The sequence below is a fragment of the Camelus dromedarius genome, chromosome 8, assembly GCF_036321535.1.
Source record: "Camelus dromedarius isolate mCamDro1 chromosome 8, mCamDro1.pat, whole genome shotgun sequence".
In the NCBI taxonomy this organism is placed as follows: Eukaryota; Metazoa; Chordata; class Mammalia; order Artiodactyla; family Camelidae; genus Camelus; species Camelus dromedarius.
The window spans coordinates 54809203-54953381 of record NC_087443.1 but is presented as its reverse complement, the minus strand read 5'-3'; the positions used below and the strand labels follow the sequence as shown (position 1 = coordinate 54953381).

The following is a 144179-nucleotide window of genomic DNA, read 5'->3' as shown; positions in this document are numbered from 1 at the left end:
AGAAATCCACATCGTAGAGAAAGATTTTACTACTCCTCTACCAGAAACTGATAGTGCAAGCAGAAAAAAAACTAGTAGGGATGTAGATTTCAACAATAAGACCATCAAGCTTGAGATAATTTATATATATTCCTGCACTTAAAAAACTAAGAATAGACAAACTGACTACAAAACTTGAACACAATTTAAGAATAAAGAAAGTCCGAACACATTTCCTAGAATCAATACTATAGAACCTAATGATTCTAAAACCAGGATAAAATAACAATATAAATAGAGTTGAATTTCACTTCACATACTATTGAAATATGGATATCAGGACAGCTGTTTTCTTTAAAATTTTCAAGATTGATGAAATTTTTTAAATAGGAAAACTAAATATTAAATACACTCCAAATACAATAACCTAAAAACATGTTATAAAATAGCACACAAAAGTTTTTTTAAAATACAATTAAACTTGTCTATCATTCGAATACAAATAGAGTGATAACTAAAACTAAGCTATTGAAAATTACCTAAGCATTACTTCAAACTGGATAAAATTTAATTTAGAATAAAAAAATAGAAAATGAGGTAACATTTAATAATTTTTAGAACATGAAATTATACTAGGATGGGAAAACGGTGAAAAGGTAGTTGTAAGTCATGTCAAATCTTTCCTTGTCTCCTTCATTGTCAAATAATTCCATCTCTATTTGATGACTCTGAGTCTGCAATTTTTATTGTATGTAAACTATTATAGTCTTGCTTTAAAGAAAACATTTCCAATACATTTTAATATTCTTTAATTTCATTTCATGGAAATGAGATTCCACAGAAAGTCACCTGTATCCATTTCAATGCTCCTCTATTCATGTTCCAGTTGTTAGGAAAGTCTTTGATCTGGAGTCATAAATAATCTTAAAATAGAAAGTTTGCTGCGTTGATTGCCATTTTCTTCCCCCTTCTTGAGGAAAATAGAGATTCAACATTTTAATGCAACATATATGTGCATACACCTATCTGGAAAGAGGTGATGTATGCAGTCAGTGTTTTCACTGTAAACCTCATAGTCACATTTGTTGTAAGAGTTGTATTTTGATAGAAACATAGTTCAATGGCCAGCTTTTCTAGAAGAAACACCGAAGTTTTCATAAATGTAATATTGAATCTGACTTCAGAGAAAATACATTGCAGAATTTACTTTAATGCCTTCTGAATTTTTTTTGTAGATATGTGTAGAGAAGCATCTCCCAGTACCAAGTCCTGAAAAATGTTGCCTAAAATTTCAAAAATATTTTAAATTGAAAAAAAAAAAAGCATTGCTGATCTGATAGAGAAGTAAGAAACTCAACTGGAGACCAGAGAAAAAAATCACTCACAGGGATAAACAGTACCAGAGCCAGCAATTGTCCTCACTGCATCTGCCATAACATGACTATCAAGAACTGGTGTTTTCATATAGTTATTGTCCTAGGAAGAGTGAGTAGTGGAAAATTCAAAAGTGTACAGTGCAATGAAATTTCTCAAAGTGAATGCATGTAATCACCACAGAGGTTAAAAAAAATTGCCAACAGCTCAAGAAGCCACTCTCATGCCTCCTCCCAATATTATACACTCTCCTCTTTCCGGAGGTAATCACTTTCCTGACTTCACCATAAATTAGTTCAGTCTGTCCTTTTAACTTTATATAAATGAAATTACACAGTGTGATTGTGTGCTTCTGTGTATTTATTCATTCATCCATTTTTTTGTGTAGCAATAGATAATTATTTTTAAATTGCTGTGAACTGTTACATTGTATAAGTATACCATGATGTTATTTATCCTTTCTATTGTTGATGGACAATTGGACAGCTTCCAATCTGAGGTAATCATTAATAATGCTGCTATGAACATTCTAAACATGTCTTTTGTTGCATATGTGCACACATTTATGTTGGATATATATCTAGAAATGAACCTGGTAGATCATATGATTATGAATATTCATTTTCAGCATATATTGTCAAATCATCAGTAAAGTGACTATACTAATTTGCATTCTGACCAGCAACATATGAGAGAAATAATGGTTCCACATGCACACAAATACTTGACATTGTGGTTATATATGTATTCTACTACTTAATAAAGAAGTTGAGCATTTTCTATACACTTATTGGCTAGTTGGATTCTCTTTTGTGTGATGTCTAAATTCTTAACCACCTTTATCTGTTTGGTTGTGTATCTTGTTGATTTATAGGAGTTCTTTGGATACAGTATTCTAGATATGAGTTCTTTGTAGGGTAAATGTGTTGTTAATAATATTCTTCCTTTTGTGGCTTGCGTTTTCAATCCATTGTTTTCCAGCTTTATTGAGGTACAATTGGTGTATCAAACAAACCTTCAAATAATTAATGTATACAATTTGGTGAGTTTGGACATATGTATATGTATGCATTTACCATCATCACATCCAAAGAAAGAAACATGTCCATCACCTCCAAAGATTTCTTTGTGTCCTTTTGTAGTTTGTTTTGTTTTAACACTTAACATGAGATCTGCCCTCTTAACAAATTTTTAAGTGCACAATAACACAGTGTTAGCTACAGGCACTATGTTGTACAGCAGATCTCTGGAACTTAGTAATCCTATATAACTGTAAACTTATACCCACTGAGCAACAACTCTCCATCTCTCTCACTCCCCCATCCCCTGGTAACTACCATTCTACTATCTACCTCTATATGTTTGACTATTTTAGATGCCTCATGTAAGAGGAAGCATGCATGTAGTAATTAAATTCCTTAGCATAATATCTCCCAGGTCCAGCCATGTTATCACAAATGATAGGATTTCCTTTAATGATATATTTTGATAAATAAAACTTTTAAATTTATTAGTATTTTATTTTAGTTCTTTTTATATTAAGAATTATGTTCCCACACCAAGAAGGAAGATTTTTTCATATATCACCTTCTAGAAGTGTTATTGTTTACTTTTCACATTTAGAAGGTGTTCCTTCATTTGTTTGCCATAGAGATAGCCAATTTGCCCAACATTATTTATTGAAAAGACAGTCCTTCCATTACTGTTCTACAGAACCACTCTTTTCATAAATCAAATGTCTACATGAATGTGGTCTATTTCTAGACTCTTCTGGCCAATTGTTCTATTTCTCTATACTTGAATCAGTCGAACACTGTCTTAATTACTGTAACTTTACATAAGACTTGATATATGATGAGAAATTCCTCCCGCATTTTTCTTATTCTTTCAAATTGTTGTGGATACTTCTGGCTGTTTGTGAACTTAAAACGACTGTCTTACTATTTTGTTGTTGTTTGTTTGTTTGTTCTACCTTTTATGTGGTATTTCTTCATTTCTTTCTTTCTTTCTTTTTTTGATTGATTGGTTGTTTTATTATTTCTTTCTGTCTTTTATCAGTTTGTTAGTTATTCATTCTTTACTCCTCTGAAAGTGCTTTACCCATAGCTTCTCTTGTTCACCGTCAACTTAATAATGTCCAGTATATATTAGTAGTTCATCCTCTTTCTGGATAATAAAAAAAAGTACTTTAATTTGGTTTAATATCATCTCTCCTCACTTATGTGCTATTGTCATTCATGGATGTTAATTCGCTGACCCCTCAGACATAACTGATTCAGATTTAGTTGCTTTCATAATATGCTTCATCTCCGAGCTTCTATATGGAATTCTTTTCCTTCTGCCTAAAAGAAATATCCTTTTTTATTGTCCTTTAGTGTGGCTTTGCTGGTGATGAATTTTTTTCAGTTTTTGTTTGACTGAAGACATATTCATTTTACCTTCACTACTGAAGGATATTTTAACATGGAATTAATTTTAGGTTGGCAGTTATTTTCTTACATCATTTTGAAGATATCTCTAAGTTGTCTCTGACTTCCATTGTTTCTATTGAGAAGCCACAGCTATCAGTCCAAGTTTTGTTCCATTGAAAATGACATGTCTTTTAAAAATCTTTGTAAGAATAATTTTGCTTTACAGGTTTCCCTTTGTCTTGAGCTTCAGCAGGTTGGTTCTTATGTGTTTATACAATTTTCTTTCTTGTATTTATCTTGCTTCTATTTTTTAATGAAAAAACCCTCAGTTTTGGAAATTTTTCACATTTTAGCTATTTATAAATGCATTAAAATATCCAAACTTAGCAGATAAAACCAATAAACATTTAATATTTCATTCAGTTTGTGTGGGTGAGGGATCCTGCTAAGGGAGCAGCTTAGAGCTGTGTGTCTGGCACAGAGCCTCATAGGAGATAGCAGTCAGGTGCCTGTCAGTACTGCAGTCATCTAAAGCCTTGCCTAGGGTTAAAGATCTATTTCCAGGGTGTCTTACTCACATGCCTGGTGAGGAAATAGTGCTGATTATTAGCAGGTGACATCAATGCAGTGTCATGCGAAGCTGTCCATAGAGCTGGTTGAGTGCCCTCCTGGTATGGCAGCTGGCTTTTACCAAAACAAATGATCCAACAGAACACAAGATGAAATCCACATTGTCTTTTATGACATAGTCTCAGAAGTCACACTCCCTCATTTCCACAACATCCTGTAGTTTACAGAGGCCAACAGTATTCAGTGTGGGAGGGACTTACACAAATATGGTAATACTGAGGGACAAGAATCACCAGAGGCCATTTGGTGGTTAGTTACCACATTTCAACCACATTTCACCCTCTGTCCTCTTTAAATAAAAAACACAGTCACCCTCAAAATATTCATTGCATTACATCACGAGTTCAAAGTCCAAAACTGTATATCTAGATCAGGTCTAGGTGTGCATGAGTCTCCTTGGGTGTAGGTCCTTAATGAAGTTCCTTAACGGTTGTTTCTCTTGATCCGAAGGCATGTGAACTAAAGAGACAAATTACTGCCCTTTCCACACCAAACATAGGATATTTGGTTACTGGCATAGGACAACTGCTACAAATGCTCTCGTTCAGAAAGGGGGAAACAGGCACAACACGTAGTCCAGAGCAATTCTGAAATCTGACTGGGCAAAGTTTAGAAGTTCCTTGATTGGAACTCATTCTTACCCTTGTATAGAAATGGTTCTCCATATTTCTTGGCTCCACTGTCTGGTCTCTGGGTTCTTTCCTTTGAGTTATTGTGAGATAATAGAAAATTAATATTGGTCTCTGTTCCTGTTTCCTGGCACAGAAATCCTTGTGATTTCCTAAGTAATAAGAACACTAGGAGCATCTCTTGTTCTAAAATTTGTCTGGGTCAAACCCTATCCCTGACACAGGGCTCCTAAAACCTTTATGAATTCCTAAGTGATAAGAGCACTAGGACCATCTTTTGTTCTGTTGAGGTGACGCTGAGTAGGCTCCTGGATGGGGGGGGGGGGGGTTGTTGGTAACTAGAAACACCAAACCATGATTGGAAGCTTGGAATTTCAGCCCCACCCCTCATCCTCCACAGAGAGGAGAGGAACTAGAAAAGGAGTTAATAATTGATCGTGCCTACATGAGGAACCCTCCATAAAATCCTAATACTATAGGGTTTGAGGAGCTCCCAGTTTGGCAAATATATCAACGCCAGGAGGGTGACACACCTCACCTCCATAGGGACAGAAGCTCCTATGCTTGGGACTCTCCTGGACCTCACCCTATGTTTCTCTTCATCTGGCTGTTCATCTGTATCCTTCAGCATGTCCTTCAATAAATAGGTAAACATAAATAAATGTTTTCCTGAGCTCTGTGAGCTATTCTAGAAAATTAATTGAACCCAAAGATGAGGTCACTGGAAACTCCAATCCACTGACTACCTATTCCAAAGCCAGGCCTCAAAAATCTATATATGTTGCTGCATAACAAATTACCCCAAAACATAGTGGCATAAGACAATCAGCATTTATTACCTCACACAGTTCATGTGGGTGAGGAATCTGGAAGTGGCTTAGGTTGGTGGTTCTGACTCAGGGTCTCTCCTGGGGCTGAATACATATGTCAGCCAGGAATGTAGTTATCTGGAAGTTTACCTGGGCCTGGAAGATCTACTTCCAAGGGAGCTTACTCACATCTGCCCAGTTAGTGAAACTCAGTTCCCTGCCACATGACTGTCTCCATAGAGCTGCCTGAGTGTCTTCATGAGATGGCAGTTAGCTTCCCTGAGAAAGTAATCTGAGAGGACAAGCGAGAAGGTGCAATGTCTTTTATGACTTGGCCTTGGAAGTTCCACAATTTCTTATTGGTTGTACAGATTAGCCCGATACAATGGGGTAGGAAACTATGCATGGCAGGAGAATACCAGGAGGTGAAAATCATTGGGGATATCTTTGAGGCTGAGGATCACTTTTCAGTTTGAGGGAAATCTCAGCCATTATTTTGCCAAATATTGTTTCTGTCCCATTCTCTCCCTTCCATCTTCTGGGAAATTACAAATCTATTAGATGATATTTGACACCTTTTCACTTTATTCACTATGTCTTTTACACTCTACTATACACTTGTACCCTCTTGTCTCTCTGTAGCTCATTCTTGATGTTTTCCTCTGACTTACCTTACAGTTTACTAATTCTTTTCTTCTTTTAGATGACATGTATTTTTATTATTTTATTTTCCTTTATTAGTTTCCTTATTACACAGCTTTTAATTAGTCATTTGCCGCAGAAATTATATTATGTATTCTTAATTTATTAGAGTCTCTCTTAAATTAGTATTTTTACCTCTTCACAATGAAAGAACTTTACACATTTAAGTCCATTTGCTCTCCCAATTTGTCCTACTATTGTCATATATTTGGTTCCATATGTATTTTAAATCCAAGGAATTACTATTATAATCTTACAAAGTCAATATTCACTGTAATATATCCATATATTTACTCTTCTCAGCACTATATATTCCTTTCTGCATTTCTGTACTTCCATCTGGGGCCATTTTTCTTCTCCGATCAGCTCCCTTTAGTATTTCTTTTAGTGAAAATCGACTGGCAGTTCATTCTCTCAGTTCTTTTTTATTTTTTTCTTTCTGTCTGAAAATGTTCCTAGTTTGCTCTGCTTTTGAAGAATATTTTTGCTGATTATAGAATTTTAGCTTTATGAATAATGTCTTTTTACAGCTTAAAGAAGTTGATCTTTTGTCTTCTGTTGGTTCCATTGAAAAGTCATCTGTGGCTCATATTGCTGCTCCTTTGAAAGCAGTATCTCATTTTTCTCAGGTTGCTTTTATTATTTCTTTTGGAGTATGGGGGGAGGGTGGTCTTTGACTATGGTAATCCCAGGTATGACATTCTTTGTAATTATCCTACCTATGATTCTTAGAGCTTCTTAAATCTGCAATTTGATACCTTATGCCAGTTTTGGAAAACATCTGAGCCAACATGTCCTTAAATATTGTTATTATTCTATTCTTTCCTCCTTTTCTGAGATTTATACATAAGTTAGAACAGTTCACCATATTCTATATATTCATATTCTTTTTAAATTGAAGTATAGTCAGTTTACAGTGTATCAATTTCTGGTGTACAGCATAATAGTTCAGTCATACATATATACATATATTCATTTTCATAATCTTTTTCATCATAGGTTACTATATATTCATATTCTTGTTATGTATTTTTCATCCTTTTCTCTCTGTGTTTTAATCTTGATGCTTTCTACTCACGTCTTCTAGTTAATTTATCCTCTGTCTTGATGTGTTTAATTTCCTATTAAGCCCATCAACTTAACTTCTTAATTTTAGTTATAATTTTTTTCAGTCCTACACCAGCGTCTTCAAGTGTCAGCTGAAATTCTCCACATTTTCCTCGATTTTATTGATTATATTAATTATTGTTGTATTTAATCCTCTGTCTGGTTAACTCCAATATAGGGATCACCAGTGGGGATAGTCCTACCACTGGTTTTAAATCTGGATTTGGGTAATTTGGACCTTTTTATAGCTTGACTCATAATTTTTACTGTATGCCAGACTTTGTGTATTGAAAATGAAAAGGTTCTGAATGACACTATCTCTTTTCTGAGCCAGTTAGGTTTTCTTCTGGCAGACAGGCATGGTACAGTAGGTTTTCTTAATCCAATCTAGGCTTGGTTTTAGGCTTTGTTAAAGATGATTTACTTTTTGCCCTTACTCCTAGAAAGAAAAGATACGGTTTTTCTGTGGTCTCTTCTAAAAGTCCACAGAATTTACATAGTTTCTCCACCTTTGCCGAAGTTTAACTCCATTCTCTGTCTCTCTAGCACTCTGCAGCTGCTGAGTCTCTGCCAAGCTCTTTAGCCTCCAAAATGCTTCTTTATAGTAGACTTCTTGGAATTTCTTCCTCTGTACATAAAGCTTCACAACTGGCAGTTATCTTCAGGGAAGATGGTATGCAGGTTTTTGAACTCACTTTCCTTTGATTCTCTCTGCTGTGGAATTTTGTCCCTCAAGTTCCAGTTGTTTGTCTTCTCAGCCCAGTGAAACTGATTCTTTCTGTTATGAATATGATCCTCTACGCTAAAAATTAACAAATTCCCTCAGGGAAAAAAAGCCAAGAGCACATAAAAACTGACCAGAGATATTTACAAAGTACTAGGTAGAATTTCCAGAAAATTGAAACATATTAATCGAAAATTAAAACTCAAATATTGTATTAAACTGGAAGTGGAAGACAGATCTGAAGTTGTCCCCTGAATGCAACACTGTCAGAGAGGTAAGAACAAGGAAAAGAACCAGGATACAAGGAAGAGAGAATTTCAGCAAAGGTCTGATCCGAGTTCCAGAAGAAAAGAATGGAGAAAATGCAGGATAGGCAATATATGAAGAAATAACCACTAACATGTCTGTAATCGATGAAAAGACACAGATCTTCAGATTTAGAACATCCAGCAAATACAAAGTAAGGTAAATAGAAAAACAACTATACCCAGAGAAAGTATGGCCAAACTGAAGAAAACACACACATACACACAAAGAAGAAAGAGGAGGGGGAGGATATATTCAACTGATTATTGATAAAGGAGCCAAGGCACTCCAATGGAGAAAGGCAATCTTTCAACAAATGGTTTTGGAACAACTGGACATCCATATAGAAAGGAAGGAAGGAAGCAGACAAAGAGGGAGGGAAAGAGGAAGGAAGGAAGGTAGGAAGGAAGAAAATAAGAAGGAAAGGAGAAAAAGAGAGGGAGGGAGGGACAGAGGGAGGAGAAGAATCTAGACATAGACCTTATACCTTTCACAACTTATAAGTGAAAATGGATCATAGATCTAAATGTAAAGTGCAAAACTATAATAATTCCAGAAGATAATACAGGAAAAAATGTAAGTAACATTGAGTTTGGCAATGACTTTTTAAATATAACATCAGAAGCATGACCCATAAAAGAAAAAAATTGATAAGCTGGACTTCATTAAAATTTGAAACTTCTGCTCTGTGAAATACACTGTTAATACAATGAAAAGACAAGCCACGGTCTGGGAGAAAGCATTTACAAAACTACCTGTCTGATAAAGGACTTCTCCTCAAACAAAGACGCTTGATTTATGGCCCAAGGTAACTCACTACTGTTATCTTGATTCCGATTAGCAAGAAAGGGAGAAGAAGGAAAGGCACATCTCTTCCTTTTAGGGGCCTGGCTTGAGATCTGCACACATCTCTTCTGCTCATGTTTCATTGGCCAGAACTAAGTCACAAGACCTAATTGCTAGAAGGCAGAATCTTTATTTTTGACAGCCCCGTGCTCCACTAAATTTGAGAGTTCTATTACTGTAGAAGGCAAGAATGGATACTTGAGATCATTACTGTTTATTTCTTAATTGAATCTAAGAATATTTTTTAAAAAACTCCCAATTAAATTGTGACAATGCTTTATTGCTTAGAATTTTTATTGTGTACTTACTGAAATAGAAATTTTTGATTTACTTATACATGAACATAATTATACATCACTTTTGGGCAAATATAAAAAGGGACAGGTAAGCAAAATAAATCATCTAAGGTTTGTAAAATTTTTTTCACATTCAGATCTGACTGTTTTCAGTCACTTTAACTCAGAGGCATAATAAATATCTGAATTTTTTTTATCCAGTGTCATCCTCTGTACCATAAAGTGATTGTGATGCAGCATTTCTTTAGGAAATGCTTTATATTACCTCCAGGATATTATTACACACAGCTGACACCCATTCTGCAGGTTTCAGTGCTGGCTATGACTAAAAGAAATTACTAAACTGGCACTGACAAACTGCACAGCTATGGGTCTAACTAAAAAGTAGCGTTCTATAAGTGTAGAAGAAGAGGGAAATGGATATCAAAGGACAATTAGGAGTCTCAGGAACATGGTCACCATTCCCATATCATACCTACAAGGTAAATGAAACCCAGAGAATGGACTAATTTGCCCAACGACACAAAATTACTAAGTCATGGAGCCAGAATCATGTTCAGGTGGATTCAGATTTACAAAACTCCAAAGCACAAATCTAGAATTTACAAGGCCTTTAGGAAATTGGCATATTCATATCCTGTTTGTGGGAGTATAAGTCACCACAACATTTTAGGAAGTGGTGATTTAGCGGTATCTGTCAAAATTTTAGATGAGCTTCTCTTTAAATCCAACAGTTCTTCCAGGAACTTAGTCTACAGAAATCAGCACAAATGTGCAAAGATACACATTTAGGATCTACACAAGTAATATTTACAGGCTTTAAATTAGGAACTAGTGTTGCAAATAAGGGCATGGGTAGGGTGGTCTGGGGACGGCGGCAGGTACATTGAAATTCCTGAGCCAGCAGTAGCAATATTGTCTTTGGTGCAAGCCACAGTGTCTATCACCAGCTGTCACAGCAGTGATGTCGCACTAGACCAGCTCCGTGGTGGGATTTCGGGGGTTTGTCTTAGTGAATAAGTCTCCAAAATGGGTTCTCTGGTAATCCCAAAGATTCTGTCTTTGGGCTGCCAAATATTTTTCAGTAAATTCCTTTTCTCCTTAAACTGTTACACTGGTTTCTTCTGGTTGCAACTAAGAACTGTAACTGATACACTGGCCTCATTTCTTTTCCTCTAAAGTACCAAGTTGTTACTGCCTTAGGATCTTTGGTCCTGGTGTTCCCTTTGCTATGATCTCACAGGGCTGTTTCCTTTGTATCACTCAGGATTTGGGTGTCACCTGTGGAAAATACAGCCCAGATACCCCAATCTCAAGAAGTTCTACACCCACACTTTTCACTCTCTTTCAAATCTCCATGTTTTATTGTCTTCACAAAACTTTTCACAAGATAAAATTATTTAGCTCACACTTACTTGTTTTCTTGTTTATTTCTTCCCCTCCCACAAATAGAAACTCCAGAAATTACCTTGCCTGGAAAAGTGTCTGGCACTTAGTGTGGGCACAATAGTTTTTGCTGAATTAGTAAATGAATGGAAGAATTTTATATCTTTATTTTGTAACATCATGAAATTGGGAATATCCTTTGAGTATCCATAAATAGAAAATTGGCTAAAGAAACTGTGGCACAGCTATAAAAAGAATATTGTATACCTTTTAAACAGATGAAGTACATTGTAAATATCTTAATATATAAAGAATTCCACAATAGATTGCTGAGTAAAATAGCAAAATGTAAATGAAAGTAAGTTATAAGGTTATATGATTTCATATGTGTAACATGCCTAGAAAAAAAAAGGGAAGATATTAAGCAAATATGTTGAGTACTTAACTCAGTATAATGGGAATACTAAGGTGGAAAGAGAAATCTCCCACTTCCTGCATAACAGTTTTTTTGGGTTTTTCTTCAACAATCATGTATGCATTAAGTTTTCTTTTAATTTCAAACAAACAAACTAGTTTGAAAAAGATAAATTAATTGGAAAAATATCAAGGTATGATATCCTTTGTAATGAACAGAAGAGTAAATACATAACTACTGAAAAGGCAGGAATATTACTGGGTATCAGAAACTCCTAGAATCAGAGATATAAAAATTCTTAGATCTCTTTCTATCAATCTCTTATCTTTGCATGTGAGCTTCACTCTATCTCACTGCTGTGCTTCTGCTGCCCAAATCTAGAACTGGTAATGGTAGCTAAGCACTAGAGGAGGCTACCCACTTCGGCCTCATCAAAGACTTCATCGAATCATCCACAGAGCCTGTGTACTTAGCTGTTTGTCATAGGTGGAGGAGGAAGTAGTAAGACAGATAGTTTGTAAAAAACCATACAAGTGGCATTCGAATTGGTACTCTGAGTTCTCTTGCTTCAGCAGGATACATTTAGAATAATGTAAATGATTCAAGATTCCAATGGTGGACATCCATGGTGGAAACTTTTATACCGTCATCAGGGTAACTGACTGTCTTTTAGATCACCGATGTCCTTATGTCCATGCAGCCTGCAGCTAACAGCTCATCTTTAAGCCCTGCTGAGAAACCTTCTACAAACTGGGAACTGGTATGTAACTCCAAACAGGGACTGCCAACAGCTGTAGTACTATATCATTTCTCATAAACTTTGGTTAAATCTTAATCACATTTATTTAGATGGTTGTTATCTTTACATAACATCTTTGCCCAAATCAGTCAGTCCCACCAAAATCCATATGGGAGTCTGTTAAAGCTGTTCCTTTCAGAGTGGACTACCTGCTGGTTTGTTTGTTTTATTTCAGTGTCTTAAGGATTACTGCTTTCCCATGTCCCATCCAATGTGGGTTACCAGACAGGTGAGAGGGTTCTGCTCCACACAGATACTTAGGACTTAGGTTCCTTATATCTAATGGCTCCACCTCCCCCAAGGGGCTCAGAGTCCCTCATATTCTCGACATCTGGACTTCAGAAAAAGAAAAGTAGGAAGAATAAAGAAGCCAACACCTACTCTTAATCATCGCAACCTAAAAATGACATACATCACTTCTTATATTCCACTGGTGATGTATGACCCCATGTAGAAACAAGGGAAGCTGGGAAATATAGTCTGGCTGTGTACCCAGGAGCAACAGGAGAAAATGGCTATTGATAGTTGCTATTCATTTCTTACCAGTTGATATTAAAGAGCTTATTGTATTTTTCAGATGCTTATTTCTAAAAGCCATCATTAGCACAAATAATACCATGATTGCACAACTGTTTTAGCAGGTTCACATTCTATATTAATCGAAGCTCCTTTGGTTGCAAATATCAGAAATCCAGTGTAAATAAAAAGGATTTATTTGCTCACATAAGCAAACCTCAGATAGTGGAGGGACAGAGCCAACCTTAGGGACAACTAGAATAATCGGATTTTCCCTCTTCGTTGATGATCTCTGTTTTTCTCTTTGTGCACTGACTTGCTTCTTTAAAACTATATATCCACATGTTAGGAGACATGTCCTAAGTTCCAAACATCTCTCTAATCAGCTCCAGTTCTAGAAATGGTGGAAATAGACTACAATAAGCCCAAGAGTCATTCCCACCATTCAATGTGATTATCTTAACCCTGAGCTTGGGCTCACCAGGTGCTGTCTTGTGCCTACGTGAACTGAGGTAAGCAGAAATGATAACATGCTACTCTGGCAGTAATTAACTTACCAATTCATCACTATAAAGAAGGTCTCAGTTCTCTCCCTGCTGTTACCATGGTAAAGGCAATGATTCGATCAATACTCAAGAAAATTAAAAGTTCTGGCAGAATAGTGAAACCACAGAAGATTTACAATCTTTGTAGTGTTTGGCACCCTTTCAACAGCTATGAAGCAAAAATGGAACTTTTTATTAGAAGGTGAAAAGAAGTACTTGAAACATTCAGCACATTACTGTACTAGGATGCTTTAGAAAAGGTTTCACACAGTCAAAATATATTCTTCATAACAGGGATTGCTAGCAGTTCCCCAATATTTCCATTCCCCTCTGCTTTTGGAGCAGGAGTTAGCAAACTTTTTCTTAAAGGACTAGACAGTAAATATTTTAGGTTTGCTATATGGTTATATGCCCAATGGATCTGTCACAACTACTCTCAACTCTGCTATTATAGCACAATGGCAGCCTCAGACAACACCAAAAGCACAAGCAGCAAAAGAAAAAAATAGATAAACTATCATTACCAAAATTACAAACTTTTGTGATTCAAAGGGCACCAAGAAGAAAATTTTAAAAAGCCAGTGGCAGAATAGAAGAAAGTATTTGTAAATTACATTTCTGATAAGGGGCTTATATCTACAATACAATACAATACAACCTATTAAAATTCAACAACAAAATATAAATAACCCAATTTAAAAATGGAGAAAGGATCTGTACAGAAATTTCTCCGAAGAAGATATACAAATGGCCAATAAGCTCATGAAAAGATGCTGAACATCTTCAGTTATTAGGGAAATGCAAACCAAAGCCACAATGAGATACTGGCTTACTTTAAAAAAAAAAATGCTACCTTTCTCAGCCTCTCTTGCAGAAGCTTGTGTACAACCTTTGAGAAATGTCTTTAAATGGAAGAGGTGTGCTTTTCTTTGAATTTGCTCATCCTTCCTGTTCACTGGAATGGCCAGAGCGCTAGTAGCCACCTTGGACAATGAAATGACTTTGGAAAATGAAGGCCACACATAGTTGACAACAAGAGAACAGGAGCCTGGAATTCTCACCCCATGAATCATCATACTAACCCCAAACTGATTTCATCCAGATTTCTCGAAAGAAAAAAATAAATAAATCTATGTCATGTTTAAGTACCTTTTATTTTAGAGCCTTCTGTTACTCTATGCTCACAATTGAATCTAGTTCCAACTACTAAAACCTTCTAGGAATTAAAAAAAAAAAAGTTAGCTAAGCTTCCTGGAGAGGTTCAAGTGGATGCCATGGACATCCAACACCCAATTCTATGAACACAAACATCCAATTCTCTCTCACGTGTTCACATTTCATTCTTATACTTGATCTTACTCAAAAGGCCAAGAAATGACCACATTTCATTCTTAATGTACTGGCATTTGGATCTAGTCTCACAACTACTTGGGTTCACATGTGTAAGAAAAATATAGGAAGATATATTCTCTGATTAACCAATCCTGTGTAACTATTTTTATGTCAAATTTCATAAATATAAGTGGTACCATACAGAATAGTCCAAGTGTTTGCTAAATCCCTGTTTAGTCCAAGTCCTGATCACCATGTACACACACAGCTTATAGTGGATTTCTCTATGGGTCAGGTAGTGTCAGCATTAGCTTGTGACTTCCTCTGCTCTGCAGGACAGAAGACAACAGTCCTCTGGGTGGGTCTAGCTTTACCTTGACAAGATTAAAAGAGCCCTATGAGTGGCACTAAGGATCTCCTTATTTAATGTAATGTTTACTTTTGTTCATAAAAAGATACAGATAACACTATAGCATATCTTATCCTTAAGGGTGTGAGGCATGGAACAGACCCACTATTCTTATGATCCCTGTGTTCCAAGTCACACTCTGTTATGAGTTAAATGTTTGTGTCCCCCTAAAATTTATATGTTGAAGCCCCAACCTTCAGTGTAGTTGTATTTGGAGATGAGGCCCCTGAGGAAGTCATTAAGGTTCAATAAGGTCAGAAGAGTGGGGCCCTGATTTGATAGGATTAGTGTCCTTACAAGAAGTGACACCAAAGACATGCTTCTCTCTCTCTTTCTCTACACACACACACCCCGCACACTGAGAAAAGCCCATGTGAGGACACAGCAAGAAGACGACTGACTATCTACAAGGCAGGAAGAGAGTTCTTACCAGAAACAGAATTAGCCAGAACCTTGATCTTGAACCTCTGGCCTCTAGAACTGTGAGAAAATTAATTTTTGTGGTTGCAATCACCCAGTGTTATTCTGTTATGGCAGCCCAAGCAGATTAATACACACTCCAAAAGGACAGTGTGGAAAAGATTCTGCTTCAGTATCATTTCCCATTGTCCTCTGATAAAATCCACTTAAACACTGGCATGGTCATAAGCCGGCTTCACATACTCTGGACCTGCTTGGTATTTAAAACTGACTCTCACTCCCACGGGTGATTTTTTTGGGGTTCTGGGAGGCTCCTCAGCAGGGAGCCTCTGACTGCAACTCCTGTGACATGTAGAATGACCAATCATCCTGAATTGCCTGCAACTAGGGGTTCCTGGGACTCAAGATTTTTGGTACTAAAGCAGGGAACGTTCCAGGCAAACTTGGACAAGTTAGTCACCCTAGATGGGCAATACAGTCTATTCCCCAAGTTACTGCTCCACCTACAGTTCTGGATTTTCTAATAATCCACACCACATAGATTCTCTCTGTTGGAGACCCATCTCTCTTCCAGGCAACCCTCCAGGGAACGAGTCAAAAAGGCTCCAGGCCAGCCCTCTTTCTCTCATGTGGTCCACACACATCTGGCGCATGAGAAACACTCAAACATCATTTGTCCTAATGGCAGTGACAGCTGACCCCAGTATACCAACTCTCCTTTACTCCTCTGCCAAAACTTCTCACTGACCCATTTCTCCTACCCCTAGAATTTGCAAGATGTTAAGTCAGACACCACCATACCTCTCAAAATCCAGGGGACATATATCAAACTCTCTGAGTAGTGCCATTGAAGCCTCACTCACCAGACTCGAAGGGACGTGGGAAAGCATAACAGTGGCTCTCTCCAAAACTCCTCATGAAATCATCTCTTTCAAAATCTTCTTTTAAGCCTGAAACTGGTGAAAAGTTCCAATAATTGAAAAACCAGTTCTTGGATTGTGGTTACCAAATACAGGGAGCAAAACTGATCAAAAGTCCCAGATTCTGCCATATTTGCACCAAAAGCCAAGTTTCCCATGAGCTTTTCCAGCCGATGACAGAGGGCAGCATAGACAAGAAGGTAGGCTCTTTCCTAGGACTCCTCTGATAGCAATTTTGGCTTAAGGATTCCCAACAGCCTTGCTAAATCTTGCTGAGACTGTGTAGAAATCTAAGACACTTCCACCAACATTCTCTCCCTCTCTCTTTCACTCAGTTTAAGATTTGCATTACAGTCTGATGGCTCTCCCAGCCACCCCTGCCTCCCTCCCCAATTTCTCACAAGTGTTTCCTCCAATAAAATTCTTGCACACTTAATTTCATCTTAACAACCACCTCCCAGACTAATATAGACATTTCCTTCAAAAACATGCATCTTGTCAGCACCTCACTTGGATGTTTCATAGTTGTTGCACTGTAAGGCTGCAGGTAAAACTTGCAGTTATAACCAGTTAGGCTATTAATCATGGGATGGATGAATGATATGATAAGAGGGAGCACCAGAGAAAACTATGGGATTTTAGTTTACATTTCCTGTCGCTCAAAGTTTTGTTAAAACATATATCTAATTTGTACGAGTATAAAGGTGAATTTTTGGCCAGAGTTATCATTGTGGGTGCTGAGTATATGCGTGGGGACACTGTATATGTGAATCTACCTTTGGGTGGGCAACTGGGCTTGTGCCAGGACTTGGATGATACAGTTGCTACATGCCACCTTGGAATTCCAAAGTAAGGTCAATGCCAATATCAGCATCTTCCTTTATTCCTCTACTTTTCTTATTTTCCTCTTCTAACGTTCCACCATATTTCTTGTTGTGCCACTGCTTGAGAGGTCACTAAAAAGCAATAGGAGGAAGTGGAATATATAGAGAGAATAGAGAATAAAGTCTTTACTTTGACAGTCTGAAAAAGATAAATTGCTTAAAGCTATACTCCAAGGCAGAATAAAAATAGGATTCTATACTTGTTCTCCAGAATTCCAAGTACACCAAATACCCCTTCCTCTTTCTTCTTTAGGAAAAAACCTTTTAATTGTAGTATATTTTTATACAAAAGTTCATGAAAAACATCAACTTTTAGTCATTTGCTTCATTTATCCTGTGAGGATTGTTGACCCAAACTGTTTTTTTTTTTTTTTTTGCAATTAAACTTTTTTTGTTGTAGTGTAGCTGATTTATGTTTCAGGTGTACAGCAAAGTGATTCAGTTATACGTATACAGATACATATACTATATACATATATTTTCAGGTTCTTTTCCCTTATAGGTTATTACAAGATGTTGAATATAGTTCCCTGTGCTATACAATAAATCTTTCTTGTTTATCTATTTTATATATAGTACCAAACTGTATTTTGGTTATACCCTGACAGAGAACTCAATATTCTTCCAAACAAACAAGATTCCCCCATGTGACTTGCACTAAGGGCTGTCATTTGTCAAAATGTGACAATATATCTTTGTTTCGTTATAATCGCAGGCAATTAAAAATGTATTATCATGCTCAACTTGTTTGTCTGTATTAAAAAGATATTAGATCAGATATGGAAAATAGAAAGTAGAAGAATGTAAAAGAAATGAAAGGATTCAATGGCCACTCTTAAAATATCGTTGTTAAATTCAATGTATGTTACTGCTTTTTTTCCTATGCATAATTTGTTTTTACAAAAATATGACCTTAGTGGCTTTTCACAGTTTGTTATAGAATAACAAAGCACACTGGTTAATGCAGACATAAGATCAAAGGACTGATTCTCAGTCATATTCTAAAAAAGTGGAAACCAGAAGGAACATAACTGATTTGGTGGAAAGACCGAGAAACAGCTGCCAACCCTTTGTTAAAGTCAGAGACTATTTGATAATGGTGATCTCCAGTTGTCTTAACAGTCCTGAACTTACAGGGGACTGAGAGGAGTTAAAATGCTTCCCAGAGCCAGTGCCGGTTTCCTCAGTTAACCTGCGCTGCTAGAGCAGCGAGAAAAAGCCCTGCATGTGCAGAGTCAAGGGTAGAAGACCAAGAGAAATTTCAGGTTATCGGGTTAGCGACAGTGACCCAGGCATATGGTTCGGCCTTGTGTCCACCGTAAAGAGAACAATGGCTGTGGCGTAGCCCCACTTCTCGGGCAGCAAGCTGCTGAGCTGAAGGTGAACAGCCCTCGCACAAGTGGCTTACCAGGACGCCGTGCAGTTTAATTTTTCTAAATGGAAGCACCACGAAGGAGGTTTACAGCAGATTCTGCAGCCAAGCTGGCAGGATTTAGACCAGCTCCACCAAAACTAGCTCCATGTATGATCTTAAACAAGCGACTCGCCCTCTCTGAGCCTTAGTTTCCCTATATATAGAATGGAAATGACAACACTTCTTTCTCCTGGGGCTGTTGTTGAAGAAAGATTAAGTGGTGTGGCAATGCTGGTGTTAAGCACAATGCCTGACGTAAATAAAAAGTGTTACAAAGAGTTGGTTGTCGTAAAGTCCAAACCTTTCCCGCCACCGACAGCTTCCCTACCGCACCCGCTTCAGGAAGCCTCTTCGCTTCAGTCCCGCTAAGCGGAACGCGATTCCTCCGCGCTCGCGTCACTTCCGGGAGACTCTGCGCGCGGCTGCTCGAAGTACCCGGATGCAATTGCAGTGCCTGCCGTCAGTGAGGGACCGCGATGGAGAGCGAGTCAAGAGTTTCCTGGAGAGCGCTTAGAGTCTGGGGCTTCAGGGAGGGCTGTCAGTGGACAAACGATGAGCCTGCTGGGCGGCAGGGTGTCCCGAATTGTGCTAGGAACTGCGCCTCAGCGCTTCCTGTTAACTTATGGCCAAGTTTGCCTAGAGGAACTGGCCCTCTTGGCAGGGTAGGGGTCCGCTTCCTACCCAGAACTTATTTGTGTGCCGGTTTTTTTTCCCGTCACTTCCCGCTGCCCAGGAGCCGGGTGGGCAGTGTGGCGGCTGTCCTGGGAGGAGGGGGTGGAACGGAGAGAGGCGCGGCGTGCTGAGGTCTCCGGGGCGGCCAGGCTGGGGGCGTCCCACTGAGTGCAGCCCCTAACTGCCGACCCCGTTAGAGCCTGGTCCGTAGAGGCCGAGATGCTCCGCCCTGTGGGGCACTCAGCTGGCCGTGGGGCTCTTCCCTGCCGACCCAACCATACTCAACAGCTGACTTTGATCCTTGAAAATGACTACGATGTGTATAATGTAGTATGTGATTGTTGTTTTTTAATCCCAAATACAGGCAAACTAACAGTTTAAAGTTTCAGAATTAATAGGGAAAGTTCTCATGCTGAGGCATGTTGTAGTTTTCTTTTAAGGTTTAAATTTTGATAGCGTGCTAGTGCTTGTGAAATTTTACCAAAAACATTCTTTTAAAATAACTGGTATGAGAAAATAGGCTAATATTTAAATTTTGTAGAAAATTAGTTGAACTTTGCTGCTGCGCGGTTGTCACGATGAAACACGAAGACACCAGACTCGCACCTCATAATAAGGCCTTAATTGCCAGAAGCTTCTGAAAATACAGCAATAATTCTAGGTACAGATGTATTAATTTGAGTTAGTTCTCTTGCAGGCTGTGCTATAGGCTTTGTCATTCTGGTGAAACAGGAACAAATGTGAGTTGATTCATTAACATTCCCTAATAGTTAAAATTACTGTTTATTTTTATTTATTTATTTTAAAACATTTTTTATTGAGTTATAGTCATTTTAAAATTACTTTTTAAATGCTCAACTGTGTCTATTGGATTCAGAATTTCAGTTGAAACCATTTTTATTTGTCTGAAATACGTGATATACTGATAATACATAATACACATACAGAATATTACTATTTTTAAAGAAACAACTATGGAAACTAATATTTAAAGGAGGTTGATTTACAAATATAACTTATTAAAATTTGGATTTTTTTCCCTTAAATTAAAAATTAGAAGAACTCATCTAAAAAGTCTTTAAAATGAAGAAAAAAGGAAAATGTAGACATTTACCTCTTCTCTAAATAGTCAATTGTTTGAACAGAAAATAAAATGACAGAAAGCACCTAAGATTTGTTTTTACAATTATATACTATGTGCAAAGCACTGAGTTGGTAGTAGATGAGAAGGTGCTTTACGATATATGAAGTAATATATAAAGTAACATACAAATCTTGAAGTTATTAGTCTCACTCTTCCAGCCAAGTCATGTCTCCGTATGGTACATTTTAACCTCCAAAACTTGTGGTTCTTGTATTAGTATTAATATATACAGTTACAATAGTATTTTAAAGAAACCCCAAATAAATAATGTTTATACATTTTAAATACTTTGTCTTGTTTATATGTAATTTGAGATTGAGATTTATATGTAACTTGAGATTGAGTGCATTTGTACACATTAGAGTATTCAGTAATTTGATGGTCATGGATGGGGGTTAGAGTCTTACTTTTTGTGTGGTTTCTTGCAGGTAGGTCTGCTGGGTTCTTGGCACAGTACTATATGGACCTGGACAAAGTATTGTTAAGGTGGAAATTTTTATTATACTAATCAGTTCAAATATTTGACCAGTCTATTTAGTTTTCTGGTATTTCAGTCAAATAACTAGATGTGGGCTTCATATAGTGAGCAATATTTGTAATTGATGATCTCTTTAAATTATTTCCTACCAAATGTAAAGTTTCATCTCAAATAGTTAACTTTTATGGAGCACTTACCAATCTCTGTTAAGTCCTATACATAAATTATCTCACTTAATACTTACAGTAACATCATGAGTTAGGTCTCTTAAACTATTTTACAGATGGAGAAACTGAGGCAAAGAGGGATTAAGATCCTTGCCCCTAATCCCAGAATTAGTGCCATGTTCTAGGGCCTTTCCTTCCATATAACTGAAGACTTAGGTAGAGGAAGAATAAGACTGAAACTCAGACCTAGACTCTAGTCCTACCTGTCTTGATGAATTAGGGCGTCATTTAACCTGTCTGAATTTCATTTTCCTCTGCTCTAACAAGTGAACACTTTGAACTATTATATTTTATTGAATCTTGAGTCATCAAAAAATCCTTAAAAGGATGCCTTCACTGTTATCTGCCAGATTTTCTTCCAAGCCTCTGACAGTGACAATTCTGTTGCTGCCTGGTCTGACCACACTTATAGTGGTCTGACCACATCTTAACAGATGTGGCTGATTTCAGAAATGTCAAAATGTAATGTGCATCTTGGAATTGATGACAGACAGTAGGTGATCTCTGAGCTCCTTTTCAACCTCAATTGTATGACATCTGTGATTTTATTATATTTTATTGCTAGTTTATGTATTCTTTAATGTAAATGATTCAAGATAAAACATAAGTTTCTTGGTAGTGGAAAAGTAAGAACAATGTCTGTCTTTTTCACCGCTGAATCCCCAGTACCCAGAACAATGGCTAGCATGTATAAATGCTCAGTAAATATTTGCTGAATGAACTAAGAAAATCTTCACTTCATATTATAAATACAACTTTTTAACATATTATATTTTATTTGACATAAAATATAATAGTATCAACAGTGCAAAAATATTTTGCTAACATTTTTTGCATGCAGAAGTGCACTGTTAAAGAACAGTGGTCTTTCTTTCCAGACATCATTTCAGCCCACTGTTGTCGATTGTCTTAAAGTGTGGAGTACATTTTGTTCCTTGAAGAGGATAAAAATTGAAATGCCAACATACAGACTTTTTAACAAGGAATCATATAGAGATTTTCATTTTAAAGAAAGTTGGAAAATATTATTTGGTATCTTTATTACATTTTTACAAGTATTCTGGAGATGATTAAACATGTCATTCTTCCAAATGTACAAATGTGTGTGAGTTATGAATGATGAAAATAAACTATAGTTGAAAGATATTTTGAAATTATGTGAGTGGGCAGAAAAGTGTTTAAGTTTTGGGGTGGGCAAGTAAGATAACATAACTAAAGTTATTCCAGCTATATTTATAGTGTGTCTGATGATGTCGATACTTTCAGTTAGAACCAGGAAGGGGGAACAGGAATTATTAAGAGTTATATAGACTGTTCTTTGGAGATAATCAGCTCAGTGTTCTGCTGCAGCCAGAAAAACCAGCAGGATGTGAGGTATCATGAAAGGGATTTGGGAAAATCAACAAATATCTTACCCTCAGACAACACAGTGGTCTGTCTAAACATGAGATACATGCAATTATTTTACTTTCATGATGGACAGATCCAAAATGTTCAAAATCTTTTCAATTCTTAATTAGGACTATAGCTATAATTTCCCTCATGGAATGCTGGAAAGTCTAGGTGCCTGTATACCTAACTTTTAAAAGTAAATACAGGGGTGAAGGATATAGCTCAGTGGTAGAGCATGTGCTTTGCATGCACGAGGTCCTGGTTCAGTCCCCAGTAGCTTCACTAATACATACATACATACAAGAAAGGAAGGAAGGAAGGAAAGAAGGAAAGAAACTAATCCCCCCTCCCAAAAAACCAAACCAAAACAAAATAAAAGTAAATACAGGAGTTAAGTAATTTACATAGCTGCTAAATTTTGTCACTAAAATAAAACTCTGTACTACCTTACAGCACATTACTGCTGAATGAACATTAACCAGTAACTTATTTGAATTTCTACTGTCAGTTTGCTTTTCTCAGGAAGTGATATTTCCACCACGGTTCTGAACCTGAATTTAAGTCACTCAATTTCAAGAGAGAAAGTAACCTCTAATGAGTAGGGATTTTTCTTAGAAATTCCTTTCTGCTTAAAAGACTTCCTAGAGAAAACAAATCACACATTGGAGAAAACTAGAAGCATGACTTTTTTATGTTCATGACTCTGCCTAGCAATTCTTCTTTGTTTTCCATTCTCCACAGGAGCTATTTTAAACTGTTCGCCTAAGACCTTACCTCTTGTGTCCATCAATGCTTGCATCCCTTCATTCTCAACAGATTATTTTACCTCCTACTTTCACAGAGAAAAGAGAAACCATAAGATGGACTCTTTCTCATATTAGTGCCACTAAACCTTCAAACTTACTTCATTGATACTCATTCTTTGTCCGTCCCTCCTTTTGCAGTGGAAAAGGTGACTCTTTTCTGGTCCATGGTTCTGGATCCTTTCCTAGTCCTGCTCTTTAGGATGTTTGCTTCTTTGCTTGTCTGTGGCTCCTTCCCATGGACACTTAGGTATTCTCAAGTCTTTTCTATTGGATAAGAAAAAAATAAAAACTTCTTCCAGCAACTCATCCTTCTGCAACCTCTTTCTTGCTTCCCTTTCACAGACATGGTACATGAAACAGTTGTCTCTACACACAGTTCTTTACTTTGTACTCCTGTTTCTTCAACCAAGTGCAATATTTTACCTCAGCAGAAACTACCGGTTTTCAAGGTCTCCCAGCTACTACTTTGTTTCTAAATCCACTGGGAACTTTTCAGACCTTATCTGACTTGACCTCTTTCAACATACGACAGTTTAACCATGCTCTTTCTTGAAATCTTTTCCTTGGCTTCTGTGACACCATTGTTTCCTGGTATCAGATACCTTATTTCTCTGGCCATTCTTTCTCAGTGTCTTTCAGGGAATCTTATTCATTCATTCTCTCATTCTCTTATTCATGTATTTATTAAGCATCTCTTGTATGCCAGTCACTATGCTAGGTATTGGAAACTGAGAATCTGACATATCTGGAGTCTTTCTCCAGAAAAATAAACTCCTAAACATACATGCAAAATTTAGCATGCATTTTCAAGGGTTTCACGTCTGCTAATGTTTGTTTAGCACTCTAGATTAAGAGACCTTGCCTCAGAGCTTCCAGAATATATTAATAGAAGCTTTTACAAAAACGTGTTTTTAAAAACCTTCCTCAAGAAGTTTAAGTCAAAATTAAAAAAAATTTTAAAGTCCTGCAGAGAGTGAAAATGAAGACAGTTTTCCCCGGAAGAGAGATTTTGCAATCTTTGGAAACTTTCTCTAAGATGTTATGATTAAACCAATTATTTAATCCTAACATTTGTAGACAAGCTACTGTTTCCCTCTTCCCCAGCCCCCACTCCCATATGCCTTGACTGGTGTTACAGGAATAAAATTCAGGAAAGAGGCTTAACTCATCCTTAAAAAGAAGAAAATGAAGTGATAGAGCTAGAATCACTACTTTGTGGTTAGAGTGAATAGAATTCTACCTTTTGCTAGGGTTCAAATGTTGAATAAAATATCAGCTTCAGGGAAGGGAGACAGACAGGAGGCTGAGTAGTTCTAACTTGACGAAGTTATTTCTAGTGACAAGAGAAGGAAATGATCCTGGTGTTGATACCCTGTGGTTACAAGTAATAAGAGTATTTGCATTCTGGACATTGTCTCTTTATGCCATCCATATTCTACCACCACCCTCCAAAGTGGGTGGGTACTAAGAAGATCTAGCTCTATCTTATTATTATATACATGTTTTTAAAGAGTCTTTTAGTCAAAGATTTCATATTCAGTTTCCTTTGATCACTGGAAACAACCAGAGGGGGGAAATGGTAACATTCTTGTTTCTTTTGGAGCTATTGTATGTGAGATAAAATGTTTGCCAATTTTTTTCATTCGGCAAATATATATTGACCATCCGTTGTTGTACTCAATGCTGAGCATGTAATAGTGAGTGAAAATAGATAAAACCCCTGCCCATAAAGCTTATAGTTTAGTTAATAGATCACCAGTAACCAGACAATCACAGACATGTAAAATGCAAATTTAACAGGTATCAGGAAAAAGTATGAAGTTCTGTGAGAGTCTATAACGAGAGGATTTTGACTATGTTAGGAAAGTAAGGGAAGTCTTAAAATGATGCTCAGGCTGAAATATGAAGACTAAGTAAATGTTGACCAGGCAAAGAATGAAGGAAAGTGTTCCCTAGATAAAAGGGCCAGAATGCGTGAAGGGTCTGTGATAGGAGAGAACATTCAATGAAGAAAGGTTGGGCGACTACAGGGGATAGTGAGGAGGAAATGAAGCTTGAGGTCAGATTTGAGTTTTGAGATTTCCTTGGCTGAGGTTGGAGAAAGGGTTAGAGTGGTGGAGAATGGAGATGAGAAGACCGGTCACTCATGTGTGAGATAATGGTAGCTCAGGCCAGGGTAGTGGTGATGGAAATTTAAGGGAAGAAGTTGATTGTACTCAGCAGCTGGTTTTAAATGTAAATACTGAATTAGATTGGATATAAATTTGGCTAGTAGTGTAGCAGAAACTGAATTTTCATTATTCTTTTTGGCAGTGAAATAAGAATTACTGGTTGAAAATGTATGTACATACGTATGTGTGCTTTAAAAAGTGTTCTGGAAGACTGTGCACTGGGACACAGGACCTGAAGCCTGTTACATACGTTGAATATGAACAACTAAAGCCTCAAGTTTGAGAAAATTGAATCTTGGACATTCAAGTGTCAGCCTCCAAATTGACAATTATCTCAAATTTTAAGAGTAAAACTAATTTTTATAACCAAGCTTGAAATTATTCAGCTTGTTTAGATGGTCTGATGGAGTCATTCTTTTGTTATTATTCTAAGTGTTTCCTTAACCTCCATCCCTTCTGTAATTGTACTCAGTTCTAATCCAAATGCAAATTTAGATATGATTTCTAAAAGACAAATACCTGTGATAGTGAAGGTTTGTTGAATGCCACCAGCACGCTTTGAGTAACAGGGACAGTTGCTATGTCTTACATCTGACCAAGTCTTTAAGATATACAGTTCCTTCATATTAATTGGTTTAGGACATTCATAAATTACAGTATCAGGTAGATTGGTATAATTAACTGAAATTTTATTTTTATTTTAAAATCAAGACTCAAAGAGATTAAGTAGCTTGCCAAAAGCTAGACATCTGATAATGGAGTTTGGGTTAGAACACGGTTTTGATTCACTTTAAAGCATGCGCTCAGTTGCTAAACCACTGCTTTTGCCATAATTTGCAACATTCTGTAAATTTATTTGGCTTTTTTCAAGCTTTGTTCTTTCTCATTTGAAATGATCTCTGACACCACATTTGTGATTTCTGCTCTGGCAGTGTCTATTATCAGGGGGTTTCATAACCTCTTTTGTTTATGAATCAATTCTTCATTCTTTGTTGGCTTCTTTTGAGGACTTGTGCCAGGACCTGAAACCCTCACTCAATTGAATTCTAGACTGAATAGATTCAACTTGTAGCTTTAAAAATTCCATTCTTATCCACAGTTGTGTGAGTCTTCTGAGAGGCTTAACATTAAGCCTTTTCCCCTCTTTCCTATCACCCACCTCTGATAAGGGTCCCATCCTTTATCCTGGAATAGCATAATTGGCTCAGAGAACTCAGATCAGACATAAATTTCCTTACTGTTCTTATTATCCCAAGGTCCTTTATTTGAAGATCCCTTGCCTATCTCATTGTCTTAGGACTAGAGTCATCATATTTTTTGTAATTTTTCTCAGAGATTTATCTTTGTTGTATTTAAAACTGGTATTAATTTTTTTAAAATTCTAACACAATTGAGAGTCAAATAAAGAAGCTTTTCCTCTCTCTGCTCTAGAGAGGCTTGCAAATACAGATACTTTTGTTACCTGAATCCCCCTTGGCTCCCTTGACAATCCTCATCTCCTGGGTGTTGCTCCAGGCTTCCTGTGGGAGGAGCCTCAGAGCAGCTTTTCTGTTATTCCTCAGGCACTGTTTGTTCTAAATTTGGTCATGCCCAGATAAGATCATTCTGTCTTCATCTCTGTACCTTTGGTGGCCAGGGCACAACCTTCCCCATCATCCAAATTCTACTCAGAAGGGGAATTCGGATGCTGATTTTCTTGAACTTTGTTCCTAAGTCAAAGATTGGCTGGAATGTTAGTTACTCTTTTGCTTTTTGAGCAGCTACTGTCTTTTGAGGAAGGATGACCACTGTGATTTAGTTGAGACTAAACTAAACTCAATTGCTAGCAACTACATCATGAATTTCCAACTAATTATGTCCAGTTACTTTAGTGGACCAAGTTTCCCACAAGGACTTGTATCAAACCAACTGACTTCATTTTTAGTGCTAGTAAATATGCTGCTTTTGTGGTATCTGCCATTTTCTATTCAACAGAAACATTTAAAGGAAGTGTTAGCTATGCCAGATAAAGAAACCAAACGGGCAACTTGCTGATTGGTGCCTTTAGAGGAACTGAATAAGAAGGTATTAGTAATTTTTGCTCAGTTTAAAGAAACCCAGGGCTCCAAGTATTAAAGGTCTCACTTGTAAGGAGCTTTGAAACTTTTGATAAAGGACAAAGGTTGGGCCTTGCCTGGCTCAGATAGACAGGTGCCATGGCAAGGAGTCTACCAAGATGGCTTTGTCTGAGGCCACTTCTTTGTAGGCTCAAAAAAATCTCTGTCTGGCAGGTAATCTTTTCATCTCTGTTCTCTTGTCTTACGTGGATTTCTTATATCTGCATAGATTCACTACCATACTTAGCAGTAGTGCTTCTCCCCATTATTGAGTCCTGAAGAAGTAGGCCTCCTTTTTAAAAAAATCAAATTTATTAAAGTATAATTTACATACAATAAAATGCACACATTCAATAAGTTTAGATAAGTATATATACCTATGTAACCACTGCCACAAGCAAGATATAGAACATTAATTTTACCCTAAAAGGTTTCCTTGTACCTCTTCCCCCTCAGTCCTCTGTATCCAAGTCCCTGACTGAAGCAACTATTGAGAGTAACAGCCCTGAGGTAAAGATCTCTATCAGTATGGAGTAAACTTGTCTTTCCTAGAGTTTCAAACATAGAATTATCCAGTATGTTCTTTTTTAGGTCTGGCTTCTTTCATTCAGCTTTCTGTTTTCGAGGCTCATCTGTGTTGTTCATGTATTTGTAGTTTGCTTTTATGGCTGAGTATTATTCCATTGTGTGGGTATATCACAATTTGTTTATCCATTCACTTATTGATGACATTTGGGTTGTTTCCAGTTTTTGATTAACCTTTGTTTGGACATACGTTTTCATTTCTCTTGGGTAAATACATAGGATTGAAATGGCTGGATCATGTGGTAACTGAATACTTAAATTTATAAGACACTGTCAAACTGTTTTCCCAAAGTGGTTGTGTCATTTTGCATTTCCACCAGCAATGTCTGAGAGTTCCTATTCCTCCACATTCTCACCAGCACTTGATCATTTTACCAGCACTTGGTCATTTTAATTATGATGCTGAGGATCTTTTTATGTACTTCTTGGCCATACTTAACATCTTCTTTTGTGAAGTGAACAAATATTTATGATAACTGATGTTTGCTCAGCAGTGTGACACTTCATGTGCTGGCCCACTTGGACTTGTAGAATGGCAATCAGAGTTGCACTATCCCTGCCCAGCCACATACCCTGCTGGCACTATACCCCTTCCCATTCTCTAGGTCAGGGATCAGTAAACTTTGTTTGTAAAGGGCCAAGTAAAAAGTATTTTAGGCTTTTCAGGCCACAGAAACTTTGGCACAACTATTCAGCTCTGTCATTGTAAAAGCAGCCATAGGCAGTATGTAAATGAATGAGTGTGGCTATGTTCCAATGTAACTTTACCTATGGACCCTGAAATTACCACAAAATATTCCTTAATTTTTTTCAACTATTTACAAAGGTAAAAATTATTCTTAGCTTTCAGGTCCAAGCTCGCCCAACTCTGCTCTAGATGGTTTACAAGATTTTGTTATGGCCTTAGGGTACAGTGGAGTCACACAATTAGGAATTGGAATCTCAGCTCCACCACTTACTGCTTGTGTGACTTTGGGCACATTACTCCCCCTCTCTTCTAAAGGAGACTTTTAGAAGTCTCAAAACGGTGCTTCCATTTATATTTCATTGGCTGAAGCTATATCTAACTGAAAGGGAGGCTGGCAAGTTAGATGAGGTGACCATATGTGCCCAGTTGAAAATTTGGGTTCTGTTATGTTACTGAGGCTAAATGAGAGAGCATGGGTGTTGGGGTAGGTAATGTAGTCTGTGTCATACATTTCTTATCTACAGCCCCATGCAGATATTCTCTGAGCCCTAGAATAGGCTCTTGAATTAAACTATGACACTGAGCTTCATCACAGCTACCTGCTAGGGAAGGAGCCTCTTGGAGCAATGGTGATTGTTAAGTTACAATGAGAGAAACCAGATTTTAAAGTCCGAGGATTCTCAGTACAGTCTGTGAAAACTCCTGTTGGTACTATCATCGCAAAAATCCTTAGAATGTTGCCATTTCAGATCTCTTTTGTGATGTTCTGTTTTCCTTTTTATTGTTTTTATTTTTTTATTTTATGTGATGTTCTGTTTTCCATACTCTTCCAAAGTTCTGGATCAGATTTTGAGATTGATTCTATTTCTGCTGATGACAGTGCTTTGGTGAACAAAATGTCAGCATGGACTTTTTCCTCCCTGCTAGTCAGTAAAAATTCAAAATAAATAGATTTGATTATTTTAAATGTTTTGCTTTAGCTTTTTTTCCTCCCCTAAATGCTTGTCTCCACAGCACCTTGGCTTTTTAAAAAAATTAATAGTGGTGACATTTGAGTAAATGGAGCCTTGGTTGACCATCTTCAAAGGATTTCATGATAGGCTTAATCTTATTCAAGATCTTTGACTTAGTGTCTGTTATCACAGTACTTGTCCAGACTCATGGGAAACTCTTCCAAAGTTTGTATTTGTATGTCTTCCTACAGTCATGTAGGAAGACTTTTCACAGAGCACACTGCTCTTCAAATGTCCACTGAGGAGGGCTTTCCAAAAGCTTAGGCATATAGCATCAAAAATATTTGGATGGGTATAGAGGCCTTAGATTATTTGGATTTAAAGGGGTAAGCCCTTCTGTTTGGATCAAAATAACATGACTTATACTGTTATGGAACAAATAGAACGTGCCTTTTGGTTTTTTGTTGGGTTTTTTTTTTAATTGAAGTATAGTCAGTTTACAATGTTGTGTCACTTTCTGGCATACAGCATAATGTTACAGTCATACATATAAATATATATTCCTTTTCATTATAGGTTACTACAAGATATTTAATATAGTTGCCTGTGCTATACAGTATAAACTTGTTTATCTATTTGATGTATAGTAGTTAGTATCTGCAAATCTCGAACTCCCATTTTATCCCTTCCCACCCCCTTTCCCCCCCGGTAACCATGAGTTTGTTTTCTATGTCTGTGAGTCTATTTCTGTTTTGTAAATAAGTTCATTTGTGTCTTTTTTTTTTTTTAGATTCCATATATAAGTGATATCATACGGTATTTTTCTTTCTCTTTCTGGCTTACTTCACTTAGAATGACAATCTCCAGGTACATCCATGTTGCTGCAAATGGCATTATTTTATTCTTTTTTATGGCTGAGTAGTATTCCATTGTGTGTGTGTGTGTGTGTGTGTGTGTGTGTGTGTGTGTGTGTGTGTGTGTGTACACCACGACTTCTTTATCCAGTCATCTGTTGATGGACATTTAGGTTGCTTCCATGTCTTTGCTGTTGTAAATAGTGCTGCTATGAACATTAGTGTGCATGTATCTTTTTGAATTAGAGTTCCCTCTGGATATATGCCTAGGAGTGGGATTGCTGGTTCATATGGTAAGTCTATTTTTAGTTTTTTAAGGAATCTCCATACTGTTTTCCCTAATGGCTGTACCAAACTACATTCCTACCAACAGTGGAGGAGGGTTCCCTTTTCTCCACACCGTCTCCAGCATTTATTGTTTGTGGAATTTTTAATGATGACCCTTCTGACTGATGTGAGGTGATACTTCATGGTAGCTTTCATTTACATTTCTCTGATAATTAGCAATATTGAGCGTTTTTTCATGTGCCTGTTGGCCATTTGTATGTCTTCATTAGAGAACTGCTTCTTTAGGTCTTCTGCCTACTTTTGGATTGGGTTGTTTGTTTTTTTTAATTATGAAGTTGTATTAGCTGTTTATAGATTCTGGAAATTAACCCCTTGTCAGTGTCATCTTTTGCAAATATCTCCTCTCATTCTGTAGGTTGTCTTTTTGTTTTGTTTATAGTCTCCTTTGCTGTGCAAAAGCTTATAAGTTTAATTAGGTCCCATTTGTTTATTTTTGCTTTTATTTATATTGCCTGGGTAGACTTCCCTAGAAGAACATTGCTAAGATTCATATCAGAAAATGTTTTGCCTATGTTTTCTTTTAGGAGATTTCTAGTGTCTTGTCTTATGTTTAAGTCTTTAAGCCATTTTGAGTTTATTTTTGTGTATGATGTGAGGGAGTGTTCTAACTTCATTGATTTACATGTGGCTGTTCAGTTTTCCCAACACCGCTTGTTGAAGAGGCTGTTTTTTCTCCACTATATATATTCTTGCCTCCTTTGTTGAAGATTAATTGACCATAGGTGTATGGGTTTATTTCTGGGTTCTCTATTATGTTCCATTGACCCATATATCTGTTTTTGTGACAATTCTACACTGTTTTGATTACTGTAGCTCTGTAGTATTGTCTGAAGTCTGAAAGGGTATTTCCTCCAGCTTCATTCTTTTTCTTCATTGCTGTGGCAATTCTGGGTTTTTTGTGATTCTGTATAAATTTTAGGATTATTTGTTCTAGTTCTATGAAAAATGTCCTGGGTAATTTGATAAGGATTGCATTAAATCTATAAATTGCTTTAGACAGTATGGCCATCTTAACAATATTAATTATTTCAATCCAAGAGCATAGGATACCTTTCCATTTCTTTAAGTCATCTTTAATTTCCTTAATCAGTGTTTTGTAGTTCTCCATGTGTCTTTCACCTCCTTGGTGAGGTTTATTCCTAGGTATTTTATTTTTTGATGCAATTTTAGAAGGGATTGTTTCTTTTCTGATATTCCATTGTTAGTGTAAAGAAATGCGACTGTTTTCTGTAAGTTAATCTTGTATCCTGCTACCTTGCTGGATTCTTTTATCAGCTCTCATAGTGTTTGTGCAGAGCTTTTCGGGTTTTCTATATGTAGTATCATATCATCTGCATATAGTGACAATTTTACCTCTGCTCTTCCAATTTGGATCCCTTTTATTTCTTTTTCTTTTCTGATTGCTATCACTAGGGCTTCCAATACTGTGTTGAATAGAAGTTGTGATGGTGGGCATCCTTGTCTTGTGCCAGATTTTAGCAGGAAGGCTTTCAACTTTTCACTGTTGAGTATTATGTTGGCTATGGGTTTGTCATAAATAGCTTTTATTATGTTGAGATACATTCTCTCTACACCCACTTTGGTAGGAGTTTTTATCATAAATGGGTGTTCAATATTAACATATGCTTTTCCTGCATCTATTGAGATAATAATGTGATTTTTGTCCTTTCTTTTGTTAATGTGGTGTATCACATTGATTGACTCCTGTATGTTGAACCATCCTTGTGTCCCTGGGATGAATCCAACTTGATCATAGTTTATGATCTTTTCTATGTGTTGTTGGAGTCTGTTTGCTAGTATTTTGTTGAGAATTTTTGCATCTGTGTTCATCAGTGATTTTGGCCTGTAATTTTCTTTTTTGATAGTGTTTTTGTCTGGTTTTGGTATCAGGGTGATAGTGGCTTCATAGAATAAGTTTGGGAGTGTTCCCTCCTCTTCAGTCTTTTGGAAGCATTTGAGAAGGATCATTCTGAGTTCTTTTTTGTTTGGTAGAATTCCCCAGGGAAACCATCATCTGGTCCTGGACTTTTGTTTGCAGGGAGGTTTTTCATTGCTGATTCTATTTCACTTCTAGTGATCAGTCTGTTCTAATTAACTATTTCTTCTTGATTCAGTTTTGGTGGACCGTCTGTTTCTAGACACTTGTCCATTTCTTCTAGGTTGTCCAATTTGTTGCCATATAGTTGTTCATAGTATTCTCTTATGGTTTTTTGTATTTTTGTGGTGTTGGTTGTAATTTCTCCATTTTCCTTTCTGATTTTGTGTGTTTTCTTTTCTTCTTGGTGAGCCTGGCCGGAGAATTGTCGATATTGTTTACTCTTTCATAAAACCAGCTCTTAGTTTGACTTTTTTCTATTGTTTTTTAAATCTCTTTTATTTATTTCCTGTGTAATCTTTATTGTTTCTTTCCTTCTGCTAACTTTAGGCTTTCTTTGTTCTTTTTCAAGTTATTTTGGGTGGCTTTTATTAGGCTGTTTATTTGAGATTGTTCTTATTTTTTGAGGAAAGCCTGTTTTGCTGTGAATTTGCCTTTTAGGACTGCTTTTGCTGCATCCTGTAAGTTTTTTGTGGTTGTGTTTTCATTGACATTTGTCTCATGCTGTTTTTAAATTTCTTCTTTGATTTCATTGTTGACCCTTTGGTTTTTAAGTAGTGTGTTATTTAATCTCCTTGCTGTCGGGCATTTTTTTCTCATTCCCCCCCCCCCCCCCCCCAGTTTCATGCCATTGTGGTCAGAGAAGACGCTTGAAATAATTTCTGTCCTCTTAAATTTGTTGAGGCTTCTTTTGTGTCTGCGTCTGTGGTATACCCTAGATGTTCCATGTGCATGTAAAAAAATGTAAATTGTTTTGGGAGGATGTAATGTCCTAAAAATATCAACTAAGTGTTACTATTCTGTTGTGTCATTTATTATCTCCATTGCCTTGTTGATTTTCTGTCTGGAATATCTATCTAATGATGTTAGTGGAGTGTTAAAGTCTCCTACTATTATTGTGTTCCCATCAATTTCTCCCTTTTTGTCTGTTAGTATTTGTTTTATATATTTAGGTGTTCCTATATTGGGTGCATATATGTTAACAAGTGTAATATCCTCTTCTTGTATTGCTCTTTTTATCATTAAATAGCGTCCCTCTTTATCTTTGTTTATAGCCTTTGTTTTAAAGGTCTTTTTGGGAACTTTTGCAGTTTGGAAACCATGGATTTTGCTTTTTGGAGGTGAACTGCAGATTAGTTGGCAGCCAGCAAAGCAACCAGTCAAGGTATTCTGATGTTAGACACCTAGGTGGGTTAAAGAAAAGCAATCCCAGTTGTCTAAGGCCTCTTCTGAAGACTGAGAGTTTTGCTTTGGCCTGGATGACAGGATCTGTCCTATCCATCTTAGTTATGCCAGGTCTGTACCATTTCCTTTCTCAGAATTTCTCAATATATGTCAATTAAATCTATCACAATATGTTATTAAGATTTTCTATATCTTATTTTTTAAATTACTAATCTCTGATGGACCGAAAGAGATGAATTAGTTTCCTGCTGTGTTTTTTTATTTTTCCTTTTATCTTTCATAGTTTTTACTTAATATTGTTGCAAGGTTATCTGACCCACAGATATTCGTAACTGTTCATTTTTACTGTGAATTGGAACCGTTAGCATTACAGAGTGCACCCTCCCCACCTTTTTTTCTAGGTCTGGTTTAATTTGGGCCTGAATCCAGCCAGATCTGTTATTAAGATGTTGCTTTTTGTTTTTTTCTAGCATCTCTTTCCTCTTCCTCCTTTATTCAACCATTCATTTTGTTTTTATTGTAGAACTTTCATATAGCATCAATTTAAGCTTTGCTTTGTGATTCAGTCTGAAATTTTTTTAATAGTTGAGTTTAGCTCATTTATTAATTTGATATGTTGAGTCTTAGTTGTGTTATATTATTTTGTTAATACATTCTGTATTTAGACCTTTTAAAATATTTTACTGTATATATTCCTTGCTTTGTTTTCTGTGTGTATTTCTTTTGAAATTAGGAAGGTTTGTATTTTTGTTCCCATGGTTATTCACCTTTGTAATATCCTGATTGTATAATGCCCTCAATTCTCTATTTAGCCAGATTTTCAGTAGCTGTAATTCTCTTCTCTAAGTGATGATAGATTAACAAGCTAGACGTCATTAAATTTAAAAACTTCTGCTCTGCAAAAAGACAATGTCAAGAGACTGAGAAGACAAGTCATATACTGGGAGAAGATATTTGCAAAATACATCTAGTAAAAGATTGCTCTCTAAAATATAAATAGAACTCTTAAATCAACAGTAAGTAAAGAACCTGATTTAAAAATGGGCTAAAGGCCTTAAAAGACACTTCACCAAAGATTATACAGATGTCAAATAAGAATATGAAAAGATGCTCCACATCTTTTGTCATCAGAGAAATGCAAATTGAAACAACATTGGATACCACTACACACCTCTTAGAATGACCAAAATTTAGAACATTGGTAACACCAAATGGTGGTGAGGATGTGGAGCAACAGAACTCTCATTCATTGGTGGTAGGATTGCAAAATGGTACAGACACTTTGGAGGACAGTTTGGTAGTTTCTTACAAAACTAAACAAACTCTAAGATCCAGCAGTCTCATTCCTTGGAGCTAGAAACTTATGTCCACAATAAAACCTTCACATGGATGTTTATAGCAGCTCATTCATAATTTCTGAAACTTGGAAGCAACCAAGATATCCTTCAGTAGGTGAATGGATAAGTAACTGTGATCCACTCAGACAATGGAATATTATTCAGCACTAAAAAGATCTATCAAGCCATGAAAAGACATGAAGGAAATTTAAATACATTTTACTAAGTGAAAGAAGCCAATCTGAAAAGGCTACATACTGTATGATTTCAATTATATGACATCCTGGAAAAGGCTAAACTATTGAGACAGTAAAAAGATGAGTAGTTGCCATGGAGTAGGGAGTGGGGATGGCATGAGGAAGGATGAATATGTGGAACACAGAGGACCTTTAGCAGTGAAAATAAATGGATACATGTCATTATACACTTATAATTGTGTGCCACTGCACATTTATACCTTTATAATGGTGGTATAGAATATGCACCACCAAGAGTTAACCATGATGTAAACTTTGGACTCTGGATGATAATGATGTGTCAGTGTAGGTTCATCAGTTTTAACATGTACCCTCTGGTGGGTGATGTTGATAATCAGGGAGGCTGTGCACGTGTGGGGGAAGGGAGAAATCCTTTTACCTTTCTCTTAGTTTTGCTGTGAACCCAAAACTACTCTAAAAAGTCATAAATTTAATTAAAAAAAGGTAGGGTAGGTAGGAGTAGGGTTATAGTAGGTATCCTTCCCATAGGAAGCAGAGCCTGATCTTATGCTTTCAACTGACTGTATTTGTTAATTTTAATTTTTTTTAATCTAAGAGATTTTTAAAATGAAAGTTAAAGAGATACCTTAACCAAGATAATTTTAAACTGAGTTCCAGACTATAAGCATTCTAACAGCTTCAAGTGTGCTACACATATGGAGTTAAATGTAAGCTGCTTGAGGCCAGGGAGATAAGTCTATCACTATGCACTTGAGAAGGCCAGTTATTGAATTTAAACCTGTCACACAGGGCTTAGAATCACATCAGTGTAAATCTTCTTGCCCTGGTTTGAAATACTTGTTGCTCTTTTTCTTAAATTCAGCTTTTAAGAACGGTATGTATTACCTGACTGTCTTGACGGCTGTTGCTAAACCCTGGCAATGTGCCAGAAAAAGTGACAATACACAGAACTAATTTTAGAGAGATTTATAAGGGGTAAATTCCTAACCCACATGTACAAACCTGTTAAAAATTTTACTCTTCAAAACAAATTCTGCCAAATTTTAAGTTGAATTAAATGAACAGACCATTTTTATTCACTGTTGACCCTGTTCCCTCTCACACCCTCGATCAATTCTGTGTCCCTACTTTTCCTTGAGATGACTTCAGGATTATTGTTTAATACTTATTCCTTGAGATGACTCCATTATTGTTTAATTATAAGCTGCAGTTGCTAACATACTAACAACTGATTTTAAGCTCAGAAGGCAAAAAAAAAAAAAAAGCTGTGTCCAATATAATTTTGTCAGCTCTGGTGCTCAGTAGGGAATACATAATGAAGGGACAAATGTTTCCCACCACTACGGTTATAGTCTCCATCTGGATGGCTTTACTTAGTAAGTATAATTATGATTCCAAGTCTGACTTACATGGTGACGTGGTTTAAAGAAACTGCAGATATATATCAGATTTATATTTAAAACAAAACATCAAAACCATTTTACTGAAAACTAGTTTTATTTTAAAATTAAGTGCATAGCACTCATCTAATTCCACTGGTGTAGACTTTAGCACCATACTCACTATTTGCAATTAATGTCGTAACACAGATACTTTTTGGTTTGCAGTCTGTACTTGAGTAGTGTTTATTTAGTGGACTTTGGTAAAGCCCTTTTTATACATATCATTAATTTTTTCACAGTACACTTTTAATGATGGTCCGGTAATCTCAAAAAACAAAAACAAAAACCTACTTTAAAGACTAATCAATAAATTAAACAAAACAAAACCCACACAGCTAGCAGTTGTGAGTTGTATTGAAACCTAATAATGTTTTAAAAATAGTTCTGGTTTTCCAACCACCCCATCCCACCCCACCCTGGGTATGCAGCAATAGTAACCAATTATTTATTTTATTCCACCCACTCCAAAAAAATTTCATCCAGTGTTCTTTAGCTTTTTAAATATAAATTGGGAAAGTGTTATTACAAGGTTTTTTAAAAGGCATATTCTTCTATAACAAGAATGACATTTAAACCAATCAGTAAAAGCATTTGACAAGACATTAAATTACCATAGGCACCAGTTGTTGTTTCAAGTTGGGATCTTTATCCCAATATCTTACATTCATAATAGTATTATTGAGGTAGTTAAAATACTGAAAATTGGACTCCAGGTTGCTAGGTTCTGAATGTGAAAGTGAAAAATACATTTTCTTTTGAACCCACTTTCCCCCAAATTCAAGTTCTCTTGAGGTAAGAACTACCAAAATCCAATTAGCAGCCTTCTATAGAGAAAGTGATGACACTTTCAGAAAACAATTTTCATGTTTGAAAACTGCCATGAGTGAGTGTTCTTACCTGAGTGGTTTTTTGTTTTACCTACCATACTAATAAATCCACATCATGCCCTATGTACTCTAATTATAAAAGTTACCTTTTAAGGAAAGGACATTCTCTAAGAATTCACGCTGGCAGAAGCCACCCACCCACATTCATCTACTGGAGCCATCTGGATCAATCCATTACTGTGTTGAGTCCCTTCCCTTCCTAACAGAAGCCATTGGCTTGATTACTGAGACTCCTGCTGCATACCCACAACATCTTTATAATAAGTTTGTCCTCAATGCATATTGTGACAGTCACACACCTGCCATGCAGTTTCCCTTCTATTCAAGTGCTATCTTTTAAAAAAAAAACACAAAAAGACACACCTTACTAATTTTTAAATCAGAAAGCTTCCCTCCACCAAATCTCTCTTCTCCCACAGATAAGAGCACAATGTGTACAGTTTCAGTTATTACAATGAGTTTTTCCTTTTTAAGTTCATTCCCTCCAAACTCTTAACCCCCAAATTGCCCTTGCTGTAGTGACTTCTTATTGCTGTCTTCACTACCAATACGGTGAACTATCCCAGGGCAGTGCTGGGGCCAGTCTAATGAAAGCCACCTTTGCCTGCTCACACTGACTGGCTAGATTCAAAGCTTGCTTATAAAACCTGTCTTCCACATAGCAAAGTGCTGCTCTAGCACAACCTGAGAACTACCCTGGCCACATTCCACTTCAAAATAAACCTACAGGACTTCATTCTGGTACTGATAGTTTACAGTTATGCCTTCCCTTGAAAAAACTTTTTTAGAGTAATTTCAAATCTCAGTATAAATCATTGATTGCACTGAGAAATGCAAAACCTGTATGTGTATTATGAATGATAGGAACGACCACTTCATTCTAAGCTACAGTTATGTTCTCGTTTGAAAACACATTCTAGCAGGAGTATTTTAACCTTTGTTATTAAGGTAGTTCATACACTAACATTCCCAAAGCATGTTGCATTACAGTTAAGTGTTTCCAAGTAGTACAAATTCCCTGAGTTAAGTGTGTTTTAATTCTAAAGATTTGAGGTTGATCACTTAGGGAAAAAACAAGAACAAAAAGTTATGACCATGATTTTAAGAGATCTACTCCACCCTTGATTTTAGTACATGAATCCAGATACCTACACTATCTGTGATAGGAAGTTATATAGAATATCTAAAAAAAATTTTAACTGCACAGACTGGTATAGCATAGCAATTCATGAGTTTAAACTTAGTCAAAATTCATTTATAGATCAAAAATATAACTCAAAACTGCAGAATAAAAAAAAAGGACCTCTTCAAAAATTAATACTGTAACTTTCCTTCATAAAAAGACTTGTTTGGCAAGTCCACAGATAAACATTAGTCTCTGACATATAAGCCAACATTAGGCCCAGAGCCCACCACAGGTCAAGTCTAGAAATGGCAAATTGGAGTCTGTCCAAATTTTCTGTTGTGTTGAATATTTTTGAAATATTTGGACCATCAGTTGGGGCTTTAAAATTTGTGATACAGAGATTTGTTTTAACAGGATCTGACATACACAGAGTTTGCAGTATTAGCTTAGTCCTCCCAGATATTCAGGGTACACTGGAAGGGAAATTTAATCTTCCTGGTGGTGGTATCTGAAGAGTTCTGATGCAATTTGGATCCCTTTCCTTTTGAAGAGAAGTTTACAAAAAGCTTGCCCCAGAGCTTCAAGTCACAAACAGTCTGGATCAGGTCTTACCTTCGCATAAAATCACCTTTCAAAGCAGGGAGTAATGCAAGGGTAATGTTCATTTATCTGGTAACTCCGGTTATAAGAAACATTCAGACAGGGCTTAACTTCTACTGGTATTGCTAGTGACATGCCAACACCAGTCTGCACGTGCCCAAGGCCCTGAACACTAGTTTGGAAGCCAGCAGGACATGTCTGTAGTGTGTAAGATGAGGTGTGTGTGGTAGATACAATCTGCTGACAGCTTGGTTGTTCTGATACAGGATGGCGATATTGCAGTGAGGTCTGATGCGTCTGATGGAGATACTGAGGTTGCTGAAAGTGAACTGCCCGAGAGGGCTGGGAGGCTGTCTGGAACACACTCAGTTGTGCTGACTGAGGTCCTGCCTGTCCTCTCTGTTTGTTTGCTTCTTTCACATCATTATCATGAGCGCTACAACATGGAGAAAGGAAACGGTTCATATGTTACTTAAGAAGAATCTGCAAGAAAGTCATGCACCACCCTGAACTCCTTAATAGGTGACTCTGAGGATTGCCCCACTGCCCAGGTAGCAGCCACTGCAACCGTAATTTCAACAACAGAAAGCTCTAACACTTAGCCTTCTAAGAGTTCCTTTTCTCAGTACAAAAATTAAGAACTGGCTGCTGGTAGCTTTGAGGGCTATGTCCAGCTTGGGAGCTGTATCTACAATAAGCACCTAAATATGACTACCACTTTGATGATATCCTGGTAGTTCCATAATTCAAAGATGGGGAAACAGGGAAGGGGGCAAGATTTGCCTGGATGATCTCATAGTTACAGGTTCATACAAGAGCAGCTCCTTCCTTATTATGAGCCCAGAGTCATACTAGCAATGATAACCTCTAACTAGGTAACAGCCAAAAGGAACTCCCCTTCCACCAAGCACTGCTCAGACAGGGGCTTGCTCACCCTAAAAGCTCTAGGCCTTTGAGATGTTGTTCCTAGGGCCCCTTACACATGGAGAATGTTAATAAGAAATTATAAACACAAGAACAAAGAAGCTTACATTAATAGCCGTTCAATGCACTGCACTAAGAAATCCCAGGAATAAGCAGTAAGACGATGCAGTCTTGTAGGCCACGTTGGAGAAAGACGAAGTATAATCCTTGAAGAAGCCACACATGCTGCAGCTACTAAAGAAGGTGCATAATTTAGAAAGGCATAATCTGTGGAGACATCAAAAATGAACCTAAGCAACAGAATACCCAAGTCACAATCTCACAAGTCACTTTCTGGCATCCACAACGACTCACCTTGCAAAGATACTTCCAGGAAGTAATCTGCGTACTTGGCCATATAGAGTTTAGTTTTTTCTAAGCAAATCATTGGCCAGCCATCATGAAGATCTGTTTCATGTACTGCTTCAGAGAGATAATACTCAATGAAATGGGCAGCTGTTGGAAGGCAGAGGTTCCACTGAAAGGTTTCTAATAATAACAGTTCCATATGTAGCAAATTTTGTTTTGTTAATACTAGGTTCATATTAGTCATACAACCCAGGCTGTTGAGCTGCTCCAGCTTAGGCACACTATCTTCTTTTTCTTCAAATTTACCTTATAAGCAAAGGGAAAATAAGAGCAGGAGAGAGAAAATGTTAGGCAAGTGATCAATGTAAGTCTAGTCACTTAAATGGGATCTGCTGTCTTAGTACAAAGATTTAGATACAAAGAATTTCTCCCCCCTACTGTGGGCTCATACAACTGTGCCAGAACTCTATGGTTGTCATATTTGCATGTTTTCTCTCCTAGTGTCTCTGTCCCCAACACTTCACTCTCCCCTAAAAAAAAAAAAAAAAAAGGAACATGTAAACATTTTGATCTATGTCCTATTGTGTAATGAAAATAGTCCTATGTGCCAATGAAAAAATAACTCCCTCTTATCTTACCAGTTGAATCTTTTCAGGAAATTTCTTTTTGGAGGCAGGTGGTAGTTGGTAGAAGAAAATAATTTTAGAATGGAAGAAAGTTTAAAGAATTTAATGTCACAGAGTTATCTGAAATCAAAAATAGCTAAACTTCAAGTGTTTCATCTCATCATATTTTCAGCATAGTCTCAATTCCAGAGAGAGATGAATAGATTAAAGGAAAAAAACTGGGTGAACACAAGTGTTCTCTTTCTGCAAAAAAAACCTATCCCTCCTCTTCTGAATTCAAAATAAAAACCTAGCCAAGCCTGTTAAAAAAAGGGGACGATATTTTATAACCACTTTCATGTCCCATTACTCAAAGCAGAACAGAAGATGCTCTGATGGCTGAACTTCATTTTTCGAAGGCATTAACTTCTTTTCAGGAAATACTCATCCATATGTACACCTGAGGAGTAAAACGCCCTCTCCAGCCCCCAAATAATTTTTCTATAGATTATGTACCATCTTACACTTTAATTTCCAAGCAAGCACTTTACTATATATAAACCATTCATTTTAGGTATATCTAAAATTTATGGCTGGAGAAAATTCAAACTATCAGGTACTATTATGATTTTCCAAATGCAGCAACAGAACCCGAGAGTTGTCTTTAAGTCTCTTTGGGTTGTTGTTCCACTTACACTTGTTAAAAACTACAGTTTTTAGAATAGGTTATATATTACTATATTAAAACTTTTGTTTTACTATTTTGATAACTATTTCAATATATTTGGCTTCTTCAGAAATCTTATTTTAATTATCCATTTAAAAACTTTTTTGGAGAAGAATCAGAAAGACTGCCAAAGCCGAGGAAACCAAACAAGTTTCTCTGTGAAGTTTCTCTTCCAGAAGGGATGGGTTTACACTACACGCTGAAGTTGCTACAACAAATGTTAGTGGCTAGGATCACTGAGCCCAGAAGCTCAGTGTATTCGGAGCCGGTGAGGCTTGTTCAAGTTGGCTCGCCTTAGGGGCTGGGGTAAAAAGCACTGCTGACTATCCTGGTCTTCGCTTAGGAAGGGGGAACTGGGGTAGAAGGTTCTATGCCAGGAGGTTCTAAGCTCATGACTTTAAGAAGAGTCTAAGCCCAAAGAAGCTTAGAATTTCACTCCTGCACCAGAAATTTTGAAATTCTTTTGATCTAAACCACTCTTAGTTAAGTATTGCTGCAGGTAGGAGTTGATCCAATAAACTTACATAATCCAGACTTTTCTGGGTAGCCCTTCCCAATTCAAATCACATAAAGATGAATTTCACAAGTTTTGCCAATAGCATTTATTAGCTGAAAGCACTCAAGAGGTCTTAACGATAGTCATCCAGCAACATCACTGCATAAAGATATATAAGAGAGGAACACACTGTTCTTAGTATAACCGAATGGAATTCTTCAGAAGGAGAATGACCTAGGAATTCAGTTCAGTCCCTCTGGATGAATCATTAAGGCTTTCAAAATGCCCTGCGTTTGTGTAGCAGCAGCAATACTGGCAGTAAACTTCAAAGGAATATTGTAAAAATTAATGAGTTTATTTATGTCATGCTTGAAGTTCCTTAGAAGAAATTAATATACTGCAGGAAATTGTTTAATTCAAGGATCAAGAATGTTTCATATTATCTCCTTGAAACTTTCAACACAGAAAACAAAATTGCATATGACCAATTTTGCAGCTCAAAGTAGCAAAGTTGGCCAGTTCATTTAAGGTCAATTAAACTGAGCCAAACCAAAAATGGAAGCCAAAAGGAAGGCTTACGTTTGAATTCCCAAATCTGTGCTTTTAGACCAAAGTACTACACCAGGTTATATGGGGACAACAACTTCCAGAATAGACAGACTTCTATATTATTAAGCATCCATTGGGTTTCTATATTTATAAAGTATTTGGCTATTAAAAGTGTGAAAGCCTTTGCATCTTGATTTGCAAAGTTAAAAATAACCTGCATACTGCATAAATAACCATACTTGGGATTTTAATTCAGGTTTAAGTTTTTTTTGAACCTTTATATATAGTGATATAAATACTCAGATACATGGATATTAAAGGATTTCAAAACATGTGACAGCATCAATGAGTACCTGCATTTATATCCAGTTTTTACTGTGCTGAATGCCATGTGCATAACTATTTTACATCTACTTATCTGTAATACCATATACAGATCACAAAGATCAGTTTCTTCAATTGAAAGGAAATACCAGAAGCCATGTGATTATATTGATAAAGGCCCCAAACAGGAAATAAGGGCACAGGAAATTCACATCTGCTTCCCAGAAAATAAAGAATTAGAGACCACAGAAACAAAACATCAGGTTGTCTTTCCTTTATAGGAAATGTTCAGATCAGCTATGGAAACCAGCATATTTTCAAAGCCAGCAGTGAGTTGCAGGTATGGTAATAGGGCATGGATTAGATGTCACTTTGGGCTCTGCCAACCCACATTCTAGTCTTTTATTACTAAGTAGGAAAAAAGTCATCCTTAACTATTTACCAAGAACTCTCACAAATTTGTAAGACTATCAGTCTAACAGAAAAGCAGGTAAGAAACTGGAAGAGATAATTCATATGGGAAAAAAGGTGCTATTCACACTACACATTAAGATATAAATCAAATCATCTGTGAAATACAATTTTTCACCCATCAGAAAGTAAAAAGCTTTGTCAACCCACCATTGGTGAGCAAGGAGAAATAAGCACTTGTCACAAATTTTTTCTATTAAAAGCCTATAATCTCACTTTTGGCTTCATCTTGACTCCAAGATCTTTTCTTAGTTACACAATACCTTGAGCAAATTTTCAAAAGCTTTATGTCCAAGACTGCTTACACGTTCTCTGTAAGTTCAATGCTGAACACAGAAGCCAAGAGAAGCCAAGGTATACATGTTAAAGAGTTGGAAAAGTAACCTGAGACACAAGAGTTGCTGAAATTCACATTGCTGACAAAAGATTCAAATCTATTATGTATATAGATTTCCTGTAATCCCTGCTCCAAACACTACACACCACTCCCCACTCAGAGATAATCTGTAGGCTTTCTTCCTACCTCTAGTAGTGTATATACTCAGACAGCTGGATATGTGTTAGTCCCTGGAACTTACATGCTGTGCTCCATTTTTAGCCAAACTACCAACAGCCTTCCAACCTACTTAATAACTGAAATCCAGCTGTCACCTAGTCCTGTCAGCTGTAAGCTGTTCTTTACTTTTATATAACAAGCTACCCATCCCAAAGCAGGGTGCAGCTGGGGGAGGGGGACATCCAGAGTTCAATCATTCTTTGAGGACAGAGGCATTATTTATATAAAGTTTATGATAACTAATTAGAGAGCTGACATTGGAATCCAAATGTAAGAAGAGTCTAAGAATGTAAGAAACACTAGAATGAACTCCATAAATTTAAAACAGACATGAGATAATGAAAACAAGCTATCAGTGTATATGCTTCCTAAGCACTTCTGTTGTAGTAAAGTTAGACTGGAAGGAGGAGGGATTGCAGTGGGCCACTAAGGGCCATGTTCTTTGATTCCTCACCCTAGTGTAGAGCTGATGAACTCTTCTGACCACTGCCTGCTTGGGAGGAGCTGAGACCCTGGGGATAGCTGTCACACCTTCCTACTCTCCAGTGGAAAAGGAACAATGAAAAAGCAATTCTCTGAGGGAAAAAGGGGTGGTGAAGGGGTCAGCAGAACAAAAGGAGGAAGTATCTGACTCAGCTATAGGTGATAAACAATTCACATCTCAACCACAGCAATACAAATCCCAAAGCCGAGTTCCTGGAAAATGAGCCAAAAGTAACTACATATTACCACATAGATCAAATCAAATAATCTTCAATAAAATAAGTTGATCATGACCTTAAGCTAACAGTAACAGATAATTTAAAACCAAGAACAACTGAGAACTCCATTCCAACCAACCTAAGATGGTGTACAAATAAAGTGTCCCTTCCCCAAACTGGAAACTGCAGAAACTTGGCACCAATGCCAAGCACTATGTGGTGGCCAGAATTCTTATTAGATTATTCAACTTGAGTTCTCAAGTCAACTTTGGTAATGACATGTACTTTATGAATATCTTTTATAACCCCCAAGTCATTTAGTAAGTTACTTGTAAATTTTAGGCACAAATATAAGTCAGTTTATGAACTGACTATTCACCATTCATAATTTCAGAGTCCACAGGCACAGACCAAGTGGGGCTTGGTAGAAGTAAAAGGACAGTGATGGCCATGGCAAGCAAAAAATCATTTTTCATGCTCTCTAGTTTTTAAAATAACCTAACTTGCATGTTTGATTTCCAGTGTCTCTGTACTATAAACTCATCCTGTAATAAACTAACATTTGATAGGATAACAAGAAGCCATTCCATATGGATTCTCATACATCTGACTTGTCCAGTATGGGTTTTTCCAATCCCATGAAAACTGTTAAACCACAAAGGGCTTCATAGCCAGTGGTGAAACACATGCAGAATTATACACATGACTGCTTATGAGGATGAAACCTTAATTAAAGGTTAATTGTAAATGTACAAGCATTACCTCTCTGGCTTTCTGGGTGGTGGGGAGAAGTGCAGGCGATGTGTCTGGACCGGAGAGGACAACAGATTAAAGGAGAAATGTAGATGTTTAGAAAATAGTATTCTGGTAAGAATTTGGCTCTAGTTACATGGGGACAGGGTTGGAAAATAAAACTAGAAAGCTGGCTGGGTCCAGATGAAAGGTTCTAAGTGTTACATTAAGGAGTTTCCACTTCAACCCACCCGCAGTGGGAAGTCATCACTGGGGCTGTGTTTATATATATTCAGCCTGGTCCACAAAGGATTTGAAATAACTTACAAAAAGACCTTCAAGGAGATAAAATAAGGAGTTGAGGTGATCAGCTCAAAAGAAAAATAAGGGCTCAAAAGAAAATCTAAGAGATTAGAACCAGAAATGATACCACATAGGCCTGCATTTGGTTTTAGGTTTATTTGCGTCAAAGAGCAAAGGTGTTTTAGAAAGAACTCTGGTGGCAGGGCAGAGGGGGGCATGTTCCTTAGCAGCCACAGTGGATCCCAAATCAAGTGGGGGTTAGAGGTGAAGGCAGTCAATAGTTCTACCTGTTACTTTAAGTGGGACTTAAACTTTTATTGTAATGACATGAATAATATAAAAACTACATAATGGATTCAACTTCAATATCAAATACTATCTGTTTACATTACTAAGAAGAAAAACTCATTTCAGTACCTTTACTCACCCTCTTTCTCTTTAGTCACGGTTCTAACAAACAATGAAATGAGTTCCAGTAAGATGTTAAGACAGAGAGGCACCAAAAAGCCCATTATCAGATTCTGCCTTACAGATTACTATATAGTTGTGCCTACTGCAAAAACAGACATTTTCACATTTGTAGCAATTGCATGTTCATTAAGCCAACTCATTACATAGTAGCAGAAGGTATTCTAACAACACAAGAATATGGTACCTCTTAGACAGAGTTTCTCAACCTAAGCTCCACTGACACTTTGGGCAAGAGAATTCTTTGTTGTTGGGGGTTGTCCTATGCACTGCAGATGTTTAGCTTTCTCCCAGGCTGTGGCAGCAACCTAAACTGTCTCCACACATTGCCAAGGATCCCCTGTGGGGCACAGCTGCCCGTGGTTGAGAACTACTGCTTTAAGGCCTTGGTTCTCAACTGGAAACGTACATCAGAATCACCTTTGTAACTTTTAAAAACATCCAGGTCCCATGATGTAGATTCGGAGTCAGTAGATCTGGAGTGGCCTAGACATCTGTATCAGAATATTCAGGATGTAGGGCTCAGGCACTTGTGTTTTTACAAGACTCTAGAGCCACTTTTTAATGCCTGGTTTAGAATTAATATGCCAAAAAGAAGCACTTTCAACATAAACTTTCTGATACTAGTAAACTGGAATGAATGGAATTTGGTGATGTTTCACTGCGTTCTACATAAATTTATGTTATTAAGAACAATGGAAATCTTCACTCGTGTAGATCAGACTCATACTTACTTGCTAGAAGCAGACAGGAAAGTGCAACTAAATGCAGCTGCTGGATAGAGATGTCATACCGATCCATAAACAGGTCCAGCAAATAGACAGCAAGATGTCGAGCAGAAGGGCAGAGTGTGAAACGATTACTCACAATGGCAATCAAGTCAGCAAAATACCTTCTGAGACTTAGTTGAGGGGACTGGCCTTTATAGGAAGGCAATTTCAGCTCCTAAATCAAGAGGAACAACATTTAGTCTAAGATAGCCTGTAGGAGAAGTATCCCCACAATGCAAAGACAACACTTTTCCCTCAATATATTGATTCAAGTGCCTAAAACACACTTTCCTCAAGTGAAACACAAAAATGAGTGGAAAGATAATGAATGGCATTTAAAATTTAAAGCCAAACTTTTCTCCTTATTCTTAACCACATCTGATGTGACTGCTTAAAGGTGTGTCTTGCATTATAGAATAAATACATTCTAGCAAGATTTTTAAATAAGGGAATCTTGTTTTCCTACCAGGTGTTTTCAGAAAAAAACATCATCACCAAAATATCAACTATACACACACCCCCTCCAAGAAGCTAAAAGCTTTTGGTTAAGGTAACAGATAAATGGATATGGTCCTTGTATGATGCACACTATATTATATTTGCAGGGATGTGGAAGGTAGAGACTAGTATTCATCCACTAGTTTCTTCTAATCATGTTTCTCTTTCAGTAACTTAATGATCTCTCCTTTGCCATCATCTTTTCATACATCTAAAATTTTTCCCATCGTCACTGTTCAATCTCGGAATTATCTGAGCTCTTTTTTTTTTAATTAGGAAATTTCTGTACTACTAAAATATTTCAAGAATATAGAGAAAGAGGGAGGAGGGTATAGCTCAGTGGTAGAGTGCATGCTTAGCATGCACAAGGTCCTGGGTTCAATCCCCAGTACCTCCATCAAAAGTAAATAAGTAAACCTAATTATCTCCTCCCACACACAAAAAAAAAAGATCAAAAAAAAAAAAAAAAAGAATATAGGGAAAGATGGAAAGGTTCTAAATTTGTTTTATGAGTTCAGCATAATACCACCCTAAACCCAACAGGTATCACAATGGAAGGAAGTAACAAGATTGTGACCCCGAAAGCATAGGCCAAAAAAAAAAAAAAGAAAAAAGAAATTAGACTTCATCAAAATGAAAACTTTTGTGCATCAAAGGACACTCTCAATAGAGTGAAAAGGCAACCCACTGAACAGGAGAAAATGTATGCAAATCATATGTCTGGTAAGGTGTATTCAAAGGACTTGAATAAACATTTCTCCAAAGAAGATATACAAATGGCCGATAAGCACTACAAAGATTCTCAACATCATTAATCATTCAGGAAATGCAAATCAAAACCATTATGAGATACCAGTTCATACCAATTAGAACTGCTATTGTTAAAAAACTTCAAAAAAACAAAACCTGGAAAACAGAAACTAACAAATGTTGACAAAGATGTAGAGAAATTGGAACCGTTCTGTATTGGTAGGAATGTAAAATTGTGTAGACACTGTGAAGAACAGTATTTCAATTTCTCAAAAAAAAATTAAAAGTAGAATTACTATATGATCCAGCAATTAAGTTAAAGTAGGGACTCAAAAAAACAGGTATTTGTACATCCATATTCATAGCAGCATTATCTACAATAGCTAAAATTGGAAACAAACAACCCAAGTGTCCATCAACAAATGAATTGATAAACCAAATGCAGTATATACATACAATAGAATATTATTCAGCCTTTATAAGGAATGAAATTCTGATATATGCTACAACATAGATGATTAAGTCATCTAGAGAGGATTTAAAGTATATGTAAGGATGTGTGTAGGATACATGCAAATACTACTCTGTTTGGAGACAAGCATCCTCAGATTTCAGTACCCACAGGGGTCCTGGACACAGCAATGACTATATAGTGTTTTACTTACCAGATTATATTTTATTAACTTTTGCTTATGCTATCAAGAGTGGATATAGGAACTCATATAAATGTTTCGTCAGATTGCAAGTGACAAAACTTTACGGTGGGCAATGAGGTAATACTAATTTTTGAAAATGCAGACTACAAATACCCTCTAATCTATCAACACTAAGCCTAGGACCCTACTAGGCCTATACCCTACATATAAGGAGGTCCTTTGCAGCACTGTTTTTAATAGCAAAATGGTGGAACAAAAAAATCTTAATGTCAAAAACCTGGATGGCTCTCCAGAGAATTATGTTGAGTGGATAAGGCCAATCCCAAAAGGTTACATACTGTATAATTCCATTTATGTAACATCCTTGAAATCACAAAATAAAAAATAAAAAACAGATTAGTGGTTGCCAGAGGTTAAGGGGGGACATGAGAATGGGAGGGAAGAAGATATGCCTATAAAAGGGTAACATGAGAGATCTTTGTGGTGATAAATATACAAAAAATGTCCTGGATCTTGACTGTATCAATGTCAATTCTGTCCCGTTGTGATCACTGTACTATAGTTTTGCAAGACATTACCACCGGGAGAAACTGTGAAGGTAAAGGGTACAGGGGATCTCATGCTATCATTTCTTAAAGTTGCATGTGAACCTATAATTATCTCAAAATAAAAGGTGTAATTTAAAAAAAGCTTGGTATCTCTCAACAGGGAACTGATGAAATGAACTATGGGACGTGGATTCAATGGGGATATTAAAATAATGGACAGTAGACCTATGTGTTGATATGGAAAATTTTGATAAACTGAATGAGATTGGGGTGGAAGGAAGGTACAGAACAATAAATATATATTTATGACCTCTTATATCAACAACAAAAAAATTATATTTGTAGATAAACTAATTTATTGGGTATCTTTTCAGGAAAAATAATGCTGGTAACCTTGGGGAATAAGGGAACAGTGAGGGTTGGGGAAAGCTCATTTTAAACCTGATACTATCCAAAATTTTTAAAAACCATATGCATGTATCACTTTAAAAAATATGTATTAGTGAGAGTTATTTGGGAGATGCACTAATGGGCCATTTTGTGTTTTTAATGTTTATATAAGTAAGAAAAGCATCAAAAATTACTACTGAAGAAAAAACATTGGTTTAGGCTTGCTTAACTCTTTGAAGAGAAAAATACTAATTTCTCCAAATAAAGGGAACATGTTGATTTTTCATGCAGGCTCTAGAGTTTTTCTTTTCTACCATTTCTGTAGATCTTTACAATGGTGCAGATGAGTTTCAGTTTCAAACTTCACCTTTCTTTACTGTCATCATGTAAGATTTATTGAGCACCTTCCACGTAGGAGACACTGTGCTAACCCAAGTGGTAAAAGCTGGAAAACAGTTTAAAGCCTCTTTTTAGCAAGTGAACCAAAATACAGAGATTATCACACTATAAGGTAGTAATCACGGGGTATTACAGGAACACTGTGGAGAGAGATCTAACCCAGCTCAGGGGGTGAGATGCTGGGAAAAAAACAAAGCCAGGGTAGGCTTTCTGTAAAAGAGGCCTAAACAAGGTCTAAAAGACTCACTGGGAAACACAGGTGGAAGACACTGGTGGACTTTATTTTTAACTATATTAACTTTGCTAAATGAAGACAAAACAAAGGTAAGAACGCCAATCTCCATCACTAGGAATTTTTAACAATGTGTCCAATACATTCTCTTTATATTAATTTAAATTAAAGTACAAGGGCTTATCAAATGACTGTCAGATTTAGTTATTTTTGTCCAGGTACTGCAGTTATATGCATGAGAAAATGACCTATGCTTCTCTCAGCTTACAAATTTTTTTCTAATGTCTATTCCTGATCCCCTAGAATTGAACATTCTTGTTTCCCTCCGCTTCTTAGGATCCCATAGGACCAAAGCACAAAAGACCTAAACATATCTCCAGTCTCAGGTCCTCATCAACTCACCACCCCAAATGCCATCCCCTTCCCAGAATGGTTTAAATGTCCAGCCATGATGGAAACAAAGGCACGGAAGGAGTAACTGTGTGAGATATTTTCTTGATGTTTCTCACAAAGTTTGCATTGTTCCCCTCTGCTATAAAGCCTCCTGAAAATACTTCCCCAAGCATCCTAAGACACTAATGTACACAGCAAAACAATGAGAAGAAAGAGAAGAAGACAGAGGGTATAAGAGGACAGCTGCTCTGTAGGTTTCTTTAGTGGGGGCGGGCAGGGGGTAATTATATTTTACAAAAACAGTACAGCTGGCATTGGGGGTTGAAGAGGATTTTCATTTGTTGCAATTTTTACTCTTCCCTAGCAGATGCACTGCTGGTCATACCAATTATTCCTCTATAAACCTTGGGTCTAAACATAGAACACCTTCCATTGTGCCTGAATGGCAGCTGCCCAAAGGAAGACCTAAATTCAGAAGCTCTGAATTATAAGATTAGGCTCCATAAAGGCAGGGATCACGTCTGTCTCATTCACTGTTACCATTCTAACATCTGGCATAGCACCCTGTATATTGTAGGCATGCAAATATGTTGAGTAAATAAATAAGCATATGATTACCCAACTAAATCACCTAATTAATAGACTGGAATTAACATGCATTCTCTTTGAGAACAGTTCATTTCAACTTTCCTTGACTTCAGTGTACTACAAGGTCTCTACAGTTCCACAGGTTCAAGTTTTACTGATTAACAATTTTTTAATAAAGTGTGGCCACTGTGTCAAATCACAAGAATGTGGCTTACACAATATTTAAAGATAAAATAAAGACAACCCACGGTAACATGCCATACCACGGGTAGCCCAAGACAACTTTCAGTGGCATTCTTTCAGACCCCACACTATCTCATCCTCTGATAGTCTGTACGTAACTTTAATACAGGTTGTGTCTTATTCCTTGGATTCTCTTCAGAGCCTAATATCCCAAAACATTCAATAAATCTACTTGAGAAAAAAAAAAATCCACTTCCACCCACTTCCAACCTCAACTGACAAAATTAATTCAGGCAATCACTCAGAATTAAAATTACACATAAAATATAAGAATCAAAAACCATGGAAATCACCAAGAAAAATATTTTGTCTCATGTCATTAAAAAATACATGTATTATTAACATCAAATATTAATTTCACCACATGCCAGAGGGATAAAGAGTTGACACTTAGAAAATAAGAACATTTAAAACTGAAAGACAACATATGAAAAAAAATCAAAAGTATCTGGACAATTTTCAAAGTGGAAAACCTGCAACTCTTCTTAACATTCCAAAGAACCATTCCACAGTTGAGACTTTTCTGTGGTACAAACAACCTCTTAGAGGGCTGAGGTGTATTTAGTGTGTCCAAGAGACTAATAAGCAGCATTTAGAAATCTCAAACTTCAGAAAAGAATACAACTGTAACAATTTAAGTCAGAATTAGGTTTTCTAATCTACTTAACCTGGTTAAAAAACAACAACAACAACAAAAACAAGATACAAGTACATTATCATCCCAAGATCTCTCAACTCCAACAGTCAGCAGCCTTTTTATTAAAGAGTCAGGTGTTTTGCCTCTTTCTCACTTTCTAAACGTAATTTCACCATGGACAGAGGTAGCCATTCACTGAGTCAAGTTAGTTTATTTTGGATCTGGTCTCTTCTGGTTATCAAAGATGCAGAGCTGACATTACACTGAGATGTGACAAAGGAGTAAAATTGTTACTTATGAGCAACAATACACAGACTTTGCATTTTGCCAGTATATTTTTTCCCCAGTATCTTTAAAATATACTAGGTCTACTCCCTGCCTTTGATATTAGCTTACTAACTCCTATCTTAAGGCTTTCTGAACATCCCCCAATCTTGGGGTTTCAAGGGTAAAGAATAACAAGTTACCACTTTCTTAGTGCCTACTATATGCCAAGCACTTTCTGAGCACATGTATAGTATTACCTCATTTATGGGGCAATCTTCACAATCGCCCCATGAAGTACGTTCTATTATTAATCATTTCACAGATGAGGAAATTGGGAAACAGAAAATTAAGTAATTTGTCCAATGTCTCACAGCAAGTTAGTGGAAAGACCGGGGCATTTATTTTTGTACAAAAGTGACATAAGCTGCACGCAACAGCAATTATAGAATAAAGGAGGACTGCTCTGCCCAATAAAACGCTAGCACACGTATCTTTTTAAATACAGTATCAAATCTATGTTCCACCTGTTAACTAGAACATCAGAACGTCCCTTCACACTTTCCCTCTCCCACTAACTACGCCCCACCCTCCTCATTTAAGTTTCAGGTTCTTCTGATACAACCCAGGGGAAAAGCCAAGAAGTTAATTAACCTTGAGCAAATAAGCAAACTCGCCTTTTCTGGTCTGGAAACTTGTGGTTCAAGACCCTGAACGGGCTTTCCAAGGGGCCGAGATTCATACCAACTGGCGTAAGACACCGAATGGAAAGGTCGGGGCATCAGGGTTACCTTGTACCGAAGAGCTTGATGGATATCGGCAGCCAGCTGTCCCCGCCACCACTGCCCCTCCAGCTCCATGGGACCGGGCGGCGCGCCTGGCCAGACGCGGCAACTTCAGTCTGTAAGACACACCCCAGACGCGGTCACTGCCAGCTCCCTCCACGCGACCCTCCGCGCCATCCCCCCCCCCCCCAGGGGTGTGACCTCAGGCCACCCTGAGTGGCTGTTCATCTTGCTGTCCTAAAAGCAGCGCCGACCCAAACCAATTCCCTGACGCTGCTCCTAAGGCCGAGCCACCCAGTCCGCAGGAGCCTGCTGGTTTCGAGAACTGCCAGACCGGTGCCGGGCAAAAGGGGACCAACTTGGACCCGATTTCCCAAGGCGCAGACCCAGGCGCGTGCTCGGGAAAGCTGGACGGGAGGCTCGGCTTCGGGCTCCACGCGTCCCGGGTTCGAATTCTCTCCTGAGGAGCGGAGACTTGACATGGGTCACAGCCTCCCTGAGGTAAAAACCTTTCGCCGAAAACCTGGAGACGAACGCCCGCCCGGCTCCGGGTCCCCGCTGCAGACGGCCGGGCGCGCGCTCCTCCCTGAGAGCCTCCCCACGGCCCGGCCGGGCCCAGCGCGCACTCGGGCCGCCGCCTCCCCGTCCTGAGGAGCGCACGGGATCGCGCGGCCCCAGAAAGGCTAACAAAAGGCCGGGCCGGGAGGGTCCGGTGCCCCGCGCCCAGCCCAGGCCTGCCGGTTCCCACGGCGGCCTCCCTTACCCGGAACCGCGGCCCTCACAGGCCCAGCCCCGCCGGCGTGCGGGGAACGCCGGCCCCGCTCATGCCGCGGACAGTCGGCCGTAAAGAGCCGGCCTCAGCTCGGGCCCAGGGCCGGGGCGCTCGCGCCGCCCATTGTTAAAGGACCGGCAGGCGGCTCCGCGTACAAAGCCAGCGCGGGGGCACATGCGCCCCGCCACTGCCAATCTCGTCTCGCGATACAGCCGGGTCACCCCCGCGCCGGCCAATCGGCGGCCCGGCCGGGCCCAGGTGCAGCACCCGGCCGCGGCTTGCGGGCCCCAGCGGGCCCCGGCGGCAGCCCTAAAGGGCCCGGCGCGGCCCTGCGCTTCTGGGTGCCCGAGAGCCCCGATACCACCTACTGCGAAGAGGGCCCGAGGTGCGGGCAGAGGTCGGAAGAGAGCGCTGGAGAAATTATAATGCTCATCATCATTCCTTTGGCCAATTCGCTCATGCTGCTCACCTGCCGAGAACCTTCAATGGCTCCCCGATGCCCGACGAGGAAAGTTCCGATCCCTCAGTTTGGCGTTTAAAATTCTTCTAGGCATGGATTCAATCGGCCTCATCTCACATTGCAACAGCCCCATACATCCGAGGGGCTGCCAGTGGGATTATCAGTCCCCTCATAAGTGCTTTCTCCGTTTCCGCAGCCCCTAAAGCACTTTATCTGTGAAATTCTGCTGTCCTTTAAATGCCTCCTCAAAACCTATTCCTTCTTCTGAAAACCTAATTAATCTCTTTCTCTTTATTTTCTTTACTGTAGAAATTCCCAGAAGCTTTGAGTGAAGGGAGTTAAGATTACCTTTAGTAACCTAGCTCGTCAAATCTGTAGTGGATGTATTTTACTATCTGTGGTCATAAATCACGAAACTACAAAACTGAAAACACTCCGAAGTCAATTAAGGTGATGGAAGACCTGAAATGTGATTAGCAGAAAGAAATGCGATCAATTGTACTTTAACCTGTTTTGTAGACTATCACAAAAGTAGATGATCAGTTCTGTTCAGTGATCCTCATGTCTGAGAATGTAAATCAACCCCTTTAAGTATTAAAAAAAAAATAAATCATGGAACCCAAACCTTTTCACTCAGAATCCTCTGTCCCAGAAGATGCATGATAAAGATCTACTATTAAGTGATGAATATGTTGCATGAATCTGAGTTTTACTTATTGCAATGACATCTTCATACATGATCCACAGCTACAAATATGTATGTGAACCCTGTGACACAATGCTTATGCTCAGGAGAGCAAAGCTGCAGGAACCAATGTCAAGGCAAGGAAAACTCAGCAGCAGAAGTTGGTAGGGCCCAGTCTAGCCCAACATTGTCCCAGGAGAGGCTGCCTTAGCCTATATTAGTTCCCTAGGGAGGTGAGCTAAAAGCCCCATGCCATTTATAAGGGAATTTAAATAGTACCTATCTCCTCAGGTTCCAATTCATGTGCACTAAGCAACTTTATGACAATAATTTGGCTTCCCAATAACTTAAATGTCCAGGGCCTATTTAAGAACCCTTTCAGAAAAATGGGTCACAGACTGTAATCATCACTTTAACAAGTAGGTGTCTCTAATGGATTCTACTTTGAAGATGTTATTCACTGGGAGATAATTGTTCAGAAATCATTCTCACTATTTTCTGGATTTGCCTCATAACATGATGAAAGGATTTTAGTGTTCATTCATGTGTGTGTGTGTGTGTGAGAGAGAGAGAGAGAATATATATATATATAATTTGCCCAATATGTCTTAGATTATAAAATCCCTATAATGCAAAATTCAGGTTTATTACATTTCTTCATTAATTACCTAATAAATTAGGACAAACTAGACACAATTAGATATTTACTTCCTAAATGAAATAAAGTCTGCTCTCTATAGAGTTTATATCCTAATGGGGAGATAAATACAATAAATGAACAGCAACAAGAACAACAAAGTCACATGGCAACAAATGCTGTGAAGAAAAATAAACATAAAAAGAGAATAGAAAGTGACAGTCAGTGGACATAGTTTTATAAGGTGAGGTATGCAAAGTCCTGAAGGAGGTTAGGGAGCATGCAGATATCTGTGTTACAGAAAGGCCCTAAGGAGAAGGCATGTTTGGAATGAACATGGAGGACAGTGTATGCCTGGAATGAAGAGGAGATAGGAAAGATATTGTAAGTCTTGGAAGCAGTGATCAGCAAAGGTATAAGAGGATGGAAGTAAAAAAGGCAGAACTTCTACTTAATGAGCAGAGTAAGGAAACTGCAAAAACCTCAGTGTGCCTGCAGCATAAGGCAGAAGACGGGTTTGGCAAGAGATGAGAGTGGGACCAGAGTCCCCGCAGAGTTTTTGTAACTGACTGAACTTTAGGCAGTAAAAAACCATTGACTTTAAATTGTTTACTTAAACAATTCATTCATTATTTTAATGAATGCCAACAAAAAGTAAAACATTCAAATAGTAGAAAACTGTATACAATGATTAGCAAATCTCCCTTCCTCTCTTGATTTCAGTTTTCTCTAGAGGCAACATTATCACTGTTTCCTTTTGTACCCTTCTAGGGATATCCGGATATTTATAACAATGCATGTACTTAATCTTCTTGCCCCCATTTCATCACAAATGGTAACACATTACACTCAGTGTTGTGTACCTAGCTTTTGTCATAGGATATATTCTGGTGAACGTTCCACAACAGAACATCTAGAATTCCTTTCAAAGGCTACATCATATTCCAGTAGATGCAAAGGACTGGAAGGAAGCCAGAAGCCCTAGGCTCTGGTTCTTGGTTCTTGATTTATTGCTTCTTAGTGGAGTGGCCTTAAGGCAGGTCATTTCCCTCCTCATCTATAAAGTGAGCTGGGTGATGACTGAGATTGCTTCTGACTTTAACATTTTAGGTTCTTTGCTCTTGCCATACACATTCTGCAAAGAATTCTGTAGGGAAAGAGGCCCAACACTCCCCATAAAGCTCTGATCATTATCCAGTTTTAAAGGTTTTAAATTTAAAGCATATCAAGGTGGCCTGAGATTAAGATAGTGGAGTAGAAGGACAGTGAGCTCACCTCCCCCAACGTACACATCAAAAATACATCTACATGTGGAGCAATTCTCACTGAAAACCAACTGGAGACTGGAAGAAAGTCTCTTCTACAGCAAAGGCTGTAAAGAAAGATTCATATGGAGTCAAGTAGGAGGAGGAGAAGCAATCAGTTCAGGAGCTATGCTCCTAGGAGGGGACACAGAAGAGGAGGGAGATTAGATGGGCTCAGAGATCCTGCCTGGGGACTGAATGGTCTGAACCACATATTGGTCCCCCGGTCCTGGGTTCTTATACCAGGAAAGTGAGTCTCCTTAGCTGGTTTGAAAACCAGTGGGACTAACAGGAGTGCTGTAAGAAACCTAGACTCTGCTCGTGAAAAGTACACACAGCTTGCTTAGTCCTGGAAAAGGCGGAGAAACAGATTGTAACTGCCCAGGACTCTGGCCAGTTTCCCATGGCCACCTTAGCATGGGCCCCAGCCCATGCCAAGAACCTGTTCCGGCACCCCTACCCCAAGTGCAGCTCCCCACTAGGGCAAAGGCTGCTCTGCCAAGGAGAGTGGGATGTTATGGGGACAGAGCCAGCTCGGACCTGGCACTGCATCTGAATGGGGCAAGTGTGGCCATTAATGGTGCTTGCAGAAGTGGCAGATTAGGAGCTGTCTTGAGCTCTGACGGGCATGCTGGGACTGACCCCGGCACATGTCCAAGCCTGCACTGGGTGCCTGCTCTAGCCCCCCTCCTCCAGTGCTGCTCCCCTCTAGGGTGAAGAGGCTGGTGCTGGGAGTTGGGAGAGTGTACACTTAGAGGGAACACAGCCAGCTCTGACCCAACCTTCAAGGCTTCTGCTTCACCACGTTGGGACGTGTTATTGCTCCATAGGGCTTTGACAGCTACTGAGGATAGGAGAAGCCCTGGCTCACACATGGCTCTAGCTCTAGCCCCTCCATCTCCATCCCACCTCCCACCAAGTGATAGCTGCCAGCACACTCTGAGGAAAGATATGACCCATGCTTGCTTCAGATCCATCTCTCCCACCAAATCCACTGGGCATAGGTACACTGCAGAGGGACGCTCCCACACAAGGTTGCCATTTCAAGACTATAATAGGTAACTATTTCACCTAATTTCATAGACACAGAGAAAGTTAAGCAAAATGAGAAGACAGAGGAACTTGTTCCAAACAAAAGAATAAGAAAAAACCTGAAAGACAACTAATGAAACAGAGATAAATAATTTACCAGATAAAGAGTTCAAAGCATTAGTAATAAAAATGCTAACTGAACTAGCGAAAAGAACAGATGGACATGGTGAGAATTTTAACAAGGAACTAGAAATTTAAAAAAGAACCAATCAGAACTGAAGACTACAATAACTGAAATGAAAAAGCACACTAGAAAGAATTTGGAGACTAGGTGAAACAGAAGAATACACAAGTGATCTGAAAGATAAAGTAATGGAAATCACCCAATCAGAACAGCAAAAAGAAAAACAAATTTTAAAAAATGAGAGCACTTTAAGGGACCTCTAAGACAACATCAAACCTTGTCCTAATAATGTAGGAAAGAGAAAATAGTGGAAAAAAACCAGAGGGAATAAGTGAAATATAAATAATAAAATGGTAGACCTAAGTCCAAACATAAATAATTACATTTAAGTGTAAATGGTCTAAATTTAAAAAAAGAAAATTGTCAGAAGGTATTAAAAAAGGAAAACATAACTATATGCTATCCACAAAAAACTCACTTCGAATACAAATATAACATCAAAAATAACAAGATGGAAATATATATACCAGGTAAACACTAATCCAAAGAAAGCTGAAGTGGCTATATAAACATCAGACAAAACAGACTTCAGAGCAAAGAAAACCGCTAAGAATGAAAAGGAACATTGCACAATGAAAAAAGGGTTAATTCACCAGGAAGACATAAATCCTAAATCTGTGTGCATCTAACAACAGAGTTTCAAAATACATGGAGCAGAAACTGAAAGAACTGAAAGAAAAAACAGACAAACTCATAATTACAGTTGGCAGCTTCAGTACTCCTCTCTCAGTAATTGACAGAACAAGTATGCAGAAAAACAGCAAGGATCCATACAAGTTAAACACCACGTTGACCATCTGGATCAAAAGATACTCTCATCAGTAGAGGAACAGTTTAATATAAACTATAACAAATAATATCCACAGCCAGGACTCTCATGTATTATACAACTCCAGGGGTCCTTTCACATAAATTATGAGTTGTGTGGCTGCTTAATTGCATGTAGTGGTCCTATCCACACTTTAGAATAATATGGATCCTTTCAGAAGAATGAATTCATTCACTTGGAGTATTTTCACAATTTTTGAAGGAGAAAAACAACATACAGAAAAGCATACCTAATGTGGTCCCATTTTTATAAAACAAACAGGAACATATGCATATATGTATGTGTCCATGAGAATGCTGGCAAGTGGAAGGATCCATGGTTGGTAAGGGGGTGAGTGGAGTGAATAATGTGGGTGGAAGAGGGGAGAATAGTGGGACAGGGATCTAAGCAAAAAAGGAAAAGAAAAAGAAAATTTGCATTTAAAAATATGATCATTTTTATGCACAAACAATAAGTGTCTCTAAAAATAATTTTAAAGTATTCCTAAACATAAAAAAGGAAAAATACAACTTTATTCAGTTAATTTAAACATTTCAAGGATTTAGATTTATTTGCTAATACTTTAAATAAAATGTGAACTCTTTACCATGACCTATATGGTCCTAATCTCTCCAACCTGTGTGCTACTTCTTTTCCCACCCGCCTCCCCATCTAAGACTCTTTCTGGACTAGAGGCCTTTGTAATTGCAGTCTCCTTTGCCTGAGATGCTTTTGCCACAGATCTTTGCATGACTGGCTTCCTCTCAACTGTAGAAGCCACAGATACCTACCCAGTAGCCATCCTCCCCTAATTCATCATCAACAGAACACTGATTTTATTGGGACAGCAGTATGTCCACTTAAAATACTTGACATCGAGCCTCTCTTGTGGCCAGGAGTGATACAATTCTGGCCAATGGAATGTAAGTAGAAGTTACTGGGCACAGCCTCATGGGAAGCTTTTTAAAAGAGCTAAATCAGCTGCATCCTCTACCTCCTCCTTCCCTTTCTGCATTTTCTTGCCACAAAAATGGCTGTGAGGCTAGAGCCTTTGTGGTTCCCAGATGAGCAGTTTCAGTAGCACCTGGGAACTTGTTATAACTACAAATTATCAGGCCCCACCCCAGATCCCACTGAATCAGAAACTGAGGGTAGGGCCCAGCAATCTGTGTTTCAACACACTCTTCAGGTGATTCTTATGTATGCGTTTGAGAACCGCTGAGCAAGAGGACAGAAGTCTCCTTAGAGATGGTGAAGAAGATGGATGAAGACTAGTACACTTACAACATCGCAGACTGTACCAGGGTTGGACTGCCTCCTCTGGACTTGACAGTTATGTAATCCCTATTTGGTTATCTACTGTGATTATGTTTCTGTTACATGTAACTGAATGCAATTCTAAATTTTATTTATTATTGTATTGTTTTATTATTTTTTGGCAGGGGGAGGTAATTAGGTTTTATTATTTATTTTTAGAGGAGGTACTGGGGATTGAACTCAGGACCTTGTGCATGTTAAGCTTGTGCTCTACCACTTGAGCTATACCCTCCCCCTCTGACAAATCATCTTTTAAATCTCAGCTCAAACATTCTCTGTAGAGAGCCCTTCCCTGACTACTCTGCTTATACCCTCCAGCCCCACTAAGTCTTTCTCCATCACACCAACCTATTTCTTTCCTATATAGCACTCATCACACCCCAAAATAATCTTACTTACTATTTATGTGCTTATGACCTGTTTCCCCTGTAAGGATGAAAGCTTTACAAGGGGAGGACCTTTGTCTTTTCACTGCTGTCCTCCAGCACATACTGAAGTGTCTGGTACATAATGGGTGCTCTGTAATTATTTGTGGGATGATTTAAAGAATTTTAAAATTACATATTACATTTAATATCATGTATTTTTTAAATAGTCAAATAAAAATGGTTCATTACAATTACACAATTTTAACGAAAAATATTTAGTTTTGAAACACATGTGCATATAAAATGCATATAATACACACTTGCCTATGAACACGTTCCACCTTAATCTTAAGTGGCCTATCAATTCTAAAACCATTAACGGCTAACAAAATAGCTATGTAAACACTCTATGTGCCACAGAAATGAACTGTGTGAATTCAGCACTTCCTTGGCAAACTTGCCTTTCTATAGATGTCATTTTGTGCTACTCCAATCAATGTGGGAGACTTGTTAATAACATTTCATATAGTATTTAAACACAAACATCTAAATAAAAACAAAAATTCTGATCAGTTTTTTGTTGCATGCCAGAAGACACACACAATTAGTTTTTAACCTTGGACAAAAAGCATTCTCTTCACCCATATTGTAGCTCTTTTTACTCTTCTAGTAATCTCGAGTTTGGTCCAAGACTAACATCACTCCAAATAAATGAGGTCTTCTCTGGGACCAGCCTGTGCTGGTGTACTGAGCGAGGGGATGCAGATTGAGGGTTCCCTAAGGATGAATTTGGGGTCTCTGTTCTCTGTTTGTGGGAGTGACTCAAGAAGCCCCCGTGTTCCTGCAATGAGAGAAATGCATTTTGTTTCTTACTTTTACCTCATATAAAACTGCTCTCATCAACCTTTAGAAATCTGTATCTTTTGATTTTTAAAAAAAGTTGTCATGTAACATTTAAGTAAACTGTATAAATGCCTTCCTCAATGAAGCACAGAGTAATCGAATACAAGAAAATAGTACAGTGTTTCCTACTTAGATCCCTGTTACTGTTTCTTGAGGGGCTCCTAGGACCTCGGTGGGTCTCCCCGGGGCCACCATTGGGAAAGAAAAGCAGCAGAAAAGTGCCAGTGACACAACAGGGGCTGCTCACTAAGATAAAGAGGGGCTCTGAAATCTGGTAAGACCATTTTCTCCCTTTCTCACAGAATCAGGAAAGCATTCAGGTAGAGTTTCCTGGGAGTCCCTTCCAAATATTTGGAGCTGAAAGGACTTCAGGTCAGTAGCATCTCAAGAGAAAAGTTTTGAGAAGCCCCCAGAAGCTGACCCCACTCCTCACCCCAACATGGCAGATTTTCCTCTTATTCTTAATCAGTGAAATATTCTTTTTGTCTTATGAGAGGCAATGACCTTAGGTTTCTATCTGAATGACTTCAACCTGGAACTGCATCAGAACCAGCATTAAATGTACAAGCTTCACTCTAGTAATGACAACATTCTATAAAGCAGGGTTCTTACTCTTAATAGGCCAAGAGAATTACCTGGGGAGCTTGTTGAAAATAATGTGGGTTCTGGAGTTGCACTGCCAGAGGTCCTGATTCAGTAGGTCCTGGCTGGGATGTGGAATCTGCATTTTCAGTAAGGCCTTCCAGGTGATTTTGATGGAGGTGGTGTGGGCCCACAATTAACACTGGCTTTAGCAAAAGAGGCCAGGATTGCCTCTTTCCCAGAATAAGACCTACTATAGACAGTGACCCAAGGCGCCAGACTTCCTGAAAGGTCCTCCTTGAAGCAGTCTCAGGTGAGAAGGTCATTTATACTTGTCCTCAAAGACTCAGGGAGTGAGTCTCCATTGTGTTCAACTCTATAAGTGAACCAAAAATTGAGCTCACACTTGTCTGGACTTGAGGATAAACAGAAAAATCCCAAGTAACAGAAAAGTTTTGGCTTCCGGTTGGGGCCCATGCACAAGCTTTTCCTTTCCCCTTCTTCCTTTTCAATCATGTCGAGCTAATGAAGCCAAATAAACCCACACAGATAGGATGTTGTTTGGGTATGGGTGAATGTACACAGCTAGAGCAAATTCTGTCTGCGGAAATTCGGAGGAGTGAATTCCAGTTTGATACACAGCATCAATAACTGACTGTACATCAGTGTATGGCATCTGGAGAGGAAATCCCACCACCTGGACCAAAGACAGAATAACACGTGAACCCACGTTACAGTCATGTAGGTGATAGGGAAGTACAGTTCCCCATGAATTACATACATTACTCACGTATGCAAAGAGATTACAGAAGCCTCAAAGAAATAGTAGCCATAAAATAATGATAATTGTTATCATTTCGTGGGTGTTCACTATGTTCTACAGTACAGGAACAGTGCGAAATGCTTCATATATACGTTTACACTTCAAACAACCCTAGGAGGTCGGTTTTGTTATAATCCCCACTTTACAGAGAGAGGAGCAGAGCAGAGCCAGGTCTGTCTGACACCAGAGCCTGAGCACTTAACATTCCACATCCTTGCACTCTTCCTGGAATAGCAAACTGCCAACAAGGAAAGTTCCTGGTCCTATAAATGAGGGATTTAAGTGGACATTTTGGAAGAATTTATTTAACATTGGTTCAGTTTATTAAGTGACAACTATGTGACAAAATTAAAGGATATGGAAGACCGCCCCATGTAAAATTTTCTATTGAAAAAATATACAAATGACAATCATAATCCTCTTTCAAGCCTTAGGTTGTTGACTTCAAGAGGCTTTTCCTGATCTTCCCACGCGTCGCATGGTACGCTGTCCTTCTCTAGCTTACTTAATGAAATATATTGCAATTACATGTTTTCTGGTCTGTCTCTGTAATTAGCCCATCGTCTCTGTGAATGCTCAAGGTTGTATCTGTCTTGTTTACTGTTATAACCCCAGTGTCTAGCACAATGTCTGCCACATAGAACACAAATAATAGTTAACATTTACTAAACACTTGTTTGGTGCTGGGTGCTATGGTGTAAGCATTAGCTCACTTAATCCTCACTACAACCACAAAACAGGTAACTATTTTTATTTCTGTTTATCTTGTGCAAATGGGGTGAAAGTATAGAGAAAGCAGGTAACTCGGTCAAAGCTACTGAGTGGCTGAGCCAGCATTTGAACCCAAGTTGCGGGATTCAGTCCAGATTCATGGTTGTGTGTAAACAGCAAGTAATTTTTAAAAGGAACTCCAAATTTTAAAACTTGGCTTATATTTAACTATGCTTTCTTATCTTCTTACCCTCTAATTCTATTAAAAAGAAAGCAAAACAAAACAACTTCCTCCCTGCTCATAATAAATAGTATCTGCATATCCCTCCCTGGCAGCCGAAGTATCAACTACCAACAGATTCCTCCCTTTCTTCTCCCACAGGATTTCCCTAGGAGGCATCCTCTAGTTTATGGGATGGTAGGGGGAAGGAATCTTACTCTTGGGAGGCTGGGGCTTCCAAAAGCCCACTGGACCAATTCACTGGGAAGCGCTGATGAGAGGACTCCCAGAACTGAGGATACAGTAGGGGAAGAAAAGAAGAACTCTAACAACCCACCAAATGCCCACCATGTTTGATTAGGGACTTGCAGAGTTTGAGATGCCTTTTTATGATCCAGGATGATGTCAAATGTGTTGGTGAACATATAAGGGAGGAGGTCAGGAGAGAAGTTCAGGCTGGATGTATAAATTTGAGAGTAACTTGCATACAGAAAATATTAAAGCTTGCATACAGTCCTCTTGCCCAGAACCAAGGACAGGTAATCCATTCTATTATTACCATCTAGAGATCACTTTTTAGTTTCTTAGTTGCAGGTGGTTTCCTTTTCGGCATCTCTTTCCAAAGTTTGTGGTTTTTTACATCATAAAACATACAAGTGATTCCAAGAAAACGTCATGCAATATGGTCATGGTAATAGTTGTTCACTACATTTGAAATTTCTCAGTCTATAAGTAAATGCATTTTAATGTCATAGCATGTATCATCTACGATCAAGATAAAAGGCATTTCAGGAATATTTAAAATACTACCATCTGGCAATTAACAACATAGATGAAACAAGCATCACTAATGCATTAAGTCATATACAAACCCAATAAAATTTTAGTAGTCTTCCAAATTCACTCTCCTCTTCAGATGAAACTAAGCTTCCAGTGCCAAGTTCTAGCTTAGGAAGGATTTGTCGTAAAATGAAAGTACACTGTCTATTCCAACGTGTTGGCTGTTTAGGTCGCCATTCCATTATTTTACATTTCAGAGTCCGTTCAATTCTAAGGTAACAATGCAAAGATTATTTCATGATAAATTACAACTCATTTAACAAAGGGGAAGAAGTTTTGTCACTTTTACTCAAGTATGAGAATGACACTTTTTGATGTAGGAGAAAATCAACCCTCTGTGGCTGGGATACCTGCCATCATTCACATCAGTCAGGTCTGGAAGAAAGGAGACTCTTGCTTGGCTTAAGAAAGCAGGAAGCTTCCTAGGGTAGCCAGCAATTAGCTCTCAGAGGCACATCTTTTTTCCAGCTTCCTGTGTGTAGTCAGCTGTCTACTGGGAGTGATTTGACAATACCTATTGTCTGATTACTGGGTTGACATTCCTGTTCTCTAAGACCTTCCTTTGACATAAGACCTTGTGTTTCCAAGAAATGCTTTTATAAAAGTTCACATATCTGGTCTGGGCTAAAGTTAGCAGGAATGGGTTTATTAGATCAATTAATTCAGCATGGAGAGTTGGGAGGAAATGAGGCACTGGACTGATCAGTATGATGCTCAGAAACATCTAGAATGAGTGTTCCTCAAGGGAGGGATCTTTGCCTGTATACCCCGCCTCTAAACAGTGCCTGGCGAGGAACTGTTCCAGGAAGGGGAGAAAGTGGAGCACCGCGGGTTAATGGTGCCCCTCAGGGCAACCTCTCCTCTGTGCAGAATCAGTGTGTGCTACAGAAGCAGCTGCTGGCACTCTCCCTTCGGCTAGGCCTATTGAGTAGTTAGGTGAGTTTGCAGAGTGTCTCAGCCATGGCTATATGCCAGAATCACCTGTGACTTTACCAAAATCTTCCACCTCGTGATAGTGATTTTTAGATAGTTCTAGAAGCCATTCTGATGAAAACCAGAAGCTGGGAACCATTTCCCTAGTGCATTTCTTCCCTTTTGTTCAGAACTGGGGAAGAAGGAGGGGAAATAAGAGGTGGGGATTGTATGCTAGTGAGAGAAGGGAGTGGCAAAATGATTACTGTTAGATTCTCTTTTGATGAGTTGGTAGTGGCTTACAGGACAGCCTGCTGTGTCAGCATGAGTCACAGGAGGCCCTCAGATCTAGACGCTTCTGACACATCTGGAGTAGGAGTGAGGTCTGCCGCAAAGGTTGTGACCCTCTAGGCTTGACTGAACAGCCCCTCAGGGTTTGTGCGCACGTGTGTGTGTTCTGGGGGGCAGGTGGTGCCTAGGAAGGACAGTACTGATATTTTTACCACACAGCTTGGATGTTCTTACCACACCCCAAGTTGTGCGCCATTTGCCTTCATGTCCTTTCAAGAAGTGTTAGCTACTGCATCATTATAACTATAAGCTCAACAGGTGTCTGTGTTGAGAACTTCCCATTAGTGGCCCACAATGTTTTCCAGAGGCAATGACATTCAACTGGGCCTTTCTTTTCAAGGACTGTCCTGGATGGCAGAGGGGCTGATTTGGATGAATGTACCAAGAGACAGATGACTCAGTGGAAGTAACTGTTATAACCTCCATTTCATGCTTCTGTTGCTGAATCTAGCAGGTGCTTTGAGAGAATGGGCAAGAGGTCTGAAAGACGGCTGAGTGAGAGCTTAGGGAGAAAACGTGATAACCCTATCAATAAAGACCATACCTGTTCTTTAGGTCTTCTACCATGCTTCTGTTAGTATCAGAATAAATTATTTCTTCAGGCTGAAAAACAGACAACTAGAAGTTAGACAAGATTCTAGGGAGAACATCTCTACATCACAGTCACCCCGTAGAGTGTTAATCACAACGAGGGGGACCCCAAACCAGTCTCATGAGGCAAAAACACTCCATAGTAGAGGCACAAAGGTAACACAGATCACAGTGTTTCCTTCGACTATCTCACCAGGGCATGGGAGGAAGAATGGATTTACAAAAGATAGGTCTCCGGGGAAAGATATATATGCTGTCCCATCTGTTTATTCAAACAAGCATTTTTCAGACATGCTTACTGATTCTACCAGATAATCTCTGGGAGCTACACTGGTCTCTTTCACTTATTAACTGTGACCTTGGTGAACTGTGACCTTAGCCTCTCTGAGTCTCAGTTACCACATCTTTAAAAGAGGGACAATAATGGTACCTACTTCCCTGGGGTCACGTGAAGATTTTAAAATAAAGTAATACATGTAAAGCCCGGCACATATTGCTCAATAAAGATCAAACATTATTGTTATTATTATCCTTCTAACACGGTTTATCATCTTCCTGCTTTGATTATTTGTTTCTTTCAGCTGGCAGGAGCCAGGTGGCTGTGCTTGTGTGTATATGCACACATACATGTGCGTGTGTGCACACAGAGTCCATTTCCATCTCCCCTGTCTCCAAGTCCTTGCTCCAAGCACCCCCCGCAACAGCAGAGGCAATGCTCTACCATATTACCTGGTGTTGCCCCGGGGCAGGAATTGCTGGGGGCGGGGAGGAGGAGAGGACTTTCCAAGCCACTCCCCACCCCAATCCTTCCTTCCCCTCCCTGCAGGGCTCATTAGACAAGAGTGAGGGGCTGGGTTTAGACAGTTCTTACTTTGGATGTTTCTGAGCTGCGAAGTAGAGGAGCTGTAGAAACAGGGAGAGATATTTCCCCCTCATGAGTGGAACAAGGGTTGTGTAAAAAGGCGGAAACATTTGCTAGGCCTCTAGGTCTTAAAGAATTTCAGGAGTGATTTGAGGAGGTTCAGTCTGTCCAGTGATATCTAAGCCAGTGTTTCCCAAAATGTGGCCCCCAGACCAGCCACCTCAGACCCACTGAATCAGAAACTCGAGGGTAAGGCCCAGCAGCCCACTTTTCAACAAGCCCTCCAGAAGGTTCTGATGCCTGCCATGGCTGGAGAACCACTAGGTTAGAGAAAAGGCTGAGGCACAGCCAGTTTCCCCAAAACCAATCCCGGCAGGAGATGAAGGATACCAGAGAAAGGGAAGGATGGGCTCCAGCATCATCCCACAGGGGCCGCCAGCTATCCCAGACAGGAGGTAAACTGAACCCCCGATTGCTGTCGTCAAGCACTGTCTGCCCCACTATCCTGGCAACTCTTGTGGATTAGTTAGGTCACATTCAGGCCTGGGGAAAAAAGCCCTGTGTTATGTTGACTTGATAAGTTTATAGGGTGTTCGTCTACTTTTCTTTTCAGGCAAAAGCTCCTTTCAGGGAATTTATATCCTTTAAAATCTCAAGAGGATTTACCTGTTAACTGCATCCCTGAATACCCATATTCTCATCCTACACACTCAAATTTGTATTCTCAGTTGTGATATTAAAAAAAAAAAAAGTGTTCACTGCAGACAGTGGTTTATTCTGGTATGTGTGCATCAAGGCAGAAGACCAAGGGCCATTAACCCACAGGAAAGAAATCAATAGAAACACAAGTCAAATGCAACTGGGAGTTTTATATTTATACATTCAACTTGATAAAAGGTTTAGTTTCCATCCTCAGTCATAGTGGTTTTCAAAAACACGATTTTGACCATGGCAGCCCTTGCCTTGGTGATGTTGGCTTCTGATCGCCCTGAGGATGAAGGTCCAAATCCTTACCAGGGCTCTGCTCACCCCGACGCTCATCACTGCTCAGTCCCTGGCAGCTCAGCTGTCTTCCCAGCAACTTGACAGACATCTCCTGCCACTGCAGGTCTTCATCCTGCTGCTCCCACTCTGTGCCGGGACCATTTTCCTCCCTGATTTTCATCTAGATTAGCTCTCTCACCCTTCCTCACTCTGCGGGTCGTCACTTCTTTTCCCAGGAAGCCCCTGCAACTCCCCTTCCCCTCAGGTCTCCTGCTGTGTGCTCCCCAAACCACATCCATTTCCTCTGTATCACTCTTACAGCAAGTGTGTGTTTCCTCCTGTTTCCTCCTCTAGAACACAAACTCCAAGAATACTGACACATGTCTTTTCCTTGGGGTACCTACACCTAACACAGTGCTGGTTCACTGCAGACACCCAATAAACACTACCTGAATTAATAACAGAATGATTAATAGTAAACAAAAAACCTCATCTCTAAATATATCCTCCTCACAACCCCCAGGAGGCAGCGATGTTTCAGTCACAAATTTGGGATGGTCTGTGGATGCTGTAAATGTGGTTTGCTCAAGGGAGATAAGCACATTTCCCCTTCTTTAAAATGACTTTACAACCATATCTATATGCTTGCATGCACATGGAGAATGTCTAGAAGGATGCACGAGAAACTACCGACAGTGTGTATTTCTTAGAGAGTGGGGAAAAAAACGTTGAAGAGGAGAGAAACTCTTTACTTAATACCCTGATACTATTTTTCCCCCTACAGCCACCATTCATTCTTTTTGATATTGTGAATTGTCCCAAATCTAAGATAAAGCACTGAGAATAATGTAATTAACATCGACCCAACATACATACCACTGAGCTATAGCTAATCTTTGCATTCTTTCATATTTGTTTTAGATTTTTTTAAAAGATGTAATAGGTTACAGATAGACTTGAAGTACTCTGTATACTGCTTCCTGACCTCATTCCTTTTTCCTCTCTCTCCAAAACGAACCTAAATTTGGTGTTTATCATTCTTATGCATGCTTTTATACTATCACTATATATCTGTATATATGGAAACAACATATAATTTTCAAACTTCATAAATGGTTTTGTACCATGTCATTCCACATCTTTATTTTGCTTAACATTCCATTTCTTACAGTCATTCACATGATACACATGGCTCTAGGTCAGTGGTTCTCAATCCCGGCTACACGTGGGAATCAACTGGGGAGCTGTAGGTAACACCAAATGTGCGGGTTCTTCCCACAGAGAATCTGATGTAATGGGTGTACAGTCCAGTTGAGAACTATGGTAAATTGGTTTCATACATTCTTTTTCACTGCTGTATAGATTTCATAGTATGAGTACTTCACAACTCATGTTTTTCTGTTTCAAGCAACTCAGGAATGACCGTTGTTGTACTTGTGTGTGAAAACTGTCTCCCTGTGCATGTTCCTTTAGGCTATACACTTAGAAGTTGAACTGGTGGGTCAAAGGTTAAGCATCATCAACTCTATTAACATCATCATATTGCTTTTCAAAGTATTTGTAGCAATTTACACTCCCACCATTTCTCTGCCTCTTTACCAACACTTGATATGATCACACTTCAAAATATTTTTTCCAATCTTTTACACGTGAAATAATGAGTGAGGCTGAACATTAAAGTTTCTGCTTCTATGAATCGCCCATTTTCCATCGTTCTTTATCTCATCCCCCACCCCTTTCTCCCTGTGGGTCATACTTCTGGTTTTTGGATTTTGTAATTGCTTGCACACTGCCATACCATGGCCCTCAATCCAGAAACAACTGTTGAAACGGAATTTGGGTCCCTTCCCAAAGCGATACTGAGTACATCATAGACACCCTGGCCAAGCCATCCGGTGACTAAGTTGGTTCCTGATCTCAGATCTATACTTTGGTCTCTTACCTCCTAAACCCCAGGCAGTTAGTCTGTAGCTTTTCTTTCCCCTCTTCTTTCAAAAGCAGCAAAGTAGGGAGCCCCATCACAGTCCCTGGCTCTGGCTTCTGGATTCCAGGAAGCATTTTCAGACCTTGCTGCCAGCTTTTCTGGGCCCACTCACTGCTAATGTGTCTGTCCTGTTTCTAGTCCAGAGATAACTATCATGGTTTGGAGCCCAGATAAGCCTTTTGTTTTTCAATTTTTATACTTTATCATTGTCATGGATGTGGAGCAGAAGGGCTAGGTCAAAGTAAAAGCTTATTATACTATCTTGACATTACATTTTATGTTTCATGATGAACATTTAAAAATTTTACTTTAAAACCTAAATTCACATTTAAGATGATTCCTTTTTCTCAATTCCTCTTTTCTGCACGTAGAGGAAAGGAGTGAGAGTGACCCAAACTCAGGATAGATGGCAGAGAAAACTAAGTTTTATTAATATTGGCCAAATAATTCAATAAGCAATCAGTTACGTAAATATAACAAAAGCTGTCACAACTCCTAAGATTAGAACCAATGGTAACTTTCACACAGACACACCTGGAAAAATATGATTTACCTGTATACTTTGTGCTTTTGTCCCTTGATAATATTTTGGAAGCAACTGTTTCCAGAAACCTTCCTTTGTATAGTCAAAATATACAGCCATTGGTGTATTATTTTGTTGAATATTAAACCAGACCTATTAAAACATTAACATAAACTCAGTACAGGCCCAGGGGAGTTCAAAGCCCACAGCTGGTTAGGATGGAGCAGTTTTACAGTCCTGCTACCCAGTGAGGTGGCAGAAGCCAAGGACAGTTCTGAGGCAGGAGGTACAGATATCCCAGGGGATGTGAACACTAGACCGCTGACTGGTTCTCAACCTTGGAGGCACAGCAGAATCACCTCAGGGAGTTTTAGGGATAAGATTTCCCTGGCTCCATACTCCAGGGATTATAACTGAACATCTATACATTCTTCAAAGTTCCCCGCATGATTCTAATGTATAGCCAGGGTAGAAGACCACTGGTTTGACCCTTCAGGAGATAACTCAAAATAAGATTCCCCACCCTCTCCCCATATACTTACGTTTTCATCATCAAACAAACAGTCTACACTTTGTAAGGGACAAAATGGGTCAAACTGCTTATGGCATCGCCCGGTTAATGGATTCCAAAGCAAACATTCATCAGTTTCTTTAGTTAACACATAAGCCACACGTCCCTGTACAAGGAAAGAGTTACAGTCATTTTTGATGTATGATTAATTTAACTCATTTTTGTATGTGGAAATTATAATGTAAGCATATGTATCTCTGATTTTTAAAAGCCTTTTTAAGGATCTTTAAAATTTTTTTGAAAAGGAAAAAAAGCCAAAGCAACCAAAATCCTTAGGCCCAGGTTAGCATGAGGAGTCAAATGAGAGAACTTTGAGCCAATGCTGCCATGTATGGTGCTGGAGGGTGGACGCTGATAGCAATAACATATTGTTCTAACAAAATTAGTATATTATGACAATTTCCCAACAGCTAGTACTAGAATGTTTGAGGTAGGGGTACTTTCACCCAATTCACACAAAGGTGCTGTATGGACCGACTGTGCTTTGAGCAGAATTTACTCAGAGACCAAAGGTGAACACCATGCAGAGTTAGGAATGGAGATTTGCCTAAGGTTCTGAAAAGCAAGAGAAGTTAAAAAGACCGTAAAATTAATTTTGAGAACAAGATCTGGAATTAGAGGCCAAAGAGAAATTAAACAGGAAACATTTGAAGAACAAAAGTAGTCATTATGTTGTTATTTTGCTCTGCACATACCTTTTGAAGTATAAACCTTTCTTGTTTAGCAAAGAATGAATATTGCAAGTAACAATAATAATGACTAACATTTATTGAGTATTTATGTACCCCAGGTACTGTACTCAGCATTCACACTTTCTCACTTTAATGAATTCCAGATTCTATGAGGTACGGGTGATAATTATGCTCATCTTTCACATGAAGAATAAGAGGCTAAGAGCTTGTGTAGGGTAATGGTAACTGGCATTATTCCTGTTTGTGGGGGAGATAAGTGAGGCTCAGAGAAGTAAACAAGGCTGAGATCATACAGCTAGTGAATGTCACTGCCAGGTTTTAAATCCTCTCTGACTGACCCCGATATCCATATTCTTAACACTGTGCTGTGGAGCCTGGTTTCCCTAACTCCAAAGCTCGTGCTCTTTATCACTGTGCCCCTATCTTTACAGTAAGGAAAAGGCTTCACCTGTTACAATCACATAGTTGAGGTCAAACACACAGCTGAGCGCTGGCCACCCACTGAACTGACTTACAGGTGCAAGTGGAAAGGTCCGCTGAGATATTGTTGACTGTTTACTGCCATCTAGTGGCACATAAAACTACAGCAGGAAGATCATGTGGGGAAATTAGCCACACGCTTCTCACCAAGGGACTATAGAGAAATAAATGATCACGACAAAAACCATGAAACGAGGCTGGAAGCTTGGACACTTATCAAGATATTCATAGTAGAAATGAAAACAGTCCAAAAGAATACAGCTTTCTGAAGGTTTGAATGCAGGAGTATATAATTAAGATGTAAAAACTTCAGGGAGGTAAACATAAGTTTCTGGCCCACTTCTTGTATGATGAAAAACTGAGCAGTGGAAATTGGGAGAAGTATTTCTTAAGGATCTTAAAACAGATTATCAGAAACATAAAGATGATGGTGGTGATGATGGTTAACAACCACTACAATGACTGCAAGAACTATTACTATATCACTGCCACCAGCATTTATGGAGCAATTTCCATGAACCAGGTGCTGTTCTCATTGCCACACATTTACTACGTAAGTTAATATTTCTAGTAACCCCGTGAAGTAGCACTATTATTTGTACAACTTTACAAAGAAGACAAACAGAAGGAAGTCGTTCTTTACTTTATAGAAATTCTGATGAACCAACATTATCTTCCTAAGTAAATGTTTGCCCATGAAATTCCCTAAATTGCTTGTGAAAAGATGGAAACTTGGGGTTGAAGTCTTTTAAACTTGCAGCTGAAAGCTAATTAGTTTTGTTTATACAATTTAAATATTAACTCCAACACTTACTTCCAACACTGAGGTTCCTAGAAGGACCAAAGCTTTCTTTCCAAAATACAGAAAGAAATTACAGAGAAGTATGGCATGCTCCTCCTTGTTTCCAATAGCCAAACTGATACAGCGCTAGGGCGAAACAGAAGCAACAAGACAAAAAAAAGAGAGGAAGAGAAAGTTGAATAACGCAATGATCGGACAGATTTAGAGTCCCTCTACTGCCCCCAGTTTCACACACATATTTTGCCAGGTCGCTGAGACAACTGCAAAGCTGAAAGCTCTGGCACCTTTTGCCTGATAGAATACTATGATATGAGATGAAGAGAGCATTCACTTGGAACACAGGGGTCACCTTTATTATGGGACAATTAATGTGGATACTGTGTAAATGAGACAATAATTTATCATCCAAAGTGGGGCATTTTTGTTTGGGAAAAATATTAAACTGGGAAAATGGGACATATGGGCTGGTATTTTAAGGAACCTCATCTGATAGGTAATCAAATAGTGTTTCTGGAGGAAGGGCTCCTTTGGTCAGCAGAGCTATACTCTGTCCTGTACCGATACAGCGCTCTCAACTCAGAGAGAGGAAGAGGTCTGAGTTGGAGCCCAATCAGGAAGAGTGACTGAAACTTCTTCGATTGAAAGAGCTGGACAGCTGGACAGTCAAGTGTGGGGGGCCTAGAAAGCAGCCATAGCAGGAGAGGAAAAGCACTGCAGGGGTAGCAGCCTGGTGGTCTATGACCTTGTTCTAGTCTGCAGGTGGGCTTTGTTTGGCCCTGAAATGCTTTTAAAAATTGGGAAGTCTCATAGAAAACTCTGGGCTTCTGGCTTCTCTTGACAAATCCAAAGATCTAAGAACACATATGGGCCCAAACATTCACGTAGCAATAACCTGTTGCTGCTGAGTAGCAGCTGTACCATGTAGACAGGACGTGTGCTTTCCAGTTCATTACAGTCCCAGAGAAAGGGCCGCGGTGGCCAGGGAGCTTGGGGAGGGGGAGCTCAGGGGCTCTTGGCAGTGACTATTTACCAGTCAGCATGGAAGCATTCAGTGTTTTAACAGCTGATATGGCCACACCCATACACACTGGCTGAACGTGACGGTGAGGGATGGAGGTCAGGGAGGGTGGTGACATGGCTCCTCTGAGAGAAAAGTGTGAGCAGGAGAATGAAGAGCAGAATATGAGTAGTCTTCAATGTCAGGCCATGGAGGTTCCCCTGACTGGATTTCGTAAGAGAAGGATGGAATGGATGAGAGTGGGTAACTAACACATTTGAGTTTTAGGTGCCTACCTTTCAAAACCCCTGTATGACACAGATGAGGAAACTGAGGTCCAAAGAAGCAAAATAACTTATCTTAGGTCACATAGCTATTAAATGGCTGAAGTAGGATTTGAACAAAGGTTTGTTTGACTCCAAGACTTTATGCTGGGTAGGAGAAAATAACTCCTGTCTTGTGATGATCTAATTAGTCATTCACTCATGGGTGCCCCAAGTCCAAAGAGTTCACATCAGTGGGACGACATCAGCCAAGAGGAATCCTATGCCTATGGTAACCTCTTGGTTATGGGTATCGTTTGGATTGGGGGACGCTTGGGAGTACCAGAATGTGCCTGAATGGTTACTTTTAGCTATTCTAGAGGCTGTCTTTCAATGTCCTGCAGGATCATAATACCCCTGAACACATTCTTACCAGTTCAAAGTCTCAGGAGAGTCTAGAGTTAGTGACACCTCTTTGAGTTTTATCAGATTTGAATCACTGGATCCCGGAACAAATGGCATGCTTGTGTTTCCCTTGTTCCCACTCAGCAGGAGGCAGGGTAGCAGACCTATTAACTTAGCCCTGTGTCCCTTAAATCCATTTCAACTCAAATCTAGCCTCTCAAACATTCTAGGTAAGTGTCAGGACTATTAGTTTCAAACATAAAATGTTCCCTCTCAGGCTCCCATCATACTGGTACTTCCCATTAAAAATATTTATTGGATGCTTATTAAATTTAAAGTATGTACAAGTGATGAATATAAAAATAAATAAGAATCAAGTCTGTCTTTTCATTCAAGGAGATTAAACTTGGAATGTATATGTCAGTGTGTGGGTGTAGGGTCAATATATAAGCAACTAAATATAGTTTAAGGTGGAATGGAAGAAGTATTCTAATTAGGGTTGCCAGATTTTGTGGGGGGATAGGACGTCCAGTTAAATTCGAATTTCATATAAACAAACAGTTTTTAGTAAAAATATGCCCTAAATATAGCATGGGGCCTGTATTTTATTTGGCAACCAGTCTAAAGAGAAATCCAAGCGCCAAGGAAGAGCACTGCTATATGAGCTTTTCATTCAGATGTGGGAAAACTGGGGAGAGCTTCTGGGAAGTGTGGTATTTGCCCTAGACTTCAGGGTCTGACCACCTCTGCAGTGACAAGCCATAATTCTCTCTGAAGAATGCCATAATATTGTACTCCTGGAATTCCTGTTGAATCAAAGTATTCATGAGCTACCACTTAAAATGTTGAATAAGATTTTGGTCTTTAAGAATTATTTCTATGGGTTGCTACAGAGCTGAAAATGATGTATTAAACTATCAAATGCCTTCAAATTTCACAAGGCAAATTACTACATGAGTGCATAATATTTTTAAAAGAGTTCTTTAAGAGAAAAGCAAAAAATTATAAAATGTAATTTGTTACCTCCGATGTCATCCACATATCAAAACCATCATCTTCACCCAGTGTATCAGGCATAATAGGAATCAAAGATACAAAGCGAGCAATGAGGCCCTAAAATAATATTAACTAACATTTATTAGCGCATATTATATGCCCATCACCAAGCATAATGCTTTACATATATTATCATCACATTTAGTGTATCCTACAAGCCTATGAAGTACACACTATTATTAGTTTTATTTTACAGAAGGGGAAACGAGCTTAGAGTGCTAAGATAACCTGCCCAGGGTCACACAGCTAACACAATATATGGGGTCTCTGGTAATGAGCCCAAGTTAGCCTGACTCCAGAGCATGCATGTTAACCATTACATTTTATTGCAATAAATAAAAAAATTAAATATCAAACAATTAATGTACAACTGTTTAAAAAACTGAAAAAAGATGTTGAAGAATAACAAAAGTTTGGTTCGCTTCTAGGTTCAAAATCTATCAGAATTATTTTTGTTAATAAAATGTTGTTAAGTTGTTGCAGCAGGAAGATACTGGTGCAGCCTACTTTCTCAGACAATAGAAGTTATTTTGTGAATTGTTCCCCCTATACAGCTGGAGACAAGGACTCAGACTAGAGTAGGAAAGGAGAAAGGAATACAAATAAAGAAACAATGAGTTAACACAGAACATTCACTAACATTTTCTCTGATTCACAATAGCTAACATTTATGCACTATTACAACCTCCCACACTGGTCGTGTTTCTGATTTCACACAGTTAATTAAACATGGTTCACAATCCCTGATAAGCAAAGGGGCTAGGATTTATACTTTCCTAAAAGCACAGATTGCCTTTGAAAGAAATCTGAGAGCATTATTATCTCCTTGGACTTTGGGTGTCAGGAAACATAGGCAGGAAGAAACCCACGATGGAAAAGCTGAGTATAGCAACAGGTGACCTAAGTTAGGACTTCTGATTTTAGCTTAAGGAATTCAGGTAAGAGCTTCATAATGGAAAAATAATGTAAATACTCTGAGGAGAGCCAACTGACTCAATAAAGCCTGAATGAATAAAAGGTATACGTGATTTTTCATAGATGCCCTTTAATCAAAGGTTATTTTTTCCTTAACGGAGAGACTTAGATTTCTGATTTCGTATTTTCCTTTCTCAAAGTGGAAGGAGCTATATGCTCTTTTGGGTCCATAATGAATAAATCTTCATTTGATACGAAATTAAATTTTGAGTGTATGTCTCTTTTGTCAGCTGGTAAATAGATATGCATAAAGCCACATAGGGATTCAGTGGGAAGTGTTATTCTGGCGGTTTACAGAGCAAAGTATAACACGGTTTCTTCATTCCCACATGCAACAAGAAGTAATCTGTAGAAGGACACAGCCCCTTTAGGAACATAACCTTTTATTTTGTTTGGAAGTCTGTGTGGCTTTTCAAAGTTGGATAGAAAAGTTGTGAAGCTGTTATGATCACATGAACTGGTGTGGCAACAATGACTGTCTAGCACAAGTGGGCAGAAATGAAGGGGATCAGGAAGATATATTTTCTTCCAAATGGGGCTCAGAAGGACACACTGCAACATTAATGGTTTTTCTCTCAGAAAACTGTCTTTTAAAGTAAAACAATTTGAATCAAAAAGTTATACTTGGAGTTAATATAAAAAGTGAATAAGTTAAAATAAATATAAATTTGGAGTGATCAAAATGTTCTGAAATTTACTGTGATGACAGTTGCACAACTCTGTGTGTATACTAAAACCCACTGAATTATATACTTTAGATGAGTAAATAACATGGTATGTGAATTATATCTCAATAAAGTTACTAAAATAAATATAACTTACAAGTGTTGAATTAGAATCACGAAGAAATATATCCATGAGTTGCTGAGGTGGATTTAATGCCTTGATATATCTTGTTACTAAGATCTGTATCCCTTCCTCATTAAAAACAGTAGTTGTGATTCTTCGGTTAGGAAATACTGCCTTACAATTTCTTTTAAAAATATGTGCTCTCTCCAAAACATCTATTTGATCTGAAAACTAGAATCAAGTTTAAAATATTTCAACATTGTACCATGTTGTTTCCATGGGGAAATATCAAGAATCAATGTTCATTTTTGCCAGCTTTGAAATGAGTACTTCTTTGACAGTATATATGAAAATAATTCGCTGTAAAGCCTACCTTGTCTGGTTCCAGATTACAGATGGCATATGATATTTGAGGTTCAATGGTAGCAAAAATATTTAAGAAGGTACATTCTTTTAAGTTCTGTCCATTATAATCTTCTTTAGGAGACACGTAAGTCTTACTCCAAGTATATCCAAGCAAAACTGGTGGAATATTTACTTGAAATGTCCCACTAATCTGAAAGAGTAAGCAATACAATGGATTCTGCATGATGAAAATAAGCATCTGTCAAACATAGGAAAGCTCAGCTCAGTGTTCTCCACTATGGGAACAGGCTTTCATGGGTTCACGCTGGTACTAATAGGTATTTGCACAGGGATGGTCAGGTTCTCCATGATGATTTGTTCACAGGCACCCTTAACACCCTGGGCTCCTGCTTAACATGTACTATGGGAAAAGGGCAGACTAAGAAAGGGACAAAACGAGGAAGCAAGTTACAGTGCTGGAGTGACAAAAAGCCCTTAGAAAATCTAATTCAGGCTCAGAGAAGATGCTAAAAGACCATGTTACATTTTTCATTGGGTCTGCAAAGAGAAAAAAATGTAGCAGGAGGAAGAATGACCACAGGAGGAGGGATTGTGTGTGCGTGTATGCTTGTGTGTGCATGCGTGTGCGTGTGCGTGTGTGTGTTTTGAGGGAGGAGATTATTTTTTTTTATAATAATAATAATAATAGCTAATAGTTATTGGAGTATTTAGAGTATTTACCATGTGTAAGGCACTGTGCCAAGTGCTTGATATAGATCATATTATTCAATGAGGTAGATACTGCTCCTATTTCCATTTTATAGATAAGGAAACTGGGGCTCAGAGAATGTAAGTAATTTGTGCACGATCACACAACTAATGAGTAGTAGAGCCAGGATTACAGCTCAGGTTTGTTCACCTTTGAAGTTCACGTTCTTAACTACCTATCGATTCTAGAATCTGGCCACAGACTGAGAAACAAGTGTAGGGATTTATAAATGTAGGAAGCCCTGTACCTCCAACAACTTAAAATCGCCATTGTTTTTTATCTGCAACACTTGTGTTTGCATCCTGCTCCCTCAAGACATTCTGTGATTGCATATTATGCAGACATTTCTATTTCCCTCCTTAATCTCCATTCTCTCCTCCTTTCTTACCAACAGCTTTAGGTGGCAAAATGACAGCCATTAAAGTGTGACGGTAAAGAAATAGGAATTTTCTTTTCCAAATAAATGTTTCTAAGTTTCAAAAGTGAGCCAACTAAAGAGAAATACTAAATAAACAATAGTGATCAGATCCAGGATTGGGAAAAGGGGTTGGAATGAGTCAAGGTGAGGCAGCTGGGTGCCGGGTGGGTCCAAATAAGTAAAATGCAGGCAGAAGTCTGCTGGGGTTTTCTGGGGAACTGTTTGTTTTCCTGCCCCTTCTTGCTTCGCCCTGCCTCCTGTCTGCAGCCTGAATATGAGACTGGAGGTGCAGTAAACAATTCACAATTATGAGTATGAAAGCCACGTGATAATGACAGTGGAGCAGAAAGACAAAAGTAGCTTGGATCCTTGACGACATTCTTGAGTGACTACACGGCATCTAGACTTCTTTTTAAGTGAGATAAACAGACCCCTTACATCAGCCACTGTTGGTCAGGTTTTCTGTTCCATATGACCAAATGCAGTACTGACTGATACACACAGAATTCCTTCTGAGTCAACTGCCCCTCTTGGCAAATGCACCTTTAGGGACTTCATTAAAAAGTTCTCTTCTTTGTAAATACTTCCCTGACCTTTCATTCTCCACCTCATTGCCCTCTTACCTACCCCCAACCCCTCTGAACACCCCTCACCTCCCTCTCCAAACCAGGAGGAGTAAGGTACCCTCATATTACCTGTCTCATGCCCCACTCAGAGCACTACAGCATCACCATGTTAATTGTTCATTTCCTTTTATAGACAGTGAACTCTTTGAGGTAGAAAATTCATTTCTGAATTTTCTGTATCTCGCATATCTCTGCAAGTAAGTAAACAGCGCCCAAAATGGGGTCTAGGCTGGGGTTTTTATATTTAGCTGGTCATGCAGGCATAGGTCATATAGACATACTTTTGTTACATGACCCAACAGCAGGAACCTCTGGGGTATCACAGAGACAGGTGCTAACCATCAGTCTCACCATTATCAATAAACAATGTTTGAGGAAGTGAAACTCCTAGAACCCATGGTTACAAAGCAATGACATTCATCAGAATATTCATGAATCTGGTCCTATAAAACTTTTATAAGCAAATATGAATGTTGCTTTAAGACCTAAGGCTAGCTGTCCTATATTCTTATCGATGAACACTCTAAAGATACAATAAATAATTTTGTGGGTGTCTCCTGCTCTAGAGATAGCTAACACCTTCAATTACTCCAACACCCCAAGGGCACCTGAATACAGGATATTTTGACTGACCTATTAAACTGCCAATCACTGAACCTGATTCAAAAGTGACAAGTAAGTATTTCTATTAGCCAGAGATAAAAATTTAGAATGATTAGCAAAGAATTATTTTCTATTACCTCAGATTGTTGCAGGAGAGCAGAGAAAGGGAAGACAATGGATCCAAGCCAATTCTTTCTTATATATGAATGACCACTGCAGCTCTTGAAACAGTGATCCTATTAAAATAATTTTTTCTATTATTTACTTAATATCATGTGATGAATAACTTTCACACAGACTTGTATGTATTTTAAAAATCTCTTTCTTTTTAAAAAGGAACCAGAGTAATTAGAAAAGTTTTTTTTCACACTTTTTAATTTCTTTAAAATATAACTGACTATTTAAAGCAATAATAATAACCCCTTGTGGAGTTTATGACATATGTATAAAAAAAGTATGATATATTGTGATTAATTCTAGATCATGCCTAAGCAAACTAGCAAAAGGAGATTGTGATTGTTAATTTTATGCGCCAATTTGACTGAGCTAAGGGATGCCCAGATAGCTGGGCATATTTCTGTGAGGATGTTACCAAAGAGATTAGCACTTGAATCAGCAGACTGGGTAACCAGATCAGCCTACATAGATGTGGGTGGAAATCATCCAGTCTTCTGAGGGCCTGAATAGAACAAATAGATGGCAGAAGGGCAAGTCCTCTCTTTTCTTCTTAAGCTGGGACATCTACCTTCTCCTACCTGGTTCTCAGGGACTTCAGACTCTGGGACTTACACCAGCAGTCTTTGTGTTCTCAGGCCTTTGGACTTGGACTGAATTATACTACCAGCTTTCCTGGTTCTCCAGCATGTAGATGGCATATTGTGCCTTGTCTCAGCTTCCATAAGCCCATGAGCCAATTCCCGTAATGAAACTCTTCTTGTATATCCCTATATATCCTATTCATTTTGTTTGTCTGGAGAACCCTGACTAATACAGAGATAACTAAAGGTGGAAAGAGGATGTATACCATGAATGTAAATTGAAAAGATCAATATTATAAAGGTATCAATTCTAATCAAATTGATCTATATATTCAAATCTATTCTAATTAAAATCGTAGCAGGTTTTGTATTGTTTTTTGTGAATCAACAAGCTGAATCCAATATTTATAAGAAAATGCAAAGGGCTAAGAATAGCCAAAGTAATCTTGAGGAAGAAAAACAAAGCCAAAGGACTTAGGTTTCCAGATATCAAGATTTATAACAAATCTTTAGTAATTAAAACAGTCTGGAATTGATGCAAAAGTTAGATAAATAGACCAACAGAACAAAACACACTCCAGAAATAAATCCACATTTATATAGTTACCAGATTTATAGAAAAAGGTGCTCAATTTCATTAGTTATCATAAAAATGCAAATTAAAACCACAAAGTGATATAGGATGACACTTTCATCAACATGGCTGAAATGAAACAACTTGACAATGCCAGGTAAGAGCAAGGACACGGAGCAACTAGAATTCTCATATATAGTGCTGGTGGAAGTACATATAAGTTGACATAACCATTTTGGAAACCACTTGGCATTAAACTACTAAAGCTGAACATATGCACAAGTTAAGAGTTGGCAATTTCACTCCTAAGTATATATCCAACAGAAATGCACAGATAAATTTCCCAAAGACATACAAGTATATTTATATCAGTATCATTTGTAAGAATCAACAACTAGAAAGAAGCGAATTACCTTTCCACAGCAGAGCACATAAAAATGTTGTTGTATATCCCTACAATAATATACCATACAGCAATGAGAATCAATGAGCTATTGCTAAATGCGACATTGTGGATGACGCCCACAAACACAATGTAGAGAGAAATAAGCCATTCATACTTCATGGGTGCATTCTATATGAGATTTCAATCCTATAAAGTTAAAAAAAAAAAAAGCAACACCTAATCTATGCTGTTAACAGTTTAGACAGTAATTACTCTTGGGGAGTAGTGATGTGGAGAGAGCATAAAGGAAGCTTCTGGGATGATGCGAGCAATATTTGCTGTCTTGATCCAAGCATAGGCCTTTTCCCTTTTAGCCTGTTGTCTCTACTATTTATTTTCCCTTGTTAGAGAAAGCAAATGTTTACCAGGATGAGTTTGCCAATACAAATGTAATTAAGTAATTTTGGTTGAGTCTCTTAAATCTGAATAACTTAAACTCATCTGAAATGGTTTGTAAACTCTAGAAAAACCATATAAATAAAATTAAACCATAGAAATAAAATGTTTTAAACAATTAATTTTTCCAAACATCATAGTACCAATTACTAAAAATTACAAAAGCCTCTTTGGCTATAATGTAATAAAACTAGAATTTAAAATCAAAAGTTTACACTAAAGTCTCTTAAACATTTACAAATATAAAACATAATATTAAATATTAGGTCAAGGAAGATATAAATGTAATAAAAATATATAGAAAATAATAAAAATAAAGATAACAAGTAATCTAACATAAAAGATACAGTCTAATATATTTTTAGAGACAAATCTGTAGTCTTAAAATGTTTCTATTATTTATGAGAAAGAAATTGAACAAACTAGACATTCAACACATTTAACCAAAATAAGTACAAATAAGTACGTCCTAGGGAAATTGAGAGGAAAAATAATAAAAACACAAGCAAAAATAAATGAATTAAAAACCACAATAAGAGTAAAAATTTAAGGACAATTTCTATAGTTGGTTTTTTAAAAATAAGCAAATCTCTTCCACATTAAATCCGGAAAAAATAGAAAGACACACTTGGATAAACTTAGAAATGAAGAAAGAGTAGATAACAGCAGGTCAAAAATAGAAGAAACTAAGATGAAAAATTATATGCTAATGAAGTTTTAAATCTTGAAAAATACTTAATTTTTATTTAAAGAAAATTTAAACTGACAAACAAGTATTGGATTAATTTAAGTTCTTTTTGTGACCATCAGGATTTTTGTCACAGTTTCAGTAAATGTAAGCTCCAAATCTGGAGCAGCTCCGGGGGCTGGCTTTGCCAGCTACAAACGCAGTTCAGTTCACTCTTTGATCCCCAGTGCTAAAAATAGGCCGTATGTCTGTGAGACTTGAAGTTTCCAGGTAGCAGGTAACTAATGAAGGGGAGACCCACAGGAAGTAGGAAATAGTTGATAGCAGTAATTAAATATACACAGTGAAAAGAGGAAAACTGAAGCATGGAAAGAAAGTGTTTCCTATAGAATAGTGATCTATGATAAATCAAAACCTACTTTCAGCTGGGTGGTCACCTCAGCGCTCAGCCTAGCTCTGATCTTTTACGAGAAAATGGAATGTTTCGGCCCACAGTCTAAGAGAAGAGGGCAAGAATGTAAGCCAGGCCCTTTTCTTCTCTAAAAACATGCCAACATTGTCACATGTAAGTCTGACACCTGAAGCATACGGATTTCATTCAGTAACAATACAAAGGACTTGCAAGAGTTTAACTGTTAACTGCTATTTAATTCTGGTCAAATTGATCACTGAGATAATTCACTTTTGAGAGAGGAATTCTGTTAGGCATTCTTTGGGTTTTGTAAGCTCTACTCATTATTAATATAGATAGTCAGAAAACTACTCGGTTTAACTCCTTGGAGAATAGCCATTGCCAAATTACTGTTTAATATTTTATCCTCAGCCTTTATTAAGAATCGATGGAAAATGTTTTACTAAGAATACGTGCCTGTATCTCCTGAAAACTAGGTTGGAAGACATTGCCATTATGTTTCTCAGTAGTTCTTACAGAAGGCTCATTCCTAAGCCACACTTGAAGGTCTAGTTCAGCTTCTCTGACTCTGATCCCCAATCCCTCTAGGTAGAAATAATTTCTTCATCAATAGTATTGCCATAGAATTTGATAGACATTTATATTAAAGCATTTAATCAGGGCCACAAGAGAGGAGGTACAATGGGTATGCATCTTTATACTTTTAGTGCCGAGTTCAATTGGAAGGACACTAACATTTTGGAGCTTGCTATGGCACTAGCCTTTGTGTTAGGAACTTTCATATAACTACAAGGAAGCATTCATTATTCTTAAAAATACGATTGAACAGAACTGGGTTTTAGTCCTAAGAATAATTTGGTCTCTTTTGTAAAAGTAGTATATTTCCCTTGATCAGACAGTGAGAACTATATAACTCATTTTTGTTTATCTTTCTATCTTGGCTACCAGGAAGTTCACATTTAAGTGTAATGTTCAACTGCAGAAACGTACTTCTCCCGAATTTTTCGTATATTTATCCCTCCTCCTGTTGCATGTGGTTTATGATCGCCGTTATTTTTTAACTGATCTGTCATATGTCTGTTTTTATTTCAAGTTGCCCCATATCCTTTTTAGAAAATGTTTGAAATAGATAGCACATCTAAAAACAAATTTACAAATATGTTAATAGACTTTCCAGTCTGAACTTGGAATTATTTCAGCATTGATTATTGTATTATTCTACTTTACCTCATGTTTTTCAATAATCATTTCATCAAAAATGTTGATATATATATTATCTTTTATTTTAGATAAGCTTGAGAAGTTATAATCATGTCCTGGTAAGCTGTAAATAAGAAAAACATATTAAACGCTTAATTTGGTTTATAAAAGCATGATTCATAAAGGACTATAAAATTAACCTGTGTTCTTTTCTTTTATGAAGCATAAACTAAGAAAAGCTATGTGCTTTTAAGACAACTGCTATCTTTCATTAAAGCAAGTATGTGTTTTTAAAATTATTTTCTCTCTCTCTCAAGGTAATTTGCATAAAAAAATAAAAACGTATAAATGCCAAGCAGAAAGGCTTTCACTACAGCCATCCATTGCAAACAAATTATCTGGAGTATGGTACATTATGACTTTCCTACTATCTCACATTCTGTTAGTGTCTGCTACTTCACACATAGAGTTAAACTGCTCTTTTGCTCACAGCTAAAAGTATGACTGTTTAACCACAGAGCTTATTCTCTTTCTCACATTTATTTTCTACAACCAGAAATTGGGATAGTGGAATACATTTAATTTTGCAAGTTGTCTGCTGATGGCTTACTTGATTGGATATATTTTTGGAGGTAGCTGAAAGGGTAGCATTGTATATCACAAGCAGTGAACTTCCACTCTCAGCTCCAGCTTGCTCATCAAATCTCAGTCAAACTTCTAACAGCTCAGAGAAGTTATATAACTTGCCCATGGTAATGCCACCTGCAAATGACAGAGCCCTAATCTGAACCCAATTCTGACTAACTGACTCTAAGAGCCAGATCCTTTTCACTATACCAACTGTCACTGACATTATTTATTGAAGTGTGTTGCTTAAGGAAACATCTACTATGTCAAAGGATCTTCAACAGTTTGTATAATTTTCTAAGACCAACTGACAATGACAAATGAAAAACGTTAGTTGAATTTGGAGAACAATTTTAAATTGAAGATTTCTTATCTAAGTGATAAGCTGACTTCCCTACCCTGCTCCTTAAAGAGTTCCCTTTCATGTTGCAATGGGAGGCAATGTATATTTACAACACTATGCTAGCTAGAAATGATTACTGTCAACCTCAAGACATTTTTGAGTGTGTCAACTTAGTATATCCCTTAAATTACTCAAGTCCTACATTAACTTGCATTTTGCATTCTACTCAAACTCTCCCCCAAATTTCACCACAATTTCTTCTCCAAAGTAGAGCTCACAAGGTTAATTACTATTTACTACTTATTATTATTATTATCTATCCTATTTGCATGTGATTTCTATTCACTAATATATCGTGTGGAGAAAGGAACGGAGCTCTTGCAGCTGAGACATTGAAAAGTGATAGCCGAGTGGTTTTGCCCTAGCAGAGCCCTCTGATCCACATGGTTGTACTCTACATGTGCTCTTGGCTTATCTGATGGCTATAACTGCAAGAATGCAAATACTCTACAATACTTCCTCTCTTTAGTTCACTTATAAGCTTATCTTATTGACTATTTCATGTTCTCCTAAATCCACTCATTTAACAGTGTATTCTAACTCCAATGTCTAAGTTAACACACCAAATATTTCCACACACATAACCACATCTTATACCTTTGTAAACCTTTTACCCAAAATACATTTTACATACCAATTATTTAATATTATACAATATAACATAATAGATTTAACTTTCAATCAACACTCTTTGCTTACAAAGAGTAAGCAAATACCAGAGAGCAAAGCAAAGTAAGAAGTACAAGATCCAGACAGGCAGACAAATAACAAAGATTTCTGTGGTCAGAGACTCTGAATATACTATTGAGCTGTGTTGTGGAAGAATATACCTGAGTTCTGATAATAGCAGAAGTACCCATAGCACCTACGCTAACAGATTCTAAGTTATACTGGTCTATTTGGGTTTTTCTTCCCAAGTTGAAATAATGGCATAAACAGAGTCTCTCTGTTTCCCTGCAAATTCTGGTTAGGGTTTGGAGGTTTTTACTTTGAGGTGTGGTGGCTGGGATGTGACCATTCACACAGAGCATACAATTTCCCTCAGTGGAACCAGTACTGGAGTGAGGGGATTCTGGGGAAGGTACTGGTGGGTTGGTGGTTCTGTGCTTGCATCTGGGACCAAAGCCTTTTAGTTTGCTTGGAAAGTGACTGACTGAATATGGCACTTCCTGGTTAAAGCCTATAGTCAGGACAATCCTGCAGGAAACAGAGTGACTGGAGGGTGAAGGGGATAGACAGATTGTTTTATCCTGGAAATCAGGACCCACTCACAAAGAGTCAAGGTCAAGAACACAGATGGTGGAGGGAAAAACAACACAAGAAGCCCAAGAGCCAGGAGACCAAGAGGTTGGCATTCAAGAAACAGGAGAAATTCAGGAGTTAAAAAGACAGAGTGATATCATCAAAGAACCATGCAAATAGGCAGGAAACACATAATCTGCAGAAACTGAGAAAGTTGAACAAGATTGGCAGAAGGGGGAAAGGGCATCAGGAAAAGAGAAGGGACTTGGACAATGGATATAGTAGACAGTTCCTTATATTCCTTTCATCCTAGTGAGAGCTATAGCCGTATAGGAAGTGACAACTGAAAACTGCTAATGGAGTTTAGAAAAAAATTTTAAGCTCTATATTTCAAATTTGTCTTGTTCATTGCACTTTATTTTCAATTACCAAAACCTATTTACATAGCTTTAGCATCAAACATGAATCTTGAAAAAGAACAAAGCTGGAGCTCTCGCTTCCTGATTTCAAAATACACACACACACACACACACACACACACACACACACACACACACTATTGGTTCTGTTTCTCTGGAGAACCCTGACATTCAGTGACACTCTGGAAAAGGTTAAAAACTATGGTGGCAGTAAAAAGTTGGTTTCCAGAGGTTCCAGGGAAGGATGAAAGGATGAATAGGTGAAGCACAGGGCATTTTTAGGGCAGTAGAAGTATGCTGAATAATACTACAGTGGTGGATGCATGTCATTATGAATTTGTCAAAATCCACAGAATGTACAACCCAGAGTGAACTCTAATGTAAACTGTGGACTTCAGCTGATAATGTGTCAACATTGGCCCATTGATTGTAACAAAGGTACCACACTGACACTGAGGGAGGCTGTGTGTGTGTGTTGTAGGGAGGGGATATGTAAGAACTGTGCTTTCTGCTCAGTTTTACTGTGAACCTAAAACTGCTCTAAAAGATAAAATCTATCAATTTCTTTAAAATGGAAAAAAAAAGAAACTTAATCTCATTAGAAATCCGGGAATGCAAATTAAATCACAATGAGGATATCATTTAAGATCCATCATACTAGAAAAATTAGTTTTTAAAATACAAACTATTATTGAAGATGTGGCACAACAGGAACTTCCATATTGCTGTTGTGAGTGTATGTCGGTACAATCACTTTACAAAAAAGTTTGGCATCAGCTAGGAAAGTTGAAGCAGTTCCATTCTTAGACACAGATCCCAGCACAGAGGTTTTCAGAGTGTCCCCTGACTAGGAGCATCAGTAACACTGGGGAACTTGTTAGAAATGGAATTATGTATCAGCCCTACCCCAGAGCTGCTGAATTAGAAACCATGGAGTTGGGCCCAGCAGCCTGTTTTAAGAAGCTGTATAGGTGATTTCAGCGCACAAAATAGTTTGAGAACTACTGTCTTAAAAAGGAACGTTCACATGTGTGTTCCAGATGACAAGTACAAGAATGTTCAGATAACACTATTTGCAACAGCAAAACATTAAAACCAGGCAAATGTGCATCAATCAGCAGGATAAAGCACAAATAAATTATGGCATTTTCACACAGTGGAATACTATGCAGAAATGAAAATGAAGGAAGGAAAGGAAGGAGAGAGGGATAGTTACAAGTATGAATATGGATGAATCTCTCAAAATAATTAAGAATAAGGAATCAAGATTGCAAAAGATGATTCAATTTATATGAAGTTGAAAAATATCCACGAGTGAATAAAACATAGTTAGGGATAAATACCTGTGACGTAAAATCAGTAAGAAAGAGAGGGAGTGATAAACACAAATTCATGGTTGCTACATCTGAGGGGAAGGAAAGGGGATACAGCTAGGTATTGGAACAGTGGGGCCTTCAAAAATATTGGTGATATTCCATTTTTAAGCTAGATGGTAGATACACAGGTATTCATTTTATCATTTTCCCTCAGAACTTACATTTATATATACTTTATATATTAACACATATGTAAGAAATATTTCGTAATTTAAAAGCTTAAAATTAAGCCTGTCTCAACCATTATTTTCAATAAATGGCTCAAGAAAATAATTTTGTTATTGCTCTTTTTTTAGGAGTTGAGGAAAAACAGATTCCAACTTACATAAAATCTACTTTAATTTCTTCATTCCAGCATGGATGAGATCCACTTGCAATACTGGTTTGGTATACAGTGTGCTGAAAGGAAACTTCCACAAAAGGGTGTACAGTATCCTGAAACACAATAAACACTGACTAGATTTTTGTAATATTTTATATAGTTGATAAAAGGTAGCAGACTAGGGAATTACTTAGTTACTGGCTGACAACTAGATAACTTACTTTTTCTAGTTTTTCAAATAACCATTATTTATTCATTAATTTAATAAACATTTCTTCACCCTCTTCAATATCAGGTACTACTTTGCTGGGATCAAAGGTACCAAAGGTACATGGAACCTTCCCTTAAGGATTTTTATCTTAAGTCTATCAGGGGAAAATAAACAGATAAAAAAAAATTGAAATGAAAAGTGAGAAATAAAATAAATATATTCCAGGCATAATAGTTACTCAAGAGAGGCAATGATTAACTTTCTGGGGTGAGGACAAAGAGAATGTCACAGAGAAAACATTGCTTGGGCTTGAGCTCTGAAACTTTAAATGGTAGTTCATGTGGCCGGTAACCTGAAGCTGCACAGTGGCCATTCCAGGCAGAGGGAAGGACATGTACAGGGGCCTTCTGGACCAAGCACAGATACTGCTGTGGGGTGGAGAGAAACATGGCCAACTGGTAGGTAAGAACCAGACCATTACAGATTTTTGTCGCCATTCTACAGAGCTTGCACCTTATTCTACAGATCTTGAGAGCAAAGGAGAAGGGAATGAAATGGTAGGAATTACATTTCATAAAAAGCACCTTCCCTGTGTGATGGAGAGTAAACTAGAAGCCCAAGAGATTAGAGATGGAGAGACTAATTAGGGGCTAGTTGCAATTCAAGACAAACATGATCAAAACTGCACTTTACAGAAGAATTAAATACTTACCTCATTTAAGATTCCATCTGAGGCTACTGATTTGATTGTTTCTTTTTGCCTGAGGCCAGACATGGATGATATCAAGTAAGTAGGCATATCCAAGGCTCTTCAGGAAAAACAATATAGAGATATACACTTTAACTGATTTTAATATTAGTTTTGGTGGGAGTGGGTGGGGTTTTGCTTATGTTTATAGAAATGTATAACTCAGTTACCCCGGATCTTACAGGGTTTGCTCTGGATCTTCATATTGTAGGTGGTTAGAGACACATATTTGATAATCACTCCTCTGAAAGGGTAACTCCTAAATAATGAACTGTGGATTGGAACCAGTCTATGATAAAGTTTTCACTGATCCTCGGCAAGAGGAGAAAAATAAGGCAAGTAATACTTTGAGACGATATTATTCTTATTTTTGGTGTTAAAATATTCTTTCTATTACAGTTTGATTACTAATAGAAAGTGGTGGTCATTTTATAATGTCCTTATTTCACAAAACAGCCTTGAAATGTGCATTTGTTTTGAGGATAAAAATTCTATTATAAATAAGGTTGTATTTTATAAAACATAGGCAAAACCTTTAAAAGGTTTTAATCGTAGATTAGTAGCTAATAAGCAAAATACTTGTTTTTCATGCGCAGAGTTCATGGGATGTGGTAAACGAGCAAGTAGAGCACATATGTGTTAAACATAGAGAGAGATACATAATATTCCTGAGATACCTGGGTACTAAATATTCATAACATATGAATTACACATGAGACTAAACACATGAGACATTCGGTATTCAGGATATGCCGTATATACAAGAGCATTTAATATTCCTGATGCCTTCATTTGGCCATTCTGACCTCACATAGCCTTTGCCCAAGAAACACAAATAAAACCCACTGAGTACCTGCAGAAAAGATGGGAAAAATCTGATTTTTGCAGAAGTCACCTAAAATGACAAGTGCCCAACAGAACCTACTCTCTCCAGCATTCTACTTCCAATACTGTGAGGGGACAGTGGCAGAGAACAGTGCACCTGGCAACAGCAGCATAACAAGTTTTCACAATAGGGAATAGGGACAGAAGGCATTTATTTGCTGTACCACCCAAAAATATACATGTTAAAGTTACTTCGGGCATCCCAAAAGTCTGAAAACTTTTAGTACATGGCAGTGACAGTAAGTTTGACTATCCAAATGAAGATTTCAAGATTTATTCAGCTTCTGTATGTGGAACATTAACAAAGCGCAAAGTTTTACTAAGAAGATAGTATGGAAATTTACATTTAAGACAGATCTTTTGATCTTTTGCAACTCCAAAAAATGGTACATACTGCTTTACCTATTAACTATTGTTTTCCTCGTTGGAATATTATAAGCTCTCAGTATTCTGACAAGAATCTTAATGTCTCCATCACAAATTGTCTGTGCAGCCACTTTTTTCCTGTCTTTCCTCTGAGGCTTTAACTTTCTTCGTCGTTCCAGAAGCTTACAAACCGCATGTGTCAACTGGCTAAAGAGTAAAAAGTGATCAGCCCATATATACAAGACAAGCTAAGATTTGAAAGATACCAGTTTTTTAAATTAATTATTATAAATAAGGCCATTATTCTGAACCACGTTCTCTCCATTGTGGAGGGGAGACATTTGCCTCAAACCCAAGGAAAAAGTATTTTTCTGAACATAGAGGAGATGCTATGTTAAGAGAGAAGATGATGGCTCTATGTCCTTTGGGTACATGGTCCAAGAAGAGACAAGGGCATGGAGAGGTATTCCATGAAAGATGATGTTATTTCAAAAGATCATTTATTTTTCAGGAATCTCTCTCTTGAAAGTGGTTAGATACTCAATTTCTCTATATGGTTCTGAAATAGGAGTTAGTTAAATATGCTGCCAACCCTGGCAACACAAAACTATGGAATTACAGCTTTATGGTCACACCCATCTTCCTCCAAAGACTGAAAATAAAATACAATAGAGTTCAGCTCCCTAAACCAAATCAGACCGTACTGTTAATACTAAGAATCTGCAAGTGACCCCAGGGAGGTTTCCCAGAAACAGAGCATGCCTAATTCCTGTTCCTACCCTTATGTTTCAGATAGGACAGTATGAAAACTGAGTTGCTTCAGCCAAATTCTCCCTCAGCTGCTGCCTGTGGATCACGGAGCCCTTGTATGGCTGAGGATTCAGTTTTGAAAGGGGAGATTATAGGCTTAGTGTGTGGTGCTACCACCAACAATTTTCTGGTAGCAGTCTCAGGACAGGAAAATCTTATGGCAAAACTAACTTGGGATAAAGGCATTTCTTTTACTCTTCTTTCTTGCCCTAAAAATATCAATAAGGAGAGGGTTAAAAACTGGAATATTATACAGTTGAAAAACATATCATATAGATATATCCAAAATGCAATTTTAAAATGATCACATATATTTAAGTCATTATATTTTACTTATGCTTTGCAACTGCATTTTTTAGCATTAATTTAATTACTGTAAAAATAGAGAACTTATTAGAAGACTTTGAAGGTATTGGCTTAAAGCTTTATATTGCACACTTAAATAATAATAATTTTAGTATATACCTTGCAGATACAATTTCTTCATAATCGGCCACAATATCTGATAAGTTAAATTTGCTAACTTTGACAATTCCTCTCATTATCAACCTTCTCATCTACAAAAAAAAATTAGAATTTAAAGAAATGTATAGTTTATATTTTAAGATTAAGTATATATGACACTACTGGTGTCACTATTTTTTTCTCCTATTTTTTTGCAAGCAGTGAATGGAAAGGGGATTAGATAAGTGAGAGTATAGTTCTGTTTGCTACCGTTATTAAAGTCGTTCTTAACGCTCTCATCAATGTCACTCTCACCTCTTTTTCCACCTAACTCTCAGTACACATGGACAGAACCAATCTTCCCCAAAAGAGATGATAACCCTATGAATGTTCTTCTACAAGAGCAACTTGTAGGGACATGAATCTTGATCCACAGACTCAAAGAAATATGATTACATTTCTGTTATTTCCTTTGAGTCCATCCTATTCTGACTTTCAGCTCTCATTCTGTCAGCATGGTAAAATATTCAGTGCTTGAACAGAGCCATTCCCTGAAGCCCTTGCTACCTGCAGAACCCACAGACCTTGGTTCCTCCAAGGACTCAAGAAATTCTTTCTTTAAGTTTGGGGAAATCCTTCCGTTTTTCCTCTAAATTTATCCTTCACAACAGATTTAGACTTTCAGACATGAAACCAGAAAGAGGTGTGTCTGGAGGCAGTTTTCTGCTTTTTGTTCTGCCACAAATCATCCTGGAGATAATGTAACCTAGAGCCTAATGATCTGCTTAAATTAGACAGGAATATGGGGTGGTAGAAGAGTGGGAAAAAATGTAATTACCATGCCATATGGGTAACAAATTGTTTCCCCTGAAGGTGAACCACACCTCTCTCCCCGCTGGCCGCATCACTGGGCTTGAGTGCCCTCACTCATGCTCTCTGTGTCTGTCTGTCTCTCATTCTCCTCTGCTCCTTCGGCATCACACAGTCTGAGCTCCTTGCTGTTCCTCCCACAGGTCACACAGGCTCCTTCCTCACGGTTTTCACAAGTGGCTCCATCAGCCTTCGATGTTCTCCCAGAAAACTCCATGGCTCCTCCCTCAGCTCCAGGTTTTTTGCGGAAATGTTAGCTTCTCAAGGGCTTTCCTTGATCACCTTATTTAAAATTGCACCCCATCCTCCTACACACGCACACACACACACACACTCCTGTCCCCTCTTCCTACTTTACTTTTCATAGGACACATCACTCTCTAACACACCAATGTTTTATTCGTTATCTGACTTCCCCCACTAGAACGACCTCCTCTAGGAAGTCAGGGATTTTAGTCTATTTTGTTTACTGCTATAATTCCAATGTCTAGTATAATATCTGATTCATAGCAGGTGTTCAGTAAATATTTAATGAGTAAATTAATGAAAAGGACAGATTGAGGAGATGTGCTGGCCTTTTGCATGCAAAGATTTCAGCAAAACTTTATCTGGCAATCCTTGAGACTGCTGGGACTTTACTGTTGCAATCCTGGCCTCAGCCACCACTGACCCCAGTAACACAGCCAGAAGTTTAATGCGCAAAACTCACAGTCCCATGAGTTCCTCCCGCAGCAGGATCTAAACACCTATGACCCTATTAGGCCTTCAGTGTCAAACCAGTATTCCAGAATCTGTAATCAAAGTAATTATCCCTTGAACTTGTCTTCACAAGGAGCTGAAACCCAGTCTCATTTTCTTAAAGCTCCTTCCCAGGATTCTAATATGAAGTTCAAGTATCCTCAGACACTTACTCTCTTAGCACCTTCCTGATCCTCTGCCGCCCTCCCTCCTGGGCTTCCTCACACATGGAAAAGAAGAGAAGGCATAAGAAGGATATATGTTCTTTTCTCATGAGTAAGAACACCTCTTTATTTCCTAAGACATAGAGCTCATTATTAAATCACATGCCAACTTTTTTTTTAAGATATGGAGCAATAAAGAAGGTGTAGGAGGAGCAAGGGTGAGTGGGAAAAACACCTGCCAGTGATAAAAGTGAGGTGCTGTTTCAGGCCTGTCATAGCTACAGTGGTCTGCATTGCACCACCCTCTCACAGGAGCACAGTACAAACCAACACAGCGCTTGAGGTTTTATCTCATTTACCCCTTACCTCAGAAGTAAAGCAAGGTAGTCATTTTTATTGTCTGTTTTTACAAAAGAACGAAGTGGGACTCACTGAATAGGTTACTTGCCCAAAATGCAGAGGGTGGCCGGAACAGGTCTTCACACGCTTGCCTAGGTGCTCAAGGTTGCTTCCCACCTGTCTCCACGAGGGATCTGGTATGTTTCTCTTAGATCTTTCCATAGCTCTCTGCTTCTTTTCAAGTTACCCCAAAAGACTGACTGCTCTGGTGCTCTACAGCAAAGGATGTAGATTATACTCTTGAATAAGCCTTAGAAACCTCCGTAGCCTTGCAGTTTTATCCATCATTTCATTAATTGCTCAAACATTTCTCAACATTTTCTGAGTGAAGGGCACTGTGCTGGGCATTGCAGACTTATAGTTCCTGCACTCCAGAAGCTTGCAGCAGAGTGATGAGGGGTCAGTGGAAAGAAATCAGGAGTGAAATTGGATTCCACCTCAAACCTGTTTTAGGCTTTGTTAGGATGTGCGGTAAATATTTGACTTTGCATTTGTCTTCATTTGTCTTCCTCTAATAGTTTCTGTCTCCTAGTAGCTCCTCCATCCCTTCATGCCCTGAACTGCTGTAGTCTAAGGAGTTATTTATGAATTATTTAAAAAATTAGGGATTCAGGCAAAAGCTGGCATTATTTCTCAAAGTGAATTTTAGGGTCAAAAAGCGATGGGAAGTCTTTAATGTCCACATTTAAACGGAAAAAGTTGGGATATAATTTAACCATGAGTTTGCCATCAATTGAAGTAACTGTTGCATCAACAATGTATCTTAACAGCTGACTCTCTGGGAAGAGTACAGTACTGGGCATCCAGCAGACCAGTTTTCACAAAAGTAAATGCAAACATATTGATAGTACTATTTTGTTGTTGTTACCTTTTTCAGAAAATTGACAGAATTAATCCTTTGTGCAATAATAGAATTCACATCTGAAATGGACATATCCTTCTCCACCTGGCTTTCATATTCCTATAAACAGAGAATTAAATTAGTTTCACTTCTTGAATGTAACAGAATTTAGATATGATATATATGCTGCAATAAAATATTAACTACTCGTATCAGTTCATGTGTAGGAGATACTGGAAGAAAGAAGAGAATTTCTTTTAGGTTCTCCCACTGAGAATTAGCTAAGAACGGTTAGGACTATATTTTGTTTGCCCCTAGAAGGAGGTCTATTCATCTTCTAAAACAGTAATGATTGAGAAAAAAATTTGCAGTTGAGAAAATTATAAGAAAATGTGAAGACAACTGAGAACTATCCTTCATGCGTTCATTTACCTGGCAATTGCTGGAAACAAAAGAAATGGGAAGTAGTACGATATAACGGCCCAGAGAGTGGGCTCTGGAGGCCGTAGTCAGATTCGGGTTGACCCTGCCATTTACTAAATGAAATTAATTTTTCTGGGGTGGATTGGCAAAAAGCTGATTAACTACTGCACACCTCAGTTTCCTCTTTTGTAATAATAATATTACTATTACTAATAACAATACCTATGTCACAGGATTGTTGTGAGATTTAACTGAAATAATATCTGCAAAGTGCATGGCATATAGTCAGACACCATGACACTTCTTTCCTAAATAATTACTTCAGCATTATCTCTAAAAACTAAGGACATGCTTCTACACAACCACACCACCAGAATCACAGACAACAAAATTAACAATTTCCCAATATATCTAATATTCAACTATCAATATTATATAGTATTCTAATAACCAAATTTCACCAATGGTTGCTCCCTGCCCCCCAACACCAGGATCTAATTAAGGATCATATGCTGCCTTTGATTAAGTGTCTTCAGTTTCTTTTAATCTAGAATACTCTGCCTCCTTTTTAAAAGATAATGACTCTTTAAAAAGATCAAAATGTACAGAGAAAAACAGTCGTACTTGGTAGCCAGTTGTCTCACATTTCAGATCTGTCTGATTTTTCCCTTGTGGTGCCACTTAACGCCAGGATAATCCCCCAGTTTTAAGCAATGTAGCATAACGTATTCACAAATTCTGGGCGTTAGGGAGTGGACATCTTTAGGGAGCCATTATTCTGCCTACCACACTTAATAAGATTAAGTTGGATCACTGAGTCAAGATGGTGACAACTAGATTTTTCCATTGTAGGGGTACAGTTTTCCTTTTCAAATAAAAGAAGCAGCTATTCATGCTTAAATATGGATATTTTATTCAACAACTTCATTAGTTGTGACAGTTTGCTGTCACAGTAGATTCTATTTTCCATGTAGACAAATGTATTTTCTGCAAACAAGGATAGTTTGTCTCTTCTTTTCCAATTCTAATTTTCTTCTTTCCTTTCTTCTTTCTGGTTTAATGCATTGGCTCTTACTGGTAGAGATGATAGTGGACATCCTTATGTTGCTGAGATTAATGGGAAAACTGATATTTAGCCACTAAGTTTAATGTTTGTGTAGGAGCCTATGAGGAAATTGATTTCTGATGGTGAGCATTATACCAAACAGTTTCAGAGCCACACAGATAATAATGCACTGAATCACAGTTAAGGAACAGATTATAAGGAACAGGTTTTACAGAATGCTGGAAAGCTGGAGACAGAGAATTTGCTCAGAGACGCTTGGGCACTGGCTCTATTTTATGGCCTCTATTTAATGACCTTGACTTAGGTTCAAGAACCAGAAGATTCCAATGTTTGTAAACATTCCCTTAAATGGAAGTGCCTTTACCTCGTACGTATTAATTCTTCTAGGGTAGTAGTAATAAACCTTGCTTATTTTGTATGGATTGTTTTGTTTTGTTCTATTTTATCCTGTTTTGTTGGCTCTGGCAAAACCCTACTGTATGTGGACATGTCACAAGAAGCTTACTTTCCCCATCACAGAGCCCAGGAAAAACCAGCATCAAAATTTCTTGCAGCTGTCCTGCCCTGTGTTCTGCCCTGCTTCTGTATGTTTCTGCATCCTTGGCTAATTAAATCTGAAACTCAATCTAATCACCCAGTGGGTGTAGATGGTCCCTCCTTATCTCTCCCCCCACTCCTTCAATTCTACAACTTACTGGAAACACTTCTTTTCAAAGCACTTTGTATCAGCAGAAAAACCCAAAATGTTGAAACATTCTTAATCAGTTTAAAGAAGTTCTCTACTGATTCTAGGGTGCTAAGAGCTTTTATTATGAATGAGCAAATTATTAAATGCCTTTTGGGCATTTATTAAGGGGAGCATCTTTTTTTCCTTCCTTAATTCTGTTAATGTGGTCAATTATTTAATAGATTCCTTAATTAAATTAGCTCTGTTATCTGGAAATAAGCCCTATTAGGTTATGGTGTGTAATTATGTATTTACACATAATATATTGCTTTTCAGTTTGTTAACATTTTGTTAGCAATTTTACATCTAGGCTCATAAGTGAAATTGACCTAAAATGGTCATTTCTTGTTTTCATTGCCCAATTTTGGTATGAAGGTCATAGCAAACCTCAGAAAATGAACTGGGTTCCTTTCTTTCCTGTTCTCCAAATAAATAGTCTGTATAAGAAAAGGGAAGTTAGCAAAGCCCCTCATTTCAAAAGCAGAAATTGTTCCTTTTTTATGATGTTATATCCCCAATTATGCTGAGCATTGTGCATTGCCCAAAGCAGTTTATGAAACTGTAGAACTGGATTCAATCATCAAGAGAAACAGCAGGAGGAAACCGAGTAACTTTTCAGCCATTCTGAGCCAAGGCCTTCCCCCTGCAGTTTACTAACAGAAATTCCTATGGTCTCAAAACAGGAGATGAATCATAATTAAAAGTTGAGCAATGCTTTCCAAAGCCAAATACCAACTGGTCTGTTTGTGAATACATATATTTCTAGTCACCCATGTTTGCAAAAATAATAAGCTGTCTGCAAATCCTATCTGTATATGACTATAATAGTCATATGTGCTAACTGGTGGTGCCATGGCATCGTCATTGAAGAATCATTGACTTACATTTCCTCTTTCACCTCTGAGTAACACCAGAAGAGATTCTAAGATGATCCCTTTGGTTCAGACCATGAGTGTCTTTCCACTACTATTTGAGTTTTAAATGTAATGATCCTGCATAGTTTTATTCGTGTCTCCTCTAAATTAGGATATAAAAAGCTAAAGGACGGCTGAGTGACAGCAACAAGAACAAACACACACTATTTTAAAAAATAACTTCTACTATTTTTAATATTAAGTGGCTTATTGCAATTCCCCTTCAGTCCAGAATAAAAATGAAAACAAGTATCAGAGAGTTTATCCATTTTTTCTTGTCAATTGACAATAATTCACCAGAGTTATATTAATAAATCTATCATAACCTATTTTAGTATAAGGCATTCACTCTTTCTGACTCGTAAGATCTATAAATCTCTTCATCTGAATCTGGTATCTTTATCTAAGTTGGCTGACATCACCCTACAGTGGTAATTCTACTGCGCAGGCATTTTCTTCAGAGATGGAACACTAGTTTCTTCTTGAACCATGTCTTAGCAAGCTCAAGCGCTAGGATTAGTACAGCTGGTTATTTCTTTAGGAATTAGCGCTTATAATTCCGCTCTTTTAAGACTAGCAGTGTGCTGGTAAGTATTCAACAGCCAGTTCTCTGGGAGTGGGAGGGGAAGCCCAAATTTGTAGCATTTGCTGATTTATGGTGGAAATAGCCCCCCAGCAACACATTTAAAGCAACCAACATGAACTCACTGAGGGTGGAGCTGGAAAGAGACATGCACAATAGGCCGTCACCAGCTGGTGCCAGCAGGCTCCAGCACGCCACCACCACACAGCATAAGGCTAATTTTCCTTTCTCTTTTTTGTTTCCACATTTTAAAGTTCCTGAAATTGAGATGTGCTTTACAATCAAGTGTAAGTTTAACGTGGTAGCGTTTTCTCTCCCTTATTCCCCCAAATTGCTTTTAAATTGTTGATGCATTTTATAATTTAAAAAAAAACACAATATTTACAAAAATTTAGAATATACTTAAAGCATTCTGGCTGCGAAATAGGCTGTTTGAATAACAACTAACTGGCAAAGAAATCTGGAGATCTGTACATTTCTAATGTCTTTTAAAGACAAGGGGAAATTTTTTGTCTACAGGTTATCAGTTGATAAAAAGAAAGGAATTAACATAGATTCAGAGCAGCAAAACATTAACTTATCACAGAATAAGCTATATGCAAATAGAAACCTAGTACCTGGAAGACTACATCCGGAATCTCTCTGTCATAGAGGGGCATCTGCTGCAGAAGGGAAACATCTACCTGACCTGCATTTCTCAGTTGTAATAGCTGGAAACGTTTGCTCTTTTTCATTTCCTCTTCAGAAACAAAGTTAAATTCATCTTGCCACTGTTCAAGACGAAAATACTTCGGCATATCCTGTCCTTTATGTTTTATGTACTGTAAAACATAAATAATGTAAAACCCTTACTTAAAATATTAATTTTTTAAAATTCAGAATTATTTCAAAATAGTTTCCCCCCTCAAATGTGAGCTATGAGAGTTGCAATATAAATAGGAAATGGAGCAACTGAATTTGTACAGAGATAGAATCTGAGAAAAAAAGAAAAAAAAAGAATCCAGCCTTTGTAGCTTCTCAACCTTTTCCTGGTCATGATTTAAGTAGAAAATGAAAACATCTGTATTGCATACTGGGTTAAAAGATGACACTTTTTGTTTCTGGTTGCCCTAAAAGTCGAGAGAGGGTCAGTATTTCTATACACATACAATCAATTCAGCACATCAGTTGGGAGCTCTGAACTGGAGAGACAATAATCTACTTATGCACTGCTTTATTCAATAAATGCAAATGTGAGTACATGCAAGGAAACATGCTAGTTGCCATAAGAGAGACAAAGATTCATTAGCTGTAGTTCCACAAGGAAAGATAAAACACATGAATGAATAACTAGAGTAAAAGGCAGAAGATATTAAAGCCACAAGAGTTTATAAAAAGAAAAAAAAAGTTAACATGAGAGCTAGGGGGAAAAAACTCATTTATCTGACTTGCAGGGTGGGTAAGACAGCTGCCTTGGGTGCCCTCCGAAGCAGAGGGAATGATATGAATAAGGCATGTTTGGAGCACACAGAGCAGTTCAGTTGGCTGTAAGGAAGAGGAGGAGAGGTGAACAAATAGTGAAGTCTTTGAGTGTGTCTATAAATCATTATAATCCTCAGGATTTAATAACATGGCTGGCACTCAGTACATGGACAACGGATGTCAGCCTGGTTATTCTGCAGGATGTCCTGAGGGCTGTTAAACAGTGGCAGAGTACTAGTCATCAGGCCTAAGGTAGTAATGATTTCAGTTGCTGAATTTTCTAGCTGCCTTTACAATGCTGTAAACTGTTGAAAACTGTATTTGTCCTCAGATTTACCTTTAATGTCTCCTAGTACCTAGAAAAATATACTACAAACTGTGGAGGCATATACGAGGGTAGAGTTTGAGAAACAGAATATATTTACAGTACAAATATTTGCTATAACTTACCATAATAAATTCCATTAAATCAGAATATTCTGGATTATTGGGGTCAATTCTGACTTCGTTTGCCCATTCAAAAAGCTTCTGTGCATTAATAAGCCACGGAATTCCAGGAACACCTCTTGCACTTACATTCCTTAACACGCTAACATATAAAGAAAAATATTTTGTGAATTTGCATATAATATGCAGGTTATATGGGGTAAAACCTACCCATTCCAGGTATTTAAAGATAAAACTTATCCATCCCCTGCATTAAGGATAAAACACAAGGGTTAGGTGTGATACCTCTCCTGGTTCTTGTCACATTCTAACCTGTATCCTAGTGTTTTGATAAATGTCTATCCCCTCCCTTAAGAGACAAGTAAGCTTCTTAAGGGTAAAATCTGTAAATATTCATCTTTACTATTTAAAGTCCACAATATAAAAATAATCTTTATGTTGTATCTTTACAGTTAAAACATAATATAGAGTATGTGATACAATTAATTAGAAGTACGTGCCAGAAGAATATCTTTATTTGGTCATGTGAGGCCATCTTTGGAAGTTAGAGAGCTTATTATAAAAGACAGGCTAGATTCATAATGCAGCCTTAGAGAACTCAACTATAGGCCAAGTGCAGAAGGAATTCAACCCTAAACAGTAAGGGTTTCCTTTCAGCCACCAATTATCCCAGTTATTTCATCTCTCTCTTTATAGATAATTTGTTTCCTCACGTGGAATTACAGCAATTTGTATAAGAAGATTTTTAAGATCCTTTCTATAAAGTACTCAAGAAAAGTTCCAGTCCATAAACTAGGATTCCAGAAATATGGTTCTGACTCAGATTCAATAATGTCAGCCCAAATATGGATACACATTTTATACCACTTTCCATTAGCATCTATTCATATTTTTATTGATGAATCTTTGGAAGATATTGCTAACAAAGCCAATGCCTGGTATGATAGGATAAAAGCAAAACTACAACTAGGTAAAGTTTGAGTATTCTTCCCTTCTTTAATTCCTATGTCTGGCCTCACATATGAACTACTTTAATGTCTTTGTCCTAAGAAATCTCTAGGGCCTAACACCCTCAACATCATCATGTATCGAATTTTCCTTCTAATGGGAAGAATCTTAGCCCAAGTCCCTTAGAGAACAAAGGCTGAGCTACAGCTTAAATGTTCAAGAATAGATTAGGGAGAGTAAATTATCCCATTAAAGCCAAAACCATACTGGGTCATAACTGTATTTTGAGGTAGTCTCCTGATTGCTGCCTCATAATAAACTAATAAAAACCTCAGAACAACTCCTGCCCTTGCTATAATGATTCCCCCAGATGTCCCTAAAGGTGTTTAGCTGCGGGCTATGGCAAAATTTCTCTGTCCTCTCGGCCCCCTCCTTCACAACCAAATGCTAAGCAAATAATACAATTCAGCGTCATTAAGTATACTCACAGTGGTGTACAACTATCATCACTATATTTCCAGAATTTTTCCATCATTCCAAACAGAAATTCTGTCCCCATTAAATAATAACTCTCCGTTCCTCCCTCCCCTCAACTTCTGTCTCTGTCTCTATGAATTAAGCAAAAAAAAATTTAAAGTTACCAGGGGGAAAAGACAGACTGTCTACAAAACACCAACATTTAGACTGACAGTGACTTACAAACAGCAATGATGAATCCCAGAAGATAATACAATTGTAGCTTCAAAGTGCTAAGGGAAAATAAATACCAGCCTCAAATTTTATGACCATCTAAACTATCATTTAAGAACGAGTTAAAAAAGACACCTGCACCCCAATATTCATAGCAGCACTATTTACAGTAGCCAAGACATGGAAACAGCCTAAATGTCCATCAACAGCTGACTGGATAAAGAAGCTGTGATATATTTATACAATGGAATACTATTCAGCCATAAAAACTGATAACATAACGCCATTTGCAGCAACATGGATGTCCCTGGAGAATGTCATTCTAAGTGAAGTAAGCCAGAAAGAGAAAGAAAAATACCATATGAGATTGCTCATATGTAGAACCTAAAAAAATTAATTAATAAATAAATACAAAACAGAAACAGACTCATAGACATAGAATACAAACTTGTGGTTGCCAAGAGGGAGGGGGGTGAGAAGGGACAGACTAGGATTTCAAAATGTAGAATAGATAAACAAGATTATACTGTACAGCACAGGGAAATATATACAAGATCTTGTGGTAGCTCACAGAGGAAAACAATGTGACAATGAATATATGTACGTTCATGTATAACTGAAAAATTGTGCTCTACACTGGAATTTGACACAATCTTGTAAAATGACTATAACCCAATAAAAAATATTAAAAAAAATAATAAAGTTAAAAAAGAAAAAAAAAAGAATGAGGAAAAATTATGTTTTCAGATATACAAAGACTAAACATGTTTGTTTCAAAACTGTGTTAAACAAATACTCTACACAAGAATAACTGAGATTGGAGGGGTGTGCTTAATGTGGTATTAAAACGTTCTAAGATTTTTGGTTCACTGCTTTATCTCTAGCTCTGTCAGCAGTTGTGAATAAATGAGTGGATGAGTGACTGAATTGGTGAATAAACAAATTCTTTACGATCTCCTCTGGTTCCATGCTCTGACTCTCAGAAGTCAGTCTTGCCTTTTGGAGCACACATCCCAGGTTCCTAGACCCACTGCTCATCACCAGTCCCTGGGATCCCACAACTATAGAGCTGTGGAGGAGAGTTCTATTACTTCCCTCTCCGATCTCAGAGGCTCCAGCTGTAAAGCTTTACTTCTAATTAACTTCAGAAAGGGCTCTGAACTTTGAAAACCTCTCCTGCAATTCACTCCCTATTGAAACCTGTCATCTGTCCCAATCTTGCACAGAATTGCTTTCCATCTTTTTTAAACTTGAGTTCCCAAGTAACTGGAATGGTTAAGTGCAGCATCGCAGAAGCTATGAGAGAAGACTTCAAGAAGCAAAATGATGAGGACAGGCCAATGAATGTGGCCAGAAGGGCCTCAGTAGCTTTCAGGAATAATTGAGTGGGGTTAGGGAGGAAATGTATGAATAAAAAGTGGAGGCAATGTGTGCAGACCAGCATATGAGGACCTGGACAGGAAAAACAAACAGAAAGAGTTTTCAGGGTTTAATCAAATGTTTGGATTTTTCTTTGTGTTAAAGCCCAGAAGGATTCTTGGATATAAAATATGTAGCGCATAGGGAGATGGAAAAGTTGAAGACAATGTAAGAAAAGGAAATAAATATGTCAGCAGAATCCTATAAGGGACCAGGGAAAGTTCCAAATTATTTGTATAACAGTTAGCTTTAGAGTGAGAACAAACATCTGACTCCTATAAAAAGGCAAAGAATAGTATGAGGCAAGGATTAAAAACAGCTGCAGTTGGGACCATGCTAGGGAAATACTAAGAAACAAAAGAAAATAATGATTCAGCGTATTAAAAGCTTATTCACTAGCTCCAAAATGAATTACCTTTATTAATTGTCCATTTTTCTCCTAAAATGCCTTCCTCCAGGTCTCTAAGAAGATGACATTATATATTTAACAAAACAAGGACATCCATCAAAATTATTCTCTGTCTGCAGAGTGATTTCTGTCTCATTCTCTGCTTTGAAATTTCTTCTTCTCTAGAACCACAGCTACTCACCTGTGTTCTAGTTCATCATCTCCCTGACTCTGAAGGATCTCATACTCTTTCTAATATATTCTGGCTCTTTTCCCATGGATTTCATCACTTCTTTTTAGAACATAAGAGTTGCTCCAATTTTTAAGAAATCCATACTTTGATTCTGTTATCTCTCTTATTTTCAGTCTCTTTTTCTGTCAAACTTCTTGATAAGTAATCTACAACCACTACCTCAGTTTCCTCAACATCAATTGTTGAGTACCACTGACATTTGGTTTAGGTCTTTTTTTCTAGTTTCTCTAAAATTCTTTCTTATTTACCAAGAAAAGCACTGATGGGACTTTCACTACGACACTGGCTATATGCCACTGGTTTTATAGACAGTGTTCTCATTGTTATTTTAAAAATAGTCTCTAATCTCAGTTTTCATTTCCTGTTTAATCCAAGTTATTTATAGCAATGTTTTTTTTAATATTAGTTTATTTTAATTTCAAAACAGACTATTTTTTTAGAGCAGTTTTAGGTTCACAGCAAAATTAATCACAAAATAGTTTCTGCAAGCCTCCCTACTCCTCACACATGCACAGCCTCACTATCAACATCCTGTATTTATTTATTATGTTTGTTGCAGTAAGAGTTGCATCTGTTACAATCCATGAACCTGTGCTGACCCATCACTATCACTCAAAGTCCATGGTTTGCATTAGGGTTTACTCTTGCTGACTTACATTACGTGGGTTTTGGCAAATATGTGATGACATGTATCCACAATTACAGTATCACACAGAGTATTTTCACTGTCCTAAAAATCCTGTGTGCCCTGCAATTCATCCTTCTCTCTTAACCCCTGGCAACCACTGACATTTTTACTCTCTCCATAGTTCTGCCTTTCCCATAATGTCATACAGTTGGATATAGCCATGTTTTTTAAAAGTATCTGTTTAGATGGGGAGGGGAAAGGCTATCTATTTGTTATCATCATTCATTAATTGTTAAATGATGAAATCTATTTGGACCTTTATATTTATCATTTAACTCAAACATGGCACAATATAAAAGCCAGCATTATCATTTTTATAGAATTTTACTGTATTTCTAGTAATCCTGTTTGTGGGTCTAGTCTAGAAAATACCAATTCCTCTAGGAAGTCCTGGGACTTGGATGAAATTTCTATGTCCAACAATTTCTTCCAGCAAACTGATAACGCACAAATGATTCTTTCATAATCCAGAGTGACTTGGAGATATAAAGTCCCCAGAAATAAAATCCTTGGGAGTCTTGGCTTTTGCCCACAATGTAAGGGCTATGGAACTGCCTCTCTCATCATCCATGTGACTCTAATCCTAAGCACCAAAGAGATGCATTCTCCTACATATAAAGAAACTTACTGACTTTATTTAAAACTTTATAACTTTTATTATAAATAAAATATATAAATATATTATATACATATAAGCACAAATAAAAAATAAAGCAACGTCCAAGTAAATTAAACCATTTGTCCTGTTCTTAGAGTTTTCCCTTTTGTAGGTTTGTGTGATGCTTTGCTGAGGACCGGCATTGTTTTTCAAGCATGAACGTTCATTACCTGCAGTAAGCAGAGCGTAATGACTGTGACACAGGTGTGAGAGGAATGCCATTTTCATCCAAGGCCCACGATAGAGAATAGCTTAGTTTTCCTGATGTCAAAAGACAAAGTTCTTCTGTTCCATTTCCCTCAAGAAGAAAGGGCACATCTGTTTATAAAAGGCATAAAAAGCATGCATTTTTGAGCACATTGTAGTGTTTTTTCCTAACTTTTACTTGTGCAACCCCAGGAACACAGATTATGCTGACCCCAGGCTCTAATCTTGGAGCTCTCCCTTGCCTCCCATCTAAGATTCTTCAAGGCAGACTGCTTCAAACAGACTACCAAAGAGAGAGGGAAAGATTTATCTGAACATATAGAGACGAACATCTGTATTTTCCTCTTCTTTTGACTAGTAGTTTTTAAACCATTCTTTCTGGGAGTGGCTTCCAGCAAGAAAAAAACACTGACAGCAGAAAAAGAGCTGCTCTGTGTCTTCTGTCTCTACATTCTTGAGTTTTCTCCCTCATTTCATGTTCTTTCTCAGTCTCCAGACAGCTTAACAATACTGCATGGGCCTTCTGCCAAGTTCTTCGTGCTCCCTAAATTTTTCCCTTTGAGTCTTTTCTCCTGGATCTCCACAACCAATGATCGTCTTCACCTGGACTCCATCTAAGCGGACTATATTCCTCCCTCATTTTCTGTCATTCCCCCCAGTTTCTTTGCCTACTTATTTTCTTCTCTCTCCTCCTTGTTCACTCATTCATACTCTCTTTTCACCAGATGGACACAGCAATTGCAAAACCCCTAGGAAGGTGAAAGAGAAGGGAGCTGGGAGAAGGAGAGGAACTACAGTGTTTGGTCAGACATGCTGACTTGTATTTAATTGCATGAGGACTAAAATCAATTGAAAACCAGAAATTGGCACAACATTGTAAACTGACTATACTTCAATAAAAATGTATCAAATAGTAAAAAAAAGAAAACAAAAACAAATAAAAACATCCCTTCTTCTTTCCTCCCCTTTTCTCTCTTCCTTTCTCTTTCCTACTCTTCCCCCTCCCCTATGCAACTGAAAGATGAGTCAACATGTCCCAGAGCACCTTCAGGCTCTACTAAAGGAGAGGCAGAGGCAAAGCAGTCCACCCACGCAGGAGCAGAGCTCACATTCTAGAAAGCATAGTGCTCTTGTCTCAGATGACCTGAAAAAAGCACAGGGACTAATTCCAAATTTTAGATTTCCCAAAGATCTGATTCAAGACAGTTTTTAAAAGTTAGTTTAATGTCTGGAAGGAGAATTTAATTCATTTTTAACCTAATACCATAACTATAGGATTCTTTACTCATATAAACGAGGGTCATTTAGGGAATGGAACTCATGAAGGAAATAGTGGGGAAGAAATACTTTTAATAAACTTACTGCTTCCTACTTCTCCATATGCAGGTATGACCAGCTCATCAGAGCTAAACTCTACATATTCCAAAACACTTTTGCTTTTCAGCTCTGTGTTGTTAAGTAAAGGTAAATATAGTTTTGCTAGTAAGGTTGTCCTTTTACTTTTTTCATAAACCTAAATGTAAAAGAAACAGTTGATAACTCACTGAAAGTACAACGTAGAAAAAATGAGGAAAGAATAAAGAAGAATGGTGAGAAGTAAATTAGAAATGTAGATTAGAATCTGCTGATCTAAGGCATATAGCTTTATTTTGCAATTTTTGCAGCTGCTAATGGTATGATTTATCCCTAGACAGGATTCCTTTCTTTCCCTGACTCTTAGTTTGTTAGGATTATGTGCTAACTGATGAGATGGTAAAGGATTCAAAATATGTATTTATCTATTTTGGGAAGGGGGCAGATTTTTAAACTTCAAGTGGTTGCATTATTATATCAAAATTTATTTTTGGTACAGTAGTAGGAAAGTACAGTCAGTATATTTTTAAATAGGAATTTCAACAGAGGTACATTTTAAGATAATAACTTGACAGCACAGATGAACAGAATGAATACAGCCTTTGATCAGGGATAGCTCAAAATTATTTTAGGCACTGTAACAATAACTTTGATTTAGATTTGTAATAATAATCTTCTCCTTACTCCTCAAACTCCACCCCACACTCACATACACAAATCTTTATTCTCTCCTAACTTTTCCTTCAGGTCTAGATGCAAGTTTAACCCTTATATTAGTCACCAAGACTTCTTGTCTAGACTCCTTTACTGTCTCTGATTTTTCTCCATCATCCTATTTTCTTTTTCTGTCTGTGCAGGAATTCTTACGGTGGGGTCTCTGGGCAGGGATCAGGGGTCTGGAGTATGTGTCTTCTTTCACCAGATTCTTTAAGTGATCCAAAATTTTAAAACAGATGAACAAACATATCAAAAGACTGAAATCACCCCAAGTCAGGGCGGAGGCAGTTTGGAGAAATCAACACTCACAATGGCTATAAAACTCATACTTCAAACAACCATCTTCCATCTCACTAATAAATGAATAATAATGCTGCACATCTAAGGTTGGTAAGAATTTCAGCAGGAAAGAATAGAAATATTTAGAACAAATCAAATAATTTTGTAGTTATAACATAAAAGATGAATTATAAATATGTTATAAATATCTTATTTACCCATATAGATTAGTCATCTCTTAATATAAAAGAAATCACTTCTCACATATAATAAATAGTATCTGACAAGAAATTTAAAATTACATATGACATAAGATACAAAATTAAATGACAATGCATACCTCCAAGCAAATTGTTTCAGGCCAATATATTAACTGAATATTGAAAATTTGCTGAAACATGACTTTAAAATCAAACTGTAGGGGAGATACTGAAGTGCAAGAAACCTGTTTATTGTTGTACAGTATTTTAATAAAATATTTAAGCTTCTGAATTTTGGCTCTCCTCTTTTGTTCATGCCTAAAAGTTAAACAAACTTTTAATGAATCCATGAAAAGCAAACCAGATATAAAATATTATTCTTTTCAAAATGTACCTCAACATATTAAAACATGATCAATTTAGAGGACAAATGTCATTGTTAAGCCCAATATCATTCTCTATATGTGGATAAAAGCCACTCTTACTCAGTCAAATGTTATTTTAAAAAGATACTTACTCAAAAATAGAAAAAGGACTAAAATCAGGGTAGTATAAATCATTCAGCTATTGATTTTACTAAATTATAACTTAAAGAGACTATAGCACTTACCCACTATAAGATGTCTTAGGAGAGGAGAAAACTGAGGGACTTAGGAACGGGGGTAGGAGAGTCTGAATCAAGAATTCAAAAATATTTTCACACACATACACACACACACACACACACACACCATGTAAAACAGTAACTTCAAGGAGGTGGCTCTAAGTCAACAGGCTTGCTGTGTCCTCTTAAAGGTCTTTGTGAATCCCTTTGGGCTTTAGGTTGTAAAGCCTTTTTCTCCAGGATGTTCTTTCTCTGAACCCAAAGATCAGACAGGCAAGCTAGTGAGGTTACTTTCCTGGAGCATCTATGAAAACACTTCAAAAATGGATCCATTCAATGATATGAAACTCCTAAACAGAGTCTTCCATCCATTCATTCATTCGTTCACTCAGCCAACATTTATTGAATGTCTTCTCAGCGGCAAGACAACTGACCTAATGATGTTTAAGACTTGATCCTCGATCCTCTTTTTCAGAGGGTAGAAGACCGGTTGGACGATAAGCCCTAGGTTGAAACATAAAACCCCCTTCCTATCTCCACCCTAGTGACCCTATGGGCCCCGTATCTCCCTGCCCCCCGTACCTGCCCATCTTCTCTCTTATCTTCTGAGAAGGTTAGGGGACAAAAGATTACATATTCTTTTATCTCCCTCTTAGCTATTTTTGAACTTCCTCTCAAGTACCTTCGAACAAATAGTTTAGTAAAATTTGTCCTTTACGTTGCCCTCTGAAAGTAGTCTAAATAGTGAGCTTATGAACTGATTACGCAGATTTGTTAATTCAGGATTATGTTTATTTTCATGAAACTTTGCCTTTTTCTTCTCCTGTAAACTCTTTTTAATTTTTCTTTAATACCTGTACTCCTTTCATCTCTATCCTTGATAACAGTATATTATTCTTTTCTGGAGAATCAATTCTTACTCCACAGGACATTTTAAATGGATAACGACAGCCATGCCACATGATAGCAATAACTTTGAAAAGATATAAAGCATCATATTTCGCCTTGACTTTCATTAAGTTCTAGCCTAGGATTTCCAACATAAATATCTTCCTCCTTCTCTTTCTCCTCTTTACTTCCAACTTCCATCTGATGGCTCCTGTTCTCTTATCCTCATTTAGACGGTCCTTTTGTATGTGTGTCTTGCATAATAAATTATCTCGGGCCTTTTTTGGAAGTAGATGCAGAACAGAGAAAACACTGCTTCACTGCTGTACTGCTCTTGTAAGAGAGAAGGTCATGATAGTTGTGCCTTTGTCTCTGCTACTCTTTGTGTTCATTTAAAACTTTAAGCTCCTATTTATTCATTTAGTGAACACAAATATTTATTACGCAGCATATCTTCCAGCACTGCTAAATGATGCCCATTCACAGACTCCAAGACAAACTGGTACGGAGTGTCCCATGGGACAGAGACGCTGAAAGCTGTGCCTAGTTCAGGGCTCCAAGTTGCCATATCCTCCCTAAGGCGGATGAGATCCAAAGGCCCAGAGGTGGGAGGGGTGGGGATCGGCATGATGCCTGTTTACGCATGGACGTCCTAGGAGCAGGGGGAAAACCTTAAAGCTCAAGGAAGAAGTCACAGCTGGGAAGGAAAGAAGCTTGTCCTGTCAAAGTAGAAAATTCCCCAGAGGGTCCTTTCTATGAAAGCACGAGGGTCCTCCTTTAACAAGCAAGGGCGACCACATAATCTCATTTTTTTACAGTGGCTTTATATCCCACCATCTATACCTCAACAAAAATTACTACCGGAGCAAAACAAAAACCAGTCATCAAACCAAACTGATTAGTGTCCCACCTCAGTCATGAATTTCAAGTGTGACCACCATCCTTAAGATGAGGATAATACCATAGGGCTATGGTGGCAATTAAATATGCAAATATATTTTTTAAACTTAGCAAAGTGCCTGGCATATACTCACTCAAGAAATCTAACATTATTAAAAACAACACAACTACTAGACAATATATATTAATGAAATAATCCTGTAAAAATGCTTACAGTGAACACCTGGATAAGTCTGTTAGTTCTGCTGTGAAAGAAAGTTGTGGCTTTATTCTTTCAATATCCATTTCATCAAATTCTGAAGCTAAATAAGAAGAGCTCTAGAAACAAAAACAAATATATAATTTACAAGGTAAGTTCATTGCTTAGGACAATTATTCTTAACAATTAAACTTTTATTTCTTATATTTTTCATTTTGTTGGGTAACTGTTACAAATACCAAGATTCCCTATTTTGCCAATTAAATATTTTATAACTAGTTACGATGAGTTGAATGTTATTTTGCAATATAAATACCTCCTGTTTCTCCCCATTCTTAAATGCTTTTCCTTCAGTTTTCTTCTTAGTCTCAGGCATTTTTGACAGTTCTTCCTGTTTTTGTTCATCACATTTATTCACTTTCATCCTAATTAATAACAGAATTATGTAAAGCAGAAATAATGCAATTATTTGAGAGTTGTTAGTGATCTTGCCAATACTCTCACACACACACACACACAATCTCTTAACAACAAAAATTGTACAGTCTAAGGAAATTGTCAATATGATAACGACTACTACTGCTACCACCACTGACTACTACCACCACCACCACCACTACTGCTGCTGCTGCTACCACCACTGACTACTACTGCTGCTACCGTTAGCGTCACTAACGACTACTACTGCCACTACTGCCACCAGCTAACCCTTCTATCTTCCATGATTCTGCTACTTCATTCTGCCACCATCACTTCATAAAACCTGCTCTAGTTTCTCGATCAGTAACCTCCATGTGAGGAAGTCCAATGAACACTTTTAGTCCTAGACTTAACGGATTCTTCAGAAGCATTAAACACTGTTAACTACTCCCTCCTAGTTAAAATACTCCCCTTTCTTTGTCGCTGTGGCAAAACAGTCTCGCTGGCGTTTCTCTGTCCCTCCTCTGCCAAGCCATCCAAACAGCTTCTCAAGATTTAGCTCCCGGCGCTCTCCTCACCTCCCGCTCCACCCTCCCCCTACGCAGTTCCATGCACTGGTGCAGCTTCAGTTACTGTTACTCTGCCACAGAATTCCACGTTTTTCTTTCTAGCACAAACCATACATCCAGCTGCCCTTTCATTCCTTTTTTAGGGATATCTCAAAGGCTTATCAATTTCAGTATACCCAAAACAAAACACAGGAAGAAAAGACAATCTGACCTTCGTGTCTAGGTCCCAGGTCTTCCTGTTGTAAGTACTGTCTTTCCCGTAGGCCTGGCTACAAGCTTATTCAGTTACGTACACAAGGTGAAGGCTTGTGGTGAGGTCACAAGTAACAAACTTAGCCAGGAAATGCAGTTCCCAGGAGCATCTTCCAACATCTTTTCTAGTTGATCAGAATGATACTTAGCTCAAGCTAAATACCCCATTTTAGGGTAGTAGGGGCTAGCTAGTCCTGCTGGGGCCAACTGGGGGGTTTGGGTTGGAAGTCTGTGGAAGCAATGTGGAGAGGCCGCCCAAGCCGAAGTTCACTGGGAAAGTTGAATGTTAAAGATCAAAAAGAACAAATGCAGAGCCTCCGGTGGGACTGGAGTTTAGAACTGAGAATAAGGCTAGGTGGCAGGCAATATTGGTCCAGAGCCAGTTCTGAACAAGCTTATGGCACCTGCGGCTCTGCTTTTCTGAAAGAGGGTTCATAATGCCTGGGTATATTAGCCTGGTGTAAAAGATTAGGGCCAAGTCAGCAAGTTTACATGAATTCAGAAATCTAAGATAAACAAAATTCCATGCTGCGTTAGGTTTAGAAACTGTCAGAAGCACTCCTGTTAAAAACCACTGCAGCAGGAAAAAAAATCAGCAAAGCTAAATATCTTTCTTAATTGCTTGAAATTATACTAATGTTTCATAGTTTTGCGAAACAAAAGACCCAGGACAATGGGTTGTGGGAGGGAACCAGTTATTCCACAGCTTAAAACAAAAATAGTTTAAGTGATAAACAAATCAAGTTTTAAATTTGTAACTATTTCCTCTGTAGACATGTTTTTATGACTTATATGTTCCACCTAGAAGTATGATTGCTGGGTCTATGTTTAACTTTATAAGAAAGTGCAAAACCATTTCTGAAGTGGCTGTACCATTCTGCATTCCTACCAGCCATCAATGAGAATCCCTGCCTATCAGCATCCTTGCCAGCATTTGACTTTTTCCTTTCTTCTCTTTTTGTTTTGGATTTTTGCCATTCTAAAAGGGGTGTACCGTATCCCACTGTGGTTTTAATTTACATTTATCTGTTGACATAATGTTGAGCATCATTTCATATGTTCATTTGCCATCCATACACCTTCTTTAATGAACTTTCTGTTCAAATTTTTGTCCATGTTAAAATTGAGTTGTCTTATTAACTTGTAAGTACTGTTTATATTATATTCAAGATGCAAGTCCTTTGTTGACTACATCAAATAGTTGTCTAACTTCTGGGTTTTTTCCCAGTTACTGTGAATTCCTAATTATTCGTGGGCAGCTCCTGAGGAGACCTACAAGAACAATAGAGCAGCCACTCACCTCTGAAACTGTAACTTTATTAGGGTACTTGTAAACCCTTGCCGTTGTCGAAGGGATTTTATCTGTTTCCAAGTCCGTAATATACTGTGTAGAAGGGAGAAGTCCTTTTTTCTTTCTAAATCATAGAGCTGTTTTGTATTACTACAATAACAATGGTAGATCAAAAATATGTTAGTGGCTTAGACTGTAAGCCATTAATAATGGCCTAGAAGAATGTATTGCACTTACTCTTCTGGATCCCCCACCTTCTGCTTTTTTTTTTTTTTTTTCATTTTACTCACATTTTGATATAGAGAGTGAAATTCCTTTTAGAGAGTCATGCCTCTTTTACTTAAAGATTTTTCACATTTTAGCTCTGCTAAAATCCATGTATTTCCAGATTTTCTGGACATTCTGTAGTGTATTTATTACACTTTTTCCAGATTAACAAATAGAACCATTGCTTCAAGTTTTGAGATACTTTGCGTGATGGGGTAGGGAGCAGATTATTTGGATACTGAAATAATATACTGTTTAAAGATGCTTATTCTGGCTTCTTCACTTTGCAAACACATATAGTATGGCAAATTACAATGATTTTCTTTTTTTTCCCCCTTTGTCTTTCAGCATTTCTGTCTTTTCTTTTTTTAATTGAAGTTTAGTCAGTTACAATGTGTCGATTTCTAGTCAAGCATAATGTCCCACTCATGCATATATATATATATACACATTATATATATACACATTTTATATATATATATACACACATTCATTTTCATATTCTTTTTCATTAAAGGTTATTACAAGATATTGAATAGAGTTCCCTGTGCTATACAGAAGAAATTTGTTTTTTAATCTGTTTTTATTTATAGTGGTTATCATTTGCAAATCTCGAACTCCCAAACTTATCCCTTCCCAGCCCCAACTGATTTTCTAACGTTAAATCATCCTTGCATTCCTGGAATAAGCCTAGCTTTTACATTATTTGATAAAATTCTGTTCAGCGTATTTGTATCTATTTCACGAATGAAATTAGGCTGCAAAAATTTCTGTATTGTTGTTAGGATTTAATTTCAAAGATAAAATAACCTCATAAACTAAGTTGAGAATGTGGTCTTTTTCTACTCTTTGGGAGTTTTTGAAAAATAGAAGTTATCTTTAAATCAAAGGTTCTCAAGCTTTATTGTGCATTAGAATCACCTGAGGGCTTGTTAAACACAGATTGCCAGGCCCCACCCCCAGAATTTCTGATTCAGGAGGTCTGTGGTAGACCTGACAATTCACATATCTAACAGGTTTCCAGGTGAAGTTGAAGCTGCCCTCTGGGGACCACACTTTCAGAATCACCACTTTAAATATTCTATAGAATTCTAGTTTTGTCATCTGAGCCTGGAGTTTTCTTTGCCAAAAGGTTTCAAATTACTCATTTGATTTCTTTAACAATTATTGAATTATATATTTTTTTTTCCCTTCTTCTTCCTTATCTTGGATATATTCTAGTTAGTTGCATTTTTGTAGATATTTGTCCTTTTCATGTAAATGTTTATATTCTTTAACATAAAGGTGTTTAAAGTATACAGCATCGGTAGTAACGTCCCCCTTTTTTTTCCTTGATACTGTATATTGTGTATTTGTGCTGTTTCTTTTTTCATCAGCCTTGCTCAAGTTTATCAATTTTTATCAAATTTTTGGATTTGTTGATTCTATCCTAGGTTTCTTACTAACTTCTGTTCTTTTTATTTCATTTCTTCTATCCTTTTCCCTAACTTCTTAAGAATGCTTAGCTCATGCATTCCCCCCTTCTTTTTCTCTATGTAATTAAATAAAATTTCCTCTGAGAATTATTTTAGCTCTGACAAATTTTGATACATATTAATTTTTTATCAGTAAATTCAAAATATTTTCCAATTACCAATATGATGTCTTCTCTGACAGATTGTTGAGACATGTATTTCTTAATTTCCAAACATATGGAGATTTTCTAGCAACCTTTTTTGTATTTTTGTGTTGGGTTTCTGCACTGAATGATTTAAATCCTTTGAATATATTGAGACTTTGAGATTTACTGAGATAACATAAGGTCAACTTCTGTAAATGTTCCGTATGTTCTTGAAGAGAGTGGTATTTTGCAGTTGTTGGGTGCAATATTCTGCAAATATACCTATTAGTCAAGTTTATTAATCATGTTCATATCTTCTATATTCTGAGTTTTTTTGTTGTTTTTAGTTTCATTAATTACTAGAAGTGTGTTAAAACTGCCCCACACATTTGTGAATTTGCTATTTCTCCTTGTATTTGTCAAATTTTTCTTTATATATTTTGAAGCCATATTATTGTATGCTATATGTATATTATGTGTATGTACACACATGTGAATTAAATCATATATTCTCATGTGGTTTATTATCTCTAGTAAAGCTTTTTGCCTTAAAGATCTATTTTACCTTATATTATCATACTATGCCAGCTTTCTTTTGTTAGTGTTTGTATGGCATATTATTTCTCTTATTTTTATTCTCTTTCTATATCCTTATGTGCTAATAAATAACATATAAATAACATAATCAGATTTTTAAAAAATTATTTTAATCCAGTCTATCAATCTAGGTAAAAATGGATCACTTAACCCATTTAGATATATTTAGGTTTAATTCTACCATTTTCTTTTAAACTTTCTACTTGTCTCATCTGTTTCTATATTCCTTTTTCTCTATTTTTTTAACCTTCTTTGATTGCTTGAGTATTTTTCATTATCCCATTTTCCTCTTCCATTGATTTGAAAGCTGTATCTTTTCATCCTCTTCCTTTAGAGATTGTAAGTTAGAATCTAAGTCCTTGATTTATCAAAGTCTAATGTTAAGCTTTACCTTTACTCTCCTCTTGGTCAGTGCAAGTATTTTTAATCACACTTACCCTTCTCCATTGTTTACTCCATTCTAGAAGTTTTATATTTCAACTCTCTCTGTGTTTTTATATCCCATAAAACATCACTACATCATTACATGATTGTTTGTTGAGACCTACGTATCTACCATATTCTTTGTTTCTCAATCTGTCCTTCCTTATTCTGTGGTCATTATGGCCAATGACTGTTCTTTGCTTTAAGTTTTAATCTTACAAATAATACTAGTTTATTATTTTGTAAATACTGATTAATTCCATTCTATTCATTCACTCATTCATTCGACTAATATTTATTGAGTGCTCACTATGTGCCAGTACTTGTACAAGGCATATGTCAACTTTCTCAAGTGATATTGTTTGCATTTAACTAGGTTATTCTGGGAAACCAATTATTTAAAACATCTTGCCTCTAGTGGTTAAGAGTCTGTAGAACCACTTCAGGTAAATGGGCAGGGAGTCAGGGAAGTTCTTTAACTATCAAATAATTTCACAGACAGATAGCTGTAATTTCTTTGTACACAGTTTAATTTTCTACCCAATAAGTATCTCCCAGTGAGCTTTCCTGCTTTTGGAGATTCCATGACACATAATCATGTGTTGTCTTGGAATTATTTTTCCAGTTATTTCATTCTTTCCTAGTATCTCATCTTGTCTATTAGCCAATGGTTCCCAACTTGTAGACCACTTTTTAACAAAGGTCCTTACACTTATATGCTCTTTGAGTATGATCTTTAGACTGAATTAATGATAATATATCTTGCACATATGTGCGTGTGGACTAATTATCAAATATATACAAACACTTGAGATAAATATAATCCAAGTCAATTGAAAAGTATTAGTAAACCCATAGTAGTTTTTCATCGTTTTTTTAAATAAATAGATATTAAAACTACAACTACTTCCATGTGACACCTCTGTGATACATTTTTACACAAAAATAGGTCTTTACAAAAGGTTGAAATTATTGCTTTAATTACCTGAAGAGTAAAGATTTTGTCATTTTCTTATGTCTTCAATAGCATTGTACAATACTCTGTCTAAAGAAGTTACTTAGTAAATGCTTGATGAATACATGAATGGTATAAAACCTACCTTATCTGCCAATAATAATCCTGTAAAGATTCTGCGGTTAGCTGGCTTCTTTCCAAATTTTCATTTGCTAATTTGGTAGCATCTGTCAGTGCTTTAAGCTACAACAAAGAAAAGAGCCTTTTTGGCACATTTCATCTACTTGTCACCAACACTGCAATTCACCTGTCAGTCTAGGTGTATGCAGCAGAAGCCCAAGTGTATAACTTTTTGTGTATTACAGTCTTATCTTCCAAAATACATTTCATTTAAGCACTTTGGGGCAGAAGTGAAAAGACCCTCAATATTTGTCTAAGAAATGAACATTATACCTTGAAACTTCTCAACAATCAGTTTATCAGTTAATATAAGGAAATGCCAGTCAATCAAAATGACAGCTTGAGCACAGGAATCTACCTTATCTTCTACCTAAAAATCCCATGGTTACAGAAAAGATATCTGTCTATCTGTATCCATATCCACTGCCATCATCACATTCACATCTATATATCTCTCTATGAAAGAATAGGTGCATGCCAACATAGGAAAACAAGAAAAATAAAATCAAGAGAACAAAATTTGCAGAGGAAAGTAAAAAACAGAGAGAAACATCCACAGAGAATATCCACAGAGAAATAAAACCAGAGGAAACTACATCCTAAAACATGTGCAGAAGAAGTCTTTCACAGTTAGGGACAGTTTGTGGGAACTCCAAGACTATGGTCAACTAATACAGACTTCTACTGGAAGATAAAAGAGAAGACCTCAACAAATACAAAGACATGAAATGAGGAAACCCAAATTTTATAAAGATAAAACTTCTTTCAAAATTAATATAATAATATAATGCAATTACAATAAAAGTAACAGGATTTCAAAAAAATTCTTATCTTTTATTGAAGTGTAGCGATTTACAATGTTAGTTTCAGGTGTACAGCAAAGCAATTCAGTTATACATACACATATGTGTATATGTATATACACATATATATGTACATCTATATTCAGATTCGTTTCCATTACAGCTTATTACAAGAAACTGAATATAGTTCCCTATGCTATACAGAAGATCCTTATTGTTTATCTATTCTGTATATAGTAATATCTATCTGTTAATCCCAAACTCCTAATCTATCCCCCCATCTTTCCCTTCTGGTAACCACAGTTTGTTTTCAGTGTCTGAGAGTCTATTTCTAGTTTGTAAATAAAATTTGTATTTTTTTAAGATTTCACATATAAGCAACATCATATGATATTTGTCTTCCTGTGTCTGACTTCACTCAATATGATAATCTCTAGGTCTATCCATGTTGCTGCAAATGGCATTATTTCATTCCTTTTTATGGCTGAGTAATATTCCATTCTATATATATACCACATCTTCTTTATCCATTCATTTGTCAACAGACATTGAGGTTGTTTCCATGTCTTCTATTGTAAATAGTCCTGCTGTGAACATGAGTCTTTTCAAATTATGGTTTTCTCTGGATATATGCCCAAGAGTGGGATTGCTGGATCATATGGTAAGTCTATTTTTAGTTTTTTGAGGAATCTCCATGCTGTCCTCCATAATGGCTATCCCAATTCACATTCCCACCAACAATGTAGGGGGGGTTCCTTTCTTTTCCCACACTCTCTCCAGCATTTATTATTTGTAGACTTTTTAATGATAGCCATTCTGACTGGTGTGAGGTGATACTTTATTGTAGTTTTAATTTGCATTTCTCTAATAATTATCGACATTGAGCATCTTTTCATGTGCCTTTTGGTCATATGAATGTCTTCTTTGGAGAAATGTCTGTTTAGGTTTTTGCCCAATTTTTGATTGAGTTGCTTGTTTTTCTGATATTAAGCTGTATATATTGTTTGTATATTTTGGAAATTAGTTCCTTGTCAGTTGCATCATTTGCAAATATTTTCTTCTATTTTGTAGATTGTTTTTTCATTTTTGTTTATGGTTTCCTTAGCTGTGCAAAAGCTTTTAACTTTAATTAGGTCTCATTTGTTCATCTTTGTTTTTACTTCCATTATTCTAGGAGCTGGTTTGAAAAAAAATATTGCTGTGATTTATGTCAAGGAGTGTTCTGTCTATATTTTCCTCTAGGAGTTTTATAGTATCCAGTCTTACATTTAGGTCTTTAATCCATTTTGAGTTTATTTTTGTATACAGTGTTAGAGAATGTTCTAATTTCATTCTTTTATATGTAGCTATCCAGTTTTCCTAGTACCACTTACAGAAGAGACTGTCTTTTCTTCGTTGTATATTCTTGCCTCCTTTGTCATAGATTAATTGACCATAAGTGTGTTATTTCTGAACTTTCTATCCGGTAAAAGGATTTTTAAAATGGAAGTTGACAAGCTAATTCTGAGGTTCAAAAGGAAGATAAAATCTTTAAGAATATGCAAAAATATTCTAGGAAAAAACAATAAGGAGATATTTGTCTTTCCACATCGTAATTTAATAATTAAATAGAGTAATTTAAACAGGGCAGGACTAGACCAATATGGCAGTAGAATAAATAATTAGTCCTTAAACAAATCTACGTAAATATGTGAAGCCTATTTAGGATAAAGGCAGAATTTTAAATCAGTATGAAAATTATGTTTTTTGGAATATAGGCTCACCTTTTAGGGGAAAGAAATTGATTTGGAGCCTGACCTCACAAGACATAGATATAAACTCTAGACAGAATTAAAGGCTAGAAATCATACACATATGTACACACAGATAATATATCATATATATATACTATTAGCAGAATATATAGAAAGATATCTTTATAATTTTGGCCTACCAGATACTATTGGTTGCCCTTGAATGATCATTTTTCTTGGTTGGTAGGACCTCAATTTTGTTCAATTGCTCAGTCTTCTTCCATGTATTTCAGAAGTAAACACTGATTAGTCTAGCCATTTGTAGCAAACTCGTTTTTCTTGCTAGTGACTAATTTAGGTATGATCATATGATGTAACTCTAGCCAATGAGACATGAGAGGCTATCTGCTGAGGTGTGGGAGAAAGGTTGGAAAGGACTCTTAAGGTGAGACTCTAGGCTGCACATTGTGTGTCTGGCCAGCATGCCTCCAGCTGGAGCAGCCAGCCACTCTGTTAGTTCCCATGAGAAGAGCTAACCAAGTCAACTTGTTGAAGATGAAGATTAAAGAGGGAAAAAAGCCAGGGTTGTTGATGATATTGTTGAGCCACCAAATTAACCAACTCTAGAGCTGCCCTAACTTGGGACTTTTGATATCAGAGGTAATACCTTTTCCTTATTGTTTAAAGCAACTGAGAGAGTTCTCTGTGAATTGTAACCAAAGGTATGCTGACTGACACAAGTCTCAGGAAGCTTAGCAAGTGAACAACAAAACCTAATTCCCAAGAGAAAGGATTAACAAAATTTGACCTCATAAAATTTTAAATATTTCCAAGAGATAGGAAAAATGAAGTTGAAAAGCAAGTAAAATGGGGCAAGAACATATAAAACCTATTCAAAAGACATATGTCTCTCATGGACTTATATCCAGTGCATGTGTATGTGTGTGTGTGTGTGTGTATAATATATATAATATATACATATTAAAACTCTTACAGAGTACTTAAAGATAAACAAAGCTACAGAAAAATGGGCAAATAATATCAACAATTGGTAAGTACTCTGGGAAGTGCATTCTGTCCTGTACTGCCAGTGGAAATTCAAACTGAAAACCTTTTTTGGAAAGGCAATTCATTACTCTGAAATAAAATTTAAACTTTATGCAGTCTTACTCTTAACCAAGAAATTTCACTTCTAGGAATCTAGCCTACAGAAGTTTTCACATATGTGCTCAGATATATAGGTTTAAGGATGTTCATTGCCTCACTATTTGTAATCATAAAAAATGGAAATGACCTAAGTGTCATGAATGGGGAATGATTAAACATATTAAAATATAATTAATTAAAATACAGGTATATTATGGGTCTATATATAGTGAAATGGAAAAAGCTCTGAGATACAGAATTAATTTTTAAGAACCAAGTTGCCAAATAATACATATGGGAAGATCTAATTTATTTTAAAAACCATTGTGGCATACATATACAGGATACATGGAAAAGAGAACTTGAAAGTTATAGTCCAAACCATGAGGTAAAAATTAAAAGTAGGGCTCAAAAAGACACCTGCACCCCAATGTTCATAGCAGCACTACTTACAATAGCCAAGACATGGAAAATAGCCTAAATGTCCATCAACAGATGACTGGATAAAGAAGATGTGGTTTATTTATACAATGGAATACTATTCAAGCATAAAACGACAACATAATGCCATTTGCAGCAACATGGATGTTCCTGGAGAATGTCATTCTAAATGAAGCCAGAAAGAGAAAGAAAAATACCATATGAGATCGCTCATATGTGGAATCGAAAAAAAAAAAAGAACATAAATACAAACAGACTCATAACCATAGAATACAAACTTGTGGTTGCCAAGGGGGCGGGGGGTGGGAAGGGACAGACTGGGAGTTCAAAATTTGTAGATACTGACAGGCATATGTAGAAAAGATAAACAAGATTATACTGTATAGCACAGGGAAATATATATAAGATCTTGTGGTAGCTCACAGAGAAAAAAATGTGACAATGAATATATGTATGTTCATGTATAACTGAAAAATTGTGCTCTACACTGGAATTTGACACAACATTGTAAAATGACTATAACTCAATAAAAAAAAAAGTTAAAAAAAAATTGAAGTAGTGCTTTCACCCTTTTAAACTTCTATACTGAATCTTTTCCAATGATAATGTATTCCTGTATTACTTGAGTAATTAAAAAAAAAAACTAGAGGCAAAAACAGTAGAATTCTTCATATCTGGGAATCCTTCCTACTCTGTCATACAGAGTAAAATACTGTTTACAACATTTCTCCTGGTTCCTTACGTGGGATTCACAGTCATGTAAAGAAACATATTCCAGTTTAAGAATTCCTTGGATGTCAGTGAGTCTTCTACTACTTTGAACTTGGTTTGAACAAGCAGAGCCACACATCTCACACCAAGGAACTAAAAGGATACATAAATTATAAATCAGTATTTTGGCAGGAGACCAATGATACACGCTGCAACACTTGGCCTTTTCTCCTATTTCCTACTGCTCTTCTCCTCTTTCATTTTAGAAGGGCATGCACATGACCTACCAAATTTCTCTTTTTACAACCTACCAGGAGATTGGAAAAATGCCCAAAAGAGAAGAAATTGAAGAAAAGTAAAAATCAACTAAGAAATTACTTTTAGATCCTAATAATAATAATGATGATGATAATAATAATAATAATAATAATAATAATAATAATAATAATAATAATAAAACATATTACAAATAATGATCCAAAATGTTATTTTATACAGAGAGCCATGCTACATGAAAAACAAACATAGTTGTAATATATAGTAATAGATAGCACTCTAGTGAAACAAAATTGATATTGCTAGATCAGAATTTAAAGACTATACATTATTGTTGGAGAACTGTTTATAAAGTAGAAATCTATAAATCAAATTACTTTTTCAATGACCTACAACTTAATTTCAGAGTTGGTTCCTCCATTCATAAAAATAACGGTCATACTAAAAGTTAGAATACTCAATATTTGGTTTAGGAAATAGTTTGACATTACTAATGCATGGTCTTCATCTATTACATTCTCCCACACAACTGCTACATGAAAATTCAATCAAATGGGTTAAGTCCCGTGGTTTTTGCAAAAAGCAGCTATATTAAGATACAATTCATTTCCAGCTCATTGGAATGTCTTGGTGATTCCATTAAGCTTGAATATTTAACTAAATACTTTGCTAAGTATTTATTTTTTAAATGTATTCATTAGCCAAATGAGAGCTACAAAATATCTTTTCAGAGAGAACACTTGTTAACAAAACTCTCATGTATCAGTAACTCAGCACAGAGTTTAGATGAGAAGTACAAATTCATAAAAATAATGAGCGGGTACTCCTTTATCTTTAATTAAGCTTTATATACCCTTTGTGATGTCATTATATGACTATCTGGATTAATCATTCTCAGACTAGGACTCTTCATATTTGATAGTAGATTCAAAATCACTAATATTTTTATCAAAAACACTTTATTACAAGATTTAAAACAGCCAGTTGGCTCTCTTAAATATTTCAAATACTCTTCCTGAGTCATAGGACCAAGAATACCATGATTAGCAAAGCATCTGTAAGTGCTAAATATCCTGCAGGATATGTTTAAGGCTGCCTCCCTGGCCAGTCAATTCCACAATTTCTTTTCAGTAAAACTGAAATCAACTATTAGTTTATTTGGTTAAATATTTAAAGTGCTAAGGGAAAATGTTCCATTGATAGCTTACTCGGTACTAAGTTTGTTTTCTGTTCTAATATTAACGGTTCAGCTCTGTAAATATAACAAAAGCCATTCTCACCTTCTCATAAAGCAGCTGAGGTAAATTCTGTTGCTGCCTGTCCTGAAAACACTCATAAAGTTGGAGAAGCCTAGCACATAATACGTGTTCTTGATTGAAGAGAGGATGATGACTGAATTGCAAACCCACAATGTTGAGATCTAATTGATACATTTCCCTTTGACCTTCCATTTTGTTCCTAATAGAGCTTTCCAGATCAGATTTCACTGCCTTTTAAAGAAAAATATTTACACAATATTAATTTGATTCTATTCCTCTTGAAATTAAGTAACTCCTTATAAAAATAAAACATTAATTGTAAGAAAATTAAGAGATTCAGAAAAGCAAAAAACAGTAATTTGATCCTTCTTCCTTGAAATTGATTATGGCCCTTGAGTTTATAAAATACATTTATGTTGCACCATTTTAATCATCTTGCTTTAAATTACGGTCATCTACTTTACTACTGTGTGCTGGTAGAAGTTGACTTTTAAGTTATAAGCCCCCAAATAATTTCCTATAGGAATGCTATGACAAATGGTGTTTAGAACTGGTGGGTCAATAGTTCACTATGTGATGATCTAATAGTCATCTGTGGGCCAGAACTGAGAAATGGCAAACCCTTATTACAACATTGTTCTTAAGTGAATATATGTTAGCAATCCCCTGGAAAATTCCCTGGAGGAGCCTGGAACTTCTAAGCAAATGCTACCTTATAAGAAGACCATCTTTATATATGACAAAGTCTCCATTTGGATACTAGTTTGTGCCTAAATTAGTTGAAGTCTGGAGGCCTTATATTCAAAATGATTCAGCTATGTTTTAGTACACTACTTTGAATTTTAGCACATACGTCTAAATATGCATGTGATTCGTTTTTTGTGATGCAATTTGAGATGCAATTTTGTGATGCAATTATAGTGGGTTACTCAGTATGTACAGCCTAATTCATGAATGGCTAGCCACTCTCAATATGAGCCAAGATTGCATTCACAAAAAAAAAAGAGAGAGAGAGAGAGAGAGCATGAGCCCTTTCCCTGGATCAGTCTGAAGTAGCAGAACGTGCCCTCCATCCTACACCATTGCTTACACTTGCTGATATACTGAAAAAACTTCTGTCCCACCCCTAACCTGGTGTGACATATCCGGTGCTTCTCAAGGACTGCAGGTTACCAGTATGATGCCTACATCTCTCCCTCCCTCCTCTCTCCTGAGCAAGATAACAGTCGTAAAGTTTGTTTTTGTTTTATCCTTATCTTGTAAGTCTCTATTCTCAATGTAAGGACCAACTTAGAAGGGAAAACTTGCACTTAATTCCACCTATAAAATTCAGTAATTGGTAGTAAACTTGTTGTTAATCAGGCAAAACCACCAAGGAAATAAACTGTTTCAGTTTTAAATAACCAAATTATAAATGAATAATTGGAAATTAAAGTTGCAATAGAAACTAATGAGATTCAGAAGTAAGTGGAAAGTCATCTTCAGAGTGCTAAAAGCAAAATAACTGCCAACCTAGAATTTTAGACCTAGCAAAAAATATCCAGTATTACTTTTTTTTTTTTTTTAACTTTAATGTTGTGGTGGAACTTCTCCATTGGACTCTCAGACCTCCATAATGGCACTCTTGTCCATGGGCGACTGTCAAAATCAGTGTTCTTTGGAGAGAAAGACAGTAGAAAACTTGATTTGCTGTGATGATGATGTCATTCTTCCAGTTTTGCTCTTTTTATCAAGATTGTTTTGATTATTCAGGGTCCTTGGTACTTCTATATGAATTTGAGGATTGTTTTCTATTTCTGTGAAAAACATCATTGGAATTTTGATAGGGATTGCACTGAATATGTAGACTGCTTTGGGTAGTATAGATAGTTTAATAATATTAAGTCTTACAATCCATAAACACAGGATGTCTCTCCACTGGACAGTTTTTTATTTTTAAAGAAATTATGTCTTTAATAAAAAACATTCCCACCAATAAATTTCTAGGTCAAGATGGATTCATCAGTGAATTCTTCCAAATATTTAAGGAAGAAAAAACAAAAATCTTACACAATTCTCCCAGAGAAGAGAAAAGAGTGAACATTACCAAAATTGTGTTGAAGTCAGTGTAACCTTGATGAAAATCTGACAAGAATATTGCGAGGAAAAAAAAAATAAAGACAAATTTATGTCAGGAACACATACGCAAAAATCCTAAGCAAAATATTAGCAAATGGAATCCAGTAATATATAAAAAGAAAATGCATCACAAATGGGGTATATTTCAGAAATATTTGAAAATCGGTGTAATTCATCACATTAAAAGTAAAGAAGAAAATACTATTATAATACTTAATAGGCTTAGAAAAAGCATTTGATAAACATCAACAAACATTCATGATCAAAATCTTCATGTTCTAAATTTTAAAAGTGAGACAATTAATTAAAGCTTAAATGCCTTTGTACGGTAAAATGATAAAAGATTTTCTTAACAGCAAAAACATTTACTATATTTTTAGAAGATCCTGAAAGAAATGTATAAGAAGTATACAGATAAAAAATACTACAACATAGGAAAGATTTTTTTTTTAATTTTTTAGATTCTCTGGGGAAAAAAATCAGAAGTTGTGAAGAAGGAAAGACAGCACGTATCATATAGAATGAAGATCCTCATGTGATACATAAAGACAAGGAGACCTCCAAAATATATATATCTCTTTAGTTTAGGGAGAAGCCTCATTTCCTCTGTAGGCTGAGATGTATCAGCCTCATGAGGAACAAAGTGCCCTTGCTGTTAAAATGTTGCAGCTACTAGAATATGCAAGGAATACAGAAAGCAGTTGTGAAGAAAAAGCATTAACTACAGAAAGCATGTACTTTCTAGAAGAGCAGAAGTAACTTACAGGTTTAAAGCAACAGAGGGAATAAAGAACATAAATACAGCTATAAATACAGTTGACCTTTGAACAACATGAGTTTGAACGGTGCTTGTCCACTTACATGTGGATTTTTTTCAATAAATATAGTATCTATATTTTCATTTTACAGATCTTTAAATCAAGTGTGGGGAAAAGTTGGTTTTCAATTAGAGATCACAATGTATGAATCAAAAGAACTAGGGTTTGAGCCCTGATTCTATCCAACCAGTTTCAGCTTCCTGCCCTTGGGTGAATCATTTATCAATGTCTTTATTTCTGAGGCAGAGAGAACAGTATGCACGTTTTTGACTTCATGGAGGTTGGTGCCCCAAATGCCAGGTTGTTCAAGGGTCTACTGTATTTTGAGCAGGTACTATTTCCACTTTGTATCTATCAACCGCTGTATTTCTTATATATGGAATGGTTAAGGCAAGTGAATGAGCAACTAAGTTTTTGTACGTAATTCTGACTTACAATTTTTTCAAGCCAAATTATTAATATAACTATTTCTGTCTAAATATTTCTTCTTATTAGGTTAATGGACTGTTAATTTTCATAATGTCTTTTGGAATACTTATTAAATTTGTTTCCTTGATTATAATATACACTTACTTTTGAAATTTACAAAATAGAGTATAAAAAGGAAAATAAAAATAATCCTATGTCCTACTATCCAGAGATAATTGTTAACTTTGATACATTTTCTAGTCTTTTTAACTATATACACATATGTATGTACTTACATATTCATTGATAAATTCACTCATTCATTCATTACCTATTTTTATAAAATTAGGATCATACTAAATTTTGTATTCTGCTTTTTGTCACCTTACTATTTTGAGCATTTCCCCATATTATTAAATATTCCTTGAAAAAATAAATTTAATGGCTATTTAACATTTCATCATAGTTTTTGCCTTTACTAGACTTACTAACATCTTTAAAAGGTGAATTAGCACACAGAAAATAAGTACATAAGTTATAATTGATACTATAAGAATTTTGACCATAATCACAAACTGCTGTTGGTTACCTTCCTGTATATGGTTTTCAGTGCTGGATTTAAAGGTTCCTTTCTTATGTTTAGTCTGAAATTCCATGACCGTCTAATAGGTGAAGGTAATGACATTATTTCTCCACTTTCTTCAAACCAACACTTTCCCTATCAAAATATTTAAGAATATAGTTATTAAATATTTCACTAAAAACAAACGTCACACACTATCAGTGAGTGGTTTAGCTTGTTAGCTAGTGCACTTGCCTCTTCTAGTTTAAGCAGGCGACTTTCCATTTTGTTGCAGGTCTTTTTATATATTTCTGGTTTTTTCTGAATATAGAATCCTTCTTCTTCTAAAATGCGTGGCATCATATCTTCTGGCAGCTTAAGCTGGTTGATCACTTAATAACAAAACCTATATATTACTTTAAAGTCCAAAATATTAAACTGATATTGACCAAATGAGAAGCAAGAGGGAACTATCATATTCCCTACTACCAAAGTCTAGCAGAAAGTCTAAAGACACACACACACACAATAAATGAACTCTTTTAACCAATTCCCTCAAACTCAGAGAAAGTATGAAGAATATAGAAAACTTTATATAATTTTAGATCAGTACTTTTTATCTATCCAGAATACAAAGAAGTTATTATCCTATAATATTATTCATTAATGACTTGAATATTTTATTGTAAAAGAACTTTACCTGGAGAACTACTTGGAACAAAAATATTTGCCTGTAGTTTTTTCATTTGTTCTTGATCGTCTTCATAATCAGCAGCCTTTACTTCAAGTAAATCTGGGAAAATAATTTCTTCCATAAAATCTTCATCTTGGCTCTCAACAAAGCTTTGTAAATTATCACCAAGTGAAAAGTGTTTGTGGTAACTGTCATTTACTGATCTCTGTTGAATACCAAAAAGAAAAATAAGTACCTAAGCTTGACCCTATGATTAACATGCAGATAAATGAAATGTACTGGAACCTTGTTATAAAGTCTTTCTGATCTATGCTACCCAGCTCAAGTTCAAGCTCAAACTGTGTTATAATGAAATTTCATTGAACATAGAGGAACTAATTTAAGGTTTATTATTATAAAATATGATTTTTCTATAGCCCTTCTTTGCAATTCTCAATGAAAGACTATTGAAAAAGAACTATAATTTAAGCCCCTCCTCTCTTATGGAAAATGTTCTGAGATACTGGACTATGATATTTTAACTATGGAGAATTCACAGCGAAGTGCAAAGTCCAGAGATGTCAAGCCATGTGGTCTTCAGCCCCATTTTTCTCACCATTCAGAAAGCAGTACTTCCTAAAGTTATGTGGAGCAGTCATGCTGTTTTCTGGATGGTATTTAAGAAAGAAAAGTAAAGACACAACATAGAAGTCTGTGGCAGAGTGACTGATTATAGTAAATTTCCAAAATATGATATATAAAGTTACAAACAATCTGAATATAGGTATTGAAGTAGGTATACTACTAAATATAAAAATGCACACTCTTACAGCATATCAGAAATTTTATATGAGTTTCTTCACAAAAAAATCACCAATTTATTTTGGATGACTTTACTTGTCTAATTTAAAATCCACATATATTGAAAGAAAGAAGGAGACAGAGTATGTGAATCATGCAAATAAAAATCCCTCAGTTCTCAAAAATTTACATTTAGGGGTAAGTAATAAAAAGAATTAATCATAGAATTCCTTTGAATAGAGAACCTTATGTGGCCTTGATCCACTGTGACAAGATTATGTAAGTAATACGGTTAAACATCACCTAGGTTCACATCAAGTCATCCCCTATCATCATACCCTCCCTACATCCCTGTCATGATATCAAGAAAATATTTTACATCCAGAAACTTTGGTTATCTTTTTCAGAATTCAAACAAGGTGTAACAGTGACACCCAGGAGCAACACTGGGGGATCTTCAGATAGGGGATCTCTTGAAGATTCCAATCACAGACAAAAAAAATGGTAAGAGTGGTTTATCTCAGAGTAGTAGGATTTCACATGACTTTAATTTTCTTCTTCATGGTTTTCTGCATTAAGTTTTTATAATGTATACATTTCATTTGCTAGACTTTTATTCATGTTTTTAATTTGGGGGGGTAATTAGGTTTATTTATTTATTTTAATGGAGGTACTAGGGATTGAACCCAGGACCTGGTACATGCTAGGCATATGCTCTATCACTGAGTTATACCCTCCCTCATCCTAGATATTTAAAAGATAAAGCTCTTTTCCTGTAAAACAAGCAACTATAACAAAAAAGGAATGAAAAACTCGACCAGGATACAAAGAAAGGGGAATGGAAGAAATTGAGAAGTAAGTAGAAAGGCAAATGGAGTCAAGAGGGACTCAAAAGGAGGACCTGAAGGATTTGGAAATGACTGAGAGGTGTCAGAAGATATTATGTAGAAATCTTGAAACAGGAGGTAGTGTGGGACAGGGCTCAAGGAAACTGCAGAGGGATCTGAAGGTAGAGAGGAAATGGAGAAAGTGTAGAAGACAGGAGCAAACGGGGAGACCAATGAGACTGACAGATCAGTGGATGGGGAAAAACCAGTGACTGATTAGCTCTGGAGGAAAGGAAAATCAGAGAACAACAGGGGACTGAGGAGTTTGCGAGGAATTGGGAAGAACTGGGAAGAACTGATAGAAATTAGAAGGGGCTGGCATTGGACTGGGAGGGATGAAGAATGGGAAATCAGTGAAGAGTAACAGACACTATGGAGAACAATGTGGGGCACTTGGAGAGAAGACCAGGAAGGCACTGGAGTTGACAGCCTGTACCTCCCAGCTCCATCACTACTGAACCCTGTGTGCCTGCTTCCTCACCTGTAAAACAGAGATGATGCCTGCCTCCCAGGGTTTTTATAAGGGCTGAATGATACAATCCACATTAAGAATTCAGCATATCACTGAGCATCCAGTAAGTACTCAGTAAATGTTAGGAATTATTATTACAAACAGCTTCTCAATTCAAAGAGAAGAAGGCAGCTCAGTAAAAAAAAAATTTCATCTTCCACCAAGCATTTCATTCTATGCCTTTATAAAGAGTTATTTTTTCTGAGAATGAGGATGTGGGAGAAGGGGAACAAATCCAACCTGCTCCGAAGACTGGCCTAACGCTGAGTCTTCTTCACCACTCAGAATGAAAAACGAAAGACCTTCATCCAGTGAGACTTCAGTCTGTGGGTTAAACAATGGTAAACCAGTATTGGGTGTTGAAATGAATACTTTTTCTGCTTATAAGGGAAAGAAATACTTTTCTGAAATATAGTAGTAGTAACTGTTATTCAAGAACAAGGGATAACAGGAGAGACAATATCAAGTTATAGTCAACCTTGAGTCTGGTTCATAAACTATTTTTGTGATTTGTTTTGTTTTTAAGGTTCTGGTAACTGCAAAAAATAAAAAATTAAATGGAAGCATTATTTTCAACAGCCAAGATATGGAAACAACCTAAGTATCCATCAACAGAAAAATGAATAAAGAAGATACACATACACAAAGGAGCACTATTCAGCCTTAAAAAGAATGAAATATTGAAATCTGTGACAAAATTGATAGCCCTTGGGGCCATTATGCTAAGTGAAATCAAGTCAGACAGAGAAAGATAAATCACATATGAGCTCACTTATATGTGAAATTTAAACAAAGCAAAACAAAAAACTAAGTTCATAGATACAGAGAATAGATTGGTGGTTGCCAAAGGCAACAGAGTCGGGGGCAGTGGGCAAAATGGGTGAAGGGGGTCAAAAGGTACAAACTTCCAGTTATAAAATAAAAAGTCATGGGGATATAATGTATAGTATGGAGACTATAGTTAATGCTGATTGCAAATTTGAAAGCTACAGAGAGAGTAAATCTTAAAAGTCCTCATCACAAAAAAAAAGTTTTTTTATAACTATGTATGGTGACAAATGTTAACTAAACTTACTGTGGTGATCATTTCCCAATATATACAGATATTGAATCTTTATGTTGTACACCTGAAATTAATGTTGTATGTCAATTATATCTTAATTTAAATATTTAAAAATTAAAAAGAAAAACAAACAGGGTCCAGATCTTCTCCATCTTTCCAAACTACCTCTTCACTCTAGTCAGAGTAATAAGAGCATTATCTTAACAGTTTGATCAAAGCGTGAACTCAGGGCAAACTCTTTTCTCTCCCTCTGTTTTTGAGTGCTCTCATGTATGTGTGCACTCACATTCAAGTACCAACTCACTCCACTACAAACTTCTGTGAAGTTAGAAGTACTTAAAAGTATTAAAAGTGGCATTTTCTTGGTAATGAACTTGCTTATAAACAGGCTCTCATTTTTCAATATTGCAAAGTCTGAATCTTTAAATATAAATCACCTATCACTTCTTTCTCATACACGCATGTAAATGAACTGTTTTTAAGAGGTTTGGGGAGAGGAATCAATTCTTAAATACGTACATACGTACATAATATACATACATGTATACATAAACCTCTTAGTTCTTGAGAGCCAAAGAATTTTAAAAAAAGGTAAAATACAAAAGCTTATCCTATATCCTGTTTGTATCTACAATTTAATTGTCCCATTAACGTAAAAATTATGCACCGTGCAACAATGCTGATATATAAACTGTTCGTATATACTTTTACTTTCCTCTGTCTCTACTCATCGCAAAACCATTTGCTAGAATCCTCGACTTCCTAAGCAGATATCCCCATCCAGTAGTTGGTATGCAAATTCTTAGAAGCAAATTTCTCTGTCTTTTTACCTCTTTTCTTGACACTCAGTGTACTGATCTTGACAAACTTCCAAGTTTATACTATTCAGAGTTAAATTCAATCTAGACACATTTTTATTTATTTGTTGAATGAACAACATGTACACAAACATCTTTTTTTAAGTCTGCTTTTACTTTTAAATGCAATTAAAATATTTTTACTAAGCACCCAAGAGGGACACTTTAGAGAAGACAAAGATGAGTTTTTCAAAAAAAAAAAAACAAACAAACAATCCTTACTTTTAAAAGATTTGTAGTTAAATATTCTCATTGCTTATGGCAAAAATGACTAGTTGTTCATTGCTGTCTTGTCTCTATAACAGAATCTACTTTTAGCTGGATACCTAGACATTTTCTCCCACATTCTTTCAGAGGAAATAGTGTGTGCAACTTGCAGGTCTTGTCCTGTGAGAGATCAATCTGCAGTCCTCTGGCTCTGTCCTTCTCCCTGCCCTTTGCCCAGGAAATGAAGACACTGGAGCTGTGCCATTAGACTCAGAGGTGGATACCAAGTGTTGAAGATGGCCAAACTCTCCTAGCAGGCTGGAATATTTATCTATTACACTAGAGAGAAATAAAACTTCTATCTTAACTAAGACATTTTAGTTTGAATCTTTTTGTTAAAGGTGCTTAGCTTTTACTGTAAGTAATATAGTTCCCCCCAAATATGAACTGCTTTGTCATTTCAAGTTTCAAATATGTGATAACACATTTTATTTTAGAACAAAATCTGTAAATTAGGGATAGCCTATAATATTTCATCATAATTTTTTAGGATGTAAAATAATGCAGAAATAAGAAGTGACTGAAAATTGACATCTTTTTGAAGTGACAAAAAGGAAACTTGGTTTTATTACATACATTGACTTTACCGTATATTTCCTAATGCCCACTTATATTATCTAGGGAGTTCAGTTTCTGTTTGAACTCATTCCTTAACAAACTGTGTTCCCAGCTGAAACTCTAGAATAGGATTAGTCATTTACATGGTCTAAAATTGGGTTATACTATTGACTGCATAATTCTGTATGTTTACTAAAAATCATTGAATCATACACTTAAAATGGGTAAATTTTTGTTATGTAAAGTATACCTCAACAAAGCTGTTTTAAAAAGTAAAAAAAGTTATTCACCTTAGACAACTGATGTATCTTATTTTCAGTAAGCAGCTGAGTTGAAGATTTTTCACCTTGATTAATCTGAAACACAATGTAAATAAATAGTATGGAAAACTTAATAGTCACAGATATAAAGATAATTGTGCTCATAAGCCTTTTGCCCAAAATGGATAAAAATCAAGACTTCTCAATGTTTTTCTTTTAAAAAGTAAATACATGTTTTCCCCTGAGATGTCATATGTAGCTACCATTACCAAATCACTCAACTTTTCTTGGCTTTAGGTTTGGGAAAAAAAAAAAAAGAACCATAGGAATGAACTTGAAGCTTTTTGGATTTAAGGAGCTATACTAAAATTGAATTTGGCTCTTTTTTGACAAAGAAAAGTTTATCATAATACATGTTGCATTTAAACAGTAAATATGAAAACAGGAAAGAAAAAAGTAAGCATTACCTTGGCATTTTTTAGCTTTTCTCTTACTTTGCCTCTCAGAGTTTCTATAATGTTTCGATTTTCTCCCATGTTTAAATCTATTAAGAAGTGAACATAATATGGAGTTCATGACACTTTCTTACAATTGAACAGCAATAGCATCAGAAGTACTCATTAACTAGCTAAACAGCATGCATTTCTATAGATCATGACAATTATGAAGACTGGGTCATTGCCCCATGAGAGCTTAGAACCCAACAAAAGAGATATACCTTTCCCCTTTTCCGTCTGGAATAAATACTCATGCATGGTCAGGGCTAACTTTGTAGTCGGGCCAAAAAAAAAAAGGCTCAGGTAAGCAAATGTTTATCTTTTTCCTTTTAGGAAAAAAAGCCGTGAGAACAATCATATTCTATGTAAACTTCTCTACAGTCTACAGAATATACAAATATCAAAGCCAGGTTACTTCAACTTGACTAAACTGAAGAGGAAGGAATCTGAAAGAAAGAGAGATTAGTCTCTGGGTACCCATTTCAGCTATTTCTGTCAGTTTTGTCAACTCAGTATAACATCGCCAACCCCTACTTCTGCCAGCTCTTGTTGGGTATAAAGAAGGCCCCAGTGGTAGTGAGCTCTCCAAGCCACATAGTATTTTCAGCTCATCCACCAGATGATCCACCATGTGGACTGAGAAAGACAAGGCTTATGCAGTCCGAGGTACAGCAGAAAACGGAGGACCTATGGGTCGTTTTGCCTTGTATTTTTCTTTTTCTTCTCCCTGCCCTTGAGTACTTAAAGGTTAAACAGAAAATGGTGGAAGTAAAGGGTAAGCATAAAGCTAAATCAGTACAAGTTATGAGAATCTTCGTTCTTAACTGGAGTATTCATTCCTTGGTATAATTTAAAAATGAGTAGTTGGTTTGTTTATACTCTATTCCCAGAATTTAGAATGACAGACGGCACATAGGAGACGCTTCATGAACATCCGATGGACAAATGAACCGGGGCTCAACCATTTTCTGTGTATGTTTCTCCCTGAGATCCAGAGCTTCCTGACGCAGGTTCTGTATCTATGCATCTCTGTGGTCTAACAGTCTCAAGCACTAGTAGATTCTTCATGTTTTCAGAGACAGAGAGAAAACAAAACTTAGTTTTATTACAACATTGCCTTTACCATGTATTTCTTTATGCCCATTTGCATTATCTAGGAAGTTTAGTTTTGGTTTGAACTTACCCCTTAAGAAACTATTCCCCGTTGAAACCCTGGGATAAGATTTACATTTTTTAAAAATAAAATCCAGCAGGATCAGAGCTGTGGTATACTTATTGAGAAACTTTTTGGAGATGCTTGTCTACATTTTCTTATATTGCGATGTTATCTCTTGTTTTATGACATCTGCAAAAAGGGGGAAAGGGTTGGTTTCCTTGCATGCTTTTGTTTTAGCATTGAACATCTTTTCATATGTTCATCAGCCCTTTGAAAGTCATCTTTAAAATGCCAATTCACATCCTCTGCGTGTTTTCTTAAATTTCATCCTTTAATCATTTGCTATGAGCTCTTCATAAATGGTGGGTTTTTAAATTAAGAAATTACTCTCTGTAATATCAAAAAGGATCTTTTTATAATAAAATCTAATAGCCCTTAGTGTTCATATATTGCCTACTTTATATATATTTTAGGAGGGTCAAATGAGAGCAGACTTATGAAAATACTTTGAAACTCAACACTATATCCATGTTAGCTATTACTTGATTACTCTGTAGCATCTGATAACTTTCTAAAAACTTTCTATATCCTTGTCCTCTACCCTTCTACCTCTCTGGCCACTTATTCCTTGTATCCTTCAATGGTCATACTTCTCCTCATAGCTTTAAATATAGAATAGCAAAGGACTCCTTAAATGACAACTGAATATGCTAACTAAACTAATGTGCAGTTGGAGTGGAAAGAGCAAGCAGACACATAACAAGACTTCCAATCACAGTGAAAACATGGATTCACGTCAAAAGCCAAAGCAGGATATTGACATGATCACAATAATCGCCTAGTCTATAGATTTTCTGAAAGAATTTCGAAATCCACCAGTGCTTCCTGTACCACACTTAAGAACCACTGAGTATGGTCAGTATGAACTAAGATGTTCTATTCTTACTAAACCTTCAGTATCCTCTTCAACAAAATTAAAAATACCTAATTTTAATCGTGACCAAGGGACAGCAACCCTTGAAGGTGTGATGGAACATCAACTCCAGCAAGTTATTAATAGAGGTCTCCTTTAGTTCCCAATAATTTCACTCAGCATTCTGGATATACTTTCATAACTTTCCATCCCCACCTAGAAGGCAGGAATAAAATACGAATCTTAACTGGAGTTACTTGAGGTGACATGTAGATATAGATCCTAAAAATGTTTCACTCACTGATTTATTTATTTATTTTTTTTTTAGCAAAGCAGGTAATTGCTGGCTGGCTAAGAGAGCAGATAAATAATTAATATTTAAATAAGGAAATAGATAAATAAGCAGATATATAAATAATTCACCTCTGATGTTCTTTACTACATAATTGACAGACCAAAGAGTATAATTCATCCCTAAACTCCCTTATTATTTTTTCAACATATGAACTCCATGGTTTGTATAAAGAACCAATAATATCACATTTTTCAAGATTATCCAACATTTATAATTGAGCTACTTAGTATAATAAAAATCCTTACAAACTCCACTAATACTTTACTTTTCTAAAAATATCTTATTTTTGAAATCTTTTTCATGATGGTTCTTTCATTTCCAAATAAATAAGAAATATTCTTAAGAATGATATATTATTCAGAGAAAACAGCTGTTTTGCTACTTGATATAGAAGTATGCTATTTAAAATTTTTAATTTAAAAACTAAACAAAGAAATACGCTATCGCCTTTAGTATTTAGCTGCTGATTTCCTTTAGTATTTTCCAGAAATTCTAGTTAATGTAATAAGATATGTAAAAGAGTAAAAGGTATAAATATTGGAAAGGAGAAGACAAATTATCATGGTTTTGAGGGTAGGTTTTATACCCAGAAACCCCAAGACACTCTATCAAAACAAGTTTATACATAATGAAAAAGCTAGTAAGTGGCACAATACAAGAGACTATATGTCAAAGTTAATAGCTTCACTATGTGCTAATGTAACAGAAAAAAAATCACTTTCATAATAGCAATACAAAATTTTTCCAAAATACCTAGGAATAACTTCAATGAAAATATGTGGGAATCCCCTCCTAACTATAAAACTTCACAATGAGAAAAAAAATCTGATTAAACATAGAGATACTCTGTGGAGACAGGAAGGTTGGTTAAGAGGCCATTATAATAGTCCTGATGAGAGATGCTGGAGATCTGAATCAAAAAATGGAAGTAGGAATGAAGGGTGGAGAAAGATTCACTTAAGAGGTAGAATTACAGGATTCAGTGAGCAATCAGATGTGTGGGCAAAGTGAGGGACGAATCAAGGACTCTCAGGCTCTTAGCTTGAGTAACTGAGAGGTAGTATCATTCTGAGTGCTGTCAAAGTAGGAAGATAGTTGGGGAAGAGATTAATGAGTTCTGTTTTTGGAAGTTGCTTATGGATGTTCGTGGTACACTAAAGTGAGAAGTCTAGAAGGTGATTAAAAATACCAAATTGACTTGGAATAGAAGAGGACCAGGTCTAAGTTAGCTAACTCCCCTGTTTAATCAGTAAAAAAGACATTTAAGAGATTGACTCCACGACTCTTTAAAAGACTCAACACCTTTAAGATCCTTCTTACCGACATGCCAAGAATAGCCACAACAGGAATAGGATGCCAGGAAAAGAGAATTTTGAATTTACTTTCTACTCTGCAAGAATTTCTAAAACTAACTTCAAGTCAGTATTTGGCTTACTGATGCCTAGATGTACAAACTGTATCTTCTAAGCTGGGAAAAACATTAGCAGTGGCACATCCTATGGACAGTTAAATTATAATAAACTATTAAATAAAAACATTATTGTAGAAATTATTAATCAGGTTTTTTGCAGGCCTGGAGATGTTTCTAACCTAGTTCATTTATCACTCCATAAATGATACAAAATAAATAAACGATTATAGACAAAGGAGTAGATAAAATTAAAGATCTGGATGAAAACTGCATTTGCTCTAATGAAAATCACATGCAAAAGTAAGGAAAAATTATGTCTCAGACTTCTACCTTCTTAGAGAAATTCAACTTTCTGTGTTAGAAAACTGGCTCCAACAGTTAAACCCAACCTTCTGTTCAAGGATATTGCTTATTTACAATTCTTGCAGTTAAAACTTTCTCTAAAAGATAAAGAAATTGAGGGTTAGCTATTTTTGTATCAGATGACCAGGAGGTCCATAGTCAAAGCCCGAGAAAGTCAAATAATTCATTCAGTCTTTTCTGATCCACAGCAGAGGACAATTCTATATGCATAAATGTTTGCCTCTTGCTTAGCATTTAGAAAATCTCTAGGTTCTGCAAACTTATCCAGCAGCGTCTTTATCACTACGGTGATTCCTGAAATAAAATTTCCTAAAGCCTAGTCTATGTCGTGTGTAAATTTAACATACAATCACCTTGATTACTTTTATCACCTGCCATTTGGTTTCAGGAGTGTTAGCAGAATAAAATTACAGGAAAATTTCTAGTGTATGGAATGGTCACTAAATGTAAATTTTGCTATCTAGTAGTATTTCCTTGGTTAATTATGAATTAACTAGAAATTTACTTTTCCTTTAATCTTCCCCCAGCTCTTGCTGAAAATCATTTCGAATGTATGAATACACTTTTATTCCTTAGCAGAACTGAATTTGGTCCAAAATCCAGTTTTATCTTTACCTCTGTTAATCTATTATCACGTAGTATGATGAATCCTTTTTGAACGCCCTTATAGCAGTGTTTTTCAAAACATGCTCTTCCGAATTTATTTGATTTGAACTGGAATGCTATGCCAAAAAAAATTAAAGTTTCATTCAAAGTTATGATAAAACTAAGCAATGGTAGTATTTTTTCAAAGTAAAAATTTATTAAAAATACGGCACCAGCTACCCTTTACTGGTACCATGAGGTGGAATATGACTAAAAAATTCTTCAATTAGTTAAGTATGACAGAGCATTGTTTCACAGGGTTTCACAAAAAGTATCATGACTTTCCAGTGTTCCGTTTCCTGACAAGTTAACTGTGACCTTGTTTTCTAAAATAAAAAAGTAGAATCAATGGCCTGACAGAGGATTTTCTGACCTGTGAATTTATGTGTTTGAAAGGCATCAAAACTATATCATCCATTTCTCTCAGGACTAAGCTCGAAATCATAACCTACTCCATTAGGTCAAGAAGGATTGAGTTCACGTTCCTTGAGACTTCTGGTATATAAAATTTGAATAAGTGACAAAACATTATAAAAACTATAGTATGTCTTGAAAGAGTATACCTAACATACACAATGCAATGTAATTTTGCTACCCACAAGGTCCTCACAGGACTGACAAAAATGTATCAATGCATAGAGCAACAAGGGCCATGAAGCCCAGAAACTGGACACAAATAAGTCCTGTGATGCTACCTTTTTTTTTTAAACCTGAAGATATATTATGGTGCCTCTACTTACACAGTCTCCACTGGAGAGAAACTCAAAACGGAGGCCCTTTCTGTGAGGCCAAAAGACGCTGGTGTCCGCATTCCCACCTAAGACCTTCTCACCACTCTCCAAAATAAACATTCTACTATACCCAGAGCAAATTCTTCTTTATACTCCCTGACACCTCCATCCTTTGATTTTTGCAATTTCCCCCCAATCTAGAGCATTCCACATTTCAAAGCCTGATTCAAACCTCACATCTTCCAGGAAGTTCTCCTGACTCTGGTCCTTCTGTGACCTCCACTAGCACTTAGAAATCATAGCTTTTGTTCATTACACTCCAGCTCACTTTCTGTTTACCCTAAGGCGAGGACGAGGGCTGGGGCACGAACTCATCTACCTTCCACCAATCCTAGCAAGGTGTTTAGCACTCCATAAATACAACGGACCCGGATTCAAAATAAACCAAACAGTGCTCTCGAATGCTCTACAGTGAAGCGGTTCTCAACCCTATTAATTCCCAAAGCGGGTAACCAAAGGGTTGGCCACAGGACCTGGGGACTTGCAGTCCAGTGGCCCGTGCCGGCCTGGCCCCGGCTGCCGAGGGTCCCCTGCGGGATTCTTCCACAGAGCAGGGCTCCACCCAGACAAAATACTGGAGCCTGACAGGGCAGGGTCGGGGGCCCTTCAGGGGCAGTCAAGACATTCACCTGGATGGACAGCGCACTTATGCTACGTCTGAGCAGCGAAGGCAGGGCGTACCATTCACCGCCGACCCTGAGAGGTCACCAACCGCCCAGCACCGGTCCTGCAGTCCGCACCCCACACGCCGGACGCCCACCTCGAGCTGGCTCCTCGAACCTCAACATCAGGGCGCTCCCGGACATGCGCGATTCGGCCCCTCAGCCGGTGGGTCCCGAGCATGCGCAGAGCGTGTGCCTCCGGAAATAAGTGCGCTTCGTCTGTTCTCCCCGCTCCTCGGGCTTGGGGCTGGAATTGCGGCTCCGATCTCCGCCTGGCGCGCCTGGCGGGAGCCGCGGGCTTTGATTACCCGCTGCCTGCGTGTGCGTCCCAGTGCCGCCGCAGCTCTGGGGGCTGTTCTGGAGGAGACCTGAGAGCGGCGTGGCCTGTGTCGTGAGAGTCCCGGGCCTTTTTCGCGTCCTAGTGAAGAACAGTATCCCAAGGGGTGAGTATCGGCCACGCGCTTCCCGACCGGCGCGGGGCGGTGGTGACAACCGGAGTCTCCTCTGAGCAGATGTTCCCGGGGGAAGATGCTCCCGAGTCCGCCGTGGAAGTACGGTCGCCGGAACCAACTCAAAAGAAAGTTACTTTTGGAAAGATTGTTTTGAGCGCCAAAGTTGAAATGAGGACCCGAGTCCTCCTCCTAGTTCTGTTCCTCTACTTGACCCAGCAGTGTAACTTTTCACATCCGTATGAGGGGAAAGGCAGTGGGGGTAGAGAATTTTATCGGGAGAGAATTTGCAGCCATCTTTACCCTTTTCCTGAAAGTTCTTTGATCTGATCATGCTTTAGAAAATTCTTGAAATTCATATGCCAAATAGGGAAAGCCGACATTATTCACTTATATCCTTGCTTTCAGAGGCTTTAATGAGTTCAGAGTCTGAAGATAAAATTTCTTATTAAAAAAACTTTAAAGGGAAAAGTGTAGATTTTTTTTTTATTATTTTAAGCTATTTTTTGAACTCTAGCAGTGAATGGAGATGAAAGCAAAGTCTGAGTTTTCTGCTTCCCTTTGAGCTACTTGCAAATTTTTTTTTTAATTCTCATTATGATTAATCACTCATAAAAGATATTTCTAGTTCAGCTTCTGCATTTTAACTATCCTGGAGTTCAG

At 37.2% G+C, this 144179-nt stretch overlaps 3 protein-coding genes across 5 annotated transcripts; all 3 read right to left on the bottom strand.

Moving 5' to 3' along the window:
- Positions 1–37580: 37580 nt before the first annotated feature.
- On the bottom strand, positions 37581–55422 carry CCNJ (cyclin J). 3 transcript variants are annotated; one of them, XM_031461484.2, is made up of 6 exons: positions 55278–55422; positions 54521–54630; positions 48096–48306; positions 41436–41735; positions 41189–41348; positions 37581–40593 (listed from the first exon to the last, which is right to left on the bottom strand). In XM_031461484.2, exons 2-6 carry the CDS (start codon positions 54587–54589, stop codon positions 40182–40184), a joined length of 1152 nt encoding a protein of 383 aa, XP_031317344.1. In that variant the 5' UTR covers positions 54590–54630; positions 55278–55422; the 3' UTR covers positions 37581–40181. The 3 variants fall into 3 exon arrangements, with proteins under 3 accessions (XP_031317344.1, XP_031317345.1, XP_031317346.1); XM_031461485.2 differs by having other exon boundaries at positions 41189–41315; XM_031461486.2 differs by having other exon boundaries at positions 41189–41312.
- An 8214-nt stretch (positions 55423–63636) lies between these two features.
- On the bottom strand, positions 63637–94759 carry CC2D2B (coiled-coil and C2 domain containing 2B). Its single transcript, XM_064488294.1, has 14 exons — positions 94566–94759; positions 93327–93497; positions 92004–92100; positions 91084–91193; positions 86719–86815; positions 82356–82454; positions 79491–79688; positions 77661–77750; positions 74985–75098; positions 72970–73104; positions 72458–72580; positions 68028–68086; positions 66253–66430; positions 63637–64323 (listed from the first exon to the last, which is right to left on the bottom strand). The coding sequence occupies exons 1-14, from the start codon at positions 94655–94657 to the stop codon at positions 64135–64137; spliced, it is 1752 nt and encodes a 583-aa protein (XP_064344364.1). The 5' UTR covers positions 94658–94759; the 3' UTR covers positions 63637–64134.
- A 13499-nt stretch (positions 94760–108258) lies between these two features.
- LOC105084369 (protein CC2D2B) lies at positions 108259–143315 on the bottom strand. The gene is made up of 13 exons (XM_064488297.1): positions 143035–143315; positions 136742–136818; positions 136305–136370; positions 133510–133593; positions 131098–131296; positions 130653–130789; positions 130425–130553; positions 126513–126722; positions 120088–120185; positions 116110–116250; positions 113885–113993; positions 113584–113687; positions 108259–108539 (listed from the first exon to the last, which is right to left on the bottom strand). Exons 2-13 carry the CDS (start codon positions 136808–136810, stop codon positions 108521–108523), a joined length of 1365 nt encoding a protein of 454 aa, XP_064344367.1. The 5' UTR covers positions 136811–136818; positions 143035–143315; the 3' UTR covers positions 108259–108520.
- Between the last annotated feature and the right edge of the window lie 864 nt (positions 143316–144179).

What these genes read in the sequence shown, in the direction of transcription:
- CCNJ (XM_031461484.2), bottom strand. Translation starts at nt 54,589, where the DNA reads ATGGAGCTGGAGGGGCAGTGGTGGCGGGGACAGCTGGCTGCCGATATC. An exon ending in ATCAAGCTCTTCGGTACAAG is followed by an intron (nt 48,307 to 54,520) that starts GTAACCCTGATG and finishes CTCTTGATTTAG; the next exon opens with GAGCTGAAATTGCCTTCCTA. An exon ending in TGCATTGAACGGCTATTAAT is followed by an intron (nt 40,594 to 41,188) that starts GTAAGCTTCTTT and finishes TCCATGTTGTAG; the next exon opens with CGCTCATGATAATGATGTGA.
- CC2D2B (XM_064488294.1), bottom strand. Translation starts at nt 94,657, where the DNA reads ATGAGAAGGTTGATAATGAGAGGAATTGTCAAAGTTAGCAAATTTAAC. An exon ending in GAAATTAAAGTAGATTTTAT is followed by an intron (nt 86,816 to 91,083) that starts GTAAGTTGGAAT and finishes TCTTATTTACAG; the next exon opens with CTTACCAGGACATGATTATA. An exon ending in GTAGAAGACCTAAAGAACAG is followed by an intron (nt 66,431 to 68,027) that starts GTATGGTCTTTA and finishes TTGTTACCTTAG; the next exon opens with AATTGAACGGACTCTGAAAT.
- LOC105084369 (XM_064488297.1), bottom strand. Translation starts at nt 136,810, where the DNA reads ATGGGAGAAAATCGAAACATTATAGAAACTCTGAGAGGCAAAGTAAGA. An exon ending in AAAAGCTAAAAAATGCCAAG is followed by an intron (nt 136,371 to 136,741) that starts GTAATGCTTACT and finishes ATTGTGTTTCAG; the next exon opens with ATTAATCAAGGTGAAAAATC. An exon ending in TGTTCCAAGTAGTTCTCCAG is followed by an intron (nt 130,790 to 131,097) that starts GTAAAGTTCTTT and finishes TTTGTTATTAAG; the next exon opens with TGATCAACCAGCTTAAGCTG.